Here is a 144,179-nt window from a genome sequence, read left to right as displayed (position 1 = left end):
ATGTATAAGGCCTTTCACTGACTTGTCCCTGCTAATCTACCTGAGCACAATTTCTTATACAGACTACAACCAATATATCATAGTCAGATGGAATTACTTATATTCCTTCTTTTGATTCTGAGCCACTGCTCATGCTCTTTCCATTTACAAGCCTAACAGAAAAATATTTTGCTCACTCAGTTTATGAACAATTTTATTTTCTGTGTTTGCTTCTATTACTGTTAAATAAAATGCTAGAAACAGCAGGGTCTCCCCAATCAGTACGGCTTCTTTACTTGGGGTTTGTGTATAGTGTTGGTCCATCATGCTTGAACATCACAATCATCTTTCTAGTCACAAATTATCATGGGATGTAATGAGTAAAATAAGAAAAATATAAGCTTTAATGTACTGGGAAATACCACCTGCGCTTATTTTCAGGGATTATCACATCAAAGCCAAGCAGAATCCAGAGAAACATGAGCACTGAGGAAGAAAAGACAGTTTTCCAGGTCTTCTTGCAAAGTAAGTGTTGTGTAACTGCATTGGCTGGATCAGATCTTTCACCCTAACAAAGGGCAAGCAATAAAGAATATGTCCCCTTCTCTCCAGTGAGCTACTAAGTTCTCTTCATCTTCTGGTGGCAAAGTTGAGTGTCCTAAGCAGTATTTTATGGTTTATAATAAACATTTCTCTTTCCTTTCTGGAAATACCATTATTTGTATCAGGTGCTTCAGTTCCATGGTTTTTTTTTTAGTTATGATTTTTATTGCATGTTATCATTGACATGAAAGTGACCAACCACTCTTTTCAAAAAGGCCTCTACAATAATATACGTTGGAGTAGAACTAACAGTAAATCAGGCGAGGTGATGTGATATTGTATTAAAAGCTCCATATTTCAAGTCAGGCAGATTTTATTTTTTGTAATTTTTAACTTTTTTATGTCAATAGATTTTGGGGGAACAGGTTGTGTTTGGTTACATGAATAAGTTCTTCAGCAGGAATTTCTGAGATTTTGGTGCATCCATCACTAGAGCAGTCTATGCTGTGTCTGAAGTGTAGTCTTTTATCCCTTGCCAGCTCCCCCTCTTTCCCCCGAGTCCCCAGGTCCAATGTGTCATTCTTTTTTTTTTTTTTTTTTGAGATGGAGTCTCACTCTGTCCCTCAGGCTGGAGTTCAGTGGCACGATCTCAGCTCACTGCAAGCTCAGCCTCCTGGGCTCACGCCATTCTCCTGCCTCAACCTCCCGAGTAGCTGGGACTATAGGCGCCCGCCACCACGCCCGGCTAATTTTTTGTATTTTTAGTAGAGACAGGGTTTCACCGTGTTAGCCAGGATGGTCTCGATCTCCTGACCTCGTGATCCACCCTCCTCGGCCTCCCAAAATGCAGGGATTACAGGCATTAGCCACCGCGCCCAGCCCAATGTGTCATTCTTATGCCTTTACATCCTCATAGCTTAGCTTCCACATATGACTGAGAACATACGATGTTTGGTTTTTCAATCCAGAGTTACTTCACTTAGAACATAGTCTCCAATTCCATTCAGTTTGCTGCGAATGCCATTATTTTGTTCCTTTATTTCGCTGGGTAGTGTTCCATTGCGCGCACGCATGCGCTCGTGTCTGTGTGTGTGTGTGTGTGTGTGTATCCACTCATTGATTGATGGACATTTGAACTGGTTCCATATTTTTGCAATTGCAAATTATACTGCTATAAATATGTGTGTTCAAGTATCTTTTTTGTATAATGACTTATTTTCCTCTGAGTAGATACCTCTGAGTAGTGGAATTGCCAGATCAAATGGTAGATTTACTTTTAATTCTTCAAGGAATTTCCACACTGTTTTTCCCCAGTGGTTGTGCTAGTTTACATTTCCACCAAAAGTGTAAGTGTTCCCTTTCCACCATATCCACACCAACATCTATTATTCTTTGAATTTTTCATGATGGCCATTCTTGCAGGAGTGAGGTGCTATCACATGGTGGTTTTGATTTGCACTTCCCTGATAGTTAGTGATGTTGATAATTTTCCCATATGCTTGTTGACCATTTGTATATCTTCTTTTGAGAACTGTCTATTCATCTCCTTAACCCACTTTTTGATGGGAATTTCTTTTTTCTGGCTGATTTGTTTGAGTTCTTTGTAGGTTCTGGATATTAGTGCTTTATCGAATGTACAGATTGTGAAGACTTTCTCCCACTTTGTGGGTTGTAAAATCAGACATATTTCAGTTACCACTTTGGGTAGGCACACTAATTCTCTTCTTCCAGTAATGTGCTTCCCCATCCAAAGTACTACTGCCTAGAAATGATGAATACGTTGGGTTACTAACAAGGAGAAATGAAAGTTACAGATAGAATTAAAATTGCTAATCATCTTATCTTGTGATAGGGAGATTATCCTCGATTATCTGAGTAGGTTCAATATAATCACAGGGGTTCTTATAAGTAAAAGAAGAAAGAAGGAGAATCACTTAGAGTGATGTTGCATTGAAAAGATTTCACTTGCCATTGTTGGCTTTCTAGATAGATGAACAAGAAGGTAAGAAAATTGATTTTACCTTAGAGCTTCTCAGAAATAAACACAGCCCTGCTGACATCTTGATTTTAGCTCTATGAGACCCATTTCAAACTTCTCACCTATAGAATTGTTAAGATAACAAATGTGTGTTATTCTATCTCACAGTGTTTATGGTAATTTATTACAGGGGTACCTTAGTCCATTTGTGTTGCTATAAAGACATATCTGAGGTTGAGTAATTTTTAGAGAAAAGGGGTTCATTTGGCCTCACACCTCAGAGTTCTTTCTGCAAGCTGTACAAGAAGCATTGCACCAGTATCTGCATCTGGTGAAGACCTCAGACTCCTTCCACTCATAGTGAAAGACAAAAGGGAGCCTGCATGTTCAGATCACATGGCAAGAAAAAGGAAGAGGAGGGATGTGACAGGCTCTTTTCAACAGTCAGTTCTTAGGGAACTAATAAAGAACTTACTCATTTCCTGGCAGACAGGAGGATAGAACCAAGATGTTCATAAAGGATCTGCTCCCATGACCAGAATTCCTTCCACCAGGCTTAACCTCTAACATTAAGGATCAGATTTCAACATGAGTTTTGGAGGGGACAAATATCAAAATTATATCAAGTAGTAATAAGAGATGACTATCCTACTGATAGATGGGTAACCTTGAGCAAGCCATTTAACTTTGTAAGACTCTGCAATCACACTTGAGGAGAGAAAAATACTCTAAAATATCTATTGAGAAGATAATGTAAAATTATGCTCATGAACTTAATTTGTCTTACATAACTTGCTATAAATATGTTGTTTGTTATTGTAGAAATTAGTAGGCCTGGGTTCTAGTTTCAGATCTATTATACGCCATCTATGGTGAAATTTATAGTCATTTAGCCTCTTTGCATTTTTTTTTCTCATATGAAACTAAGAAAAATAGTTACTCTATTGTGGTTGAAGATGAGTGATATTTGGAGTCAGCACAGGGTGTAAGTTCTATTAAAACAGAAAATTGGGCCAGGTGCGGTGGCTCACACCTGTGATCCCAACACTTTGGGAGGCCAAGGTGGGCTGATCACCCTGAGGTCAGGAGATCAAGGCCAGCATGGCCAACATGGAGTAACTCCATCTCCACTAAAAATACGAAAATTAGTCTGGCGTGGTGGCATGCACCTGTAATCCCAGCTACTCGGGAGGCTGAGGCAGGAGAATCACTTGAACTCAGAAGGCAGAGGTTGTAGTGAACCGAGATCATATCACTGCACTCCAGCCTGGGTGACAGAGCGAGACTCCATCTCAAAAACAAAACAAAATCCCAAGATCAGAAAATTGATACATCACTGTATACAAAAATTAATATAAAATACCTTACATCTGAAATGCCTATTTTATCTTTGAATGAATATTTCTTTTCTGAAACATTCATAACATCAATTGTATTTTTTAAATAACTGTGACTTTTATTTTGGATTCAAGGGGTAGATGTGCAGGTTTGTTACATGGGTATATTGCATGATGCTGAAGCTTGGGATACAAATGATCCCATCACCCAGGTAGTGAGCATAGTACTCAACAGTTTTTCTTTCTTTTTTCTTTTTTTTTTTTGTGAGGGCAGAGATGCGGGACACAGAGTCTTGCTCTGTTGCCCAGGCTGGAGGTCAATGGTGTGGTCTCAGCTCACTGCAACCTCCTCCTCCAGGGTTCAAGTGATTCCCCTGCCTCAGCTTCCTGAGTAGCTGGGATTATAGGCATCTACCACCATGCCTGGCTAATTTTTGTACTTTTCGTAGAGATGGGGGTTTCACCATGTTGGCCAGGCTGGTCTGAAACTCCTTACTTCAGGTGATCCACCCTCCTTGGTCTCCCAAAGTACTGAGATTACAGGTGTGAGCACAGTGCCTGGCCTCCCAATAGTTTTTCAACATTTACTTCACTCCCTCCCTCGCCTGTCCAGTAGTCCCCAGTATCTATTGTTGTAATATTTATGACCATGTGTATTCAATATTCAGCTTCCACTTATAAATGAGAACACGCAGTGTTTGTCTTTCTGTTCCTGCATTAATTTGCTTAGGATAATGGCCTCTTGCCACATCTGTGTTGCTGGAAATGACATAATTTTATTGCTTTTTGTGGCTTTGTAGTAGTCCATGATGCATGTGTATATTTTCTTTATCCAAGCTACTATCAATGTGAATCTAAGTTGATTCCGTGTCTTTGCTATTGTGAATAATGCTGTGATGAATATGTGAGTTTAGGTGTCTTTTTGGTAGAACAATTTATTTTATTTTGAGTATATACCCAGTGATAGGATTTCTAGGCCAAATGGTAGTTCTGTTTTCAGTTCTTTGAGAAATATCCAAACTACTTTCCACAATGGCTGAACTAATTTTCAAACAACGGTGTATAAGCATTCCCTTTTCTCTAGAGCCTTGCTAGCATCTATAGTTTTCTGACTTTTTAATAATAGCTTTCTGACTGATGTGAAAACTGCATTGTAGTTTTGATTTGCATTTCTTTGATGATTAGTGATGTTGAGAGCGTATTTTCATATGTTGGTTGGCTGTTTGCATATCTTCTTTTGAGAAGTATCTCTTCATGTCTTTTGCCCACTTTTTAATGGGGTTATTTGCTTTTTTGTGTTGAATTGTTTAAGTTTCTTATAGATTCTAGAAATTAGCACTTTATTGAGTGTATAGTTTGTGAATAGTTTCTCCCATTCTGTAGGCTGTCTCTTAACCCTGTTGATAGTTTGTTTTCTGTGCAGAAGCTCATCAGTTTAATTAGGTCTCACTTGTCAATTTTTGTTTTTGCTGGAATTGCTTTTGGGGACTTTGCCACAAATTCTTTTCCAAGGCCAATTATCCAGAATGGTATTTCCTAGGTTTTCTTTTCCCATTCTGCTAGTTTGAGGTCTTACATTCAAACCATTAATCAATCTCAAGTTAACTTTTATGTATCGTGAAATGTAGTGTCTGCACATGACTAGCCAGTTTTCCCAGCACCGTTAGTTGAATAGGGAGTCTTTTCTCCATACTTAGTTTTGTCCACACTGTCAAATATCAGATGACTGTAGGTGTGTGGCTTTATTTCTGTGTTCTCTATTCTGTTACATTGGTCTATGTATTTATTTTTGCACCAGTACCATGCTTTTTGGTTACCATAGTCTTACAGTAGAGTTTTACTTTGGGTAATGTGATACCTTCAGCTTTATCTTTTTTTGCTTAGAATTGCTTTGGCTATACAGGCTCTTTTTGGTTCCATGTGAATTTTAGAATAGTTTTTTTTCTAATTCCGTGAAAAATCATGTTGGTCATTTGATAGGAATAGCATTAACTCTGTCGATTCCTTTAGGCAGTATGGCCATTTTAATAATATTGATTCTTTCAATCCATGAGCATGGAATAGTTTGACATTCCTTCTTGTTATCTATAATTTATTTCAGAAGTGTTCTGTAGTTCTCCTGATAATTATTTTTTATTTCCTGATCAGATGTATTCCTGGGTATTTTTTTGGTGGCTATTACAAATAGGGTTACATCTTGATTTGACTCTCAGCTTCAATGTTATTGGTGCATAGAAATGCTATTGTTGAACAATGAGAACACGTGGACACAGGGAGGGGAACATCACACACTGGCGCCTGTTGAGGGGTGGGCGGTAAGCGGGGGAGAGGATTAGGACAAATTCCTAATGCATGCGGGGTTTAAAACCTAGATGATGGGTTGAGAGTTGCAGCAAACCACCCTGGTAGATGTATAACTATGTAACAGACCTTTACATTCAGCACATGTATCCCAGAACTTAAAGTAAAATAAAAAAATAAATAAAATAAAATAAGAAATGCTGTTGATTTTCACATATTGATTTTGTATGCTGAAACTTCACTGAAGTCATTTATCAGTTGCAGGAGTCTTTTGGCAGTCTTCAGGGTTTTCTAGGTATAGAATTATATCATCATTGAAGAGAGATAGTTTGGCTTCCACTTTGCTATTTGGATTTTTTTTTTTTTTTCATTTCTTTCTCCTGCCTAAATGCTCTAATTAGGGCTTCTGGTACTATGTTGAATAGGAGTGGAAAGAATCAACATCTTTGTCTTGTTCCAGTTTTCAAGGGAAATGATTTTAGCTTTTGGCTATTCAGTGTGATGTTGTTTGTGGGTTTGTTACAGATGCCTCTTACTACTTTGAGACATATTCCTTCGATGGCTAATGTGTTGACAGCCTTTATCACGAAGGGTTGTTGGATTTAATCAAAGGCTTTTTCAACATCTATTGGGGTGATTATACAGTTTGGTTTTTAATTCTGTTTATGTGGTGAATCACATTAACTTATTTATGTATGTTGAAACAACTTTGACTCATAGGAATGAAGCCTACTTGATAGTGGTGAATGAATATTTTGATATGCTACTAGAATTGCTTGTTTTAGTATTTTGTTGAGAATTTTTATATCTATGTTCATCAGTGATACAGTTTTCTTATGTCATTGTATCTTTGCCAGGTTTTGATGTCAGGGTGATCCTGACTTTGTAACATGAGTTAGAGAGGAATCCCTCCTCCTTGATATTTTGAAATAGTTTCACTAGAATTGGTACCAACTCTTCTTTGTATGACTGGTAGAATTCAGCTGTGAATCCATGTGGTCTAGGGCTTTTTTTGGTTAACAGATTTTTTTATTACTCATACAATATCAAACTCAATATTGGCCTGTTTAGGGTTTCTATTTTTTCCTATTTCAATTTTGGGAAGTTGTGTGTTTCCAGGAGTTTAGCAATTTTCTCTAGATTTTCTTTATGTTTTATTTTTTCTGTTTTTTTTTTTTTTTTTCCATTAGAGTTTCTAGACTGTATGCATAAAGATGCTCATAATAGTCTCTAAGGTCTCTCTAAGGTCTTTCATATTTCTGTGTTATCAGTTGTAGTGTCACCTTCATCATTTTTGATTGTGCTTATTTGAACTTTTTTGTTTGTTAATCTAACTAACATTCTATAAATCCTGTTTATTTTTTCAAAGAACATTTTTTTTATTTCATTGATTCTTTGCATGAGTTTTCGAGTCTCAATTATGTTTAGTTCTCTTCTGATTTCAGTTTTTTTTCCTTTTTTTCTGTTATGTTTTAGTTTAGTTTATTATTGGTTTTGTAGATCCTCTAGAATAGATGTTAGGCCATTAGTTTGAGATCTTTCTAATTTTTTTAGGTAGGCATTTAGTACTATAAACTTTCCTCTTAACACTGCTTTAGCTGTGTCCTAGAGATTATGGTATGCTGTATCTTTGTTTCCATTGGATTCAAATTTTTTTATTTCTTTCCTTAATTTCATTGTTTACCCAAAAGTCATTTAGGAGCAAATTGTTTAATTTTCATGCAATTGTGTGGTTTGGGGAGATCTTCTTGGTATCAATTTCCACTTTTATTCTACTATGGTCCGAGATTCTGGTTGGTAAAATTTTTATTTTCTTGTATTTATTGAGGCTTGCTTTATGGCTGAGCATGTGGTCAATTTTGAAATATGTTCCATGTGTAGATGGGAAGAATATATATTAAGTGGTTAACGGATGGAGTTTACTGTTGATGTTAAATAGGTTCAATTGGCTAAATGTCGAATTTAAGTCCAGGATTTCTTTGTTAGTTTTCTGCCTTGCTGATCTGTCTAATGCTGTCATTGGGGTATTGAAGTCTGCCACTATTGTTGTGTGGCTTTAAAGTCTTTTTGTATTTCCAGAAGTAGTTGTTTTATGAATCTGGTGCTCCAGTGTTGTGTGCATATATATATTTGGGAGAGTTAACTCTTCCTGTTAAATCAAAGCCTTTATCATTATGTAATTCCCTTTTCTCAAAGGTATTACACAGTCCTTTATTACTGGGTTTTCTTTAAAGTTCATTGTATCTGACATAAGAATAGTGACCTCTGCTTTCTTTTTTTTCCATTTGCATGATAGATCTTTCTGCATTTTTCTACTTTGAGCCTATGTGTGTCTTGATGTGTGAGATGGGCCTCTTGAAGACAGCAGAGGAACAGGTTTTGTCTTTTTATCCAACTCTGAGTTGTTTTTATTGCAACTCTGTCATTATTAGAATTTGGGGGAGTTTTGACCACTTGCATTCAAAATTAATAATGATATGTGACATTTTGATACTATCATCAAGTTGTCAGCTGTTTGCTTTGTAGTTTCTATTGTATATTTGCTTTATTGAGTCTGTGGGCTATGTACTTAATTGTGTTTTTGTGGTAGCAGACATCATTCTTTCGTTTCCATGTTTAGAACTCCTTTAAAGGTCTCTTGTAAGGCTGGTCTAGTGGTAATAAATTCCTTTAGGACTCACTTCTCTGAAAAAAACAATGTAATTCCTCTTTGCTTGTGAAGCTTAGTTTGGCAGGATACAAAATTCTGGTTTGAATTTCTTTTCTTTTAGAATGCTGAAAATTGGACCCCATCTCTCCTATTTGTAAGGTGACTGCTGAGTAGTCTAATTTTGTCCTGATGGGGTTCTCTTTGTACATGATCTTCTTCTCCAACTACCTTTAAGATTTATTCTTTAGCACTGACCTCAGGCAGTCCACTGTCTATATGCCTTGGTGATGTTTGTTTTGTATAGTATCTTACAGGTGTTTTATGGATTTATTATATTTGGATGTCTACCTCTACCAAAGTTAGGGAAATTTTCTTGAATCATTCCCTCAGATATGTTTTCCAGGTTGTTTACTTTTTCTTCTTCTCTCTCAGGAATGCCAAAAATACCTAGATTTGCTCACTGTATATAATCCCATATTTCTCATAGGCTTTGTTCGTTTTTTTCATTCTTCTTTGTTTTTGTCCAAATGAGTTTGTTCTTTAAGCTCTGAAATTCTTTCTTCTATTTAGTCTAGCCTGTTGATAAAGCTTCCAACTGTATTTTGAAATTTCTTGAGTGAATTGTTTAATTTCAGAAGTTCTGATTGATTTATTTTTATGATGATTATCTCTTCCTTCATTTCCTGGAATGATTTTGAAGTAATGTTGATTTTAAACCATTTTTTGGATATTACTGATCTTCCTTGCTATTCATACTTTGAATTATCTGTCAGTTCTGAGTTTCCTTCTTCACTGGGGACTGTTGCTGGAGAGCTAATGTGATCCTTTGGTGGTGTCACTACATTCAAATTTTTCATGATGCCAGAATTTTTGCACTGGTTCCTTCTTATCTAGATATGCTGGCACTTCTAATTTTCATAAATATTTTCATTTGGGTGGGAATTTTTTCTTTCTTTCTCTATAATATTATAGTTTATTTTTCCCTTTCCCTTTTTCTTCCCTCATCTCTATGGCTTGTGACTGTAGAGAATTTGGTAGGGTCGTTTGGCTTTTCTTTTATAGCTCTATGCACTTCTTTCAGCTGGTTTTATCTTGGGCTGTACAGTTTAACTCACAAGTCAGTAGATAGTACTCATGAGTAAGAGCTGGATGCAGCCAATGTGGCAAAGTATATACTTGATTCTTTTTTTTACTGGAAGAAGCTCTTTTTTTGCCTCAAACAATGGGCTGAACTATGGAATACACAGTCATTGGAGTTTCATGCTCAACCCCCAGTTATGTGGGTAAAAGAGGCAAGATGGATAGAGCCAGACCAGGCAGGCCCACCTACAGTTCCCCTGAGGGCAGGCACACACATTAACGACAAGGGAGATTCCAGTGGCAGCTACCAAGTGCCTAAGCTTATGTCTAGGTGTGGAGCTGAAAAACTTCCTCGATACTTCTTCCAATAAAATCCCTAAGAAGAATGTGTGCATAGAGGCAAAGGAACAACAATGAAACTGTCTTTATTAATCTATGGAAGTCATCGCAAAATAAAATGCCTATAGGAACCAAGAAGATCATGTAATTAATATTACATATCATCAGGAGCTCTGGTTTAGAGTTACACAGAGACACACAGTGACAGGCTTTATTTTTTGTAGCTCTATTACATGCACAAAAACTTTGGCAATGCAATAAGGACATAGAGGGATAAAACAATAGCACCAATGTGTTTACTTTGAATATTGGTTGAACACACACTACAAATCTTAAACTAACCAAATCTATCTTTTGGAAGATGAGTTTGCAGTATCACCTGGCCTTGTTTTCTTGATAGTAGGCAGGAAGAATTGGAGATGATGGATTAGGAGCTCCATGAGGTGTCAAAATTGGAGTCACAGATGTGTGAGTTTTGAAATAATAACTGAGGCAGTTCAAGCCATGGATGTAAGTGAGTCTGCCAAAAGAAATAATGTAAATAAGAACAACTGAAGTCAATCTTTTGGGTTAACAAAGCTTTGAAAGCAATATAGGGAAAAGTGAAAGTAACAAGACAATAAGGCAGATGGTTAAGAAAAAGGGTAAGAATCAGAAGTAGTGGATTTGGAAAGATGAGAGGTTTGAAATTTTTAGTAGTCAAAAATGGCAGATTATGCAGAAAGATACAGAAAGGTGAGGACGTTGGATTTGGCATTTTGCAGGTAATCTTGGCAAGAATAGTTTCAGTCTTTTTTCTAGAAGAAAGTACCCTTAGACATTAAGAGTTCAATAGGAGGTGGGGACTGTGAAAGCTGAGGCAATGAGTGTAAACTATTTTCTTAAGACTTCAAAAATGAATTAACGTAAAAGTAAGGGAGGCAAAAGAGAAGAAAATTTTCCTCGTATACCTTTAAGGGAAACTATACACTTTTGTGAAAAGGAATGAAACAACTGAAATTGGAAAAATAAAAGTAAAGGGAAAAAACTTCTATCATGGGAGAGGACAAACCTTCTTTAAGAGATTCAAGATAATGTTCTCCTAACATGGTTTGAAATAAATTAATGTGGATTTGGTAGTTTTGGGGATTTTGTTTGTATATCTTTTAAATGTGCTTAATTTTTTAAAGAGCATGTTTATATGCCAAATTTACATTTCTTCTGTATCTTTTTATGGTTGCCTTATTATACATTTATAGGGATTAGATGATCATTTTAAAACAAGTAATAATTTGCATTTTTCATTGGGTATTTGCATTACTTTTCTTCTAAGCAATCATTATAGTGCTATGGGTTTCTCTCTGGATTCATTTATCATAAGCATATCTTGAAAAATATTCAATTTGCACATTTTTCTCTTCAATTTTTTTCTTTATAAACCAGTGAGTTATATATTCCATCATGTTTTATTGCCTGAAATAGCAGCTGAACAAGAAAATATACAATTACACTCCTTTCTTTGCAGATGAAATTGATCATTGTAGCACAATTTTGTCTAAGGTAAAACCCAGATTTTTTTTTTCTTTACAGAGATATTCATTTTATATTCTGAAAGCAGACCCATTTTATGTAGTAGTAATTATAACACCAGATTAGGAGTCAGTTCAGTTCTCTCTTCAGCTAATGTTGAATATTGGCCCTAGTTCTCTTCTGCCAATAACTGGTAACTATCCCTCATTAGTTCTAAATGGCGTTTTCTCTCATCATTAACATGAAAATGACACTGTGTATGTTATTCCACATAAAGGTTTACAGGATGGAAGTAAACCTTCTAAAAGTAACATAACGTGTTTTTTAGAAAAACCTTTTTTTTCTAAAATGTATTTGAAAATATATTTTTTAGAAAATATATTTGATATTGACAAATATCAAACTCTTTTAGAAATTTGCTTTTTTAGAAAATATATTTGATATTGACATTCTATCAACATTAGCTAGCATTTACTTTCTCTTGAAACACACACACAAAAAATTAATTCTCCAGGTACATTACCAAGAACTATGATTTCATATAGTCTACATAGTGTGTACATTTTCCTAAGAATTCTCGGACTGTGATTTCTTCTACCTGTACATCAACTATAACAAGCACGCTACATGGTGAAATTTTTGTAAAAGACACAATGGTAATATAAATATGAGAAAGCTGTAGTGGTTAAATGTAGTATCTAGCACCAAACTGCCTAGGTTTGAATTGACTTTGCCACTCATGAGCTATATAATTAGGGATAAATTACTTGATTGATTTCTTAGTGAATCAGTTTCTTCATTTGCAAAGTAAGTATAACAATAAAACCTGTATCATTGGATGGTCATGAGGGTTAAAGAGATTAAAGTACTTAGAGGCACACCTAGCATATATTAGTGATATATGTGATGAGCTATAATTATTAGTTAACATTTATTGTGTGCTTAATATATTTCAAAGAGCTTCATGTAGATTATGTAATTAAATTATCAGAATAGAGCTATGAATTGATTTTGTTTTTATTCTTCTTTTACAGATGAAGAAACTGAAGACAGAGTGACCAAATCATTTGTCTGAGGCCACACAGACAGTGAGTGCTAAAATCACAGTTTTTATCCAGACCTCTGGGCTGCCTAACTGCCACAATACTTCCCACCTAGTACATATGGTCAAACAACTAAAAATCAGAAAAATTGAATTGGTTCTGTATGAAGTCATAAACAAATTCCAGGATTTCATAAAATATTTCTTGGAATTTTATTTTCAGATGCTGTATTGAAAATTAAACTTGCATGCTGAGAAATTACAGCATTCTGGAGGCTGATTATGAGAACTCAGTAAAAAAAGTAGAGGTCCCAGAGATGTCAAACATTTAAAACATTTAAACTGTGGCATGTTTTCAGTGTTGTTTTTAGAGTCAAGTACCTAAATGTTTTGTATTCAAGAACCCTTGAAGAATCTGAGGAAAAATACAAAATTCATCCCAGAAAGACATACTTATGTACAATTTAGAATATAATTTTGAGTTTTTGTGACCGCCCCCTCCCCCCCCAAGAACCCATTTCTACTCTCCAGGTTAAGAAGCCCTGACTAATGTACTATGCAAAGTTCTATCTAGCACCTTTGCTGTATCTTATTTAAAACTCAGTGTATCAACACATACAGACATAAAAAAATACATCTACTTGCAAATTTATGTTAGCCCCCATTTTTCAGATATGAAACTTGAATAGATGCTTTAAATATCTACCATTTGATTTTGCAAAAAGAAAGTCAAACAAGTCCTCCCTTTAGTTTTAACTGCAGCCTCATCATGCAACTTTCAGTGTTCTGAAGTCAAATTACGCCCACTTGGGGACAGAATTCCTATTCTCATAAATGATTTTTTAAAACAATAATTAGGGAAAGCCATTTATTTCCTGTAATTTTTGAAAAAGTGGCAGGGATGACTGCTCTGATTCTGGTTTATTTTGGGAACTTGGTGCATAACTCCCTGAAGAAGTAAGCTACATTATCCTCTGTATTACTCTCCTCAGAGCCTGCTGCCTTCTCAAGTAGATCCTTATTTCATTTTAACGACAAGTAAGGCTCTGTAAATTCCAAAGGCTCTTAAAATCACCAGCATTTCAGAAATGCAGCTTGGCCCATCTCTTCTCTATAATGGGCACGGTTTTTCGCATATCCTAAGCAAAGAATATCACCCTAGACATTTTAAGAATAAAATGAGTTTCTCTTAGAAAAAAAATGCGTAAGTGATTGTTATAGTTTGCCAAAACAGCCCTATCCGAAACTGTGGGATATTTTAGTAAAAATAAATATTTAAGGACTTTGAGATTTTTTTGTGTGAGTAGAAACTAATTTAGGTCTAAGTTGCTTATGGTTTGTGATTAGCTAATTCCATTTTACACATTTAAAAAAAGAAAAATATTTAGTTTTTCTGAACAACAGTATGAAAAAAATACATATATATGTGTGCATTTATATACATTTGTGATTATCTGCCATAATAAAAATTATATATTTGGTGTCTGCCTCTGGTATCTGGCACATGGTCCATAAAGTCCCTGGAATCCCCAGTGATAAGTGAGTCATCTCATTAGCATATGAAAGACACTTTATTTAGGGGCTGGGGGTCCCTAAATAGCTTCTAGATAGGGAATGGTCACTAGAAAGACCAAGGCATGCGTAGCGGTTGGGGCTCCAAGCCCTACCACCCTAACCACCTTGGATAATTTAGGGGCTAAAAGTTCTGTTCATCAATGAGCAAGTATTCAATCAAGCATGCCTACATAATAAAACCTCTATAAAACCCAAATGGACAGGAGTCACAGCATTCCAGATTACTAAACACATGGGGGTACCCAGAGAGTGGCATGCTCAGAAAACATGGAAACTCTGTGCCCTACCCTCATACCTCACCCTGTGCATTTCTTCCATCTGGCTGTTAATCCGTGTCCTATGTAATATCCTTTATAATATACTGGTAAATGTAAGCAAGTGTTTCTATAAGTTCTAGAAAATTAATTGAACCCAAGGAGGGAATAGCGGAAACCCCAATTTATAGCTGATAAATCAGAAGTATAGGTGACAACCTACTTCTTGCCATGGAACCTGTGGGATTCCTATATAATTGAATTGATTCTATAGGAAATTCAGTGTTCACTGGAGAATAGCCGGATGTGTAAGGAAAAAAAAAACAAAACGTGAATCTGATCATAGAAGTGTTCTGTGCTGTATTGATTGTGTGAGATTAGAAACAACACTGTTTTTGTGTATCTCTATTAATATTACATATATAGTTATGTATTAAATTTAATGCAGCATTTTTCTGCATTAGTTGTGAAAATAAGTTTTGGAGATTTCAATTTCTCTTGCTTTCATTTTTTCCCCACAATTATTTATTATGAAAATGTGAAACATACAGTAAAGGTGAGTCATTGATTTTTAATTAAAATGTGTATTGAATTACCATTAAATACAAAGAAAATAATTTTTTTTGAATCTGCTTAAGAAAACATGGCATATTCACAGGAAATTATAACTGTCAATAGAATCAGAAAATCTATTTTAGCTAACTCTGAGGTACATAAAAAGGAAGAGGTGGCCAGGCACGGTGGCTCATGCCTGTAATCCCAGCACTTTGGGAGGCCAAGGTGGGCAGATCATCTGAGGTCAGGAGTTTGAGACCAGCCTGGCTAATATGGTGAAACCCCGTCTCTACTAAAAATACAAAAATTAGCCTCGTGTGGTGGTGCAGCCCTGTAGTCCCAGCTATTCGGGAGGCTGAGGCAGGAGAACCACTGAACTTGGGAAGCAGAGGTTGCAGTGAACCGAGATCATGCCACTGCTCTCCAGCCTGGGTGACAGCTAACCCCAAAAATATGATTCATGTGAATTTTAACTTTGGAATACATTCACATGAATTGTTACAGACTGTTTTTGAGATTCTGTTTCATGGCACTGGCACATGCAGATGAATCTGTTAGCATGCATGCACACTCATCCACCAACACACACACTGGATTTTACAGTGTGCTCTGCAAAGGGATAAGAAAACAACAAAGCTTTTCCTCCACTCTATGGTTGTAACATACCCTAAATACATATTGTTGTCTTTTCACAGAACCACATATTTGTTTAAAATGCCATTACTTTAGAAAGTAGACTTGGAATTCTACAATATGATGGCTAAAATATTGTGTTTATATGGAAAAGAATAAGACTAATAGTTATTTGGAATTGTGCAGTCTTCTCCTAAAATGTTTATTGGAGTTGTTGTATATACATTGGCATGGTTAAGGAGATGTTGTTCAACTAAAGGGAATATGTTTAATTGAGAACTCTTCAATTATTATCTCTGTGAAAAAGCTGGGTGAATCTGTAGTATTCTTAAGACACAGGGTTCTTAAGTTTTAGCACTGATTCAATTTAGACTACAGATTTTTAAAAATCATTTACGTTAGAAAAATAGGGGAGAATAATAAATTTGAGTGAATGTAGTCTTTTTCCATCTAGTGAAACTATTATTAAATAAAAATAATCAAATTAGATTTTTGTATATTATTACCAGATACAACATTTTTTCATTTAAAAATATGAACAAGTATATAAACAAGACCACTAGATGTAATCTTCTATAAGAGCCATTCTTTTTGGGTTTTGTTTTGCTTTGTTTTGTTTTTTAATCAGAGCAATGACAAACTGATAGCTTTGAATACTTATTTGGGACAAAAGTAACTATCACTTATACGTCATGTAACACAAACACATTCACACACACAAAAACACAAACACACACACACAAAAAATACACATACATAATTTTTCTTGAAGTGCTACAAATTAGTTGATCCATCTTATGTGTGTATATGCGTACCATTTATTGGAAAACTATAATATTATAGACATGAAAATAGGCTGGGCAGGGTGGCTCATGCCTGTAATCCTAGCGCTTTGGGAGGCCAAGGCAGGTGGATCACGAGGTAAGGAGTTCAATACCAGCCTAAATGAGCAGAAACCCTGTCTCTACTAAAATACAAAAAATTAGCCATGCACAGTGGCAGAGCCCAATTCCAGAAGCCACCAGGAGGCTGAGGCAGGAGAATTACTTGAACTGGCGTGAGCGCAAGCCGAGATCAAGCATCACACTCTCGAGCCTGGGCAACAGAGCAAGACACTGTTGAAAGGAAGGAAGGAAGGATGAAGAAATGAAGGAAAGGAGGGAAGGAGGGAGGGAAGGGGAAGGAAGGAAGGAAGGAAGGAAGGAAGGAAGGAAGGAAGGAAGGAAGGAAGGAGAGAGAGAAAGAAAGAAAGAAATTAAAGAAAGATTAAAGAAAGAAAGAAAAAATTTTTCAAACACTTAAAACCCTTGTTTTCCCTCCTTAGTGTTTTATTATATTATATATTTGTAATTGATAATAGTTAATATGATTTGGAAGATAATTTAGTGAAGGGTTATAAAAATGATATTACATTTTATAATATCATTATTATAAAAATGATACTACATTTTTATCATATCATTATTATAAAAATGATATTACCTATAGCCAAAATAGTAAATTGTAAAATATCTAAAGTTTTGTTTATTTTAATAAGATAATCTAAAATGACCAAAGCAAACATAGATTCTTCAGCAACTAGGACTCAGTACCCTGAAGCAAATGCAACCTTTTAGAGAAAAAGCTGTTCTGAAGATGCATTCCTACCTTATAGGTCTTGATGATACTCAGATTCCATTTGCTGAGTATTTGAAAGGTTGAATGAATCTGCTTTTTGATAAGGCTGCATTGAAATAGAGAAAATGGGCTTTTTCCTCTTATTTCTTCATTTCTTATATTATATAAATAATGATAATCTTAAAACCAAAGAAATATAATGGGGTTGTTTATGATAAGTATGGTCTTAAGGCATCCCAAGTAAAGTTAATTCTAAACCAAGCAGTCTGCAGAAGTGGGTCAGTCTCAGAGATTCTACATTTGAGCTTCATAATTCCACTTGTATGAACAAAAGTATATGACTCCGGTTGCTATGCACTGTTCCTGTTCTGACTCGTGGACATGTAATATATACATACATACATACATACATACATACATACATATATGCATCAAGTATATTTGAAACGTAGATATAAAAATATTTAATATAGAAGACTCATAAACATTTCAGTTGCTTGTGTTTGTTCACCAAACACTTAAGTTATATTTACTAAATGCCAGGCACTATTCTAAGAATTGTTTGAATAGTGAGTACCTGCACATGATAGATGGTATTGTTATCTCTCTCACACCGGTGAGGAAACTGAGGCATTAGAGCTGTTAACTTACCCAAAGTCACAGCTAGACAATAGCTGATGGCACCTAGACGATGATGGTTGATTACCAGGAATTGAATAAGATGACTTTGGCCATACATGCTGCTGTCCCCAGTGTGGTTCAGATATTGGAAAGGCTGACTTCTTGTCTAGCTACGTTGAAAAATATAGGTACATGATATACTTTATTGGAGTTAGCAAATACTTTATTTAGCATATTCTTAGATGCAAAGTTCTAGGACATGTTTGCCTTCACTTGGGAGGCCAACAATGGTCACACTGTTGGGCCAACAATTCAAGAAACATAATTGTCTGCTATATCTCAAAGCAAAAAAAAAAAAAAAAAAAAATCAACCTTATGGGATCTTTTATATCATTCTACTTTGTCTTTCTCTAAATCACTCGAGACTTCTTTAAGATTCTGAAAATGTTCAGGGATCATTACTTCTTTGAAAGATAAATTGCTGATTTGGGCTTAAGAGATACTTTTGGCCCAAAACAGTATCCCATGCTTTCCCAGAAATAATTACATAGCCCTACTGTCTGCTGTGGTTTGGTGGTAAGAGACCTGATCATTTTGAGTGCTGTTTCTGGCATTGACTGGAAACATTGTGTGGATGGTATTTCATGAACTTCTACAGATTTGAGTCTTTTGCAGAAGGCTACCAAAAAAGGTTCTAGGGCACTGGCGATCTGGAGGTGGACTGTCAATCTGCAGAAAGTCCAGGGGTAAGGGATCACCATAAAATTCCTGGGCATAGTCTGGTTGGTAAGTATCAGGTTTTTCCAACAGCCATGATTGGCAAGATACAGGCATACCACGACCCCAAATTGTTAAAGAATTACAAACATCTGCAAGTCTGCTAGGATGCTGGAAGCCCTTCATTCCCCACTTGGCCTAATGTCTCATGCCATTATACTTCTTGATGAAGAAGGGGGCACATTGAGACTTGGGCCCTAAAGAATAAGTGTTTACTGGACAAAAGACAGTGATGCAAACATTAGCCCTATAAATGGTCATGCCTAGGAGACTTTTTGAACTAGATGTTTCTGTGACCAAAGAAGGAAAGATTGTTCCTTTCCTTCTCCAATGGGAGGGTAGCCAATGAATACCCATTGGCTTGTGTTTACAGTTGTTCAGTGGGGATGAACAATGATACACCCTGCTTAAAAATGGTTCCCTGGAGTTTACCAGGCTCTTTTGCAAACAGAGGCCCTAACTGGAGACTTGCCAATGGAAGTAAAAACAGCTTACCTATTAAGGGATAGGTGGATGGTGGATGGCCTATGTGCCAGACCTACATTAGCCATAGCACAAAGCAGTACTTTGCTTAGGTGTCATGTGTATCTCCAGCAGAGAGGGCACATTCCATCTAGCCTTCTGTCTATAGAACCACAGGCCCTGCCGCGAATGTAAAATAAACTGTAGATTTAAAACCAGTCCCAACGCTGCCCCTAGAGAAACCCCATCAAGTAAAGGAAGGAGATGGGAACCACTTATTACACAGATGACTTCAGTGTGGGTCAACCACCCAAGTGGACTGATATGGCTAGGCAACCAACCACCAATAACTTATGTCTGGAATTGGGAACACGGTATAGCAGCCAATAGACAGAGCTACAACCTAAGAGTTGAATGACTGTGAAAGAGCCACATCCAGTAACTCTGTGTCCTGATTTCCTGGGAAGTCCTGCAAATTTGCCAGACCCACATCAGCTGTAGCACAAAACAGGTGAACCTTGTGAATACATCAATGGGAAAAGTATCAATAATCCATAAATGGAAGGCTGTTGTGAAGGGTAGAGTTACAGGCAGACATTTGGGCCTGATTACAACCACCAAGGGCTGAAGTTACAGTGCCTTATGTAGCAGTTCACCAACAACCATTCCCTGATGGAAATATACAAGCAGATTTGGCCCAAGCCTGATCAATAGTCAACTCTGAAGAAGCAGATATAGCACATTGGATACATCATGAGGTTGGTCCTAGAAGTCTGCATTCTACTTGGAAACTGGCCCCAAAATCAGACTTATCAGTGTTCAAACAAAACTAGAATTCAAAATTGCCCTGTCCGTTGCCACACCTGTCCTCAGCAAGTGCTGTTGAAACTGGAAAAGTTCCCTTGTCCCCCTCGCAGGGCATGCAATGAAAGTGTGGCTCACTTCTTCGGTGCTCCACTGCTGAAACCTCTAGGGGGAGCATGCAGGCTGGCAGGTTGTGGGGCCTCAACCCCATGGCCATGTCTGGGGGTAAATGTTTACAGTTCCTGAAGCACCAGTGGGCATGTGTTACAGGGTGCTCTTTTAGTTTAGCCATCAGTAGGCAGCTTGTGTTAGTCAGCTCAATTGGACCCCATGCCTTATCACAAGAACAGAGGGTTTTCTGTATTTGGGGTTTCTTGCCTTGGTGTACCAGAAGGATCGGATCACACGTGGGCCTGGAGAATGAGGGCAAGGTTTAATTGAGTGGAAGTAGCTCTCAGCAGATGGGAGAGCCGGCAGAGAGATGGAGTAGGAAGGTGGTTTTCCCCTAGAGTCCAGCTGCTTAGCAGCCCAGCTCTCCTCCAATGTCCCCAGCCAAACTCCTTGTCGTTCAGCCAGTTGATGGCCTGCTGGCATCCAGCGGTGTGCTCCAATGCCGGTACATTCCTCTTGACGTCCAGCTGAGGCAGGCAAATAGGAACTAGAGGCAGGGAACATAAGGCCAATTCACACTTCAGCTATGACAGGAAATACTCTCTCCATAGGGCGTATGCAGAGTAATTGACTTTACTTCATCCTCTTCATTTATATAGGGCATACCCAAAGTAAATGGAATCCTCTAGAGGGTATTTAAACTCCCCCAAATTCTGTAAAGGGGCCTTTGAGCCCCTGTGCTTGGGTTCACTCCCACACTCTGGAGTGTTCTTTTATTTTCAATAAATCCCTTCATTCTGTCCATGCTTTGTTTGTGCATTTTGTCTAGTTCTTTGTTCAAGATGCCAAGAACCTGGTGTCCCTCCACCATTGACACAGCCACCTGTATCTGTGCCTGCTATGGTTTCAGAGCTTTTTATAGGCATGGGATGGGGGCGTAGCTGGCCAGGGTGGTCTTGGGAAATGCAACATTTGGGTGCAAAGGCAGGAGTGTGTGTCCTCACCTAGGTCCATGGGCATAGGCCCAGTGGTGGGGCCTTCGCCAGGGAACCGCCCTTCTCCTCCCAGCACTTTCCTATCCCCCTTCCCTATCACCCTGGGGCACCAGAAACATAAAAAGAGAAGGGAGAGGCATTGACACATGGAAAATAGATTATATTGACCAACTCCCTAAGAAAAAGGGCTACCGATAGTTACTCACATGCACTGACAATGTGAGTGACCTCTTGCAAGCTTTCCCATGTCAAAAAACAAATCAGACCTTTACTATACAGAGTCTGCAATGCTTGCAACTATGTATGGGACACCAAGAACAATAACCAACAATCAAGAAACACATTTCACAGGCTCTGTAATCCAAGATTAGGTACAAAACAGGGTATTGCATGGCAGTGTCATCTGCTCTACAACTCAAAGAAAGAAGGACTTACAGACAGGTGAAAATGGCCTCTTAAAGAACACATTAAGCTCTTGACGGAACTGAGCCTGATGCAAGTCATGCAGATAAGGAAAAAAAAAAAAAATCAGTGACTCAGAACTCGGTGCCACATGGCATGTTCTGATTGTGTGCTCCTCTTATTCCATAACATTCAGGCAAAGAACCCTGGGATGGGACCTGGGATAGAAAGTGCCACCAAGTTGGACTGGTATCCTTCTTCCCCTGAGGCAGGAGGCTACCACCACCCTGGACTTGACCCTCAGTTTTCTTTTTGATGACAGTCCCGGTAAGAGGCAGTGGTAGTGGCAGGCAGTGCTCCCATACACTGGAATGGCACTGGTTGGTGGATTTTAGCCAGCCCTATCACTGTGGAGTCTACAATTCCTCCCCACACTGGGACAGAAGGTCTGATATGACCCTCCTGGGAAGATTTTCAAATCAGCCAAGATCATTCCAGAGGTGGGACCTAATACCAGTTTTATTATACAAGAGGGGCAGGAGCTCCCCCATGTGTTTCTAATACATTTTCATCTTTTTGTTGTTAGCTTGAGCTACCTTTTCTATTTCTGCTAAATCATCCCCATTAGTGTTTACTTAGATAACCTTGTAGAATTATTTTCCTGGCCTGAGCCCATCATATAGCCCATGTGCAAGGCTGATGTAACTTCTGGGTGTCTTATGCTCCTAAGTAGCCAGTGAGCAACTCCACGGTGGACTGAGCAACTACTGGATGAAGACTGGAACTCTGTGCAAACCTGGATAACTAAACAAAGGTAGAAATGAGTACCCTGGGTACCCCTGACATCACACGCACAAACATGAGCAGTTGGATGTGACACCAAGCAACCCTGGATACAATGTAAGTTTTTTCCTGAACATGTCCTGCAGAGTGGCAAGCAACAAAGCCAGAATCGCTCTGAAGAGCACCATATCCCAGCAACAGGGGTCATACAGGCAAATGCAGGATGGCTTTGTGTGGCTCACCACAAGAGCAGGGATGCTCTCCTGGGTTGTAGAGATCTGTTGGGAACAAGGCAACCACTCTATATACATCCAGGTAAACAACACTAAATTTCTCCCCATGTGCCCAATGCCGATGCACCATTATACCTAGAGACCCAGGCACTTGGTTAGCCACAGATTGGTCTACTTGCCAGGAACATATTGGATTGTCCTTAATGGCAGCCAGTGGCTTTGGTACTAACCTATGGCTTTGGCTTTCCCCAGGTGGTTTGGACCGTGAACCCATAGGTGCACTTCAGAATCTCTGACACCATCCCTGTCCCCCTCAACAAACCCATCTGGAGGGGTAGGTGGAGTAGGTCTGCTTTTTAGATGAGATTTCATGTTGACTATATTTGTACCTTCATGAGGCTTTATTGATATGATGCAGAAAGTGGAAGTCCTTCCAAGATTTCCCACAGCTTTGAGCGACACCAAGCATGGTTTGGAGGCCTTGAACACTGAAACAACTACAATGAAGAAAGTGCTCTTACAGAACGGAATGACTCTGGACATGCTGACAGCTGTGCTGTCATGTGTCCTTTTATTTATTTTATTATTATTTTTTTTTATTTTTATTTTTGAGACGGAGTTTTGCTCTTGTTGCCTAGGCTGGAATGCAATGGTGCCATCTTGGCTCACTGCAACCTCTGCCTCCTGGGTTCAAGCAATTCTCCTGACTCAACCTCCCGAGTAGCTGGGATTATAGGCACCTGCCACCACACCCAGCTAATTTTTTGTATTTTTAGTAGAGATGGGGTTTCACCAGGTTGGCCAGACTGGTCTTGAACTCCTGACCTCAGGTGATTCACCCGCGTCGGCCTCCCAAAGTGCTGGGATTACAGGCATGAGCCACCACTCCCGGCCACATGTGCCCTTTTAAAAACTGAATGTTATATATCTATTCCAGAGGAATCAGCTGAAGTTAATCAATTCCTCCTTCCTTTACTAAAGCAATTAGAGCTAGTTGACCACATGAGGGGATGACCCTGGTGGTCTACAATAAAGTCATGCTTTTCAGGAAAGGGTCCTTGGTGGAAAGCTCTGCTAGTAAGCCTTTTAGGAATTGTGTTCTTAGATCTTATATTCACCTGGATTTATGTTGGTATAAATTTTGTTTGCAACATTTCATAAAGTTAGGGAAAAGGACCTTGCAGGCGATCTCACCGTTTCATGCTAGCTCATAAAACATCACAGAAGAGGTGCGTATAAGATTATAAGTAAGAGCTGGTCAGGGGCATGGATTGTAGCGTTCCCCAGATCCCCCCTTCCACTTTCTTTCTGTTTCCTTCACCATTCTGAGACCCAGCCAGCTGCACGATTTGCCCAACAGGCATAACGCAAACCGGAACCCTGAACATTCCCAGGCAATGATAAAGGTATCTAGGCTGTTGCCTAGAACATTGAAAGAAACTGGCCCTGACTCTGAGCCTTAAAATTCCTTAAACCCTCATATAAAGTCTACAACCTGACCCCCTTGCCATGGACATAACTAGGTATAACACTCCTTTCTCTTGATGTTCTTGCAAGGATTTCTGCAGCCCACTCTGTAAGTTTCTTTAGTAAATACTTTGGACTGATCATTGCAACATGTAGTGCTTCCTTCTTTGGAACCCCAACCAGCCCCATCTCAGGGACTATTTGGGATACTCTCTTATGGGAATGTCCCTGCCACCACTTTTAGGGTGATTTCACTCACAGGTTCTGCTGAGAATACAGTATGCCTGGTCATCTCCTTTCCCTGGACACTGTCTGGAACAAGGTAGATGAGGTTATCTTGACCCCTTAAATTAAGATAAAATTAGATATTTTAAGATCGTGAATTGAAGCATGTATAAAGCATCGGCTCAGCAGGTCTGATTTGAGTGGAAAGGCCATGATGAGGTAGAAAACAAATGTATTTGTAGAAGTTCAATAGGACTAAAGTATGAAAACAGACTTGATATTATACTACCATGAATTAAGGATAAGTACAAAGGAGGAATGACATATGAGGACAGGTATTTAAAGAACTTTATTGTAGTTTTTTTTTTTTTTTTTTTTTAACAGTGTGGAGTAGTGTGAAAAGTTTATGGCAGAGTGTAGAGGAGTGAGTAGGGAAAAGCAAGAAATATTGCCAAGGTAGTTTTCATTATTTCTGAGATTATCTAAACAGTAAAGCATCACAAATCCAAATACCTTTACGGGTCATACTGATACACAACCATATTTACTAAAACACAGAGAAAGCTAAGGATTTAATGAGAAGCTATCCTACCTAAAAGCATTTAAATTCCATTAAAAAGGCAATTTCAGGCCCAGAAAAATCAATATTTATCCTCCTATATATTCTAAGATGGCAAGGTGGCTGCCATAAAATGAGGAGGAAATGGATACAAAAGATTTCTTAGACAAAAAAAAAAAAAAAAAATACAACCCAGTGACTAGCTTTGTAAGGAGAATTAGGATGAAGCATGTGTCACTGACAACAGCAACATTCCTAAGTTGAATTTCAAGAAAATGATGAATTTGGAGGAAGAGTCATTAAAAGTAGATCCACTTTAGAAACTTTTGTTTGGTTTCTTGTTTCTTTCCAGTTTACTAGTTTTGACAAGGTTTTTAAATAAGATAGTACTTTATCGTAGTCTAGCATCCTTAAATACGAATTATTTCTTTTTACTAACTAGGAGGTTCTCTAAAGTAGACATATTGTGAGAAGATTTTTTTTTTTTTTTAAATTTTCAAAATCTATGCAACTAATCTCAGTGCCAGCATCCTCTTTTGTCTAGGAATTGTTTATCACTGAGTCAACAACATATTTTTTCTCTTATAAGGCAGTTTTACTGAGGCTTAACATTTGATGTCACTAAATGAAAGTGATACACGACTCATATCGAAATGGAAAAAGCCAATCTCTGAACTCCATTTTAAATAAATAGAGCTTACAACCCCTTAGCGAGATGAATAAGCTTTTTTGCTTTATTGGCTTTTGACAAAGTTGTAGACACAAACATGGATTGGCTGATGCAGCAGAAATTTTGCAGTTTAGTAGTTCTAAGATATTATATTGCACTTGCTAAAATACACACAAACATCTAATATTCTTTTATGAAATTAAATATGCCCTGTAATTTTCAATGAAATGCTAAAATATGTATTTCTGTATGCAGATGGTCTTTGAGAATAATTTTCCCAAGCTAAATGTTCATGAAGTAGTTTTGTTCTTTCATGATTCCTTATTATGAACATACTACTTGTATAAAATATAAACAGACACTACATTTTTCCTACCTATCCATTCAATAGCTGTGTAATTTGATATTTGCATCTAGAGTGACAGATTTTGCTAGGAGAGTTAGATCATGCAAAATAGGTGTTCAAATGATGTTTAAAAGAAAGACATTTCATGTTTATAGTATAATGTTAAGTGGAAAAGCAGAATACAAAATTGCATGCACAGTGTGGTGATTTTCAAACATGGCTTCAAATTCTTTAATGTTTATTCCACTAATAGGAAAGGTCCAAGTACCCACCCTCTTGAATCTGGATGAGTTTATGGACTGCTTCAACCAACAGAATGTGGGACAAGCGTTACCATTTGACATCTGAGACTAAACCAGAAAAAGTCATGTTCCTGAGCCACCATGTAAGAAATCAGACTACCCTGAGACTGCCACCATGGAGAAGCCACAAAAAGGTGCTCTGACAGTCCCAGCTGAGCCCAGCCCACATAGATAGGTGAGTGAAAAGGCCAGATGGAACTGGACCCTGCAGCCAAGCTGTTCTAGTCTGTCACCATTTCGTGTCCCCAGCTGAAGACCCAGATGTGGGAGAACAGAGGAAGAATGGCCTCCATGTGTCCCTTTTGAATTTCTAAACAATCAGATTCTTGTATATAATAAAATATGTCTTTACATACTAGTGGTGTGTTGTAGCCACTTTACATCAGCTTTCAAAGGATAATGGTTGTATTTTTCAGGTCTTGTGCAAGCAAAGCAAATTGTGGCAAAACAATGTTTATTTTTTCATAAAAAGAAACATTAAAAATTATTAAAAACAAAGTGTATACATATTCAAAACTCATTACTTCATAATTGTTTTACTACTTGAAAGTAGACATGATGTCTTGAACTTGAGCCAAATGTATTATGTTGCATTTTAAGTACTAATTTAGTCTTAATATGGTTATAACATATTTATATATTGTATAGATAGATAGATAGATAGATAGATAGATGTAACCATGAAATATTCACATGGTCATAATCTATGAATCTTTCATATTTAAAAATTATTAATCATGTCTTAATAATAATGAAATGTTTAAAAATTTGAGAATCCACCATCAAAACATTTTTAGGTATATATGCAGTGTTAGAATATGGAGGTATGAATTAATAGGTCCTAGAAAAAACATTATATATTTTTTCATTTTAAGAGCTTCGATAAACATATACTCTGTTGAATCACTCATATATGTCAATATCTAGTGATTATTAAAAGTAATACATGCAAATGATTTTATGATTAAAATTATTTATATTGTACATCAGTTACATCCAATAAAAATTCCAATACTTCTTATAAATGGCCCCAAAGCCCTGATGAAAAATACTTTGCCAGACTAAACCCATGTGAAATCTAATTTCGCTTGAGCTTCTTATGAAATTAATTTTAATGCCTAATCATACAGGCTTCATGCTGACAAAATCCATACTGAAGTTAATGAGACAGGTGTCTCAGAGGAATATGTGATTTTTTTATTCTCCTCAAACAGCAGTAGTTCAAAGACATGGGCTTCGATAATGTCTTCTCCACCAGCCTTTACAAGAAAATAATAAAAAGCCCTCATATATATTAGTACTAAATCTTTGTGAAAAATTAGGCAGAGTTAAGTTAGGTTTACAACATCAAAATACCCAATGACAAAACTCAATTATTTTCTTTTATTTTTACAATTAATTGTCTTTGTATTCAAATATTTTTGTTGCATGTTTTTATCTCTTCCTCTCATCTCAAAAATGTTCAAGTCACACATCCTAATGACGAAGAGACCTTCTGCTTTAAAAAATAACAGAATAGACCAGGTGTGGTGGCTCACGCCTATAATCCCAACACTTTGAGAGGCCACCTGAGGTCAGGAGTTTGAGACCAGCCTGGCCAACATGGTGAACCCCATCTCTACTAAAAAATACAAAAATAAGCTGAGCATGGTGGCATGAGCCTGTAATCCCAGCTACTCAGGAAGCTTAGGCAGGAGAATCGCTTTAACTGGAGAGGCGGAGGTTGCAGTGAGCCGGGGTTGCTCCACTGCACTCCAGCCTGGGCGAGAGAGTGAGACTCCGTCTCAAAAACAAACAAACAAACAAACAAATAAATGAATAAATAAAATAACAGAATAGATTTAAGATACATACTAAAACTTTTTGACAAGCCATTGTGTAATTGCCTGTAAATGCCAAGGCCGTGATTTTATTATCTATAATCTGTGGAAATAGATGCTCTTAGTAAGATGTTCCAAAGATTACCCAATACAAATGATTCAAATTAGTACATAAATATTTTATAAGTATTTAATATATAAATATTTTATACGTTTTAATGTAAAAATACACAATTGTGCAAATATCAGATGCCTTCAATATTTTATTTTATTTTCAGACTATAAATAATGGGATTATATTTTAAAATGGTATAAATATTTTTACCCTTTGTTAGTTCTAAGATGCTTTTTAAAAATGAATATTGCCTGGGTGCTGTGGCTCATGCCTGTAATTCCAACACTTTGGGAGGCCCAGGTGGGCGGATCATGAGGTCAGGCGATCGAGACCGTCCTGGCCAACATGGTAAAACCCTGACTCTACTAAAAATACAAAAATCAGCGGGGCGTGGTTGCGCATACCCGTAGTCCCAGCTGCTGGGGAGGCTAAGTAAGGAAAATCACTTGAACCAGAGAGGCAGAGGTTGCAGCCAGCCAAGAATCACGCCACTGCGCTCCAGCCTGGCGACAGAGCGAGACTCCATCTTAAAAAAAAAAAGAATATTATATTTATCGGCCATGGTAAAAACACTTACAAGATTTAGAAACATCTGTTCAGTACTTGTCATTGTTTAGCAATTGTCCTGCTATCACACAGTGAATGCTTTTAAAATAACTTGAGAGTTCAAAGAGTTTCAGAGTATGACTTTACATTTATGAGAAGGTTGTAATTGTATGGCCTTTTATTTCTAAAGAGCTTTTAAATAATGCTAAAGAAGAAATGTCTAGTCATAAAATAATAATCACCATCTGAACATATCAAACCTAATCAAATCAGAAACAGCATTAAAGCAATATGCCAAAAATGTTCACCAAACATGCAAAATATTGTGATAGGACTTAACAAGCTCTTGGGTTTTGCAAAATAGTTTTATACCCCTACAAATTAAAGATTATCTTGAAACAAAACACAGTAAATTAGAAAACAAAACTTACTATATATTCAACAAAAATTTGTGAGTTCTATTTTTTAACAAGGCAAAAAAGACATTTTAATAGACTATTTTTTAGAAGAATTTCATGTTCACAGCAAAATTGAGCAGAAGGTAAAACGATTTTCCATATGCCCCATGATCCCCACACGTGCATAACCTCCCACATTATTAACATCCTTTTCAGAATGTCACAATTAATGAACACAACAAATTTGTCACAATTACTGAACCTATATTAATACTTAATAATCACACAAAGTACATATTTTACATTAGGGTTTACTCTCGGTGTTGTACATTCTATGGGTTTGGATAACTGTATAATGACATGTATCCACCATTATAGTACCATTCAGAGTATTTTCATTGCCCTAAACATTCTCTGTCCTCTGCCTATTAACCTCTCCCTCTGCTAAACCCCTGGCAATCATTAATCTTTTTATTGTCTCTGTCATTTTGCCTTCTACAGAAAGTCACATAGTCGAAAACATACAGTCTGTAGTCTTTTTACTCATATATATATGTATATATAGAATAAAAGGAAAAAAATGCATATGAGAGAGTAGCTCACAAGACATTGGATGAGGCAGCAAAGGCGAGTGATTCCCACCAAACAGAATGTAAAGTCCAATAATTGAAAGAGCAATGGGTAGAGCAGTTAGAACAAGTTTTGTCTCAATAATGGGCCAAAAAAAAAAAAAAAAGCTAAAATAAATGCTGCTGCTATTGTCTTAGAAGATTAAAAGCAAGACTCTTTCCAATTAACTTCATAATGTTCCATAGTAAATGATTAAGAATGGTAGACCGGGCACAGTGACTCACGCCTGTAATGTCAGCACTGTGGGAGGCCGAGGCGGGCGGATCACCTGAGGTCGAGAGTTTGAGACCAGCCTGACCAACACGGAGAAACACTATCTCTACTAAAAATACAAAGTTAGCTGGGTGTGGTGGCGCATGCCTGTAATCCCAGCTACTCTGGAGGCTGAAGCAGGAGAATTGCTTGGTAACTAAACAAAACTTAACAGTCATGTAAAGAGGAAATCCATAATGAGAGAAAAAAATTATTCATTAAATTTACCCAGAAATTACACAGATAGTAGAATTAGTGGACACATGTATTATAATGGTACCCATGTAACAAATATCCTAAAGGTAAGATTAAACATGTTAAATTGAAGTGTAGAAGATATATACTAAAAAAAAAAAAAAACAAGCTAAATTTCTAGAAATGAAAATTAGAATGTCTAAAGTAAAAAATGTAGTTAATGGCATTAGGATGATTAAACACAGCAACAAAAAAATGTTTGGTGAGCATGAAAACAAGGAAAAATAAACTACTCACAATAAATCACATAATGAAGAAAAGACAAATTAACAAATTACCAGTAAGCTGTGAAACAACTTCAAATAGCCTACCTAATACTGTGAAATAGGAGGTTCCAATAGAGGATTAACAGGAAAAAATAAAATGAATGTTTTTATTAAAAATTATTAAAATAAAATTTATTAAAAATAAAAATGATGATTTATTAAAAGCATTATTTAAGTTGGTATTTCAAAAATAATTACCAATTTGATGAAAATTATATAGCCACAGATCTAAGAAACTCAACAAACCCCAAGCTTAAGAAACATGATGAAATTAGGCTGGGCGCTTTGGTTCATGCCTGTAATCCCAGCACTTTGGGAGGATGAGGATGAGGAGGGCAGATCACCTGATGTCAGGAGTTCAACATGGTACAACCTGAACTTTTTTTCTTTTTTTTTTTTTTTGCAGTGGCGCAATCTCGGCTCACTGCAACCTTCACTTCCCTGGTTCAAGCGATTCTTCTGCCTCAGCCTCCAGAGTAGCTGTGATTACAGGTACCTGCCACCATGCCTGGCTAATTGTTTTGTATTTTTAGGAAAGACAGGGTTTTGCTATCTGGTATGTGTTATAAAAAGTATTTAAAAAATCAGTAAGTATGTAGAAGTTTAGCAACACTATGAACCAACTTGCTAGTGGTTGATCCACTTACTAGTGGTTAATATATATTTATAGAAATTTTTATCCAATAATGGCAAAAATGTTCATTGTTTTCAAGTGTATATGGACCATTTACCATCCTATTGAAAACCATAAAATAAGTCTTGACAAGTTTAAAAAGTTCTAAATTATACACACTATGTACTATGAACACAATAACATTAAACCAGAAAGCAATTCCAAAAGGGTATCTGGAAAAACAAATCCATATGTGCAAACTGAATAACTGTTATGCAAATAATCAATGCATCAAAGAAAATCTCAAAAGCAAAATTAAAATTTATTTTAAATTAAATACAAATAAAAATGCAATATATCTGTGAAAATGCAAAATTACCTGCAAATTTTGCATAATAAAGCTAATGCAGTATCAGAAGGAAATTCAATGCAGTAAACATTTACATTAGAAAAGATTAAATTCTCAAATGAATGTCCTCAGTTTCCACCTTAAGAAACCAGTAGGAGAGGAGCGAAGAAAACCCAAAATATGAGTAAAGAAATTAATAGAAGAGTCAACATCAATGAAATAGAAAACAGAAAAATAATAAAATGAAAAACTATTACTCTAAAAAGATCAATAAAATTGATAACTATCTGACCAACTTGATTAGAAATAAAAGTGAGTATAAAAATTCCAATATCAGTGATTGAAGAGCTGACATTGCCATACAATCTACAAATGTTAAATGGATGATAAGAAAATATTCTGAACAACTTTATACCAAGACATTTGACAATTTAAATGAAATGAAATTGTGTAAATGATACAAACTACCAAAACTCACTAAGAAGTAATAGATAATCTTAAGGGCCCTATATTGATAAAAATAAATGTATAATTGAAATCCTTCTTTTACAGAGACTTCAGATGAATTCACTAGTCAATGCTAACCATTATTTAAGAAATAATACTATCCACAAATTTTGCAAAGATTTGAAAGAAAGATGATAGTGCCCACTTCATATCATCACGCCCACATTTCTTTAATTCAAAAGACAGACATTACAGGAAACTACATTTGAGCATTTCACATAAACATAGGCGCAAAAATCAAGACCAATTATAGTAAATAGAATCCAAAAATACGTAATAAAGATAATACACTATGACCAAGTGGAATTTATCCCAGGAATGCAAAGTTTGTTTAAAATTTAAAAATTAATCATTGTCAATCACCATATTAACAGAATAAAATTAAATATATGAACATACAAAAAGATGCAAAATAAAATATTTGCACAAAATCCAAGTTCAATTCCTGCTAAAAACTCCCAGCAAACCAGGCATAAGAGATAACATTCTTAGCTTAATAAAGAAAATCTATGAAAAACATACAGCTAGCACCTTACTTAATGATGAAAGACATAATGCTTTTTCTCTAATGTCAAAACCAATTCAAAGAGCTCTGCTTGCACCACTTACTAAACTAGATGCTGAGGCCAACTCCTAAAATGTAACAGGTAATTAATGTTCTTGTGTGAAATAATGCATAAATATTATTGTTAGTTCTACAAATATTATATAAAAGCAGATTGCTAAAATTATAATATAGAAGGTTGTAAGAAATAAAGGTTAAATTTACTCAAAATAATTATAGTTCAATTGGATACATCTAGGGATATTTCTTTTATTTTTTCCATGTGTTTGCTTCACATAATATATGTGTAATGATGAATATGAGAAAGATTAATTAGCTTTTAAAAATATGTGATACATAAACAAAAGTAGATGAATGTGTGCTTAAATTATTTATTAACATTATTTATTAAGTAAGCAGTGATGCCTGATAGCAATAGCAAGTAAAATCTCAGAAAGAGAAGCTCACATAAAAGCTGTTGTCAAAATGCAGTCATTTCATTTTTGTTGCACTTAGAGGCATGAACTATTAAAACAATTCCAACACAACAGCCTTTTTCTCTTTTTTCTTTTTTTTTTTTTTTGAGATGGAGTCTTACTCTGTCGCCCAGGCTAGAGTGCAGTGGCGCCATCTCTGCTCACTGCAACTTCCGCCTCCCAGGTTCAAGCAATTCTCATGCCTCAGCCTCCCGAGTTGCTGGGAATACAGGCACATGCCACCACGCCTAGCTAATTTTTTTGTGTTTTTAGTAGAGACGGGGTTTCACCATGTTAGCCAGGATGGTCTCGATCTCCTGACCTCACGATCCACCCGCCTTGGCCTCCCAAAGTGCTGGGATTACAGCCATAAGCCACCCTGCCCATCCTCCAACAACTTTTAAAAGAGTATTACTTAATACCACACTTATTTTGGTATGTATATTTGTTTGCAATCAAGATAGTAATGCATTCCAGAATTTCTATTTGTGTATTTATGTGTGTATGTATTTATTTTCACAAAATTACTGAGAAAAGCCAAGCTTCTATAATTAACATTTCAGATAAAATACCTTAATATTTTTTCTTTAAATTCTTTTTCATTGATACATAATATTTTGCATGTTTATATATTATCTGTGATATTTTGTTACATGCATAAAATGTGTAATAATCAAGTCAAGGTATCTGGGATACCCAACACCTTAAGTATGTACCATTTTTATGTGTTGAGAACATTTCAAGTCTTATCTTCTAGCTACTTTGAAATATCAACATATTATAATTAACTATAATCACCCTACTTTGCTATCAAACACTAGAACTTATACCCTCTAGCTAATTGTATGTTTGTACCCATTAACCAACTTTTCTTTATCCTCCCGCCACATCCTAACCCTTCCCAACCTTGAGATCAACTTTTTTTAGTTCACACATATGAGTGAGTACACGTGATAATTGTCTTTTGGTGCCTCTCTTATTTCACTTAACATGACTTCCGATTCCTTCTATATAGCTGCAAATGACATGATTTTATTCTTTTTGTGGCTGAATAGTATTTCATTGTGTGTATATATACCATATTTTCTTTATCCATTCATTTGAACATTTACGTTGATTCCATATATTTGCTACTGTGAATAGCGGTACAATGAACATGCCAGTGCAGATATCCCTTTGTTATACTGACTTATTTTTCTTTGGATACAGTTATGTGATTGCTGAATTATGTGGTTGTCAGGTCTCTGAGCCCAAGCCTGCGTGTATACATCCAGATGGCCTAAAGCAACTGAAGAATCACAAAAGAAGTGAAAATGACCGATTCCTGCCTTCACTGATGACATTATCTTGTGAAATTACTTCTCTTGGACAATGAGTCTCAGAAGCTCCCCCACCACGCATATTGTGACCCCCGCCCCTGCCTGCCAGAGAACAACCCCTTTGACTGTGATTTTCCACTACCTACACAAATACTATAAAACTGCCTCACCCCTATCTCCCTTTGCTGACTCCTTTTTGGACTCAGCCCACCTGCACCCAGGTGAAATAAACAGCTTTATTGCTCACATAAAACCTGTTTGGGGGTCTCCTCACACATTATGCGTGACAGTCGTAATTCTATGTTTAAATTTTTAAAGAAATCTCCATGCTGTTTTCTATAGTGGCTGTACTAATTTTCATTACTACCAGCAGTGTGTAAAAAAATCTCCCCTTTTGTCTGCATCCTCACCAGCATTTGTTATGTTTGTGTTTTTAATGACAGCCATTCTGACTGGGGTAAGATACTATCTCATTGTGGTTTTGATTTTCACTTCCCTGATGATTAATAATGTTGAGCATTTTTTCATATATTGTTGTACCCAAGGGAGTTAGAGAAACGCCACACTTTGAGACAAATTTTAAGAGTCCTTTATTAGCCGGCAACCGAGAGACGGCTAAGGCTGGAAATTCTCTCGGCCCCAAGGAAGGGGCTAGATTTTCTTTTATACTTTGGTTGAGAAAGAGGAGGGGGAGCTTAGTTGCAGCAATTCAAAAAAATTAAAAAGACAAATGGTTACAGGGAAACAAACAGTTACAGATGCAGGGACTCTAAATCTATCATAAGGCATTATGTATGGGGGCTCTGCCGGACACAAACTCAAGACTTTTTGGTGTTATCTCTTGGGCGAAATTCTGGGAACTTGTACATTGCTTGCTTCAGTATCTTATCAGTTAATTGGACTCTTTGATATGTTGAGAGTCAGCTTACACAAGTTAACTCCTTAAGGAAGGGGGTGGGTAAGGAGTCCTTGATGTCTTGTAAATGAAGGAGCCAAATGGAGTTCCTCTGGCTTTCTCAGCTAAGGGAGAGCCTATTCATGTGGAAACAAGGCTAGGTGATTAAGGGAGAGTCTAAAAACAGGGTTATGTAGTTCAATACCTGTTGTCTATTTGTATGTCTAATTGTGAGAAATGTCTATTCATGTCTTTTGCCCACTTTTTAATGTAATTATTTTTCTTACTGTTGAGTTGCTTGAATTCCTTGTATTCTAGATATCAGCCCTTTGTTTGATGAATAGTTTGCAAATATTTTCTCCCATCGGATCAATTGACTCTTCACTCTGCTGATTGTTTCTTTTGCTACGAACTCTAGTTTTCTTTCTGACAAATCTGAATATCTATCGTTGAAATTGTCACAGTAGCATGTATGGCTTAATGATATATTTGATTGACTACATGGGCGCAATACAAAATTGCAGAGCTTTGAGTTATCACTTTTATGTAGCAGCTATAAATCTTAGCCCATGACTCCAGGTGAGCAAGAAAATATTTTTTTCTGTTACTGATATTCATTTTTATATACGTTATTTTATCAGTCCATTTTCACACTGCTAATAAAGGCATACCTGAGACTGGGTAATTATATAAAAAAAGAGTTTTAATGGATTCACAATTTTAAATGGCTGGGGAGGCCTCACAATCATGGTGGAAGGCAAAGGAGGAGCAAAGGCACATCTTACATGGCGACAGGCAAGGCAGCTTGTGTAGCGGAACTCCCATTTATAAACCCATCAGATCTCATGAGACTTCACTACCACTAGAAGAGTATGGGGAAAATTACCCCTGTGATTCAATTATTTCCACCTGGCCCTGTCCATGACACATGGAAATTATTATAATTCAAGGTGAAATTTGGGTGGGGACATGGCCAAACCATATCAGTTATTAATGTTTATAATAAGCTCCCATGGACTTTAGGGTTGCTGACAACTCCCAAAAAGGTTGTGTCTTATTTGGGGGGAGATTTTTTTGTATGAAAGCATGGGGCTGGAGAGTGGGAGAGATACATTCTATTTTCAGATACCTCTTTCCAGTTCCAAAATGTTGACATAGGCATTCAGGTCACATCTTGGCTCACTGCAACCTCCGCCTCTCAGGTTCAAGCGATTCTCCTGCCTCAGCCTCCCGAGTACCTGCACCTGCAGGCATTTGCCCCCATGCCTGGCTAATTTTTATATTTTTAGTAGAGATGGGGTTTCACCATGTTGGCCAGGATGGTCTCGATCTCTTGACCTCATGGTCCACCCGCCTCGGGCTCCCAAAGTGCTGGGATTACAGATGTGAGCCACTGCACCAGGCCAAACAACTCAAACTTTTATCTTGCATGTTGATTTTAAACCAAGAGTTTCAATCTTATGACAATCAGGTAATGACACTTGCGTGATAGAAATCCTAACAATTATTTTCATTTTTAAACACTCATTTTGAGTGGTTTGAAACCAACTCAAAGTTTCAGAGGCGTGAGTACTGAGTGTTTAAAAATGAAAATCTTAAAAATTCTAATTATATTTTAAAAATTAAGATGATTTTTCACTAAAATCTCAAAATTTAAAACTCCCGAGAAAGCTGCTCATTGACTGTCTTCTATTAAAAAATGAATTAAGAAATCTGAACGAAGGTCAGGAAATTTATGTTTCAAAGTTGAACTCTCTTTCAAAAATTCTCATCAGCCAATTAAAAAATATCTTGTTTTTTAATGACAAACTGCATTAAAAATAAAGAGGGAAAAGTTCTTAATACAGCTATGTTCCTACAAGATTACTTTTTAAATATTAAAACATTTTTAGGAAAAGTGAGATAGAAATTAAAGGAGATTCTATAGATCTTCTTGGAGATTAAGGACTACAAAAATTTACAACAGAACATATATACCAGTCTTTTAATAGAGTACAAAACTGTATTTGTAAATGATAAAGTAAAAACATGTTGCCACTTGGACTACTCAGGTATCAAATAAGAGCAGAAATAAAATAGCTAACACACAAACTTTAACTGTACTGTGTTTGGTACTAATTGATGTGCTACATATATTAATTCATGCAATCCTCATGAAAAGGTACTATTTTAAACTATGTTTTATAGATGAGTACATACAGTATAGGATAGTTAAAATTCCCTAAGCCACACACAGGTGACAGACAGTCCAGGTCCAGGCAAAATCTATGCTGCTGAATATTAATAAATATTGTATCTTAGACCAACTGAAATGCTCTCTTATTGAGAGAAAAATGAAGAATTTTCAGAATGTATCTCATAGCAAAAAATAAAAACATAAGCACCATCAATAGTTCATTTAAGGTAAACAACATGTGGTTTATGGTTTTCCACAGCCTTTTAAAGATTTTTTTTTTTTTTTTTTTTTTTTTTGCAGATTTTGTTAATGCTCAGTAAACCATGTATAAGTTCAAACACTGGTGATTTTCTTTCATAATATGGTTGAATCATTTTCATTGATATATTTTTATACTTAAATTTATAAAATACGAATATATATTTCTGGGAAGTTGTTTAAAAGTGAGCAAAATGAATTCTAAAACATTGTTTGGCTGCCACAAGTATCTTTCTTTTCAAACTTTCACATCACAAATATTTATTCTAGAAAATAGTAGGTCAAAAATCACAATTAGGGATAATTATAGTTTTACATATTCCAGGTGGAAATTATAACTTTCCAAATCACTAAATTTACCCATCTCTGGTAGATCTCCACATATTAGTGTAAGCATATTTGTTTTCCATTACTTCTGTAACAATTTAACACAAACTTATTAAAACAGCACAACTTTCCTCTTCTACAGCTCTGGAAGTCAAAAATTTAAATTCAAGGTGTTGGCAGAACTGCTTTTCCTCTAGAGAATTCGGGAAAAAATACTCTTGCTTGCTTTTTTCAGTTTGTAGAAGCTACCTGAATTCCTTGGTTTGTGGCCCCTTCCTACATCTTCAAAGTCAGCAGCATAGCATCTTCCAGTTGGCCTCTCTGTTTCCATCATCACATTGCCTTTTGCTCGTTGATAACTCCCTTAGATAAACAACTCCCTTAGATAAACAACTCCCTTAGATAAACAGCCTTATGATTACCTTGGGTTTACCCAGATAATCCAAAATAATATCCTCATCTCAAAATCCATAATTTAATGACATCTACAAAGACCCTATTTCCATTTAAGGTAAAATATTCACAAGTTCCACCAATTAGGTTGGTGGAGACTATTATTCAGTGACTAACAAAAAATATTTTCTAGTATTAGATAGGGGTATCTTTGCATTAAAACTTGGATAATTTTAGTTGCTGACTTTCCTGAACAGATATTTTTAACTATGTCTTAGATTGTAGAATTTTCAACACTGTAAGAAATTTTAACACTGTAACATAGAATACTTCAACATTAAAATTGAAGTATCCCATTTTAAAGACAAAACACTAAAGTCTCTAGAGATTGTGTCTTATTAAATATTAAATCACTCTCTTACATCATAGATTTATTTCTTGGTCTCATTACTCTTGGATGTTTCCCTGGTCTTGCTTATTACTCAAAATAAATAAGTTCATTTCAGATATTTCGACCACCGTATTTCCTCTCTTCAAAAAGAAAAACAGAAAAATCTTTACAAATGGATGAGTAATAGGCATACTTGGGAGAAATTTAGAATTACTGTTAAAATGAATTCATTTGCAGGTGTCTGGATAAGAAACTGACCACACCACTGATTTTTGGCAAAGTAACTAATGTACGAGCAGCCTAACTTATTCACTTTCATCTTTCTATCATTCTAGCAGTATCAGCTCCTGGGAAATTTTTCAATCCTTCTTTAGGTCTTTGAAGTTTGTAATTGCTATGGAAACTGTAAAAAGATTTTCTTACTGAAAACAAAAACTATAATGTGTGATTCATAAATAAGAATTTAATAACTATACCCATGACCAAATACAAAATGATTTTGCAGAAATTTCCAAAGGAATTTCTAAGGAAATGTCCAAAGAAAGGCCTAAATGAATATGTAATAACTATCAATGATTTTGCAAATAATTAGTGCATAATTTGAATAAGTAACCATTGCATAACACAAGTAACATATTTTAATCTTAGATTCTTTGTTGAAAGATGTGAACTCTATTTTCTTTCTTTATTGAAAGCAGGAAGAGCTTTTATATTTCTACACATTCAGATTGTTATCTAAACTCACACAATTTATGTTTACTATGTAACTTCACTTTCCGGGTAATATATTTATTGTAGAAAATATAATTACACAACATCATTAGAACAAAAAAACTAATTTGACTCCAATCATTTGCATATTTTATTGAAAACAGCTTTTAATTTGAAAATGTATTATGATGAGGACTGACACACAAAATCAGTAACTTATATATCCTCTAGGGCACAGTTTTAATGAAATTTTTACATGTTCTGAATAGAATAGTAATAACAGAGATTGCTATTAATTTATTACAATGTTGAGTATGCCAATTGTACTAATAATACTAATATTTAAAATGTGTATATTCTTTGACATTTTTTAGATCTAATGCTTTTCATTCTAATATTATCAGCTAGGTAATGAGGTATTATCCTTTTTAACCTACAACATGTAAACTGAGGTTCAATAAAAAGTATTTTTTTTTCTGACCACAAGTCACAGGTTTTCAGGAGGTAGGTGACAGTCTGTCACAGTGATTGGGAAAAGACCATGATTAGTAATCAGAGATGGGACTCAGACCCTTTCAGTCTTAAGTGAATCTTTTGACCTCATTTTTCTCATCTACAAACTAGAATTGAGAATACTTTTTATGCTCAGCTGTACTTCTTTAATTAGAAAAAGAATGATCATAGATAGAAAAGTCACCTTGAAATGTCAATGAAACTATCACTTTTTCCTAAAATCAACACCCATAGCTTTATGATAATATTGAGAATGTATATTTTGGCTTATAAAATGTATATTAATTATAAGTACATTTCTTTTAAGTTTAGGAATTATTACATTAATAAATCATCACTGAGGTAATTATGAACGTATTGCTACAATATTAGATTTCACATCTCATACGTATCTTACTTTTTTCTTGCTGATCAACAAGATGTCTTAAAACATGGATTTCTGATTAATGATCTTGTTAATAAACTAATCTAAATGCATGCTTCTGGGCATCTCCTAAAGAAAAGATTTTTGAGAAAGCTAGCAGAAGAGAAGAACAGTTTATGAATAATGTATGTATTTGTTCCCTTCTATCTCCCTGCCTTTTGCTTGTAATGATATGTTTTGATAGTTGTAAATAGCAGGGATTTGTGGATGAAAGATACTGCATACCTGAAGGTATTTCACCATTCCAGAGATTTGACATACCATTAAATCACCCTAATAGCAAAATCAGTAAATGCTGCTTAACGTTAAGCTATGAAATGATAATAATTACATAGTGGTTTTACTACAGATGATAAACATTTGGCAAAATTGTGATCACATTAATAATTTTTAGTGGTAATGTGTCCAATGAGACACATGGGATTTATGGCAAGTAGATGTTATACAAATATTACCTCTTAATGAGGGGCATAGCATTTGCCAAAGTATACATGCTGGATGTTGTGAGGCTTACAAGGATTCAAACAATTTTACATTGTGGTTTGCCTAATAGTCTTCAAATCTGACATACTTTTTCCTTTTGGAACTGATAATAATAGCTATTATCACGAGATCCAGGCAATGTGCTAAGCATTTTGTATGTATTATCTCTGAGTGCATTAAAACCATTCCGTTTCCAGAAATGCATTGAATGATAATTATGATGATGATGACCAATATGTATGCTTGATACCTTATATTAGTATAGGTTTCATAAATCCTGTTCAAAATAAGTAAATCTCATGGACCAGTTTTAATTTTAAAATATTTCATTGCCATTAATTAGTCATAGTGTCTAGTATAGTAGTAAGGAATCAAGGTTTTAAGAATTTAAGTCATTTTTCCAAGACCAAAAGACATGTTAATGATGTGGCTGTGACCAGATTCACCTTTTTTTGTATTTGTTAACCACTTAATTCTTACCCTCTATATTGGTTATCTAATGCTGAATAAAAATTTATCACAAAATTAGTGGTTTGAAACAACACAAGATTTTTGTCTCCCTATTTCTGTGGGTCAGAATTCTAGGCAAAGTTTAGCTGAGTCTTCCCAAATGCCTCCAATCAAAGTGTCAGCCAGGGTTGTGGTCTCGCCTGAAGTCTTAACTAAGGAAGAATCTGCTTTCAAGCTCATATAGTTCTTGACAGAAACCAGTCCCTTGTGGCTTATAGAAACGAAGGCATTGTTTTGTTTGTTTGTCTATTTGTTTTCTGTTTGTCAGTCAGAGACCACCGTCAGTTTTCACTGCATGAACTTCTCCATACAGCAGCTCAAAACATAGCAGTTTGCTTCAATAATACCAGCAAGTGAGATGTTATAAGCAAGAATATGTTAAAGATCACATAACTGAATAATGGACTTGACATCGTATTGTTATGTTGTACGTTCTTGGTCAGAAGCAAGTTACACGTCCTGCCAATATTGAAAAGAAGGGGAATACGCAAGGTTGTATCAGGAGGTGAACATTACTGGAGGTGACCGTTAGAGTCTGTGTAGTACAGCCTCTTTACTGACATCTTTGGAAATGATATGATTCTTCACTTTAGCTACAGCCATCATCCTGGGTTTTTACTGCCTACATAAATCAACCATCCAAGAACATGAAGAGCGTGGTTTTTCAGTTTCTTATCTTGCTTTTTCAATGACCTACCACTCTACTCATTATACCTATTTCTGAAATCATAACCTAGACCTTTCCATTACTCATAATTTAACAACCTTCCACTCCTCCTAAGGGGGAGTGATGATAATTATGAGTAATGGAAAGGTTGCTCATAATTTAACATAATCTTCTCATCAATCAAGTTTCAGCTCTTAAGTAATATTTTCATTAAAAATATTTATGCCCATCTCACAGCGGTATAGGATTCATGTTGAATTCTTCCACACAAAGATTGTGAACCTTGTCAGCATTTCACTTATCACAGTTGAAATTCTAATTTATTTGAGTTTTTCTCTTTTAATAATACATTTTGCACATTTGATTATAATTGTCATGATGATATTGTTTTTGCCACTGTTAGCATAGAGCTTGTTGTGCATTAGGATTCAATCAATATTATTGACTAAATTGCTAAAAGAATGATTCATAAAGTTAGATCTAAAATTCACTATTGATCTCCTACTTTATCTTCTTCATTGTTATTCATCTCTAAGACCTTGAAATAAATCTTACAAACTCTGTATGTGGACTTTTTTATTGCCGCTGATGCTGACTTTGTTCTGTTTCCATATCCTCTGTTTCTCACTAGGTAAGATCTTTATTTAAGGCCCAAATGAAAAGATGCTACTCGGAGAAAATTTCCTAAAATTTTGAAGATTTGTCATTATATAAACTATTTTTTATATGTTTAAATATATTATGTTTCTTATGTTGTTATGATTAAATGATTTTATAAGAAATGACTAGCCAGGAATGGTGGTTCACGCCTGTAATCCCAGCACTTTGAGAGGCTGAGCTGGGAGGATCACTTGAGGTCTGGAGTTCAAGGCAAGCCTGGCCAAAATGGTAAACCCCGTCTCTACTAAAAATACAAAAATTAGCCAGGCATGATTGTATGCACCTGTGGTCCCAGTTACTCAGGAGGCTGAAGCGGGAGAATTGCTTGAACCCAGGAGGCAGAGGCTGCATTGAGCCAAAATCAGGCCACTGCACTCCAGCTTGGGTGACAGAGTGAGACTCCATCTTAAAGACAGAAAGACGGAAGGAAGGAAGGAAGGAAGGAAGGAAGGAAGGAAGGAAGGAAGGAAGGAAAGAAGGAAAGAAGGAAAGAAGGAAAGAAGGAAAGAAGGAAGGAAGGAAGGAAGGAAAGAAGGAAAGAAGGAAAGAAGGAAAAGAAGAGAAGAAGGGAAGAAGGGAAGAAGGGAAGAAGGAGGGAAGGAAGGAAGGAAAGTATTTTTCCTTAAAACAAACAATATAAAACAACTTGTTTCGTTATCTTTAGACCAACCAGTTTATTATGTGCTAACTCTGCATTCATTAGGAAGCAGAGATTTGTGCCAAATGATTGTCATAGAAACAAGAAAAAATAGGATATTGATTTAAAACTAACCTGGTTACCAGGTAAACATACCTTGATTAAAAGTAAAAGGTTAAAGGACTGACAGAAGAAGAAACTGGAATCTATCAGATAATGGGAATTTCAATTATTTTGAAAATAAATTAGAAGCAGTTTAATATTTAATAATCCTAGTAAAGTAATTCTTTCTAAACATGAACAAAAATTAAAATAAAGAAAAGTCAAGGTATTAAGGGACAAAAAAATTAAGCTTCTCGTTGACAAACACTGGAGGCAAATATTGTAAAAGAGATTACAAGTTTCCGTGACTGTTGATGTTCTTAATGTCCAGTTTAGGAACCAAAAGAAACTTCAGGAGCTTAGGACAACTCCTTCCCAAAATGCTAGGCCAAATATGGAGGGTATCTACATAGGATTATTTTATTCAAGTTGAGTACATTTTTCAAACAAAGTTATTATATGCACAAATGAATCTTTGACCAAAGTAACACTTGACATAAAAAAGATAAAACCCCTATACTAAAGGTTAAAATTCCATCTTATCATTTTGCCTATTTATCAGACAGTTGATGTAGTCAGACTTAGCCAATATTCAAAGATAGACGCATGACAATCTGAATCACAGATATCATAGGCCTTGCCCTTAAAGTCCTACATACACTTGTCCAGTGCTTGCAATAATTGCTCCTCTACTCTAAGGAGAAGTAAAGGATTAAAATAGCAACATTAGAACTTCATCTAAAATTCATATACTTCAAACATTATTGCCTTTAGGCCCAGAGAAGAATCCTGTCCTTGGCACTGCACCTCAAAAGTCTCTGCTCTTTGGAATGCCTTTCTCAAAAAGTTTTTATTAATAAATCCCCTTTCAGTGCCTGAGATGAGATAGGGCAGGCCTGCCATTTAAGATGAATGGCCAATCCCACTTCAAACTATGTGAGCCTCAGCCACCATTCCACTCCTTGAAGACCCTCTCCAACCCTTCTAACTCCCCAGTGTCACATGTGCACTTGACTAGATGCTCTATAAAGCTCCAGGACTTACACCTGGGAGGTTGCCTTTAAATCTTCTGGCCATTCGCTAGTTCTAAGAGGGTGGCCTCACAAGTGAATCATTTTCTCTGACTTACATTATATTTCCTTTGTGAAACTGCATGTAATTGGACTGGTAGAATGGTAGAGTCATGCTGATTTTAGGTGACTCTTCCATGTCAGACACAAGATGAATTCATGGCTCTTGGCTAGCAAACATCCACTGAGTCTTGGGCTTGAGCTATAAACGTAGACTCATGCATCAGTTCTTGCTGGTTGGTTAACTCTCACTTGTCAGTGTTGCCACTGTAGTACTGCCTCTGAATGATAGCCCTCAAGGATGGCAGAAGTGGTGGTAGGAGGCCTTTACTCTCTGTGCCCTTTGACACTGCATAGAAGACAGTCATCATATTCCTTAAAGATCCAGGACATATGTCAGGCAGTCCTCTAGTGGTAGCTATGTTTATCTCTTCTGAGGATTTTAGAGGGAGCTAAGTGATGTCTTCTCTTACTTCCAACGGGGACATTATGGTCTACTTTGTCAATCTGAGGCCAAGCCAGATGAGGGAGGGATATCATTGGTATAAATGAAACTGCTGTTCTTAGTCTACATGCAGTTTCTCACTGGTCCTTCCTCCTGATTGTAGTGTTTAGAAGAATGAGATATGGTTAATTTAGGGAAAGTTCCACATCCTAAAATGATATGCATTTTTTTGAGATGTGGAAAGAACATGGATTGTTTTATATTTATGTTATCAAATTCCAATTGCTAAATTTAACATGACCAGAAAACAAAATATTGCTCACATTTGCCTGCATACTCCGAGTAAGACTTGTACTTTAGGTCATCACTAAAAAAATAAAGAAACAACCTATGATAGAAACATTGGAAGACAATATTCATGGGAGGCAAAAGAGGTGATACAGCGTCATGAGTAATGATACAACCAGCAGTATAGAAATGGCGTTCTTGAACAGCAGAGGCAAGAATATCACTACTTTTGCAATAGAAACAAGTTCCTAAGGGACATGGCTCGTGATAAATAACAGCATCACTACCTTTTTATGACATGCTGAGACATGCAAAATGATCAAGGAATAGCACCTTTGGCAATGAAGAACCTGAAGAAATAGAACCTGGACCCAAAGAGGGAAAGATATAACCTGAACACTATAAAAATGTTGTGCACGCTGATTGAGCAATGCATAAATACATAAATAACACTTTTTAAACATTCTAAATTTTCATGAATTACTATGCCTTACATAGATCTATGATTTTAGAATTTTTGGAAAAGCAGCTTTACTAAGATATAATTCATATAGCATAAAATTCACCCTTTGAAAGTATACAATTCAGTGTATTTTAATATATACACAGAGTTGTCCAATCAGCACCACTAGATAACTAAAGAACATTTTCATCACTACCCCCAAAAAACTCACTGTGCAAAAACAGTCATTCCCATTCCTACACTTGGCCAGATCCTTGCAACCATCAATGTACTTTCTCTTGATGGATCTGCTTATTCTGAACATTTTAGATAAATGCCATTATTCAATGTGGCCTTTGTAGCCAGCTTCTTTTACTTATAATGCTTTCAAGGATTAACCAGTTTTAGCATGTATCAGTACTTCACATATTTTATTACCAGATACAATTTTATCTATGGATATACCACTTTTTGTTCATAAATGGCTACACAAACAGACACACAAGCTATGAGTGTTCTCATTTCTCAACATTCTCACCAAGACTTGATATTATCTGTCTTTTTCATATTAGCCATTCTAGCATGTTCGAAGTGGTAGCTCACTGTGATTTCAGTGTGCATTTTTGTAATTACTAATGTGTGCTTATTAGCCACTTTTATATCTTTTTTGGAAACACGTTTAGTCAAATTCATTGTCTATTTTAAAATATAATTTATCTTATTTCTGAAGTGTAATTTTTAAACATATTTTGGGTACCACGCTTTTATTAGATGTGTAACTTGCGAATATTTTCTCTCATTCTGTATGTAAGTTGTTCGTTTACTTCCTTGATGCTGTTCTTTAAAGCACAAAAGTTTTTAATTTGGTGATGCCTAACTTAGCTATTTCTTCTTTAGTCACTTGTGTTTTCGGTGTCATACATAAGAAACCTTTGTCTAATCCAAGGTCATATAGATTTAAAACTTTGTCTAAGAGTTTTATAGATTTAACTCTTTTACTCAAATCCATGATTCATTTTGAGTTACATTTTGGATACGGTGTAAAGTAAGGGTATAATTTATTTATTTACTTATTGCTTGTACATATCAGTTGTATTTTGTTTAGGAATCTAAGATCTATATTTCTAAGTAATATTGATTTGTAATTTTCTTCTGATGTTTTTGTCAAGTATTGTACTGTGGTAGAAAAGTTTGCATACATTCAATCCTTTTGAATTTAATGAGGCTTTTTTTTTCATAGCATGATGTATGATGTATCCTGGAAGCTGTTAGATGTGTACCTAAGAATAATGTTTATTCTACTATAATTGGTTGAAGTTGCCTATAGATGTCTGTTAGATCTAACTGGTTTATCATGTTGTTCAACTTGTCCATTTTCTTGTTGATCTTCTGCCTAGTTTTTCTATCCATTAATGGAAGGGGATGTTAAAATCTCTATTATTGTTATCTAGTGTTATTTTTTCATCAATTCTGTCAGTTTTTGCTACATGTAGTTTGGGGCTCTGTGGTTAAGTGTTTTCAAGTTTTTAATTGTTATTATTTCCTGATATATTTTACTTTTATCAGTATGAAATGCCTTTCTTTGTCTCTAAGAACAATTTTTCTATTAAAATATATTTTGCTTAATGTTAACAGAGCCACTCCAGCTCTTCTTTAGTGTGTTTGTAGGACATATCACTTTATATTCTTTTATGTTACAACTGCTCATATCACTGAATCACAAGTATGTCTCTTGTAGACATTATGTAATTAAATCATTTTTTTCAAAATCCATCCTGCCAATTGCCAGCATTTCAATAGAATGTTTAATACATTCATATGTAATGTATTTACTGATGAGGTAGAATTTGTATGTCATTTTACTTATATATGCATGTATTTGTTTATATATATCTATTTAATTATACACACACACACACATACTGATATAGTGGGTTTTATTGTTCCTCTCTCCATTGCTGCCATATTTTACATAAATTGATATTATCTAGTGTATTATTTTAACTCCCTTGTCATTTCTTTATAATATGTTAGTCGTTTTCTTAGTGGATGCCCTAGGGATTACAATTAACAACTAAATTGGTAACAATCTAGTTCAGATTGTGGCTAACTTAATTACAGAAAAATTTGTTTTCTTAGAGTTTCCTCCTGCTCCTTGGTGCTATAATTGCCCTATAAATTATATCTTTATATTTTATAAGCCTATAATCACATTTTAAAAGTTTATTTATTTATGTATTAATTTATTTATTTCAGACTGAGTCTTGCTCTGTCACCCAGAATGGACAGCAATGGTGCAATCTCAATTCACTGCAATCTCCACCACCCAAGATCCAGAAATTCTCCCACCTCAGTCTTCTGAGTAGCTGGGACCACAGGCACATGTCAGTACACTCAGCTAATTTTAATTTTTTTAATTTTCTTAGAGACGAGGTCTCATTATATTGCCCAGGCTGGTCTTGAACTCCTGGGCTCAAGCATTCTTCCTGCCTTGGCCTCCCAAAGTGTTGCAATTACAAGTGTGAGCCAACCATTGTGCCCAGCACAAACACATTTTTACAATCATTGCTTTAGCAGTTGTCCTTAAGATCAAATTGGAGGAAAAAAAGTTACAAATGAAACCCCCTCACATATATGTATATTTTAATATGCACTAATAAAGTTACATTTACCATTTTTCTTTATTTCTTCATGTGCTTTCCAATTACAATTTGGTGTCCTTTATCACAAAATAAACTACTCCCATTGGTAATTTTTTGTAGGGCAGATCTGATAGCAGTAAATTATCTCAGATTTTGTTTATCTGAAAATATCTTAGTTTCTCTTCATATTTAAGTAACAGTTTTGCTAGATATATAAAATTTTTGGTAACGTCTTTTTCTTTTTTTTCTTTTTTAGACGGAGTCTCATTTGTCACTGGCTGAGTATTAGTGGCTGATCTCAGCCTACTGTGTAAGCTCTGTCTCCCCAGGTTTATGCCATTCTCCTGCCTCAGCCTCCCTCGAGGCTAGACTACAGGCTTCAAGCAATTTCATTCACCTGCTAGCTTGTATTTTGTAGGTTTCACTGCCTCAAAGACAGGGATGGTCTCTGATCTCCTGACCTCAAGTGGATCCGCCTGTCCTGGCCTCCCCAAAGTGCTGGGATTTTGAGGCTGACACGCCCTCGGCCCGTCTTTTTCTTTTAGCACTTAGAATGTCATTCCACTGCTTTCAGGCCTCCATAGTTTTTCATGAGAATTTGTCAGTCTTATTAAGGATACTTTGTTCATGATTATCTCTTCCATTTTGCTGCTTTCTTAAGATTTTCTTTGGCTCTTGCTCTTTGCAATTTGGTTATGATGTGTCTAGGTGGTGCAGTACTCTGGGTTTATACTAGTTGAAGTTTGTTTTTGTTTTTGTTTGTTTGTTTGTTTTTAGTTTCTTGGAATTTAAAATTCATATCTGTTTCATCAAATTTGGAATGTTTGCAACCATTCTTTCTTTAAATATTATGCATTCACTTTTTTATATCTCCTTTGTTTCTGGGATTTCCATATGCACATGGTACATTTGATGGTGTACTTGCACAAGTCTCTGATGCTCTGTTCATGTTTCTTTATGCTATTTTTCTTTTTGTTTCTTAGACTGGATCATCTCAACTGACCTATATTCAAGTTAATTGATTCTCTGACATCTGAAATGGTACATACAGTCCCTCTAGTAAACGTTTTGTTTCAGTTATTGTAGTTTTCATTTTTCCACCACGCAGGATTTGTTGTTATTGCTGTTTGTTTCGGTGATGGTGGTTTGTTATGTCAGTATCATTCTACATTTGTTTTCTAGAGTCTGTATTCTTTGTCATTTGTAGTCACTAAAATTGTTCCTCAGTTAGCTTGACAGCCACCTAAAGATTAGATACAGAGCATTTGTGCATAACTATCTTTATCATATGCATAAGAATGAGATAAAATTATTTGACATTTATAAACTTCAATTAATATCTATTGTTGATTATTTATTGGACATGTGTTTCTTTGAACTGATTTTCATTTTTATCCTAACATTTCAGTGCTTAATTGGAGTGACTCTTTATAATGCATACTATTGTCTGTGCTGAGCATCAAGGAAATAGGCTAAATAAAACAGATTGAAGTTAACTCATGGACTACCTAAGAACACAGATGACAAATAAGACATTATTATATCAATGCAATTAATATTATTAAGAGGAAGTACAAGATCCTAAACTGTCATTATTGCTTTCTATTCAACATTCAATGAATAATTATCATTGAGACTCGGATTTTTTTAATATTAAATATAATGTGTACCTTATAAAGTAGTGATTGCATTTATTTCAGTTAACTAGTACAACTTTATCTGTAACTTTATCTATAAGTTTCTTTTTCCTTGCTGTTTGTAACAGTTTCTAATCAGTCATGCTTAATTAATGTTGCACACTGTCTTTTAAGCAACTGTATGTAATCCAACATTTACTTAAAGTATTCAATGTGAAATTGTCCATCGAATTGTCTCATTTCTCCTGATAAATGTTGCTCTATTTGACTTTTTTTCTGAAAAATCAATCTCTGCTTTTGAATTTGTCTAAAAACTTTTCTTTTTCTCTAGGATTTAAAGTAAAAACCTGATTATTTTAACCTTTTTCAGTGTAAACTCAGAGTAAAGCCATCTTCTTCATCTGAGAACTAATAATTATTTTCTCACATTCCCCAATTATTGCTATGTACCATTTAACTTCAATATAATTTAAAAATTGCTTATTTTATGAAAAAAATTGCCATAAATGTACAACTTACTTATTTTCATTAATTAAATAAGTCTATTTACCCATCATCAATATTGAGAAAGCTCAATACCAGCACCAGAAGAGCCTTTCTTTACACTACTTACCACTGATCATATCCTAACAACTCATATCCAAGGAAACCACTTTCCTGACTTCTGAAAGCATGTATTAGTTATTCTTGGTTCTGAAATTTATCTGGGTGAAATTATGTATGTGCTTCTTTGAGTCTTATTTCTTTCACACAAAATGTTAGCAAGAGTCATCCATGTAGTATATTTATTTTTATTGCTGTATGGAATTTTATTTGTGAATATACTGAAGTTTATCTATTCTTACTTTTAAGGGACATTTTGTTACTTATACTTTGGAATAGATTTATTATATGCAAAATAATAATTGCTTATTTTGTTCATCAAAAGCTATTTTCTATGATTTTCTTTGAGTATAGCTTTTGGTGAACATAGTTAAGCAATTATTTTTTTTAATGCACAAAACAAGGATTCAAAGGAATGTTACGTGTTAAAGAAGTATATAACTGCTACTCATAGTTAAAAGGGTAAGAACTAGTGATGCTGAATTAATTATTCATTTGGCTAAACTCATCAGGAAAACGTTTGTTATCTCAGCTTTCACTGGTTTACATCACCTGAAACATATCTATATTCTCTTCTTGCTAATAAAGAATTAAATTTAAGATATTTCTCTTTTTTTTTTTTTTTTTTTTTGAGACGGAGTCTCGCTCTGTCGCCCAGGCTGGATTGCAGTGGCCGGATCTCAGCTCACTGCAAGCTCCGCCTCCTGGGTTCACGCCATTCTCCTGCCTCAGCCTCCCGAGTAGCTGGGACTACAGGTGCCGCCACCGTGCCCGGCTAATTTTTTGTATTTTTTAGTAGAGACGGGGTTTCACCATGTTAGCCAGGATGGTCTCGATCTCCTCACCTCGTGATCCGCCCGTCTCAGCCTCCCAAAGTGCTGGGATTACAGGCTTGAGCCACTGCGCCCGGCCTTCCCATTGTTTTTTGAAAGTTATTTTACCTCATATATTAGGCAAAAGTCCACATCCTTGCATCAGAAATAACCAGATTAAGGAGAATTACAAAGTAACAAGGCAAAATACTTGATTATCTAAAAAGCTGTTGCCAATTAGATGGATGAAAAAGTTTATACATTGCAAGAGAGAAAGTTAAAAGTATAACATAACTAATATAACTTGTAAATATGTCTACTGATTATGTTTTATTGTAAGAATATTTCACTAGCTTTGATTACCTGGCAATAATCCAAAGCCCAAACTCTTTCTCTTTTAAATATTGTTACTGCCAATATGAATTGATACCTAGTCATTATCTTGCTTAATTATCATCAGCTATCTAAGGGAGAGTCTATCTCATGATTAAAGTTTGAATACTCTTCCATACCTTTGTTTAAACTACCCTATTTGAGAACAGAAGAAATCTTTTAGAATTAAATCTAAGTAGATTGAAAAATTATGAGTCAATTTATCATTTAGGAGATTTTGATCATGAGAAATTACAATTTTTAGTGATAACTATAATCATATATTTTAAGTAAGCAAATACTTTAAAAAATTCCAATTTTTAAAAAAGTTACATTATGTACTACTGTCCAAAATTTTCCAAAACTCCTTTACCATGCAGACATCACTGGTTTTGCCAACAAAGGGACTCTGCAATATTCTCTTATCAGACAGTTAACTTTCATTTTTTTAATTCTTATTAGTGACTCTTGTCTTTTTCTAGAATAATTATGCTTCTTTTCCTCAGTTAGTAAAATTCTATCTCTTTTTCAAGTCCAATCTAAAATAACCCCTTTGCTCAGTTACCGTATTAATCAGAAAAGGCTATGATAGCAGATAAATCCCTAAATCACAGGTATCATTTTCAAGTGCACAAAGTCCAATTAGATCAGTTGTCTTTAACCATCTTTGGCTGCAATATGTAGAGCACATGGCTTCCAAGATGACCACAATAAGGAAACGTGGACCTGTGCAAGCACAACACAGCTTAATAATCTCAGCCTGGAGGTGATACATATCATTTCTACTCGGTCTTCTGGCAGAGTTGTTCATATGGTCTTAGCCCATCTTTAACAGAGTATAATATCATAGCCATTTTTGAAGACTCTCCCTACACCACCAAAAATAAATTATATATATATATTATATATATATATTTATGTGTATATATATAATATATATATTTATGTGTGTGTGTGTATATATATATGTATCTATAGAGAGAGAGGAGAGAGTAGTCTTAGATTCTTATTCTAGCCCAAATAATACCTCTTGTTAGTGAATTTCTGAAATCTTTCTGATTCACTATTTTATTTATTTAATGGTCTTATATGTGTTTGATAATGGGAATATAACCTTCAATAAGATAGAAACTTATCCTCCAAAGGGCTCAGAAAAGGTAACATACATATAATTGGCTCTGTTTTAAAACTTTGTTTTAATTGTAAGACATTTCAATTATTTAGCTTCTGGAAACCTTTTAGATATGTTTAAGAAAGCTGCATTTTACCAATAAATGCAATAGCAGAAAGAGAGAGAGAGAGAAGGAAAAGAGCAAGTTCATTAAAACAACAGGGAGATGCTACAAAGGACCAAAGGCAAAACCAGGCCATTACTCAGACCACTCAGTTCCCATTTTAGGACTATTGTTTATATAGTACTTGATTGAGCAGAACTTCACATCTGCAGCACTAGAAACGACAATTTTCTCTGATGAGAATTTCCTTACTGTCTCACACTCTCTTCTCAGAGGCTCTTGTGTCCATACCCTTAAAAGACATCCCACCCTTGCTGATGGATTACATGTGGTCCCTGATGAAGCCTTAGCCAGATTTTTTTTCTTTTCCCACAAATCTGAAAGTAAAACTCATTAATCTTTATTGGCCTCTTAAAACATCAAGTAAAGCTGGAACCGAAGCTCTTATGATTGAACCATGAATGTGTAGGACAGAAGAGTCTACTCAGTGAAGATAACACAAGTAAGCAAAGCATAGAGAAAACTCACAGAAAAGACCGTGTGTCCTCTGAGCACCGCGTGGATGAAAACTGCAACTATATTAACTCCTGAATGGTTCTAGTGCTTTCTTTTAGGCCTAGGTAAGGCCCAAATATGCCGCAGGCCTAAAGTTCTGTGAAAAAGCCCTGTACACTTTCTAACAGTTCTTTTACTGTAGACTAATCCAAGTAATTTTACCTTAACAACTATATAATCCCTAAACAGGTGGCCAGTGGTAACTTAAAGCTCCTGATGAGAGAACCTTAAGAGCTTTCTGAATCAATCCAGTACAATTTCACTACATTCTGGTTCTTTGGAAGCTACTAACAGCCCTGTCCACTTTGGCTTCTACTGGACACAGTCATCAAGGAGTTTCACCTGCAAATGCTGCCTTGTCCGATCCCCATCAGGGCAAGGACCTACAGCCATCCACTGAGCAAACCACAGTTAGTGTTTTGCAGAGGCATCTGGCATGCCCGAAGGATGAGTAAACTCACCTGCAGAGTGAAGGCCCTTTGTTTTTCTACATAGCGTTAGCCTAGATTGACTGGACATTTTTCTTGGCTTCCACTGGCCACATTATCTGGCTGTTGAAATCAGGTTCCTTATTTCCTGTACCCTGTCTCTGACTTCCTTCTACGAATGTGAATAATAATAGAAAACACATGGCAGGGACTGATGTAAATTTATCTCATATATTAACTCACTTAATCCTTATAAGAAGCTCATAAAACACAGAAATTTAGTAATTTTCCTGTGGCAATAGAGACATTCAGGGTAGACTTCAAATCCCAGTGGTCTAGCCTCACAGTCCATTATGTTAACCACTCTGGTTGCATATGTTAACTAGTTCATATTAATAATCTAGGATGGGGCAATGACTGTCCTCCTAATTACTGTGCCTAGGCTCTGGCTGCAGCTCTGTACTTGAAGCAATAAGCTTTTTGGGTATCAGTATCTGTGCTGAAACTTAGCTCTCCAAATCCTTCTTGAAAAATGAGCAAGTAAGGGCTCAGGATCTTGCATGAGTACTAAAAGCTTAAATACATAGCTAGAGGCTGAGTACTAAAAACTTAAGTACCTAGCTAGAGACCCTGAGTACTAAAAGCTTAAGTACCTAGCTAGAGAGGCTGAGTACTAAAAGCTTAAGTACCTAGCTAGAGAGGCTGAGTACTAAAAGCTTAAGTACCTAGCTAGGGACTGAGGAGCATTAGCTTACACGGCTCACTTTTTCTGTTATTTTACTTATGGGCAGCGTGATGATAAAATCCTGAGTCTTTTATTTGCCACTGGTATGACCTTGGGCAAGGTCCTTTGTCTTTTATGCCTCATATTTTATCAATGAAAAGAGGCAAACAATACCTTCTATCAGAGTGCCAGGGAAAATTAATTGACATGATATATATAAAACACATAATTCTTAAAAATATGTATGTTGCTTTTTGTGTATACTCCACTCTTTAATCAGACATATAAATAAAAATATTCAAACATTTGTTTAAAAGTATATTTTATACATGATCAGATGTTAAGTAAAAGTTGTGTTGTTCATTGTTTATATTAATATTTTCAGGACACTTTTCAAATGAATTAGCCTGGTGCAATCAAAATTCCATTTTCATTCTCATTTTTTTTTTTCTGAATGTTTTTCTTTCTCACTTGGAGGTGAAAATAGATCATTGAATTCTATCACAGCCTGATTTTTCTTCACCTTTGAAGTTCGCTTCCGAGGTTTCTTTTGGAAATAGAGATTCTGCAAAGGGCAGTTTTATTACTCATCTTGGGTAAGCAAGGATTAGGGAGATAATCAAAGGTCACAGTTAAAGCAGTGCTGAATTACTTTTTCAGACCCTGAGAACACAAGCAAACAAGTTCTTACCAACGTGTCTGTGGAATCAGACTTCCTGCAAGAAAGATTGTCCTGTCTGCTTTTTGGCTTCATATCTCAGCTCCTTTTACAACTGAAAGAGAGGAAGTCTGCTCCTGCTAGTATGAAAATTGTTTGCAGTTTTACAAAAGGCACTTTGTCTTACTTTGTCTCATTCATCAGACAAGTCATATTTTTCCCCAAATTCTATAAAGTAGATTGGGGTGTTGATTTAGTAATCCTGAGTACCACTGGGCCAACAGTTGAAAGTCCTTAAAGTCGAGCCCTGATTTTCACCCTTTTTCCTGTTTTGTGTCTTATGACTACCCATTAGAACCAAGTGACAACTTGGAAGGAACTCATGAAGTAACTGCCTGCTTGTTGCTTGTTTTCGAAAGCCTCTAAACTTATTTATTCTATACAGACCCCAAATGAATATCATAAATTAGTTAAATACCACTCTGATATCCCTATATATTTTGTTATTGTTATACAAAATTCAAGGAAAATAACAACAGCCTAGTATATCCTTTTATTCACACCCATAGTTTTCCCTTCCAATTGGGAAGTCTGTGTTTATAGCCCTGTGTACAACAGAATTATTGCAGTGAGAGAGAAGGAACCAGCTTGGAACGATCCTCTTCAGCAGGTAGCACTGGACGACTCGAAAAAGACTGCCTCAGAGAGAGGTAGCTACAGCTGCAGATTGTCATATAAAAGACTTTCAATAGGTTAAGCAGCTCTGAAGAAGCAAAATTCTGTTGTCCAGTTTCATTTGGCCCTGAATCTGATCACAGAGCCTGCGATTCATTACACAGCTGCCTAGCAGGTGCTTAGAAAGCCGCAGTTCTTTATATGAATCTAGACAACAGGTCATTATAAACTGTAACTTTAGTTTTGGAAAACACAATGTACTTGGTTGGATGAAAAGTGTACTTTCACGTTTTCCTTTCTTCTTTTTTCAAACTTGAGATCCTTTTTGTTTTCTCTGAGATTTTGGAGTGATGAAAGCAAGGAGATAGGCTGTAGTTTTTGTGTGTGACATAAAGATTTTCACATTTTGAAACAAAAGGGAGAATTTTTTATCCTAGGAAAGGCAAAATATGCATCATTAGAATTGGCATTCCATTGGGCTTTAGAACGAATAATATTGTTATTCTTTATCTAAATTTCTATTTGTTATTCAATCATAGGAGTATTAATATTTTTAGAGAATATTTTGCACATTACTTTGTTCGATTATTTCAATGCTGCCAGATATTTTATTCTCTCTTAATAAACGTGAATAGTAAGGCTCAGAGAACTGTAAGAAATTGTCAAAGTTCACACATCTAATTAGTACTTAAACCCAGGTTTGACATCAGGTCTGCTAGAATGATAGATTTGTTCCAGACTCTAGAAAGCTAGATTTGCTATGCCATGGGTTTGGGCATGCACACAAGAGGGCAACACATTGGCATATAAGATTACCATGCACAGCATCTTGAGGACAATGGTCTTTTCACTGATGATGCATCCATAAGGCCTAGCTATGTGTCTGGCCCACAGTAGGTGCTGTGGAGTGAATGAATGAATGCTGAGAAATTAGTGAATGAATGAATACATACAAAGATTTTAAAGCAGGAAACAGCACAGCATAATTGCAAATCATCCCTGATGCAGCCATTTACTTTCTACTCAATTATTTTCTTAAAGTTTTCATTAGGCAGGTGGAATGTTGCAGTGATCTTTGCACAGTGTGGTGACTAGAGTTAATAATGTATTGTATTTCAAAAGTGTAGAAGTGTAGATTTTAAATGTTCTCACCACAAAAAATGACAAGTAGGTGTGATAATGGATATGTTAGTTAAATGGATTTAATCATTTCATAATGTATACACATATCAAAACATCACATTATATACCACAAATATATACTATCTTATGTCAATTACAAATAAAATTTAGAAAAGAAATAACAATTTTTAAAAATCAGTCTTTCCTTATTGTACAACTTTTGGTTGTAACAGTATTTTGACATTTCATAAACTTCTAAGGAATGTGATAATAGATACCAATAACCCAGATAAAAATTGGTTTGTAATAGAATAGATGAATTGCTACATATAATCATATTTGTGGTTCAATATAGAGCTTGCCCCCAGAGTTGGATTATTTCATTCCATAGAGAGCCGGAACTGGGAGGTAATAAAGGAGAATAAGCGGTTAGAAGAAGGTTGAGAAAGTCCTTAGGATGTGGGGTATATTTGTGTTATTTCCATTGTTTATGAGTAGAAGACATTTGCCATGTAATTAAGTTACTTAGTAGTGTATGTGTTGAGTCTTTTTCTTACCTTATATGGCAACTCTTTGGTTATGTCAGATGAGAGAACTAAAGGGATTAAAGCCAAACTGAAGACCCCAAATCGGGGAGAGGTGGATACTGACATGCCGATCTGAGGTATCTTAATTGATGAGACCTGATCCTGAAAACTAAACTGAAGTGTGAGAAGGAGTGTGCAGTATCCCCAAAGGTCTAGAACACTGGTAAATGGAGATCCTGCACACCCTCATAAGAGCAGTCAGGACATTAACCATTAACATATATTTTCATGCATAGCACATTTCTTATCAAACTCTGAAGAAACTCTTCATTCTACCTGGTGAAATTCAGGAACTTCTGTGCCATAAAAGTGCAACATCATAGCAAAGTATGAAATGAACAAAAAGGGAAATAGCCTTTTGCAAAGATTTATACATGTTGTAATAATGAAATATATCATATCTATTAAATCACTATTTATGTCATATAATACTAGCAGTGTGGGGTGGGGAGTATGGATTAGCTCAGGTAACTATCCCATGGTCGTGTTTCATCTCATTGAGTAACGAAGTTTAAAACAAATGACATGAACATTAGAGGAGGCTCAGGCTGTTGCTATGGATACAGGTCACAATGCAAAGCGGACAAATATCCTTGGTAGAAAGTGTTGAATGTTCACTCTTACACAGAACATTTTTAAATAAATTAATATATTCTCTTAATATTTTTTTAGAGATTACAAAAGGCTGATGATGTCTTTCTTTGAAAATAACTAGAAACTACTCTCAATGTTTTACCCACGAAATAGCTCAGGGAATCTGATACCACTATAGCATTAATACCTTATAAGAATTAAGTTAATAGAAGTAAAGTTTGGACATTAATATATCAAAATATATTTAGAATTTTCTATAAATAAATAATTTTAGATGATTTTCTATAATATAAATAATTTAATACATATAGTGGAAGATAAGAAAATACTGTATACTGATAGTAAATACTGATACTGACAAATATGTGCATAATACCAGTACATATCATTCCATTTTCTATTCTTCCCTTAATGGGAATTATTCAGAACTGCTTTTTATTTTTCACTGATTGGTTTGTGGTTTGATTTGCATGGAACATTTGGAAGGAGAATGTGATAAGGAAAATGTTATCCTCATCAAGACAGATGACCTGACTTTGTGATCCAGGTCACAAGTAAGGTGGTATCATCCAACTGTCTTAGAACATAGTCATCAAGAAGACAAGCAGAGCTCAGCCTCACAGTTGCAATACTTATTTCATGATTTTCACCTATGTATAATCACATATAGAGAGTCTGTATTATTTACTGTTATATAACATGACAGAAATGACAACCACACCTATCTTTCGCATTTATCTAAAATCATGGAATCAACTTCGAGAGGTATTGAGTAGAGCCAAATGAAATGAACCTCAATAATGGGCTTGCAGGGTTAGTTCAAGGCAAAACAGAAGGTATTCTAGGTAAGTTTCACTGCACAGTGAAGTGAATTCTAACATATTATACAATATGTATTTTTTTTTTAGTTCTTTGAGGACAAAAGGGCAGAAGCTCCGATGAAGAAGTTATAGTAAAGATAATTTTTTTCAAATTGGTTCTTTCTTGCTTAAGCAGGGAAAAATATCATCCATGTTTGCTGTTCTTCCAAACTCCACCTTAATGAGGCGAGAGGTAAATAGAAGTCTCTCGAAATTTTGTATTTGCAGTTTACAAAATCGAGTATAGCAAATCAAATTTATTTTCCACCTTTCTGTATATTAATTTATCTTTATATATAGTGTAAAAATATATCACATCACTTAGAGTTACTGTCAATACACAATAGACACAAAACATTCTTGTCCAAAGATTTTCATTATAAATACCATCCTTAACCAGCCATCACTCAGGAAACATGCTTTTCTCTTATTAAAAAAAGTTAATTTCAGTGCATAGATTTAAATATGGTATACTTGATCATCTATTTGCACTTATTGTCCAGTTTAACAAACTTACCATATAGTGTATTTAAAAATTAAAATATTTTCTAGACATCACCTAAAATATATGATAGTTTCATGTAAGAGAAATTTCGTCTAATACTATTATAGTCCTATATGCAGAGATGGATAAATTTAATCAAATATATAAGCATTACAAAACGTAATTTTGGAGTTTGTAGCACAGAGAAAGGAATGAGACAAGAGTTTGGATTTTTCTGTGCCATTTTCTACTAGAATGACTCCAAATAACTTTACTTTGATCTGTATTATTTCCCCTTTGAAACCATATTAGATTAAATGAGAAAACATAATCAAAGCAACTAGTAATATCTATTATCTAATTGGGACTCACTGTTAGCATCGGCTTTTGTTTGTTGATATACTCATTCTTATATAGAATATCCATCACACACATGAAATTTGACAATACAAGGAATGCTAAATTCTTCATTAAATTTCTACCTTAAGGTAAAAAGCACCAACTGGTAATTTCTACCTGAATCAATATTTCAAAATAACGATTTTCAAAATGTATCATTTCTTCAATTCAAGCTGGTGTTTTTCAATAGAGTTTTGAGTCATCAACTAGGATGGATTGGCGACTTGAAAATTTCATTCCCACCATAAAATTAAGACAGATGTTTAACTCTTTTCCATTAAATACCAATTTTGAAAATAAGTGTTTGGTATATTAACCATTATAAGTAAGATATATTTTTCTAGCTTTCTCTTTTTTGTTATTATTGTTATGGATTCGTGGGGTTTGATTTATTTATATCTTTATCACCTAGAATCATGTTTTCTTATGACACTCAAAGAGTCACGCGTTTGTCATTTTCAGTTTCCTCAAGGTAAGTCATGTCCTTTCGACCTGATCCCTTATTTATTGCAAGCTTTCTTGCTTTCTGCAATAGAAAAATATCTGGACTCAACAATGCTACTTACTTATTAGCAGTGAGTATACAATGATTATATCTTTTCTTAGCAGTGAGCTTTATATACGTAACATAATAATGTAAACATGGAGATTTAACTTACCTCAGAATCATGAAATAACTTACTTGTAAGATGACAGAAAGAAAAACAGAGATGTAATATAAATAAAAATACTAATTTATCAAAATTTAAGTCAATGGAAATTATATATATTATACATATATAAATATATATATATTTGTTTAATAAGGTAACTCTGAACTAAGCATATTATTATTATTAATTCAAATATGAAGGTTTATTCAATAGAAACAACTAAACAAATGAGTTTAGAATTCCTTTTTTTTCTCTTGATTATACATCAGTAGCATCTCCTATATTTCAGGAAATTTTAATTGGTAACTATTGCCACACACTAATTTGATTAAAATTAAAATCATAATATGCAATCAAAAATACTACCAAAATAAAGACTTTGAATTTCTTCAAACAATGAAAATCAACCAACACAAAATGCCAAACTAATGGAATTTATTACGAATGATTTATTGTGGAAAATAATTCGAATTGGGGTGAAAGATTTTCGACTTTCATTGACTCTTCCTCAGTATCTATTATTCCATAGCAGGAAGCTGATTCCCACAATTAAGCTTTTTGATAATTATGTGGAATACACATATATTTTTAAGGAGATAAAATTCATAAGCAGAACATCAGGTTTTTCTTCTGCTACAGAAACCTATAACCAAACAGTCTGTTAAAGAATGAGAACTATTAGAGCACTTGATTTCCTGGGAAAAATAAACTACATCACATCCCTTCTCTACATTCAAATGCTAACTATACTTTATTACTCCACGGGGTCTACTTCACTGGGAAAGGCTAATGCTTCTGAAGAAGCTGCTCCCTCTGTAGTTAGAATTTATGTATGAAGAGACGATGCGTGGTACTTGAGGTAAATTCCTGTCAATTATACTCATTGCTATATTCCCCTCACCTGTGTAAACTTATGAACTTAGAACTAAGTCAAACGTACTCATATTTACCATTTCATGGCACTGAATTAATACCCATCCCCTGGTGCAGGAGGGATTGTGTCGCCCCTTAGCTGCATTTCCAGCAGCCATTTAGAGCACATAATGGAATAGTCAATGTGGGAAATCCCCCAAACAAATAAGATGTGCCCCTGTGCTCTCCGAGCTGGGGTTTCACTGGAAATGAAGGCACGAATAACCACAACCCAAGTTAGATGCGACAGGCGCTTTGATGAAAACGTAAATGAGTGCTGTGTTAATACTACAAAAAAGGAAAAGACACTTACTCTGGGGAATGGAAAGTTAAGAAATTTTACTGAAGGCTTCCAAGTGAGGCTTCCCAGAAAGGGTATCTGAATTGAGTCTCAAATAATAAATAAAATTGTCTTGTTAGCTGAACATTGAATACATTTACAAGTTTTAAAATGATGTGTGTCTTTGTCATGTAGAAATGGATTAGGTGTTCTGAGAAGTTGTTCATAGTGTAGCATATACCAAGGGCTTACTTAAGTAGTTGCTGTACCAGGTAAAAGCCTTAATTTTGTTCTGCTATTGATTCTCTGGTTCTGCACATCAACCGTCCTTTTATTATGCTTTCCTATTTCTTGTATATGGTTCTCATTTTATATAATTCTCACTACCAATAGGTTCTGATAATGATATGATTTTCACTGAAAATATCATTAAAAGAATGACTGCCTAATTTGTACACAAATAATACCTGTTTCTATAGGTAACCTGATAAGTCCCTCTAGATGTTAGTAAATGCTTCCAAAACCCTAGTTGAATGTTCTGATGTTAAACACTTTTTTACGTAGTTTATATAAGCCTCTTTTCATTTGTCTTTTAGAAATATCAGTAAGTGGCTAGTGATGTGTCTTAGTGATTAACATAATGTGCTTCTAGTAGTAGCAACTTTTTTTAAAATAAAAAGATAGCATTGCAGAAACGTTTTTCTCACCCTGTTACCACCATTAGGAGGGATGAACTGCTACTACAGTAAGCACAAGCCTTCTAAGCAATAATGACAAAAACCATAGTAAAATCAATATTCCATAAATGTAGTTGGTTTGATAATTGGTCAGGAGCAGCCTACCTTTTAATTATTTAATATAAAAATCTAATCGTGATTGGTTTCTTACCCAAATATGTTCAGCTTTTTCCCTTTGGGTACAAAAATTCTCCTCTCCTGGATTTTTATTTGTTGGCTTTTAGTAGCTGGAAGATGCCGTGTGTCTATTTGGACTAAGTGTCAGGCTATTTAACTGAGGACAAAATTGTTCTGAGCTTGCTTATTCTCTGTGATTGTAACCAGCAATATTTGAGATGGTTGCTTCTCCATAACACTCTATAAAATGCTGAGCCCAGTAACCATGGACAAATAGCTTAATAAGAAATAAGCCTTTGTTATGACAAATTTGTGATTTTTTTTTGTCATAGATTAGACTCTTCTGACAGATGCAGACACTGACATGAAGAGGAAGATATTTGAGTTTTCAAATCCTGAAGGCTGTGCCATCAGGGTTTCACAATGCAAGAGAAAGCAGATGGGCTTCATTCAGTCCATTCAACCTCAGGTGTCCTGATGAGTGCCCCTAATTTCACTTCCTGACTTCACTCTTGCTTTGACATGATCCAGACTGAATGCAGCCTACAGTCAGGTTTATATTGGTTCACGTGCTATTGGTCATAACAGCATGGTTGTGGTTATATTTGTTTGTTTTCTTAAGTTATTGACAAATAAAGAAAATCTAGATTTAAGGTGTGTGTTTATGATGTGTGTATGTGTGTGCGCACACGTGTCATACATATATATGCAAGTATATTCCGTTGCTTAAGAATCAGGAAGTGTGTTACATTTGGCCAGCATCTACCCTTGGCAAAAATCTGCAGAGTCAAGTTTTCCCATGCCACTCAATATTGTTCCCCTGACAGTGATGCTGAGCACTGGTTGCCATTCACCACCTTACTTGATCTGCTGATTTTCTTGCAGAGTAAAGAGGACAGTGAAATCTTTCTTGCAGTAATTTCTCTACACAAAGTAGGAAAATAAAGAAGGGATCAGGAAGGTCCATCGTTTTAAGAAAAATACTTTGTGGAAGTAAGGACAATTTTCTGTGTCTGGACTATTTGACTCATTTTTTGTTGTAAGTCCGGTACATATTAAAGGTATCAAACTTATTTTATTTGGTTTCTAATATTGATTTGCAGATAATCTAGAGTAATTCCAACTCACCAATTTGGTATATATTACATTCAAAGTAGAACTGATTTCACTTCAAACCAAAATAAAATACCAGCATAAACCATACAATATCTGTAACTGAGAAATATCAGAGAAACCAAATTATATTATTGTGTTACATCTCACGATACATAGGCAGCAGACAGTAGTGGCTAAGAGTAAGGATAATTACACTAAACAACCTGAGTTTGAATTTTGGCTCTGCTACCTGTTAGCTTTGTGACTTAGGGAAGTTTCTTAGCCACTCTGTTCCTGGAACCCCAGCTACAAGAGAGGATAAAATAGTGCCTATTTCAGAGGCTGTGCTGTGTAGATTAAATTGGTTAATAGTAGTAAAGAACTTAAAACAATGCTTGCAGAATAATAAGTACTTCATACATATTTATCAAATAAAAAATCCCATTTTTATGGTTTGGGATGAATCATTCTTTTGTCTGAAATTTCTATAGCAACTTTTCATTTGCCAAATACTCTTAGCTCTAGTATTCAGCCCATCATCTTTAACTGCAGTTGTTTATGAATCTGCAGCCCCGGGAAAAAAATGACCCTGTGGGTTTCTTCAGTTTTTTTTTCTTTATACCTTGGGCAACGTCAGTAACAAAACAGAGAATTAAGAAGTGTTTGTTGAACAGAACTGCCAAGAAGGTACGCCAATTGGACCATTACACGCCAATGAGAGTTAGCTAATAGATGCCACCCAGTTAGGACACTTTTCCCCAAAGAACTGAAGAGCAAGCAAAAATGATAATGCCTCAAAATGTTGAGGATATGCAAAAACTGTCACTGAGTTTTCCAACAATAAATTTTGTAGACCTTAGAGATTATTGACCAAATTGCTTTCATTTTGATTATCAGAAAATTCATAAAGATTTGAGGATCCAAAAAGTCTTAATTATAATATTAGTTCCATCAACAATTTGCCATGCCTCTAAAACACACACACACACAAACACACAAACGTACACACACACACACACACAAGGATTTAATTTTGCTTGTTAGTTTTACCAGCACACAAAATGAAGGACATAATAGCAACAATTATAACAGGTACGTAGTTAATTGCTGCCTGTAAAGTATTCGTAAACACAAAGTACCATATAAATTCTTAATAATAGTAATTAGTAAAGATGAGTGATTTTTAAAGAAAAATCTATTCAGCTTGGCTTATTTCTGGCATTTTAAACTCATAAAATTTCTTTACAGTTTCTATTGGCTCAACAAGTGACAATGCACAAAACAAATCACAAGCAGTCAAGCAATTTAAGAAGGCATCACTCATTTGCCCATGGGAAGATAATTTTGAAACAATTATCTAGGATCAAGCAAACATGTGCAGAATTCTTAACCTGTAAAGTATTTATTGAGAATATTATAAGATTCACTTAAATTGGGTTCACTAGCTACCTGGTTAGCAGGTTAGGCAAAAAAAAAAAAAAAAAAATAGAGTGTTTTATTTAGCAAAAAAGTATCATTCTACAAATACAGTGAACCACCACAGAAGTCACACACATCCAAAACTATAATAGAAGTTTACACATCAAAACTGGTCATTGGAGACCTTCTGCACAGGAATCCTGTGAACCATGTGGGTGCAGTTATAATGTCAAAGGGGAAAATGGGAGGTGATATGGATGGCTCAAGTTAAAATGCTTTCTATAATAGAAGAAGTAATGCAGAAGTCTTAAATTAGACTTAGAAATTTTAAAGACTCTAATAAATCTGATATTTGGCATTTTAACTGCCACTCCTAACTTGTTGGAATCTGCCAACATCAAAGGTGCTGAGTCAGAAGAAAATATTTTTAGACTCAAACCCTGTTACTGTCATTTGCTTGTAGCACGGCCTTTAGCAAAATACATGTCTTATTTTTGCCTCATCAATTCTATCATCTGTAAAATGAAAAGAATAATAAACCTGTATTAGTGTGATATGTTGGTACCAAATTAAATAAAATTTGATTAAAGTATTCTGCAAAATAGTTAAGATCTCAAGGTGTATACAAATATGTGTGTGCATGCATGTTGATCAATTTATTGGTAAATACATGTTGAATAGAAGAGGACTGAAGGCAAGTTTCTGTCTTTCCAGTAAACTTCTAGAGACAAACTTTCAGTTTGGCATTGATGATGCAGCAAGAGTAACTTAACAGTATCATTTAAGCTGGTTTGAATAGTTTTATTGGTATTTGGCTTTATACATTTCCCCCACACTCCCCACCACCCCTGCAAATTAGGTTACTACATAAAAACTAATGAATTAGCTCTCTAGTTTAGGAAAAATATGAATAAATTAAAAGTTGTTTAAGCGTAATATTCACTTTCCACCTGTTCCGTTAGTTTCCAGATTGAAACTACCACAAATGCTCATTTCTTCAATCACATTTGTCAGAGGCTCAAACAATATGTTTTGTATTTTTAATATAGAAGAGGGGTAAGAGTATAGAATTTGGAGTGAGAAGGCATTTTCTGAATCCAATTTCCTCCACTTTCTGGTGTATGACTTTGAGCAAATTTCTTCAGTTCTTGGAGCTTCAGTTTACTCACATAAATACAAGTGATAATAATTACCTTATTGAAATATGTTGATAAATGCATCAAAATTATGAGAACTAAATTATATCAGTGTAGGTAAAACACTGTCTTGCTCGTATGAAACATAAAAAATTGAAACTGTTATTGTGTCTGTATCCATGTTAAATATTCAATCCCTGAACACATTTTGATATTTCATAAAGCAATAGTTTTCCCAATTGAGCAAACACTAAAGACTATCAGGTTTATTGACAATGATTTTCTAGAGCAGTGCTACTCAAAGTGTGAAATCAAAACTATCAACAGCATCAGCATCAACTGGACCCTTGTTAGAAATGTAAATCCCTGAGCCTTACCTTAGCTCTATTGAATCAAGAATATCTGGAGGCGGGGCCCAAGCATCTATGTTTTAACCAACTCTCTAGATGATATTTATGCATGCCAAATTTTGAGAAGCATTGATCTAGAGTATCAGAATCACATGTATTAGGACTGCCTCAAATGTTTGCCGCCTAGACCAGGAGTTGGCATACTTTTCTATAAAGGGTCAAATAGTGAATTTTAGTTCAGATAGTGAAATTGTGAGCCATAAGGTCTCTGTCACAAGTATTCATCTCTGCCATGGAAGTGTAAAAGCAATCACACATAATACATTAACAAATGAGTGCGGCTGTTTTACAGTAAAATGTTATTTACAAAAATGAGCTGCAGGCTAGTTTGCTGATTCCTGAACCCTGTTGGGCTTGTGCATTGCATAGCCTACAAAACTCTTATGGACTGAATGTTGGTGCCTATCTCCCCAAAATTCATATGTTGAAGCCTTAACCTCTGATATGATAGCATTTAGAGATGGAACCTTTGGGAGGTAATATGGTTTGGCTGTGTCCCCACCCAAGTCTCATCTTAAATTCCCACATATTATGGGAGGGACTCAGTGGGAGGTAATTGAATCATAGGGGCAGCTCTTTCTCATGCTCTTCTCCTGATAGTGAATAAGTCTCATGAGATCTGATGGCTTTACAAATGGGAGTTTCCCTGTAAAAGCTCTCTTTTGCCTGCTGCCATCCATGTAAGATGTGACTTGCTCCTCCTTGCCTTCTGCCATGATCATGAGGCATCCCCAGCCACATGGAACTGTAAGTCCTTTAAACTTCTCTTTCTTCTGTAAATTGCCCAGTCTTGGGTATGTCTTTAATGTGGCATGAAAATGAACCAATACAGTAAATTGGTACCAGTAGAGTGGCGCGTTGCTGAAAAGATACCTGAAAATGTGAAAGTGACTTTGGAACTGGGGAACAGGCAGAATGTGAAACAGTTTAGAGGGCTCGGAAGAAGGCAGGAAAATGTGGGAAAGTTTGGAATTTCCAAGAGACTTGTTGAATGGCTTTGCCTAAAATACTGATAGTGATATGGACAATAATGTTCAGGCTGAGTGGTCTCAGATAGAAATGAGGAACTTGTCGGGAACTATAGCAAAGGTGACTCTTGTTATGTTTTAGCAAAGAGACTGGTGGTATTTTGTCCCCGTCTTAGAGATTTGTGGAACTTTGAACTTGAGGGAGATGATTAGGGTATCTGCCTTAAGAATTTTCTAAGCAGCAAAGCATTTAAAATGTGACTTAGTTGCTGTTAAAGGCATTTAGCTTTATAAGGGAAGGAGAGCATAAACGCTCAAAAAATTTGCAGCCTGACAATGAGATAGAAAAGAAAATCTTATTTTCTGAGAAGAAATTCAAGCTGGCTGCAGAAATTTGCATAAGTAACAAGGAGCCAAATGTAAATTCCAAAGACAATGGGGAAAATGTCTCCAGGGCATGTCAGAGGTCTTCACAGCAGCCCCTTCTATCACAGGTCCAGAGGTCTAGGAGGAAAAAGTGGTTTTGTGGGCCAGGCCCAGGGTCCCAATGCTGTGTGCAGTCCAGGGACTTGGTGCCCTAAGACCCGGCTGCTCCAGGCATGGCTAAAATGGGCCAAAATACAGCTCAGGCAGTGGTTTTAGAGGGTGGAAGCCCCAAGCCTTGGCAGCTTCCATGTGGTGTTGAGCTTGTAAGTGCACAGAAGTCAAGAATTGGGGCTTGGGAACTTCCACCGAGATTTCAGAAGATGTATGGAAATCCCTGGATGTCCAAGCAGAAGTTTGCTGCAGGGGCAGGGCCTTTATGGAGAATCTCTGCTAGTGCAGAAGGGAAATGTGAGGTCGGAGCCCCCACATAGAGTCCCTACTGGTGTGCTGCCTAGTGGAGTTGTGAGAAGAAAGCCACTAGATCCCAGAATGGCAGATCCACCAACAGCTTGCACCATTTACCGGGAAAAGTTTCAGACACTCAACACCATCCTGTGAAAGCAGCCAGGAGAGAGGCCATTCCCTGTAAAACCACAGAAGAGGAGCTGCCCAAGAGCATGGGAACCTGCCTGTTTTATCTGTGTGACCTGGATGTGAGGACATAAAATTTGATAGGGACTAGGGATACAATGTATGGTTTGGCTGTGTCCCCACCCAAACCTCATCTTGCATTCCCATGTGTTGTGGAAGGGACCCAGTGGGTGGTAACTGAATCATGGGGGCAGGTCTTTCTCCTGCTGCTCTTGTGATAGTCAATAAGTCTCATGAGATCAGATGGTTTTAAAAATGGGAGTTTCCCTGTACAAGCTCTCTTTTTGCTTGCTGTCATCCATGTAAGATGTGACTTGCTTCTACTTGCATTCTGCCATGATTGTTAGGCCTCCCCAGCCTCTTGGAACTTTAAATACTTTAAACCTCCCCATCTTCTGTAAATTGGCCTATCTCAGGTATGTCTTTATTAATGAACTAATACAAGAGATAATTATGTTTATTTGAAATAAGGCCATGAGAGATTCTCATGATGGGATCAGCACACTTAGGGGAGGAGCAGGGAGCGAGATCTCTCTTTCTCTTTCCAGAACATGTACCAAAGAAAGGCCGTAAGATCACACAGTGAGACAGTGGATGTCTGCAAGCCAGGAAAAAAGCCCTTACTAAGAACCAAATCTTCTGGCAACTTGAGCTTGGATTTCTTAGCCTCCAGATTTATGAGAAATAAATATCTGTTGCTTAAGCAACTCAGTCTAGGGTAATTTTACAATAACAGCCCAAGCTGATTAAGTCAGTTGACTGTATGCACTGGTCCAGTTTCTGTGGTCAAAGTAGAACCTCTGCAGCATGCAGCTTCTAATAGATACATTCAGGAAAGCTTATTTTTTATTTTAATTTTCCCTATACATTGTTTGTTTAGCCTGTGTCATGATCCTTTGGTTTGTAGCATGATCTATTAGCAAATCATTAAATGGCTACTCATTCTACGTTATGATTATAGCTGTGCAGAATTAACTGAGAATTTTCAAATTCTAGGACAATCGAGCGACTATAATGTGGATTTTGCAGCAATAGTGCCGTTAGAAACTTTGGTTTTCTCAGTGATTTTTATTTAGCAAATGTAATCAATTTGTTTTCCGCTCCCTAGAAAAAGACTATCTTCCTAAATTATTTCTCCCTTTTTTCAAAGAGTAGAAAGAAGCATAAATTGTTCCAATTATAACAAAAATCAAGATTCTCCTACCAGCTTTTCACTTTGAAAAGGTAGCTGCCAAGAAGAGGATAGAGGCGTTTTGCACTGAAACAGTAACTCAGCTCCAAGTGATATTACTGACATTTTAGAGGAGAACAATGCCAGTATTAATTTATCAAGCTAAAATTCTCTGGCACATTTAAAAATATATTCCAGTTTCCCAGGATATAACTTACTTCTTAGAAATGAGTTACTCCCTGAAAAATGACCCTCCTCCATTCGCCATCTGTATGGACGTTAGCCTGGAAGGCAGAGTGTAGGAACCATCCAGGCCACAGACCTAGTTGTGGCCTTGCAGAAAGCAGATACTCTAAAATGTTTATTCAGTGAAATTAACTTTCTAACTTAAAATGCCATAAGCCAATTTATAATTTCATAAGGGTTAATACAGAGAATCATTTGAAAAAATTTTTATTAACAATTTTTGCTATTGATTAAGTATGTTATTATTCAAAGAGACTCAAGATATACAAAATTAATTCTGGCCTTAAATTTAGAAGCCAATTAACTCAGGGCTTCAAGACTTTATTTATTCATTTATTCTTTCTCTTAGCAACCACTTATTTGAAAATAAAGATTAATGAAAAGAAGTCCTACTTTTAAAAACTACATAATATACTTGGAAAGTCAACATAAAAACAAATATTATTATATATAGTATAGTATAATAAGTATGTTCTAACGATAAAGGAAGGTCTCAATATATCTTATCAGAAATTAAAGTTTCCAAGTAGAGATGTATTGAATAACGTATAGAAGACAATCGGATCAGAAATACATTCCAGGGTTGAAATAAATTACATTAAGTTAGGGTGCCATGGAGTCATGTTAATGAGGCTAGAAAGTGTGAATGGTCAACCATTAATTAGTATAGTGAATAATAAAATTATACTGGCTTTCTCAGTCTGTTCCTGTGGCTATTCTATGTTAGATTAGAAAATGTATACATAATAGAATTTATTTTTTCACAGTTCTGAAGGCTGGTAAGTCGAAGATCAAAGTCTCAGCAGATTTTGTGTCTGGTAAGGGCTTGAGCTCTGCTTCCAAGATGGCATTTTGTTGCTTTGCCCTCTAGAGGGGACAAATATTCTGTCCTCACATGGCAAAAGAAAGATAAGTCCTAGTCAGCTCTCTGATATCTCTTTTATAAGATCATTAATCTCATTCACAATAATGGAACCCTCATGACTTAATCACTTCTGAAAGGGGCTTCCACCTCTTAACATTGCAATTAGGATTAACTTTCAACATGAGTTTTGGAGGGACACAAACATTCTAGCCATTGCCCTAATGTTACCTTGTATGAAATTGTTCATGGTGCAGCTTATAGGATTTTCATAAAACATACTTTGAATTATATCTGAATAAACCTCAAATAGGATGCTGTAAGCAACTAGAGTTGATATAATTAAAAAAGAATAATAGTCCGCATTGTAAATCTATCCGTTGGTATAGTGCTGGGATGAGTGTTTAAATTGCTAATTGAAAAATAAGATAGCAAAAGTACAATAACGGCTAAGAGTTCTGGTGAAATTAGAGGACAAAGCGGTTCTTCACTACATGATTTACGACATCTGCAATTGGTTATTGCAGTCTCTGTGGACCTACAATATCTAGTATTTTCATAGTTGTGTATAGCATAAAATAAGGGTTGATACAAGTTTCTCTAAAAGGTCAGATAGTAAATATTGGAGGCTTTGCTGGCCATATATTCTTTATTGTTGGCAACTACTCAACTTTGCCATTGTCCTGTAATTGCAGCCACAAACAATGTATAAACAATCGAGCAGGGTGTATTCCAATAAAACTTTGTATTGATACAAAAATTTGAATTTTGTATAGCTTTTATAAATCACAAAACATTTCTTTTTTTTTTTTTTCAACCATTTTAAAATGTAAAGGAAAAAAAATCTTAATAGGCTGTACAAAAACAGATGGCTGGCTAGATTTTCCCTGTGGTTTAGAGTTTGCTGACCCCAGACCAATAACTTTTTACTCAGTCAGTGTTAGAAAAGTTGGGGCAAACATGACTGGGGCAATAAATAACAGAAAGTTGAGTAAAAACATACTTGTTAAGATGCTAGATTGACATTAAAGCTCTAAAGATCGTGGTTTAACTTAAATGTAATTACTTGTCTCTGTCACATTAATGAACCCTCTTCTTGGGCAAGGCTTCATATTTATTTACTAAATTTGTTAATTCTATGTATTCAATTGATGATGCTTTCATAAAGTTGGCCTTATCTTTCCTGTCCTTTTGTACTTTAAAACATATCATATAGATTGAAACCACCATGCTCCAGTCTAAACTCAGATCTCAAATGACTTTATTTGTAACAACAAACCTTTACTAAACATTACACAATTAGGATTCATCACTGAGGTCATAAACCCTTTTGTCAATATAAACCACATGATAGGATGTGCTGCTACCTCTAGAATAACTTGTTCCATGGATCAAAATTAAGGGTCAATTAATGACTGAGTACTTTGATGGGTTAAGTGTATTTTTGATCATTCAGAGGTTTTCCTATGCTTTGAGGTCACCCTAAACAAAATTACTAGTTTAGGTAATGAATACTTTGGTCCACTAGGGTAATTCATTTTCATATTGAACTAATAGATTAAACTTCACATCTTATATATTTGTTACTTTTTTTTTCAGAGGAAGGTCAATTTCACTGATTAGAAGTAACAAGCAGTAGAAATCTGGTGTGGCCGTTGATTCAACTTCTTATTTAGACAAGTGATTATGTTATCTATGCCACAAAGATAAAGGAAGCAGTTTGTGATTCTAAATTAAACTTTGGAGGTGACATTTGGACAGAATTTTAGAGGAAGAGAATTAGCCATGTGACACCTAGTCAGTGCATTTTGAGAAACAGAAGCAGATCTGGCTTATACAAGAGCAGCAAAGAAGCTAGTGTGGTTGGAGTGGAATGAGCTATGGAGTGAGAGGAGGTTGCAGGAGACCAGATCAGGAGGACTTTATAGGTAATATATGACCTACACTTAAAAGTAAGAGTTTATCAGATGGAAAGTATGGAGAACTTATGATACTAATAATAAGATTGTCTCTTTACACTCAATTCTGAGGTAGAAGCTTTACATACAGAATTGTCTTTGGTCTTTATGGCAGACTGGCCAGGTAGATACTTTTGTGCCTGTATTACATTGGAGGAGACTGAAGCTCAGGAAACAAGTTACTTGTACTTACGCGGTCATGCAACTACTCAGAGACAGAACTGAGATTAGAAATCAGAGTTGTGTGTTTATCCTTTAGACATCATAATGTGTCTTTAAAATGTCCACTTTCAAAAAATTCTTGTTATAAAGTTTAAAAATTTGAGATATTTTAGTCAAACTGACCTTATGATCACTGCTGGATCAAAAAACAAGTTAACAAATCCTACATATTAAAAAATTAAAAATAAACTTAAATCAGAAGTGAGAAAGGTATTATCAGAAACAAACACAGAAAATATGAAACAGTGAGACTTTTCAAATCCCAAAGGATAAGAACTTTGTGTTACAGATATACATTGAGTGTGTTTTACAAATTTGGTCAAACAAAAGTAGTGTACATAGACTTTTTATTAACTAAAACAATTATAAAATTTTGATATTATTAAGAATAACACATACATCAACTTAAAATTTCCATTTGAACACATACTTTTTTGTAACATCTTTAACCTTTTCACATATGTAACTGGATGGTAAAATGTTTTTGTCTTCTGTTCTCTCATTATGTAATTTAAATTCTATATTTATGATTAATAGACATAGTATTTACTGATTATAATTTATTATTAACTTTCTTAGAGATATAGAACTGAATTTTAGAAAAGGGATTTATTGAAGTTTCTTGATATAATAATTTATTCTGACACCAATATATTGCCAAATTCCCCATGCCAATAAAACATTGAAAAATATTACCATATGGAATTAGTTTATTGAAAAGTAACTTTAGAAAATCTCTTTCATGCACATAATTGCTTTCGACTTCAGTGTTTAATATTTCAATATATCTGAAAAATGTCTTTTTATTCATGTGCCATCGAATTGGAATAATTTCACCATCATTGTCATTTTCATATGCTTCATGGACCTATTAAACAAACAATATCTGAAGAACTGGAATAAAATATGTTAACCTAAATTTACATAGCCATTTTCATATTATGGAATTTCAAGTAGTTTTACAGTTACCACATAGCTACAAATAAATAATTGGTGCCTTTCCAAAATCTTAAGATGTTATTTTAATCTGTTTGTGCTACAGTAACAAAAACTTGTGACCAGATAGTTTATGCAGAACAAACATTTATTTCTCACAGTTTGAAGGCTGTGAAGTCTAACATCAAGGTGCCCACATCTGGTGAGGAACTTCTTACTGTGTCTTCACATGCAGGTGGGCAGAAAAGCAAGCAAATCCAATGCTGCATGTAGCCTCTTTTATAAGGTTCTGAATCTCAGTCATGAGGGCGACTCCCCCATGGCCTAATCACCTCCAAGGCCCCATCTCTTAAGACAATCACATTGGTAATAGCTGAATTAAGGAGAGGGCACATTTAAACCATAGCAGATATTTACCAAAAAGCTAATTTCATACATAATCCACTTTTATATCCTTATATTGAACTATTTTTCTTCATAATAACTTTATAACAATTTTACTAATAATTAAAATAAGTGACATGTATCAATGTGTATCATTTGGTAAGTTTTAACACTTGTATGCCACCTTTGAGAAAAGTTCTACAATCAAAGTAATGCAACTGTCGATGACTCCCCAAAGTTTTTCATGTGCTGTTTATAATCCTTCCTTATGGCCCCTTCTTGTATCACCCACTCTCCTCGTACAAGGAAACAGCCACATTCTTTGTCACAATCAGTTAGCGTTTTCTAGAACTTTGCAGATGTGGAGTCGTACTCAATATACTTTTCCTTCCCCTAGGCTTCATTCAGTCAGTATAAATACTGTGAGAGGTAACTATTTTCTTGCAAATAACAATAGGAATTTCCATTTCTACTGCTGAGTAGTATTCCATGGAAAGTATACCACAATGGATTTATTCATTCCCCTGTTCGTGGGCACTTTGATTTTTTTCTTTTATTTTCTTTTTAGCTATTACAAGTTGTTATTTATATTTGTGTACAATTCTTTGTATGGATATATATTTTCATGAATTTGTCAATTAGCACACAACTAAATAGTCAAATAGAAGCTCTCTGAAAATGTCTGGGGCTCTCTTTCCCTGGGTGCAGTTGCATCACTGACACTGTCCTCAGTTATTTTCTTAACACAAGGATCTTTTCAGGTTCCACCTAAGTTTTCTCCTCTCTATAACACAGCTTAGAAATTATCAACAAAGAAAGTTGGGACACTCATAGAAATCAGTTCTTTTGTTTCCTCTCTCAGAAATCTCTGCTCTTTCATAACTTAATGTCCAGTTTTATTTTTAAAAAGTTGTTTCATATATCCCTGGGACAAAACATTGTGTAATAGTAGCTTAAATATTGTGAAGAACATCAAGAGAATCAATAAATTTTATATAAAAGTTTACTAGAACAAGGTCAGGTTATTCATTCATTTGTTTATATGTGGTACATTCGTTTTCTCATTTAGAAATGTTAAGCAAGAATGTTTCACAGGCAGCTATTGGAAATTCAAAGTATTGTTATATGCTTTTCGAAATGACTATTTTTCTCTGAGATTATTTTTTTAATCCCCAATACCTTTAATGGCATTATTTTTTTCTGTGTGGATATATGGGTTCTAAGATGATGTCACCATCCATGATCTCATCAAAAATACAATTTTGTGCATATTTACGAGAGGATTCAGGTTTGATTTAAGTTTTGTTGATTCAATAAATTGATATTTATTTAGGTAATTATTTTTAAGTGACATTTTGTCTACCGTGGGTATATTTAAATAACCACTTTTTTTGTTGTTAGAAATATTAGAATTCAAAATTCAGTTTTACAAGATAGTTTCAGATTTTAAGAAAATAACCTCTCTGCAACTCAATTACCTTATCTGTGAATTTCTGCTAATAGTAATACCTACTTCTCAAGGTTTTTAAGATTTGGTGAGAGACCCTGACACACAGCAGGTACTCATTGAGTGGTGGTGGTTTTCTATATTGACTATCCTGAACAAAGAGTTTAAGATGTTAACTCATGTAATGGTTCACTTTTATTATCTGTGAATTTTAATGCTATTGATTAGGTTTTGCTTTTAACTTATGGATTTCTTTTTGTTTGGGTTGACTTATTTGCAAGTTATCAGTAAAAGCAAACATAAAAGAGAAAGGATAATTCTTATCTGTATTTAACTTTTATTTAAATCTTACATATAAATTATATAAAGTAGAAATAATTGCTTTTTTCTTTCCTGATAAGAAGAATTGTTCTAAATCATTTTTCAGTTTAAAAAATACATAATAACATCACATTATAATAGACTGTGAAGTTCTAATTCTGTTGCCATTATACTGATGCTTACCCTTAGAAAAATGATGAATATTAATCAATGCTTCTTTTGTGATTCCATAGAAACTACACTTGAAAAGAAACAGAATTGAATTGTAAGCATCTTTGGGTAGCAATCACTATTATTATTGCATGTATGTATATAACATTATGTCTAAATTTTCAATGAATGTCACAAAATGGCCTGCTAAAAGAGTCAACCTAGGAAAATCACATTGTAAACTTTTTAACATTATGTTTTAATGAAAAAGTTTTAAGTTTATTGAACTTTTTCATTTTTTAACACTTTAAATAGGTTTGTATTATTATAACATAAATAGCAAAACTGGCTTTTAACTAAAGACAGAATTATTTTAAAGAAAACACTACTGTTTGGTTCAGTTTGAATTATTTGGATAATTACCGCAATTAAAATTTATGGCATAAAGGTTTGAATATTTTCTATAGTTTCATGGCTATGAACAATTAGTCAATCCATAAATGCTCAGTGGGTCCCCTGTTGGAAAGAATCAATTAATCTTTGGCTAAAGTAATCAAAATATTTGTCATTGTATATCATAGTTATTACAAAAGGCACATGTCCCAAATTTTAACCTTTATTCCAACAAAAATACAGTCATTAATTCAATCAAATCCAGTTTGTATAAAGTAAGAACAGAATAAGTAAATAAGATATATTAACCATAGAATTCAGTAGTTTAAACAGAAAAAAAAATTAGAGAAAAACTTACGAGTATTAAAACTGAGCATGATGGTAATCCCATAGCAAAAACTTGTAAGAATTTTGTTAGATATAAGGAAGATAGAACCATATTCCCATCAACAAACTCTACAATAATATACAACTAGGTTGAGGGCTCAAGTTGAGAGTGTACTGTCTTACAAAGATTTTTCCTATATTTAAAACATTTATATATGATTTTTAAAATTTTGTCTGTTCATAGTATTTGCCAATGTTTTTACTGACTTTTCTGCATTTTTCTTCATAAATTGTTAAGGGTTCACTATATTTGTCATATATATGTTACAAACATTTTATAGTTGACCATTTATCTTTTCAATTGTAAATGCATGAGGTATACAGGCATTTAAAATATTTTAGTTAAGTATTTCTCCCATTAATGTTCAGTATTTATTACATTACAAATTGCCATTCTATTACTTTACTTCATCTGAAATACTTCAATATTTTATATCAGCTGTAACTACTTTCTATTTTTAAAAATATTAGGTTTTCTTTGGGTTATAATTTATCTTAGAAGCACATTTAAAGTTTTAAATCAGATCTTACAGGCCAGGAGCAGTGGCTCATGCCTGTAATCCAAGTATTTTGGGAGGCCGAGGTGGGTGGATCACCTGGGGGCAGGAGTTCTAGACCAGCCTGGCCGACATGGTGAAACCCCATCTCTACCAAAAATACAAAAATTAGCCAGATGTGGTGGCAGGTGCCTGTAATCTCAGCCACTCAGGAGGTTGAGGCAGGAGAATTGCTGGAACCGGGGAGGCGGAAGTTTCAGTGAGCTGAGACTGAGCCATTGCACTCCAGCCCAGGCTGACAATAGCGAGACTCCAAAAAAAAAAAAAAAAAAAAAAAAACCCACAGATTTTACAGACATATATGTTTATAATTGATTCCTATTGTAATTGCAATTTGGCCTATAATTTGCCTATGTTTGCCTATAATCTGATTAGTATCAATTTCTTGATATTTGAAGAGACTTTATGGCCCAATATTTGGTTAATTTTTGTATATATTGGTCGTGAACCTAATTTTGTTATCTGTTCAGTAAAAATTATTTTGATTCCCTCTTTTATTATTTTAATAATTTGAAGGTGAACTCCAACACACAAATATCTTAGAACTCCTCACTTGGATTATTACAACAACAAAAACGCTGACAAACTGGAAATCAATAACTTTTATTAAGTGCATTGGAAAACTGAGGCTGCAGGGCAAACTGCTACCCCAAAATCTGAACAGAAAGAATCACGCTGGGATCTGCCAATCTGGAACAGAACTTGTGGGAGCCATAAACTGATAAAATAAGTAATTTTGGAAAATGGCCGAGACTGAGTGCAAACTAGTCTCATTGCATCATTAATGTAAAACCTAAAATCTTTGCTTGACATATTTTGTAGACCCTGCCATCAGTGGCTCAGATGGCACCAGCAAAGATTGATAAAATGGCTCATTTGGTCTTATTGGCCCCACCCAGGAACTGACTCAGCACAAAAAGACAGCTTTGACTCCCTGTGATTTTATCTCCAGTCCGATCAATCAGAACTCCAAGCTCACTAGAGCCCTTCCTACCAAATTATCCTTAAAAAACTCCGATCCCAAAATTTAGAGGGAGACTGATTTGAGTAATAATGAAATTGCAGTCTCCCTTACAGCCAGCTCCGCATAAACTACTATTTCTCTATTGCAACTCCCCTGTCTTGATACATGTGTTCTGTCTAGGCATTGGGCAAGGTGACCCTGTTGGGCAGTTACATTAACATTTGAGGGAAGCTAATAAACACTTGTGAAGGTCTCAATCTAGCGACACAGGCCACTAAGAGACTGAGATATAATCACGGTATTGTAGATGCTCCTTTTTTCCCTTGCTTTACAATCAGATTAACTGGGCTCCAGTGCACTAACAGTGGATTACCACTGAAAGAGCTGCAAGACAAAGACTCTTTCAGAGGAGTACTTAGCAAAGTCTATAGTCAAGAAAGGATACAAAAACAAAAACACAAGGAATTCTAAGCTTATGGCAACTAGAGATACAGCAAACATTAAATGCACCCTGGCTTTTGTCTAGATTAATATACATCCTCACAATATAAAACTATTTAACTCATTTCTAATAACCAATAAACTAGGTATGGCTTTCAATAAAACATTGCAAGGCATTTTAACAAGGAAAAAAAAAAATGTCCAAAGAGACAAAGGAAGCACGAGAAGTAAACTCAGGCATGACACGGGAAAATTTCACAGAGAAGCACGAAGACATGGGGGAGACAAAAACAAAGACACTAAAGGAATTTAAATCCTCTGGTGTCTACAGCTATTGCTAACTGCTTAACATAAATCATCACACTAAAGTCCTTTATTCTTTTCAGTTGCTGTCACTTGATACATCATGCCTGGCTTTGAACAAAAAATTATGAGTCTTGCTAAAAAGCAGAAAAAGAAACATTTTGAAGAGAAAATCAAGTTTAGAATCAGATTCGAATATAACACATAAGTTTTAGAATAAGATTTTAATGTAACAGATTTCGATCAGACATGACATTTAAAATTACTATGATAAAAATGTTAAGGTTCTGGTTGAAAAAATAGACAAAATGCAAAAGAAGATTTAGCAAAGAGATGGAAATTGTGTGACAAAATCAAAAAGATATGTTAAATATCAAAAACACTATGACAGAATTAAAGAATTGTTCCGAGGGGCTGATTGGCACACCAGAAATTGTCCGATAAAGAGTCAATGAGTTTTAAGATGGATCCAAAAAAAAAGAAAAAAATCAGAAGCTAAAATGCAAAGAGAAAAATGAATGAACAAACAAGCAAACAGACCAAAAAAAAAAAGAGAGAATAGAACCAAGAATATGGAAATATTTCAAAAACTGGAATACATGTTTGATTAGAATAGTAAGAGAGAAGAATATTTGAACTAACAATGGCCAATAATTTTCCAAAATTAATAATAACACTAAAACACAGATCCAGGAATATCAGAGAACATCAAGCAGGATAAATACCCCAAAATCATACCTAAGCGTACACAAATTGCAGAAAACCAAAGACGAATAGAAAATCTTGAAACAAGTGTGCATTTTCAAGAGAAAGGACACCTTCCCTATTGAGGAACAAGAAGAATTACAGGGCACTTCTCATCAAAAACCGTGCAAGCAAATTAAAGTGAAGCAAAATCTTTAAAGTGCTGGGAAAATTTAACTTAGAAACATGTATGCAGCAAAAAATGTGCTTCAAATGTAAAGAAGAATGTTAGCCAAACTGGCAATGTAAAGAATGCCAAAAATGTTCTCTCTGATTAAAAAATAAACAGGAGAACACTTGTAGAAAAAAAAAAATGCTGAATTTTAGTGAGAGGACTTTGCAGCATTTTCATTTAACCTTTTATCATTATCTCCCCTCCTCAGCTCTGCAGCACCTTAAAGACAGCAGTCTGGATATCTGGTGCAGGCTATTCCTGAAGAATTAACCTAGGATTTGGTTTTGTTTCACTTGCATCAGAACTTCCCCCAAACTGAGGCAGATTACCAGGTGTCATTTATCAAATGAAAAATTTTAGATGCTGCCATCTGAAATAAGGGTTAACAATTAATGCAAACAATAGAATGAAAGTTTGGGAGGGGAAATGCTGGGAAAGGAGATACATGGGGAAATAAGGTTGTTGAATAGCTCTTATATACTCCAGAGTATCAAGAGGGCCATATGCTTGCTCAGTGTGAGAACCATGCTCAGGAAGACCTGAAATTATTCTAACTTCTCAACTTTTGCTGACCTTCAGTGTTCACACAAGCAAGAAGTAAATGCTGAGATGCAGTTGCAAACTATCTGGCTAACCATTGAAAGTGTGCCCCAAGACAGAGCAAATTTCCAACGACTAAGAGCGTTGTATTTGTTTTTGCTGTGATTTGGTTTGGTTTGGTTTGAGCCTAAGTGTTTAAGAAAATGTTTGCCAAATCACTGGCTGACCAATAAGCTAGCAGAATAAAGGCATCAGTGGCTCAACATGACAAGCAGTGCATACTTTACATAATTATTTCAGAAAAGTCACTAAACCAACCAACAGAAACACTAACAATAAGGGAAGGTGATATGGTTTAACTCTGTATTCCCACCCAAATATCATGTCGAATTGTAATTCTTAATGTTGGGGAAGGGTCCTTGGGGGAGAGGTGATTGGATCATGGAGGCGAGCTTCCCCCTTGCTATTCTCATGATAGTGAGGGAGTTACCACAATATATGATTGTTTGAAAGTGTGGAGCACTTCCCCATTCTCTCTGTCTATCTCCTGTTCCACCATGGTAAGATGTGATTGCTCCCCTTTGCCTTTCTGCCATGATTGCAAGTTTCCTGAGGTCTCCTAGCTATGCTTCCTATAGCCTGTGAAACTGTGAGTCAATTAAACCTTTTCTTCTTTATAAATTGTTCAGTCTCAGGTAGTTCTTTATAGCAATGTGAGAATGAACTAATATAGAAAATTGGTATCAGAGAAGTAGGGCATTGCTATAAAGACAAAAATGTGAAAGTAACTTTGGAACTGAGTAATGGGCAGAGTTTGGAACAGTGTGGAGAAATTAGATGAAGCCAGGAGGATGTGAGAAAGTTTTGAACTTCTAGAGAATTGTTGGATGGCTGTAACCAAAATGTTGATAGTGATATGTACAATGAAATTGAAGTTGAGATGGTCTCAGATGGAGATGAGGAACTTATTGGGAACTGGAGTAAAAGTCACTTTTGCAATGCTTTAGCAAAGAGACTGGTGACATTGTTCCTCTGCTCTAGAGATCTGTGGAACTTTGAACTTAAGAGAGATGATTTAGGGTATCTGGGGGAAGAAATTTTTAAGCAGAAAAGCATTCAAGGTGTGGCCTGGCTGCTTCTGAAAGCTGAAACTCATTTGCATAAACAAATAAATGGTCTGAAATTGGAACTTATATTGAAAAATGAAGCAGAACATAAAAGTTTGAAAAATTTTCACTCTGAACATGTGGAAAAAAATAAAAACCCATTTTCTAGGGAGAAATTCAAGCCAGCTGCAGAAATTTGCATAAGTAAATAGAAGCCAAATGTTAATAGCCAAGACAATGGGGAAAATGCCTCCAAGGTATTTCAGAGACCTTCATGGAAGCACCTTCCATCACAGGACCAGAAGCCTAGGAGGGGAAAATCATTTTGTGGGCCAGGCTGAGGGCCCCACTCCTCTGTGCAGCCTCAATATACTGCACCCTGTGTCCCAGCTTCTCCATCTCCAGCCACGGCTAACAGGGGCTAAGGTCCAGCTCAGGCTGTTGCTTCAGAGGGTGAAAGCCCCATGCATTGGTGGCTTCCATGTGGTGTTGGACCTGTGGGTGTATAGGACGCAAGAGCTGAGGTTTGGGAACCTTCACCTAGATTTCAAAGGATGTGTGGAAATGCCTGGATATCCAGGCAGAAGTCTGCTGTAGGGGTGGAGCCCTCATAGTGCACTTTTACTAGGGCAGTGTGCAGAGGAAATGTGGGGTTGGAACTCTCACACAGAGTCCTCACTGGAGCACTGCCTAGTGGAGCTGTGAGAAGAGGGCCACCATCTTCCAGGTCCCAGAATGACACATCCATCAACAACTCACAGTGTGCACTTGGAAAAGCCACAGACACTCAATACCAGATTGTGGAATCAGCTGCAGGGGCTCTACTCTGCAGAGCCACAGGGGCAGAGATGCCAAAGGCCTTAGGAGCTTACCCCTTTCATCAGTGCAACCTGGATATGAGACATGGAGTTAAAAGAGATTATTTTGAAGCTTTAAGATTTAATGGCTTCCCTGGTGGGTTTCAGACTTGTATAGAGCCTGTAGTCCCTTTGTCTTGGCCAGTTCCTCTCATTTAAAATGGGAGTATATCTACCCAATGCCTGTACTTGCATTGTATCTTGGAAGTAACTAACTTTTTTTTTTATTTTACAGGCTCATAAGTGGAAGGGATTTTCCTTGTCCTAGACGAGAAGTTGGACTTGAAATTTTCAGTTAATGCTGCAATGAGTTTAGACTTTGGGGCACTGTTGGGAAGCATGATTGGTTTTGAAATGTGCAAAGAACATGAGTTTGGGGAGGGGCCAAAGAGGAATGATATGGCTTGGCTCTGTGTCTTCACTCAAATCTCATGTCTAATTTTAATTCCCAGTGTTAGGGGAGGGACCTGGTAGGAGATAATTGGATCATGGGGGTGGATTTCCCCATTGCTATTCTTGTGATGGTAAGTTCTCATAAGATCTGGTTGTTTGAGTGTGTAGCACTTTTCATTCAGTTTCTTTCTCCTGTTTCACCATAATGCAATGTGCTTGTTTCCCTTTCACCCTTCCACTATGATTGTAAGTTTCCTGAGGCCTCCTAGCCATATATCCTATACAGCCTGTGGAACTGTGAGTCAGTTAAACATCTTTTCTTTATAAATTGCCCATTCTCAGGTAGTTCTTTATAGCAATGTGAGAATGGACTAATACAGAAGAAAACCTAGAAAATTCACAAATGTGTTAGAAATGACAAAACACATTCTTAAACAACTAATGGGTCAAAGATGAAATCCAAAGGGAAAGTATAAAATACTCTCAGAAATGAAAACAAAAATACAGCATAACAAAACCTAAGGGATGCAGTGAAAGTACTGTGTAGAAGAAAATTTAATAATATAAATGCCTACATTAAAAATATCTTATATTGATAGCCTAATTTTCTACCTCTGGAAACTAGAAAAAGAAAAATCAGACTCCAAAAACTAAAAAAAAAAAAACCAAATAAGATACAGCAGAGCTTAAGAAAAGTAATGACTAAAAAACAATAGGGTCACCACAAAATCAAAATTTGGTTCTTGAAAAAGCAACACATAGCTCAAACTTTAGTTAGACTTACCAAAAAAAGAGAGAGAGAGAGAGAGAGAAGACTCAAATTACTTAAAATCAGAAATAAATATGGTGACATTACTACTGACCTTACAGAAATAAAATGTATTATAAGAGAATACTATAATAAATTGTGCACCAACAAATTGATGACCTAGGTAAAATAGACATATCCTAAGAAACACAAAAACTGCCAAAACTGACTCAAGAAGCAAGAGCTAATCTGAATAAATTTAAAGGAATGGAAGAGACTGAATCAGTAAGCAAGAACATTCCAACAAAGACAACTCCATAACTAGGTAATTCTCTGGTGAGTTCTATCAAATGTTTAAAAAAGAATTGGCATGAATTATTTTCAAACTCTCCCAAAAAATTGATGGAGAAGAAATACTTCCTAATTCATTCTCATAGGCTATTATTATTGTGACAACGAAGCTAGATAAAGATGTTACAAGAAAAGAAAATTAGAGATCAATGCCTCTTTTAAATATAGATTAAAATAGTTTCAATGCTAGCAAAAAATGCCATCAAACTGAATCCAGAAACATATTAAAATGTTTGTGCCCCATAATAGGTAAGATTTATCCCAGAAATGCAGTTCTACATTAAAAAACACACTACTGTAATAGAATGAAAGAAAACAAATTATCTCAGTCAATGCAGATAAATTATTTGACAAAACAAATACCTTTTTATAGTAAAAAAAAACTCTGATAAAAAACATAATGAAAAACAAGATGGTATGCTACTAGCATAAGAATAGACATGCAAGATAAATCAAATGTATCTGAAAGTGTAGGAACAAACCACTAACCTATAATCAATTTATTTTTGACAACAGTGCCAAGATCATTTAGTATGGGACAAAAATAGCCTCTTCAACAAATGATGTTGATATTCACGTGAAAAAGAACAAAGTTGGACTCCTAAATGTTATACCATAATCGAAAATAAATACAAAATGGATCAAAGACCTAAATTTAAGAGCTAAAACTGTAAGTATCTTAGGAGTAAAAATAAGAGTAAATCTTTGTGACATAGGATTTGGCAAAAACAGATTCTTACATAGTACACAAAAACACCAGCAAGAAAAGAAGAACATGATAAATTAGACTTCTTGCAATTTGAAATATTTTACATATGATACAATACTATTAAGAAAGAGAAAAGACAATCTGCACGTAGAATGGAGACGATATTTGCAAATATTGTATCTGGTAAGTCAAGAAAAGCTAGTACATCTGGAGATCTCAACAGCTCTGTTTAAATACTTTATACATCGCGCAGGCAGAAAATGAATAAGATATGGTTGATTTGGATAGTAAATCAAACAATTTGATCTAATTGGTAATTATAGAATGGTCCACCCAGCAATAGCAGAATATACATTCTTTTAAAACTCACATGAAACATTCAGCAAGATAGTTGATATATTGGAGCATAAAACATACTTTAATAAATTTAAAAGATAGAAATCATAGAAAGTATGTACTCAGTTCATTAAAGAAAGATAGCTGGAGAATACACACATATTTGGAGATTATACAAAAAAAAATCACTTTTAAATAATAAAAGTCCAAGAAAAATCTAATCTGAAGTTAAAAATATTTCAAACTCTCTAAAAATAAGCATACAACTTTTCCAAATTTGTTGCATACAGAAAATAGTGTTGAGAGGTAATGTTATTAAGTGTATATATTTGAAAATAAGAAAGATCTAAAATCAATAATCCACCCTAGAAAAACTAGAGAAACAAGATTAATTTAATCAGAAAGCAAACAGAAGAAAATAAACAATAAAATTTAGAGCAAAATAAATAAAATTGAAGACACAAAAGCAATAGAGAAAATTGTGATACCAAAAACTGGTTATATGAAGAAATATATAAAATTGACAAATCTTTATCTACCAAGGAATCAAGAATTCTTTATCGACCAGGTTAGCCAAGAATACAAGAGCGAGCTCACAAACTAGCAAAATCTGAAATGAAGCAGAGGTCCTCAGAACTGGTAACAAGGATGTCAAAAAGTAAAGAAAAACTACAAACAACTCAATGTCTACCAATTTAGATGAAATTGACCAATTTCATCAAAGTTGCATTCTACCCAAGTGCATAAGAGAATTAGATAATTGAAACATGCTTATGTCTATTAACTAAATTAAATAAATATTCAATACCTTTCCAACAGAGGAAGCACTGGATCTTGATAGTTTAATGCTGAATTATACAAAGCATATAAGGGAGAAATGATGTTAATTTTCCATAAAAACTTTGAGCAAGCAGGAGAAGGAGCACTTCCTAACTCATTCCATTAGGGCAGTGTAACTTTAATTCCAAACCCAGATCAAGGCACTAAACATATAAAAGTACACATCAATGTTGCTTGTAAACATAGATTAAAAAGTACTTAACAAACATTTTGCATATTAAATGCATAAAAATATGCTATGACTAAGTGATATTTATTCCAATTATGATCAGCTGGATCAAAATTTGAGAGTAAATCAATATAATCCAACACATCAATAAGCTAAATAAAGACAATCAATCATATCCTAATATCATTGATGCAAAAAATCATTGAAAAAATTCAACACTTGTTTATTATTAAAAATAAAACTCCTGGGAAACTGAGAATACTAATAGAGGAGAATTTCCTCAACATGATAAATAACATATTCAAAACACCTATAGTTACCATACCTAATCGTGAGACATTAGAAAATTTCCCCCAAAGATCAAGAACAATGCAAAGATGCCCCATCTTACCACAAGCATTCAATATCACATTAGAAAGAATAGATAGCATATTAAGATGACAAGGTAATAAATATGAGAAGATGAGAAATAATAAAAAGTATACACCATGAGAATGAAGAAATAAACTCTTCTTGTTCACTAATGGCACAATTGTCTATAGAGTAGAGAAAAACACAAAGAAGAAACAAAAAGTCTTCTGAAGTTAATAAGAAATTGTAGTAGTATTTCAGGGCACACTATTCTTTGTAAAAAAGTTCATTGATTTCATATATATCAGCAATGAAGCATTCTAATTTGATATAAAAATCTATAGGTTATTTACAATAGGACTAAAAATAATAATTTGGTGTAAATTTAACAGTGTACAAGAACTGTAAGCATAAAACCATAAAACTCTGAAAAAAAAATGAAAGACAATCTAAATGGAGGCTATTCTGAGTTTATGCACTGGAAGACTGAATGTTGTTAAGGTACCAGTTGTTCTCATCTTGATATGTAGATTCCATGCAACCTCAAAAACTTCAGCCAGCCATTTTGCCAATGTATGTCTAAAGTTTCATGGAAAGGCAAAGACTCAAAGAAGGCAACACAATAATGAAGTACAAATTTGGAGGAATGAAGCCACCTGACTTCAAGATTCCTTATATAGCCACAGGAATCAATTTATCATGATTTTAGTGAAAGAATAAATACATAGACCAATAGAGCAGAACATATAGCCCAGAAATAAGCCACACAAATATAGTCAAATGCTCTTTCACAAAGAAGCAAAGGCAATTCAATAGAAAAAAAATGCAATCTTTTCAAAAAATGATGCTGGAAAATTGCATGTTCATGTGCAAAAAAAAAAAAAAAAAAAAAGAATGAGACAGACTTTACACCTTTCACAACAATTAAATCAAAATGTGAAGCACAAAATTATAAAACTTCTGAAAAAAGACATAGGAGGAAATGTAAGACAAACTGGGTTTGGTGATGACCCTCTAGAGATGACACAAAAACATAATTCATGAAAGAAAAATTCATATGTTGTACATTATTAAAATTTGAAACTTCTGCTCTACATAAGGGATTTTTTAGATGAAAAAACAAGCCATGAGATGGAAGAAATAATTTTTAAAACATGTATCTGATAAAATACTTTTATTCAAAATATGGGAAAAAAATCTTTAAACTCAGAATCTAAAAAGCAGAATACTATTTAAGAAATGGACAAATACTTCTCTGTCTTACCAAGAAAGAATGTAGATGACAATTACGTATACAAAAAGATGCTTGACATCATTTATCATTAAAGAACTACAAATTCATAGAACAATTGGAATGCCACTACACATTAATTAGAATGGCCAACAAGTTGGTGATGTTATAGAGCAACATGAACTCTTTTATTACTGATGGTAAATTAAAATGGTACAGTCACTTTGAAATATTGACAGTTACTTACAAAGATACATATACTCTTACTGTACTATGCAGCAATTATACTTCTAGGTATTTATCCAACTGATTCAAAAACATGTTCACACACACATACACACACACACACACACACACACCCCTCAATTAAATGTTTATTACAGATACACTCATAATCTCCCAAACTGGGAAAAAAAATATATATATATATATCCTATAATAGGTGAATGGATAAATGACTGCTGGTACAGCCTTAGTAAGGACTATTTTCCAGTGGAAAAAAAGAGGTATCAAGGCATAAGAAGACACGAATGAATGTTAAATGCATGTTGTTAAATGAAAAAGCCAGTCTAAAAAAGCTACATACTAGATGACTCTAACTATCTGACATTCTAAACAGGGCACAGCTATAGAGATTAAAGTATCAGTAGCTGACAAAGCTTTAGTGAAAGAAAGGTGAGAATTGAATAGATGAGGCACAGAAGAAAGGTGCTGGCCTAAGTAATTTTAAAAAAATTATTATTTTGAATTTGCATTGGTCCACAGAAGGTGTATATATTTATGGGTTACATGAGATAGTTGATACAAGCATGTGATGCACATTAATCATATCAGTGTAAATGGGCTATCCATCACCTCAAGCATTCACCCTTTGTATTACAAAAAATTCAGTTATGCTTTTTTAGTTATTTAAAAATATATAACTAAATTATTATTGACTCTAGTCACTTTGTTATGCTAGCAAATACTAGTAGGTTTTATTCATTCTTTCTAAGTATTTTTTGTACCCATTAACAATGCCGATTTCCGTGCTGATTAGTCCATTCTCACATTATTGTAAAGAACAATCCAAGCCTGGGTAATTTTTAGAGAAAAGAGGTTTAATTTGCTCATGGTTCTACAGGCTATACAGGAAGTATGACTGATGAGGCTCAGAAAACTTATAATCATGGTAGAAGGCAAAGGAGATGCAGGCATGTTTTACATGGCAGGAGTAAGAGGAGTAGAGAAAAGGGGGAGGTGCTACACACTTTTAAACCACCAGATCTCATAAGAACTCACTGACTATTATGTGAAGAACAAGAGGGAATCCACCTTCTTGATCCAATCACCTTTCCCCCAGCCCCTACTCCAACATTGGGGATTATGATTTGACATGAGATCTGGGGACACCATAAATTTGAACCATATCAACTGGCAACCCCCAACTACCCTTCTTAGCCTCTGATAACCATCCTTCTACTCTCTGTCTTCATGAATTCAGTTGTTTTAATCTCTAGATCCACAAATGTGTGAGAAAATGTGAAGTTAGTATTTCTGTATCTCATTTAATACAATCACCTACATTTCCATCCATGTTGTGGCAAATGAAAGGATTTCATTCCTTTCTATAGCTGATAGCAAATATACACTCCAATGTAAATATATACCACATTTTCTTTATCCATTCATCTGTTAATGGACACTTAGCTTGCTTCCAAATATTGGCTATTGTAAATAGTGCTTCAATAAACATGGGAACACAGATATCTCGTCAACATACTGATTTCCTTCCTTTTGGTTACATATCTAGCAATGGGATTGCTGGATTGTACAATAGCTCTATTTTTAATTATTTGAAGAACCCACATAGTGATTGTACTAACTTAAATTCACAACAGTGTATGAGAGTTCTCTTTTCTCCATATACTCTCCAGCATTTGTTATTCCCTGTCTTTTGAATAAAAGTCATTTTAACTGGGGTGAGATAAAATCTCATTGTAGTTTTGATTTGCATTGATTTATGTTAAATAATGTCAAGCACATTTTTATATATGTGCTCACATTTGCCATATGTATGTCTTTTCATACATTTCATATTTGAAATATATATGAAATCATATTTGATTTCATATATATTTGATGAAATATATGAAATCATATCTCGAATATATTTGAAATATATATGAAATATATAAAATCATATTTCATATATAAAATCATATTTCATATATAATATATGAATATATAAAATATTTCATATATTCATATATATGATTTAATATATATTTGATATGTATTTCAAATATTTCATATTTGCCATATGTATGTCTTCTTTTGATAAAAGTCTATTCAGATCTTTTGCCCATTTTAAATTGGATTATTAGATTTTTTTTCCTTGTATATTCTGGTTATCAATCCTTTCTCAGATGAGTGGTATGCAAATATTTTCTCCCATTCTGTGGGTTTTCTCTTCACTTTGTTGATTGTTTCCTTTGCTGTGCAGAAGCTTTTTAATTTGATGTGATCCCATTGGTCCACCTTTGTTTTTGTTGCCTGTCTTGTGAGGTATTACTAAAGAAATCTTTACCCACTCCAATGTCCTGGAAAGTTTCAACAATGTTTTCCTTTAGTAGGTTTATACTTTAAGGTCTTCGATTTAAATCCTTAATGCATCTTGTTTTGATTATTTTATATGGCAAAAGTTAGGGGTTTAGTTTCATTCTTTTACATATGGATATCTATTTTTTCCAGAAGTATTTATTGAAAAGACTGTCCATTCTTCAATATATGTTCTTGGCACTTTTGTCAAAATCTAGTTCATTGTAGCTGTGTGGATTTGTTTCTGGGTTCTCTATTTGGTTCCACTGATCTGTGTGTCTGCTTTTATACCAGTATCATGCAGTTTTGGTTACTATAGCTCTGTAGTATAATTTGAAGTCAGGTAAAGTGATTCCTCCAGTTTTGTTCTTTTTGCTTAGGATAGCTTTGGGTATTCTGATTCTTTTATGGGTCCACATAAATTTTAGGATAGCTTTTCTATTTTTGTTAAAAATGTCATTGGTATATTGATAAGGATGGCACTGAATCTTCAGATTGTTTTAGGTAGTATGGAAAATTTGATGATATTGATTTTTATAATTTATGAACATAAAATATTTTCCCAATCATTTGTGTCCTCTTCAATTTTTTGCATAAATGTTTTATAGTTTTCATTGTAGAGATCTTTTACTCCTTTGCTTAAGTAAATTCCTATGTATTTATTTTCAATTTGTAGCTGTTGTAAATGAGATTACTTTTTTGATTGCTTTTTTGGATTATTCACTGTTGGTATTAAGAAATGCTGTTGAATTTGAATCCTGCAACTTTACAAAATTAGTTTACTGGTTTTAAGAGTTTTTCTTTTGGTGGAGTCTTTAGGTATTTTTCAAATATAAGATCATATCATCTGCAAACAACGATGATTAGAAACCTTTTCCGATTTGGATGCCCTTTATTTCTCTTGCTTATTTTCTCTAGCTAGGACTTCCAGTAACAATTTAATAACAGTGGTGAAACTGAGTAGCATTGTCTTGATCCAGATCTTAGATGAAAGGCTTGCAGTTTTATACCATTCTGTGTAATACTAGCTGTGGGTCTGTCATATATCACATTTATTATGTTGAGGTATGCTCCTTCTATACCCATGGTTTTGAGGGTTTTTATTATGAAAGGATGTTGAATTTTACCAAATGATTTTTCAGCATTAATTGAATGGTCACATTCAATTAATTTTGTCCTTCATTCTATTGATGTGATTCATCATATTGATTGATTTGCATATGTTGAATCATCCTTGCGTGCCTGAGATAAATCCAACTTTGTCATGATGTATGATCTTTTTAATGTGCTGTTGAATTCAGATTGGTAGTATTTTGTTGAGGATTTTCGCATAAATATTTGTCAGGGATACTGGCCTGTAGTTTTCTTTTTTTGTTAGGCCCTGTCTGATTTTGTTATCAGGGTAATGCTTGTCATATAGAAGGGGTTTGGAAGTATTTTATTCTTGTCTATTTTTCAGAAAAGTTTGAGTAGGATTGGTATCAGTCCTTCTTTTAATGTCTGGTAGAATTCATCAGTGAAGACACTGGGTCCTGGGCTTTTCTTTGCTGGGAGACTTTTTAATATGGCTTCAAATTTGTTACTTGTTATTGGACTGCTCTGGCTTTAAATTTCTTAATGGTTCGATCTTGGTAAGTTATACGCACTTAGGAATTTATCCATTTCTTCTAGATTTTCTAATTTATTGGCATATATTGCTCAGAAAAAGCATCAATGATCCTTGAATTTCTGTGGTATCAGTTGTGATGTTTCCTTTTTCATCTCCGATTTTATTTATTTTGGTCTTCTCTCTTTTTTTTCTTAGTCCAGCTAAAGATTTGTCAATTTAGTTTGTCTTTTAAATAAAAACAACTTTTTGTTTCACTGACCTTTTGTATTGTTTTCTTCATTTCAATTTTATTTATTTTGGCTCTTATATCAACTATTTTTTCTATTAATTTTGGGTTTATTTGCTCTTGATTTTGTAGTTCTTTAAGATGCATTGTCAGTCTGTTTATTTGATTTCTTTTCCTCTTTTTTGAGCTATAAACTTCCCTCTTAGTACTGATTTCACTGTATCCCATTGGTTTTGGTGTGTTGTTTCCATTATCATTTATTTCACAAATTTTTTTCATTTAAATTTCCTTCTTAATTTCTTCATTGACCCATTGGACATTAAGGAACATATGATTTAATTTTCACGTTTGTATAGTTTCCAAAATTCCTCTTGTACTGATGCTTAGTTTTATTTGATTGTGCTCAGAGAAGATGCTTGGTAGTATTTTAATTTTTGAATATCTTAAGACTTTTTGTAATCTAACATATGGTCTATCCTTGAGAATGATACAGGTGCTAAAGAGAAGAATATATATTTTACAGCTGTGGAATGAAATGTTCTGTAAATGTCTATTAACTCTAATTCTTCTGTAGTACAGACTGAATCTGATGTTTTTCTGTTGATTTTCTGTTTAAGAGGTGTGTCCAATGCTTAGAGTGATGTGTTGAAGTCTTTGACTATTATTGTATTGGAGTCTATATTTCTCTTTAGCTCTAATAATGTTTGCTTTATATATCTGGGTACTAGTGTGGAGTGCATATATGTTTACAATTGTTATATCCTGCTGAATATTGCTTTATCACTAAATAGTGACTTTCTTTGTTTCTCCTTAATAATTTTTGTCTTGAAATCTATTTTGTCTGGTACAAGTATAGCTACTCCTGCTTCTTTTTGGTTTCCATTGCCAGGGAATATCTTTTCCCATTCCTTTATTTTCACTCTGTGTGTCTTTGTAGGTGAAGTGCATTTCTTGTAGGCAACAAATTAATGAGTTTTGTTTTTTCATCCATTTAGCCACTCTATGTCATTTGATTGGAGAATTTAGTGGATTTACATTCAATGTTATTATTTATAAGTAACAACGTACTCCTGCCATTTCATAATTTGTTTTCTAATTATTTTGTGGTCTTCTCTTCTTTTCTTCTTTCCTTCCTTCCTATTTTTCCTTTAGTGAAGGTGATTTTCTCTGGTGGTATAATTTAATTTCTTGCTTTTTATTTTTTGTGTCTCTGTTGTGTGTTTTTGATTTGAGATTACTTTGAGGTTTGTCAATACTAACTTATAACACATTACATTAAACAGATGACAACATTGATTGCTTAAATAAACAAACAAGCAAAAATAAAACTAATAAAAAGTAAACACTTAAATTTTGTCCCCCTACTTTTTAACTTTCTGTTGTTTCTTTTTATATCTTTGTATTTTATTATACTATACTGTCTGTGTCTTGAATTATTGTTGTAGCTGTTATTTTTGATTTGTTCACAGTTTAGTCTTTCTGCTTAAGACAACAGTAATTTACACACTACAATTACAGTGTTATAATAGTTTGTTTTTACATGTACTTACTACTACTAGTAGTTTTGTACTTTCAGGTGATTTCTTTTTGCTCATTAATTTTCTTTTCTTTCTGATTGAAGAAGTCTCTTTGGTATTTCTTGTAGGACAGGTCTGGTGTTGATAAAATCGCTGAGCTTTTGTTTGTCTGGAGAAGTCCTTATTTCTCCATTATATTTGAATACTATTTTCACCAGATACACTATTATAGGGTAAACTTTCTTTTTCTTCTTCACTTTAAATATGTTATGCCAGTCTCTCCAGGCTTGTAAGGTGTCCACTAAAAGTCTGCTGCCAGATGTATTGGAGTACCACTGTATATTATTTGTTTCTTTTCTCTTGCTGGTTTTAGGAATCTTTCTTTATCCTTGACCTTTGAGAATTTGGTTACTAAATGCCTTGAGGTAGTGGTCTTTAGGTTAAATCTGACTAATATTTTATAATCTTCTTACATTTGAGTATTAAGATATTTCCCTAGGTTTTGGAAATTCTCTGTTATTATCTATTTGAATGAACTTTCTATCCCTATCTTTTTTCTACCTCTACTTTAAGGCCAATTACTCTTAGATTTGTCCTATTGGGGCTATTTTCTAGATTTTGTAAGCACGCTTGCTTCTTTTTTATTATATTTTCTTTTGTCTCCTCTGAGTGTGTATTTTCAAATATCTTGTCTTTAATCTCACTAATTATTTCTTCTGCTTTTGATAACACTGTGCATGAGTGTTAGAATAGATTAATTACATCAATATATAGTGGGCACTAGGAGCCAGGTTTCTCACAGTTTGAGTGAAAATTTAAAGACTTTCACATTAGACAAGAAAGGTTAAAATTATTCAAGTGGTAATGTATTTGAGTTGTAGACTTCAGTATAAATTGATTATTAGCTTAATATAGATAACAGATAGTTACATATAAATGTATTCTTAGATATGTGTATGAGATAGCATACATACATAGTTTTATTTGCTCTCTTAGGTGAGAGGACCCAGATATAATGGCATCCCAATAGCAATGAGCACATTTTCCACCAAAGTTTGGTTTCTAATACCACTCTCCAATCAAAAGAACCAGGGGTCCTTGGAGAAATGTCTGATTTTCATTACCAGATAATAAATATGTTAACGAAAGCCTCAAGCATTTTAGAGCTCAAGAAAATAAGAAATTCCCTGCCCGCCCCCAAGAAAAATATTTACATCCCAAAAAAGGAAGCATCTGAAAGAGCTCACCTTGGACAAAGCTAGAATAAGTTGAGTATCAATATAAATAAGATAGTATGGTATTAAAGCCTGTGTGTGTGTGTGTGTGTGTGTGTGTATTTTCATGTCTCTCTAGTGATATTATTAAATAATTAAATAAATCAAAGACAGATAAAAAAGAGACAAATCTCTTTTGTAGAATAATAAAAATAGATTTTCCCTTAAAGCAGTGGAACACAACTCATTATTTAAGCATGGGCTATTCTTAGTGACTTCCATCATAAAAGCCCAGTATAGAAAGGTGGGAAAAAGAGCAACTACAGTGGAGAAACTTAAAAAAAAAGGTACCTCAGTGATACGGTTTGGCTGTGTCCCCACCCAAATCTCACCTTGAATTGTAATAATCCCCACGTCTAGGGAGGGAACAGGTGGAGACAATTGATTTATAGGGGTGGTTTCTACCATACTGTTATCATGGTAGTGAATAAGTATCATAAGATGTAATGGTTTCATAAATGGGAATTCCCCCGCACAAGCCATCTTAACTGCTGCCGTGTAAGACGTGACTTTGCTCCTCATTCACCTTTTGCCATGATTGTGAGAAGCTTCCCCAGCCATCCGGATCTGTGAGTCAATTAATCCTCTTTCCTTTATAAATTAACCAGTCTTGGGTATGTCTTTATTAGCAGCATGAGAAAAGACTAATACACTCAGCCAGGTCATCAAAGTTAACTGCAAGAGTTATATCATGTTAATAGTACCTACCCTTAAATTGAAGTGATGAAAAATGGCATTTTACCACCGTCCTTGTTCTGTCAAAAGCCCATAAATCCAACCTAATCATGAGAAAAATAGCAGATAAATCCAAATTATGGACATTCTACAACATACATCACCAGGACTGCTCAAAATATCAAGAATATAAAAAACAAGAAAAGTGTAAGAAACTATCACAGCCAAGGGGAGCCTTAGGAGACATGACTATTAAATATAATGTGTTACTTTGGATGAGATCCTGGAATAGGAAAATGACAGTTAAAAATTAAGAAAGTCTTAGTTTTCAAGCCTAAGAACATTAGTTAACAAAAATGTATCAACATATGTTTGTTCATTGTAACAAATACACCATACTAATTTAAGATATTGATAATAGGGAAATAGGGTAGACATGGAATATATTGAAACTCTACTATCTTTATAAATTCTCTGTAAACATAAACCTGTCCAAAATAAGATTTATTTTAAAAATATATGTATATGTTAATAATTCCATTTTTTAACTCTTTGGAGCTGTAGCTCTGCTGTTTGCTGTTTTCACTTCGGGTGTAACTTTGTACTGGGACCTCATGTTTAACTGAATTTTTTTTCTTTTTAATAAAGAAAACTCTATGAAAAGTGGGTTGTTTATACATGTATAGAAATAATTTCCTCTTGCTTTTACCATAAGGATATCAGCCTGGAACTTCTTTATTTCCTCAACTTGCAGTTTCTCAGACTGCTATATAGATAACATTTGCACATACTGTGTAAATGTAAGTGGGTGACTACAGTGACCACAAGAGGCTTCTAATCCTGAACTCATCTTGACATATACACACTTTTATGTTGTCTATGTTTGCTACCCCAGAATATCCTTTGACTAAGATTTTTTTAGGTCCCCAGGGTTCTAACTTTATGAGGTATCTCATTTCAAGATCTTTTCCCTTCATTTCCCAAAGTTTTGTTAGTTAACATCCTTTAAAACATAAGCCTTATGTCACAGAGATAAGCAAAGCCTCAGTTTCTACTGAACATTCTCTTTGTTTCAATACCTTCCTTGGTTTTGGCTGCTAAAATGTGTATTCCTCTCTCCCAATCTCAACTATGCTTTAGAAAAAACATTTCTTTGTTTAAAAACGTTTTTATTGTGGTAAAGTATATACAGTTCAGTGGTAACAAATACATTTATATTCTTATTTCTCTTCTTCAATCCTCCCTCTCTCTTTTCCTTCCCCATCTCTGGTAACCACTATTCTACTCTCTATCTTCATGTGATCCATTCTTTTTATACTCCCATATGAGGGAGAATAAATAAATATTTGTCTTTCCCATAGTCATTTAACATAATGGCCTACAGTTTCATTCACTAAGCTACAAATGACGAAAATACGTTCTATGGAAGAAAAACATTCCATTGTGTATATGCACCACATTTTCTTTATCCATTAATCCCTTGATGGGAGATTTTATATTTTGACCATTGTGAATAGTGCTGCGATAAACATGGGAGTGCAGACATCTTTTTGACATATTTATTTCCTTTCTTGTGTATATATATCCAGTAGTGGCATTGCTGGATCATATGGAAGTTCTATTTTCAGTTTTTTGAGGAATCCCCATCCATACTTTTCTTCTTAGTGGCTGTACTAATCTACATTCCCATCAACAGTGTATTAGGGCTCCCATTTCCCCATATCCTGGCCAGCTCCTGTTATTGTCTGTCTTTTGATACAAGTCATTTTAACCAGGGTGAGATATATCAAATTGTGGTTCTATTTTGCATTGGAAAAGATATTTCTAATTTTCATGCAATAGTTATATGAATTTTAAATGGAAAGATGTTCCTCCTATAGAAACTCTTATCTTTTGTGGTTAAATTTATAGTTTTTAATTGTTTCTGATTGTAATGTCAGGTTTAGAAAGTATATACCAAGTTTAAAGAGATTGTCACAAATTGGATTTAAATTTAAATTTTAAATTCTATATACATTTTAATTAGTCTGAATTCATTTAGTGTATATTTTGAGTTACATATTAAGCATTTTCTATGTGTATGAAGATCTTTACATGTATATATTTTATATATACTCTTTTCATATATTAGCCTGATTCCAATAACATCTACTAAATATGAATGTATTCTATTACCATTTTAATGCCACATTGATCATATACTAAATCCCACGTACATCTTTTGTTCAGTTTTTAATCTACATTCTGTTGAATTAATTAGACAATGTATTTCTTTTCTCAAACTTTCAATAATCAAATATAATACCCTCCTTTTTTTAATCCACTAAGAAGAGCCCTTATTTTTTATTACATATTACACTGAATAGTTCAGAAGTTTTATTTCGGAACAAATGCCTGTTTTCATCTTCCTGTCTGTTAATGCTTGTGAAGGAATTTACAGAAAACAAATTCTCCAGTGAGAGTTTGGTGGGAGTGCATTGCACTTACAGATTAATGTTAGTATTGCTAAATTTTATCATTAATTAACCAATGACTCAGCATTTCTATGACTCAATCACCTTGTCTTTAAAACGTGTTTAATGGTGTACCTGCTTCATAGTGATAGTACATACCACATAAGAGCACTTTGAGTATAAAATAAGCAGAGGATTATTAGCATGCAGCACAAGTTAGAAAGAACTGGTAAAAAGGAGGAGTCAAAAATCCAATAGAGAGAGTGGATAACTGATGGAGTAATATTTCAGAGGATGCAACAAGTGACAGGGCTCCAAAGTCCTGTCAGAGGGCCAATGTCTTACTTGTAATGTCAGGTGAGACAGTAAAAAAGATTTAGATTAGAAGTTGGGGATTTAGATAAATTTTAGGATTAGAGGTAGGAGATTGAACTAACCTTTTTTTCAGGGAAATCAAAGAAAGGTCAACTGCAGACACACAGAAAATAGTGTGTGTTAGGGGGTGTTAGAAGAGTACAGATGCTTGAAATAGTAGCTGTGGAGAATGAGAAAGAAAGAGATAGGAAAACATAACAATTTCTGACAGTGTTGACATTCCAGTTAAAATTAGGCATTGTGATAGATTACACTATATTTTCCAATTCTTCACTCTGCTTTAACAAGGTTATACTCTCACACCCTTTGGCAGGTAGCATAGCAGTACTCTCCAACAATGGGTGGTGGATACTATCTGGCCCCTCAACATTGGGCCTGGCTGGTGATGTGTTTGTTGGTTTGGCTAATGAAATATTAGGAAATGCGAAGCAAGCAGAGGCCTGGCCACACATTGGCTTGGCTACTGAGCTTCACTGTAAGAAGAACAAAACTAAGGTAACCATGGGTCCAAAGAGGGTGAGCCTTGCAAAGCAGTCCTGAACCAACTCAGAGCCTGAAGCCAGACTTAGCTATCCTGATGTCAGACCAGAGGCAGCCATCCTACTGCCAGCCAAGTCCTCACCTAGAACAGACAAATTGTGGTCAGCTTGCAAACTCATGAGTATTACAAAATGAATAATTACCAAGCAATTGTGTTTTAAGGTGGTTTGTTAGGCCAGATTATTACAGCAATAGCTGACTAATATACAGACCATAAATATGTGCCAGCACTAAAATATGTAGTAATTTTATTCAACCCTGTTTATGAGGCATAGTGTAGGAATGGGAAAAGAATGGAAAAGAAGAATGGATTCAATCAAGTTCGCGATTTTCTTGAATAAGAGGCATGGGAACAATCGACAAGGTAATGGTTAAAGTTATAAACAAGCCTTTTTCTCTGTTATTAAAGAAAAACATTACTAGCTTACTGCTGTCATACTTTTTTTCTGACTCTGTTACCTAAGATATATGATAGATAGATATAGATAGATAGATAGATAGATAGATAGATAGATAGATAATAGATAGATGATAGGTAGGTAGGTAGACAGATAGATAGATAGACAGAAAATAGAAAACTTTGGACTTTAAAAAAGTTGTTTGAAATCAATTTACCTTTTATATTTCTATCAGTTACTTTTTTCAAACATAAATGAAATCATGAATTAATCTCTTGTTTTTAGGAATTAATGCCAAAATCTTTCTCATACTTGGCCTCTGCTACCCAGATGGCATGCTACCCCTTTGACCTCCTGTCTAGATATTATTTTGCCCACTCTGTGTGACAGAACCCTACTGAAGGCTGTCATGCTTTTATTTTGCTATTCATTCTGCATGTCAGACCATTTCCCACCTAAACATATAGCTGTAAGCATAGACACACACACACACACACAAACCCCTAGAGAAACCCAATTCAAATGTCACCAACTTCTTCAACACACACAACCCAGATACACTGGCTTGGTTTTACTGTTTATTAAGGTACTGAATTACTTCGATGCTGCCTACTAAAGAGTCACTACCTTTAACTCCCTGAGTGCCCTGTCACTCTCATTTTTCTGGCCCCCAATGAGACTCTCTGCCCCTTTCCAGGAATCTAGCAACTACGGGATCAATGCCTGTCACATTTGGGGGTACCCAGGTCCTTTTCCAGCTCTAGGACTAGCATCTTTACTCTTGTTGGTCTGTGTATATGGTAGACTCTGTATTAATATATTTTAATATCACCCTAAATATAACCTGGTGAACACTACTGATGCAGCACTTTCTTACTTGAACATAGGTGTACGTATAAGTCTATCATAGGAAAACATTTACTCTTAAAGTGAGGAGCGATATCTTTATAGTTATTTTATCCCAAGTGCTTGGTAGAAGTTTATTTTTTTAATATTAAAAATGTATAGAAAAAGAATCAGAGAATCCAAAAGTTATTCTCAACTAACAACATAATAAATAGTGTCCGAAATAAAATTTAGAAATATCTATACATACAAATTAGAAATATTTAAGCCTGATTTTAATTCACTTCTCTAATTTGCATTCCTTTTGCAGGGCTGGTCGGTGATCCATTATTTGGAAACAAATTGGTTTTATCATGTCCTAGTTTTCTTCCAAAGCTGCAAGAGCGTTTCAGAGAGCAACACTTCGAAGATGGCAGAGAGATCATCGATATTTGCTCCATTCTCTTCTGTCTCATGAAGGTTGGAGTTTAGGGCAGGACGGTTTGAATGAGTCAAGTACCTCATATCATCTTCATATAACATTTTTGAAAGTTGCCTAATTAACAGAAATACATGGAAATCCTTCCATGTCTGAGACTTTTAGAAAAACCATTTGAACAGCCTATTACACAGCGAATTACTAACAATTCCAATTCACCAGTCTCAGGACAAGGCCTATGCTTCAAATTCAAATAAACTTCAGTGTCCTTCAGCTGTCTGAAAATAGCCACTCCAAACGATTGCCTTGTGTATAATTCTGGTTTTATTATCTAGACATATTAAAGAGTTTACAGATTTACATATTGAAGCTTCAGCCTCAGACTTTAGTGACTTATTGCTATGTCATGGCTCATATCTTTTCTTTAATACTGTGTTTCCTAGAGATACAACCGATCAAGTCACAAGCTGTATGTCATGACTGTCATTGTTCAAGGGACTCAGAATCCAGGGGTCAGATTCATTCTTCAAGGACTTCTGCTACAAGTAGATCTTTGCACCATCATCAGTCACTTTTTTCAAATAGACTTTTTTGCTATTATAATTTTCCAACATAAATAACATAATTTTCTGAATCCAGGGTCATTATTCTCTTTAATCTTACTCAGAAAAAAACTAAGATCTGAAGGGAGGGGTATCCCAGAAACCAGATATTGAACAAACTGTACAAAAAGATTAAAAAATAAATAAATTAGGTCACACACCACAAACACACACACACACACACCCCTTTGTCAATGGCACATAATTTTTTAAACTGTACTTGAATTTTCCACCCATTTATTAATAATTATTTTGTTCTGTGAAGCAAGGTGGTAATACCCTTGTGTGTGTGTGTGTGTGTGTGTGTGTGTGTGTGTGTGTATTAGGGATGTGGTATGTAAACAAGGAAGAAGGAAAGGGTTTCTAAAACTTGAGATTCCAAGACAGAATGAATCCTGGGGATGAATGTTTAGAGAAAACTACAGTTTTAGAAATACAAGCTTAAAATAAGCAATCAAAAAAGGGGAGGCATCTCAACTACAGAAAGCCCATTTTGAAGTAATGGCACATGGAAGAAATGACCATTTTTACAAACAGATATTAAAGATAAAAAAAAAAGCTACTATGCACAGAGAAGCGGATTTGTCAGTGGAGGGGTCTGCTCATGCCCCCCTTTTTTTTTTCAGATAGAGTTTGTCTCTTGTTGACCAGGTTGGAGTGCAATGGTGTCCAGGCTGGAGTGCAGTGGCATGATCCCAGCTCGCTGCAATCTTCGCCTCTGGGGTTCATGTGATTCTCCTGCCTCAGCTTCCCGATTAGCTGGAATTATAGGTGCCCACCACCTCGTCCGGCTAATTTTTGTATTTTTTAGTAGAGACAGGGTTTCTCCACGTTGGCCAGGCTGGTCTCGAACTCCTGACCTCAGGTGATCTGCCCTCTTCGGCCTCCCAAAGTGCTGGGATTACAGGCGTGAGCCACCACACCCAACCGACCATTCTTTTAGAAACCTTCTGTTTCCTAAAAATCTGGTGATCCGTCTCTTCCAAGCCCTCCACTCCTGAGAGTGGCAGCTGGTTGAACTTCAAATGGTGGGAATTGTTTGAGTATTGATCTTAGTAGCTGTAATTGGTGGAACTATTTCATACCTTACTATATGCTTAAGAAGAGAAAGTGGGTCAACAAAAAAGAGCAAGAAAGAGCAGACAGAGAGAGAGAAAAGAAAAAAATCAAATGTGCCCATGAAAGATAAAGGACGTCTCTTGTTCCAGCTAATTTCTGCATTTTCTGCAATTTTTTGAGGAAAACCCTTTTATTTTTGTAATAAAAGATTGTCCAGTAAGGCGCAGAAGCATATTATGTTAATATTTTTAGCTAAGAAACAAATATGTGTTCCTCTGCATTTTTTTTTTCCTAAAATAATCACACAAAAAAATGTTAAAATATGTTTACTGTTGAAGAAGAAATACTAAGTGGGAGACAGGCTTTCACTTCTGTTTTCTTATTTTTCTATGTTTCATATATTTACTTTGTAGGGACAGAAAGGTGTGATACATTTTCTCCCCCATCGTAAGGGTCATGGTCACCTCTCCTAGCAAAAGACATGTTAACAGGAGAAAAGCATAACACCCAGTTATTTAATCAAGGTTTACATAAGCCTTCACAAATGAAGACCCGGGGAATCTATTTTTATGCATATTTGGTGAAAAATTGACGGGCGTTTAGAAATGTGATTGGACAGAGGGAATGTTCTAATGGTAATAGAGAGGGGAACTTCAGCAATACCGGTCTTCTTAGATTCTTCTTGGTCTCCCTATGCAGAGGTCTTTCCAGTTCTTTCTCTTCTAGGTATAGAACAGGACCTTTATGGAATTCAGAATCTTCTAGAAAGAAGGGAGAAGAAAGAAAAGGATCTTTCTAGGTTGTATGGCTTGTTTGAGAGAAAGGGGATCTAGTGCCTAGGATTCACCTTGGTGAAAAATAATTCTGATTTTTGTGACTTTCTTCAGGGGAAAAAGAGGGGCAGGAGAGCAGGAGAAGGTCAGAAAGAAACTTCACTTTTAAGGTTCCTTCTTTTAAAAAAATTTTATTGATGCATAATAGATGTTTATAGTTCTAGGGTACATATGATAATTTAATGCATTCGTGTAATGAGTGTGCTGGGGATAACAATCACCTTAAATATTGTCTTTTCTTTATGTTGAAAACCATTCAATTTATTCTGATGCCTTCCAATATCCTTTAGATGAAAGTTCTCAGCATGCCAAATCACCATACTCCGGTGTATCATTTTCTGAGCCCCAGCAGCAACAAGGAATATATGTAGCATGAAATTACAGGTTATCTATGTATCTTAAACAACTACTAATACAGGTTTCTATTGCAAATGTGAAATTGATCTCTCTCATAACAATTAATCAATCTCTCACTAGGAAAAGCAGGTGAGTACATATATATTGAATTTTTTTATTTTATCTATTGAATCTACCTAACACTAATGAAACACTAGCATTCTGATGTGAGAAAACAAGTAATTTCCAAAACAAGTGTGAACAAGCTCAGTTTCCAAACTTTGAGAATCTTTCCCATCCAAGTGCAACTCGGGACTCCCATTTTAAAAATACATATTGATCACCCACATTGTTTCCCTCCCCTCTCATCCCTTCATTCCTTCCCTCTCTAGACACTCCCCCCAAGCAATGTATGGTAATGTAATTATGCTCTTGCTTAAGAAATTCCATCAGCTAACTTGAAACAAACCAGGCAGAGAGCCCCAGTTGCAGAATTCTCCCACTTAAGGGATGTTGAGAACAATTCGTCCACCACCATCAGGCTGAGGTCAAAATAACACCAACCAGACCTCCAAACAAACATTACCCAGAACAAAGACACACAGACCCTGTCCCCTGTACCATGCCCACGTGTCTCCCATACCAACTCCTTATGGTAAAATTTTAAATTTAAGATGGTCTTTGCAACTGTAGTCCAGCATCTTCTTGGCTTGCTGGCTCTCTGAATAAACCTGCTTTTCCTCCCATCAACTCTCATCTCTCGCATCTGACTTTTGAGCATTGAGAGCTGAACCTAGGTTTGCTTATATAAGCAATCTTGATATTGTAAAACAAAAAGTATCTGAGACAACTCTCAGTCAATTTGGAAGTTTATTTTGGCAAGATTAAGGACATGTCAGTGACACAGCTTCAGGAGGTTGTGAGAACATGTGCCCAAAGTGGTTGGATTACAGCTTTGTTTTATACATTTTTGGGAGACAGAAGTTCCAAAGATATCAAGCGATATATGTAAGGTGGACACTGGTTTGGTCCAGAAAGGAAGGACAACTCAACGTGGTCATAGGCGGGGCTTCCATGTCCTAGGTGGGTTTAGAGATTTTCTGATTGGCAATTGCTTGAAAGTGTTAAGTTATTATCCAAAGGCCTGGAATCAATAGAAAGGAATTTCTGGGTTAAGACAAGGTGTTGTGGAGACCAATGTTCTTGTTATGCAGAAATGAATCCTCCAAGTAGTAGGCTTCAAAGAGATTAGATGATAAATATTTCTTATCAGGCTTACAAAGGTGCCAGAATCTTAGTTAATCTCTCCTGGATCAGGAAAATACTTGGAAAGAGAAGGGAATTCTCTAGCATATAGATGCAGGGCTATTTTAAAATACATCAAAGAAATACATTTTAGGATAAAATACTTTGATTTCTTCCAGGGCCTGCTGTCTGTCATTTTGTGGTGTACCGTATTGCCACAAAGAGTCTGTGTGGTCAGTCCTGAGACCTCTGTTTTAATTTGAATGCTGGTTAGTTGTGCCTGAACTCCAATGGGGGGAAGATATAATGAGGCATGTCTAATCCCTCATTTCTATCATGGCCTGAACTCGTTTTTCAGGTTTGCTTTGGAATGTCCTTGGCTGAGAGGCGGCATCCATTCAATTGGTTGGGAGTCTTAGAATTTTATTTTTGGTTTACAGTATTGAGAGGCTGCACACAAGTACAAATTTATCACCATGTTCTCAGCATTTTAAAAAGGTAATTAGTCAAGCTGTGTTAAAAAAGCGATGAAGAAATATTGGTTGAATAATTTTAAAATATATTTCTGAAACTGAAAATCACAGACTTAGCTTATACCACACACAGCAATCATCTGAAATAATTTCCTCAAAACTAAAAGGGCAAGACCCAATACTGGTGACTTGGCAATTATCAGAAAGAAGTGCTACATAACATTAACACTAAACAGATCCAGGTTTCAGTTTCCCTCATTCCAATAAGATGATGGCTGTTTGCTTATCTCAGTCATAGATACAGGGTGGGTGGCGTGTGTTCCCTCAGGTTCCATTTTTCCCCCACAGCTGATATCATTATGAATCATGACCCTCAGTTTCAGTGAGTATAGGTCTTATCTCAGATTCCTTCTCAACATTCCATGAGAAAAAACTAATTTGTCATAACTACTTAGGCTGCAGTTTTTATGAAGCTATAATTTAGAAAGTTATGCAGGAAGTAATAAGGGTTTGACATTAACTCATGATGAATAATAAAGAGTGTTTTTGATCCTTTTTCTCCCGGGCATATATTTCATGAAAATATATAACTTCCATTAATGAATCCAAAAAAAGAGACTAACAACAATGTTGAGATAAAATAGCTACCACTTAATAATTACCCAGTATGTCCCAAACACTGTGATAACTGCTTTACTATTCTTACCTTGTTTAATCTCAATAACAATTCTGTGGGATAAGAAATGATACAGCTGCAATTACTGAGAAGGAAACCAAGGCTTAGAGAAGTGAAGTAACATGCTCAAGACTCCTGAAAAATTAGCTGACAGCCAATATTTGCTAGCCAGTTGTTCTGACTCCAAAGCCCATTATCTTAACAATTACACTAAACTGCCTCTCCACCTCAGCTACAAAGTCCAGTGTTCAGAGACAGACTGCTCTTTGCTGAGAAAGTTGCATTGCAATGACCTCATTGTGTAGCGTTTGAAAGGAGAACCTTCTCATTAATTAAGGAAAATTCTCTTTTGGCAAGAGCAGTCCTCATTGTAATGAAAGCACAGCATTGGTCTTCAATTTAATAGGGATGCTTTCAGCTCTGAGGGCAAGGAAGGAGGCAGCTCTGAGTCATTACTTATTGCCACACTCAGTCAGTGGAACAATCATCAAACACAGAGGGCCACATTCTTTACTCCAGGTTGCCAGAGCAAAAATAGTGCTTCCTGTCACTTTCAACCTCAGCTTATTTGATTATGAATCAGCTATTACTAACTTTAGAGCAGTGGTTACCGGTTGGGGTCTAGTAAGGATGTGATGATGTCTACATGCTGTCATTGTTACTTCCAAAACCTAATGGAAATTGTTCAAATAGCTGTGCTAAGGCTTTACAGATTAATGAAGGCACAAAATACCCCTGATTTTGATAAGGATGTTACCAAATGAATGTGGTTATTGTAAGATGAAACCCCAAAGCTGCATGTATTTCCCTCCAAAAGTCTGGTTGCAGGCACTTTCCCACGGCATTCACATCTCTGCTTTAAAATGTCTCCGTCCCCTTTGATACTATCACTTGTGCTATAGATGTCAGCAGGAAATGAACCAGAAAGGCTTATAATAATGACTTTCATGTGAAGGTCAACATACTGATATATTGTAGTGATTACATTTGGTAGAGCTACACAATGAAACCGAAGATATGGGGCTACTGAATTCTGAGTCTAAAAGCCAACATTTATGTTTATGAAATACTATTTGTTTCTCCCCCCATTTTCACTTGTGGAATAGAAAGTGGCTAGCAGAAGATGCCAACATTTAGCATATACTATTAATATGTGGTAGAAACTAGGTAATGTTTATAGTCACACATTTATTCCCTACAACAACACAATAAAGCAGGACCAATTATTGTCCCTGGGCAAAAGAATGAGTTTCTGAGACACAGGGCCACATAGTTAACAAGCTGCTCAATTGAAGTTCACAGCAGCCTGATATGTCACCCTAAATGTCACAGATAGAGTGGGGCCTTTCTCACAGGTTCCAGATCTGCTGCTTCTTTTCGCTTACTTGACTCCTTGGGCAAACACTGGTCATGCCATTAATCCTGAGCATCTTCACGTTGTTGGTGTACAGTTTCTGTCTCTTGAATTTGGGCTGTGGCTTCCTATAGAAGAACAATCCTCATTTGTTTCACATTAGGAACACTGGATCCCATTCAAATGAAACCACATACTTTATTGATATCTATCCTATCTACCTTATGAGAAAAGATCACTTGGGTCTAAAAAATGATCTTGCAGAAGCCCAGAGCACTGCCTGATATGGACACCTTTCAACAGAGTTTCAATTATTAAAAATAAGCACAAGTATAAGGCTCTAGATCAGAAGAAAAAAACTGGAAGAGTAAGTTTCCACTATTAGCCACTACAATAGTCTGAGTTATGTGGTTTTACATCTTCCCAGGGTGACTCTGTAATATAGTACATGAGATTTTAGCTGAATGCTCTTATCTGGTCCTGTCATTCTCTTGATAGTGTGGCACATGAGATAAAAGTTTGAGATCAGAAAAACATGGGTTTGAATCCTAGCTCTATTACTTAAAAACTATGTGAAATCAAAGAAATTACAACTCCCTGGACTGAATGGCAGCCACCTTCCTCAATAAAAAAAAAAAAACCCTCTGAAATACTACAAACATATAATCTCCATAAAGGTGAATCAATACCCTTCTATTCCTGCAACAATGCTCAACAGGTATATGCACCCAACCATCATTATATGTCATAACTTGATATCCTCTTCTCCCATTCTCCATATAAACTCTTATGAACGATTAGACCTACTTAAAGTCATCTGCTTCTAATTCACGCCTATGAAATTATTTTGCATCTGTCTTTAGACCGTGGCCTCTGATTTTGCCTCTCAAAAATCCTTAGTCGATAAAAAAGTCAGTTAATTATATTAAAATGAAATATTGTTCAAGGGTTGTGAAATCACTAAAGCAAATAGCAAGAAATGACAAGCAGAATAGCAAGAAGATTCTTACAAACATTGCAATTGGACAATTTACTTTCAAATTTCAATTTGAGCAAATCCTATAAGCCACATATCCTTTAGAAGCATACCTACAGCAATAAATATGTAAACATAACATTTGCTGACGGCACCAACAAAAACCTGATCTCAGTTTCATGAAATGCTAGGACAGCCGTATTGAAGATACAGACATAAAATATTAATCATTTTGTCCTGTGTGGAAACTATTCTCGGTGTACCATGAAAGACCTTAAGAAATTAACATTCATGTAACTGGAGCTGGGAGTCAGGATGGTAACATCTCAATTAGACAGGAAATTCTTATGATGTTGACGAATAAAATGACATGTCAAATTTTATAAAGCTGGCTTTACTGACTTATGTTTCAGGATTTCTTCTGTTTCAGGGAGTTAATTTAGGACATCTCCTATGAAATGGTGACAGAAAAGTTTGTTTCTCTGGTATCAATATGGAAGAGAAACTTATTCCCATGAATACTCACACTTCCACCCTCACTCTACCAACCCCCCCAATTCCAAACACTAGAAATCTTAAATGTTTTTTCAAGGAAATTCTCATTTTTCCTATGTTTTTCTATGTTTTTTGCCTTCTGTTCTCCTTGTGAAATTCATGGGTATTTTTATTAAAAAATTATCATGACGTAATTCTGATAATACGAATGAAACAACCAGTGAAAAACTTCTGATGCAATAGTCAACACATAATGTTTGAAATGGGCAAGAGTGTCCACTTCATGTAGTTGTAGTGAGGATTATATGGTTTATTCAGATTAAAATGTTTACACCTTGCACCTACCAGTCATGCAAAAATTTTTAATATTAGCAATTTTGTTTCTACACAAGTAAAATAACTCTACTTGTGAAGACTAAAACATTACAGCTTTATTTTTTTACACTCAATTAAAATAATTTTGTAGGCATAACAAAATGTCATGGGTTCTTTAAAAGATAATGGAAAGAGATCAACTGATCAAATTAGAGGACATTTCTCTCCTGCTCAGAAGTTAGTTATCATGAAGTAAGGGGCAGTTGCCTCTTGTATATTTAGTTCATAATCTAGAGTTGGGATCAAATTGTGGTGTACATTTAAACATTATTTGATCTTGTTTATTATTATTTGATCTTGTCAAGAATGACTCTGCTTTTGTCATCAGAGGGAATATGAATCAATATTATTTTTAATCAAATCATACATTATCAGAAATACATTACGAACTTTCCCTCAGAATGTGAATATGGTCTTATATTCAGCTCAATATTTTTATCAAGTCAAATTGTAATGAGGATCTTAATTGATAAGACCTATATTTTTCTGTCATGATAACATAGCAGTAGCATATTAAAAAGATGAGGGCGGCCGGGCGCAGCGGCTCACACCTGTAATCCCAGCACTTTGGGAAGCTGAGGCGGGAGGATCACGAGGTCAGGAGATCGAGACCATCCTGGCTCACACTGTGAAATCCCGTCTCTACTAAAAATACCAAAAAAAATTAGCCGGGCGTGGTGGCGGGCGCCTGTAGTCCCAGCTATCTCGGGAGGCTGAGGCAGGAGAATGGTGTGAACCCGGGAGGCGGAGCTTGCAGTGAGCCGAGATTGCGCCACTGCACTCCAGTCTGGATGACAGAGCGAGACTCTGTCTCAAAAATAAAATAAAATTAAATTAAAAACAACAACAACAACAAAAAGATGAGGGATTTGCCTTGTCAGATTTTAAATACATTTTCTATTATCTTGATTCTATTAACTTTCTATTGCTGCCACAACAAATTATCAAAAATATAGCAGCTTAAAAGAACACAGATTTTCTTCTTTTAACGTTCTGTAGATCAAAATAATACCAGCCTCACTGGGGTAATATCAAGAGGGTAGCACGGCACTATTCACAATAGCAAAGACTTGGAACCAATCCAAATGTCCATCAATGACAGACTGGATTAAGAAAATGTGGCACATATACACCATGGAATACCATGCAGCCTTAAAAAAGAATGAGTTCATGTCCTTTGTAGGGACATGGATGCAGCTGAAAACCATCATTCTCAGCAAACTATTGCAAGAACAGAAAACCAAATATCGCATGTTCTCACTCATAGGTGGGAATTGAACAATGAGAACACTTGGACACAGGAAGGGGAACATCACACACGGGGGCCTGTTGTGGGGTGGGGGGCAGGGGGAGATATACGTAATGTAAACGACGAGTTAATGGGTGCAGCACACCAACATGGTACATGTATACATATGTAACAAACCTGCCTGTTGTGCACATGTACCCTAGAACTTAAAGTATAATGAAAAAAAAAAAAAAAGAAAAAAGAAAGAAAGAAAGAAAAAAAGAGGGTAGCAAAGCTGAGTTTCTTTCTGGAGGCTCTAGAAGAGAATCTGATTCCTTACTCATTCTCGTTGTTGTCACAGTTCAACTTCTTGTGGCAGCAGAATTTAGATCCCTGTTTTGTTATTGGCTCTCAACTGAGAGCCACATCCAGCCTTAAGAGGCCTTATGCATGCCTTGATTGGTGTCCCCTTTCCTTGTCTGCAAAGCCAGCAATAGCTAATCTAACTCCTTTCATGGTTCAAATCTTGCTGACTCTACCTTCATTTTATCTCACTGACTGACTCATCTGCTTCTGTCTTCCACTTTTAAGGATACACATTACTGCAATGAGCTCATCCAAATAACCTAGGGCAATCTCCCTATTTTAAACTCTAATTGTTTCTGTATGCATGTGTGTGTGTGTGTGTATATATATATATATTTGCCTTATGACATATATATATATATATTTGCCTTATGACATATATATATATATATATTTGCCTTATGACATAATCACAAATTCCATTAGATTACAGCATGAATATCTCTGGGGGCCCATTGTTCTGCCGACCACACTGATTAAATATCTCTCAGATTCTCTAAACAGAAAGAATCTGTTGTCTAAATACTACACAGACAGTTTCAATTATAAAACCTAAGCAAAGCAATGTATCATGAGAATCTGTGAAAAGCAATTTGTGGATTTCGTCAAGTTTTTAAATCTATATTTAGAGCTCTGTCTGAGTTTGTCAACATTCTAAAATCAGTTAAGCAATGCTCAGAACGCTTCATTGCAAAATGTTTCTTGTGCAATGCAATTAGAGACAGGACTGTCTAATCCATTTAATACCTATTTCAGGGGATGGTTTATATCAAAGAAATAATATTTCTTAAGTGTTCACATTGTACAGATATGGTTCTAAATGCCTTTTTCAATCCATGCTCCCATCCTAGAGGTTAGTTCTACTATTTTTAATAACATTTTTTTTAAAAAATTGGGTAACTGGGCTGGGCGCGGTGGCTCATGCCTATAATCCCAGCACTTTGGGAGGCCAAGGTGGGTGGATCACTTGAGGTCAGGAGTTCGAGACAAGCCTGGCCAACATGGTGAAACACCAAGTCTACTAAAAATACAACATCAGCCAGGCCTGGTGGTGCACACCTGTAAACTCAGCTGCTTTGGAGGCTGAGGGAAGAGAATCGCTTGAACCCAGGAGGTGGAGGTTGCGGTGAGCCGAGATCACGCCACTGCACCCCTGTTTGGGCAAAAAAACCAAAATTCCATCTCAAAAAAAATAAAAGGGGAAACTAAATATCAGAAAGTTGATACAGTCAATAATGAGTAGAGCTGGGATTTTAAAACAGGGAGACTCCCTCTGGGTAAGTTCTGGTCAGTAGAAATTTCTGTGATGATAGAAAATTTATATCAGAACTGTTCAATAAAGTAACCATTACCCACGTGTGACAATGTAGCTCAAAATGTAGCTAGTGTGAATGAAGAGATAAAACTTTTAATTGTATTGAATTTTAATGAATTTTAATGTAAAGAGTATTTTGTGGCCAGTGACTACCATGTTGGCTAGCGTAACTCTATGGTCCATCTTCTTAATCACCTCACTTCCCAGTCTCAAGAAAGCACTTTGCTACTTCTTGACTTTTCCTTCATAAGCATATGCGCTGCAGCTCAAGTTATGCTTTGCACTTATGAGTTTGGAAATAAAACAACTTTAGCATTGTAAATAGCTTAATTTAACAGTTTATCTCTTGTTATGATTTGTGGAAACAAAATAGAAAAGAAATCTGCATGGCAGATCATTTTATCCTCTCTTCCACTTCTGTTTAGGTGAGATAAATCACTTACGGTTAAAATACACAGTGTTCTGTAATGCAACGCCATGATGTAAATTAGCCTTGGTTTTTCTATGGGTATGTAAATTGCCTTTTGTAGGGCTTTATTTATAGAAAATTTCAAACATATAAAAATGTAAAGGGAATGGTACATTGAAATGCGACGTTCCCATTATCTAACTTTTGAAATGATCAGTTCATGGCTACTTTTATATATTCTTTACTCTCACACATAAAATAGAATATCCAACGTATTTCAATTGATTTCAATTATTGTCCTAATTGATTCAAAAACCATTCCAATTTTGGATAGCAGGAAACTGTTCGTTGGCTGATAATTCTTTTTATTTGTGTTTTACCAACTGCATATTCACTTTCATTTGTTTCAACTAACTTCCAATGTTAATGTAAGTTAATTTTATAGTAATACAAAATTTCACAGGGTCTCAAGTAAAACATAAAAAAGTAGACATATTACAAAATAATCTGTATCCTTATCTGCTCTCTACATTTCTTGTTGTTTCCCCTTTAGGCCACAATTTTTATTACTTTATTCATTTTTATTGTCTTTTTACCTTATTTATTTTATTACTCTATTACTTTATTTTATTACTTTATTTACTTTATTATCTTTCTACTATGGTATATAAATAAATACATATATCTATTAACTTTCTTCATTCTTGGATTAAAATATTGGCTAACATACAAAGCTTTCTCTTTCATGCTTTATTTAATAACATTTCCTGCCAATCATTTTGTATCAGTATATAGAAGTAAATTTTGTTCCTTTTGTTGCAGCTACATGGTTCTTTATTGCATCTATGAGCTATTTTTTTTTTTTTTTATTTAACACAGTCCCTATGAATGGATATTTGGGTTTATTTTCAGTCATTTAATATTACAAGTCATTCTTCAATTAATAGTATTCTTCATAAATCTTTTCATGTTTTTGCCAGCGTAAGACTTTCTTACATACAAAAACAAATGGAAAAACTGTAACGTCTAATTCTTTTAAAAAATAATCTTTTCAGAGTATGGTCATTCTGTGAGAGTCTAATTTTTGCTAGTACATAGAAATATGATAACTAATTTTATTGAGATACACACACCCTGTGCATGCACACAAACCTAAAAGTATAGAGTTAGTGGGTGACTTTTAACCCTCTTGATTTCTTTCCACAGTTGCAAAGCTAGAAATTCATACCAAAAGGCAATATAACTTTTACTTGAAAAGTTCCAGAGTTGTATTACTAATGTGTTACTTTATATACTGTCCACTTGAAGACAAGGAAGCAATCTCTATCACTGTCTCCACCTCCCTCTGTATCATCACCTAAGGACAGAACGTGAGCTTCTGTTATTCAGAGCTCACGTTTGCTGGAAGGTAGGGTCACTCTACTTTTTAAAGGTCTTAAACATGAAAGAAACTATGCCTTTCTCTGTGCTCTCTTCTCTTCACATGTGCTAGGAAAGTAAGCACACCCTTACAGGTTTTCTTTCTTTCTTCCTTTCTTTCTTTCTCTTTCTTTCTTTCTTTCTTTCTCTTTCTTTCTTTCTTTCTTTCTTTCTTTCTTTCTTTCTTTCTTTCTTTCTTTCTTTCTTTCTTTCTTTCTTTCTCTTTCTTTTTTTCTTTCCTTTCTTTCTTTCCTTTCTTTTCTTTCTTTCTTTCCTTTCTTTCTTTCTTTCCTTCCTTCCTTTCTCTCTCTTTCTTCCTCTTTCTTCTTTCTTCTTTTTCTTCCTTTCTTTCTCTCTCTTTCTCTTCTTTCTCTTTTCCTTCCTTCCTTCCATCCTTCCTTCCTTTCTCTTTCTTTTTCTTTCTTTCTTTCTTTCTTTTCTTTCTTTCTTCTTTCCTCTTTTTCTTCCTTCCTTTCTTTCTCTCTTTCTCTTCTTTCTTTCTCTTTTCCTTCCTTCCTTCCTTCATTCCTTCCATCACCTTCCTTCCTTTCTCTTTCTTTCTTTCTTTTCTTCCTTCCTTTTCTTTCTTTCTTTCCTTCCTTTCTTTCCTTCTTTCTTTCTTTCTTTCTTTCTTTCTTTCTTTTTCTTTCTTTCTTTCTCTCTCTCTCTCTCTTTCTTTCTCTCTCTCTCTTTCTTTCTTTCTTTCTTTCTTTCTTTCTTTCTTTCTTTCTTTCTTTCTTATATTTATATGTCTCTCTATAGAATTTATCTATCATTCATTCTACATACTGAAAAGTCAAGTTTATTTCTACGTGGACAGAACTTCTCTCTTCTGCCACCTGAGAACTTGCATGTACCCTTGGGAGCAAATGTGACTTCTTTTACATTGTATCTCTCTGATTACATACCCTCTTGGGTTAGCAAATGTTAGGAATTGCTCTTTTATTTGAAGCCACTTAGGGCTAAATAACTGAAGGTAAATGGTTGCTTCACATGGTTCTGTATAACTTACCAAATGTGTCTGTATCGTCTGGTTCAGGGGCCGAGTCTATCTAGCAATGTATTTATTATTTTACATCTTTAAGCCACTAGTCCTCGTGTATTTATCTTTCTCACAAATCTAAATATGTTTATTATTCATGCTTCTGTCATAGAAGCACTTTCAAGAATACTAGAGATTATAGTGAAATTTGGTGTTTCACTATTTGAAAAGGACAATTACTGCTTTTATCACCTTTTGCAAAATGCCATGCAAGGAATTTGGCTGTTAGACATAAGAAAGGCTCTCTTCCCATCAGTAAGGAACAAATGATTGATGTCTATTAGGCGATTCAACTCTATCGTAAAATAAAGCTGTCAGTAATAAATATAAGGAGACATAACTTCATTTTGCAAGGAAAGTCTGAAGTGTCTACTTGGCATTTGAGTTATAATTTAGCCCTCTTTTACCTCCAGCTATATAACATATTCTTAAAATTTTATAAATCAGAACTGCAATATATCCTAGAGGATCAACCAATACTTTATAATGATTAATTGATGACTAATAAAAATATTTTCCAGGCTGTGAAAATTAGTGACTTTATAATTCCTACTGCATTCAGAAGTCTGAATATTAAAGTAAAAAACAGTATATTTTATGATGGCATCCAGGAAAAACTGTATCAGTGTCAGTCATCAGTTACCTGTTATAGGTAATGAACTAAAGAAGGATCATGCCTAGAATGCCTGACCTAGGCATTGAGATTTTGCTTAGTTTATGTTTTCAACAAGAAGAATATACAAGCAGAGTAGATTAGCCATACTGTAAGATATGGACTTAAAAATCATAGAAATTCTGTAAAATAAAATTCTCTCAGGTATTAAATAAGGGATGAAACAAAAATTTCAAAACTTTGAAATGTTAAATCAGATTAGCTGATACGTATGGAAATTCTTTATGAGCATTATTATCATGGAAGGGTGGTCCAGCAAATGTAGGGTTTCCTATTAGTGAATTGATGACTTCTTTTAACTCCTCTACAGTCTTGACCATATACCTACTAGTAGAAGGATAATAGTGAGAATTTAGGTCTGAGAGTAAGGAAAATCTGGGTTAAACATAGTGATTTTGGTTATATCACTGGTTATTCACTTTGAACAATGCATCAACTCTAGTAAAAAGCAGCAAGGAAACCTCTGTACCATCACCTTGTTTATTTATATACTTTCCAGTAAAAGCTACAGGTTCACCTCTTATAACAAGCACAGACAATCATAAATAGAAATCATTAATTGAGCATCTACTATGTTCAATCCATGTACCAAAATTAACCCTGAATATAGTATTGCCTACCATGCTTATTGTCCTTATAAGGAACTTTCTGTCCAATATCCCTTTAGGTAGCTAAATTTTATACAATATCGTAAATCTATTCTGCCCATCCCCTTAGTAGAAAAGCGAAGTATAGTTACTTTACCCAAATACAGTGAATCAATAGGTTATACACCTAATCTACAACCCTTCTAGGAAACAAAACATGTGGTGGCCACCTGATTACCATTCTCATGGTATATATATTATATTATATAGAAATACAACAGTAGAAACTGAGGTAATTAGTAGGAGAGTTAAAGCTGGAAAGTCATGATGAGAAATGATACTACAGAGGTCATGATAGAGCATATTTAAGTGTAAGTTTTGAGTGAGCAGAAATAAGCACACAAACATTGTGAGTAAAAATAGAATACATGACGGCAATGTTAACGAAGAAACAGATGGAATTTTAAGTTCATAGGCATTAAGACACATCAGTCAACAAAATAATAGATTATTAGAAATGACTCTTTTATTTTCAAATGACACAAACCCTGTATAAATTGGCTGATACAACGTAGTCTATAGGGAAAGTCTAGCTTAGAACTCAATCTAGGTACTAAAATACTTATATCAGGAAACTTTATTGCACTTTTGCTTTTCTATGTGTTGGCTTCATTTTCAGGCTGGTTCTCAATGAAAAAAACTAAACTTACATTACACAGGATGTCATTTCCCAAGGAAAAAAATGTGGTGGTATTACCAAAGAAAGACTGAATGAGTGCTTGGCAGGCAAAAAAGCAAAGGTCTATTACCTTGAACCTGTTAATAGATTTTGGAGTGGCTATTTTCTGCTTTGTTTTATTTTCTAAACCACTGTATTGTGCTATTACTGATACACAAGAAGTTTTACATATTTCATGTATATAACTTGATGAGTTTTGGAGATAAATATACATCCATGAAACCATCACCACATTCTATGTATACACAACCTATCTATTGGTTCCAAAAGTTTCCTTCCCCATCTGTTTATCATGATGATTATTATTTATCTGTGATAACACGTAACATGAGATACAACCTCCTAGCATATTCCAAGTATACAATTCAACATAGATAACCATAAGCACTACGTTGTACAGTAGGTATTTTAGGACCTACTCTTCTTGTAAAACTGAAACTTTATACTATTTGACTAATACTTCTCCATTTTCCCTTCCCCTATCTCATGGCAACCACCATTCCACTCCCTGCTCCTCTGAGTTTGCTTCAGAGTCATCACATAAGTAATATCATGTAGTATTTGCCCTTTTCCATTCCTGCCTTATTTCACTTAGCAAAATGCCCTTCAAGTTCTTCCATGTTATTGCAGATGGTAAGATTTCTTTTGTTTTGAAATCAGTATTTTGAAGAGATATTTGCAGTCTCTTGTTTTTTTGCAACAATATTTACAACATCCAAGCCCTGAAAGTAACCTAAATGTCTATCAATGGATGAATGAATAAAGCAAATGTGGTACATACATACAATGAAATATTACTAACAGTTAACAAAGAAAAAAGGTGGCTAATTTTTTAAAGGTTATGAAAACCATGTCAGTGAATCAATGTTTTTCACAAATTACTAACAAGACTTATATGCAAGTGGATATATTTATATATCATTATTATTCAATTAATCTACAAATATTGAATAACTATTATGTGCCTAATCCTGGTCTAGACTTTGGAAATAAGTAGTAAACACTCAGACAGAAATACAGATAATGAGTAAGTAAATAAAGAAGCAAGAAAGCTATACAGACAATTAAAATATGGTGGAGGTATGAAAGGACTAGATGATGATTTTTTTTAAGGAAAAATCTCTTCTGAAGATTTGATATTGCAGCTGAAAGCTGTCAAAAAGGAACCATCCAGTGCATTCCAGGCAGAATAAAGAAGATAGCATCTGTTTATTTGTTATATTTGACTGTTATATGGTATTTAATTACTAGACATGGTAAACGAAAAGGTGCTTGCACAACAGTCTGTATTCATCAGATCATAACACTAACCAAATTTTCATGCAATGACTTATTTAACATCTTTATTCTTCACCAGAAAAATAAGCTCCGTATTGACAGGAACTTTAGTTTTTGTTTGTTCGACTGTGTATCTCCACGGCTAACTCTTGGTATGTACTCAGTGGATGTTTTCAGAATAGCAGGCTGGATGCAAAAGAACTGATGATATTGAAAACCTCTCCTTGCAAACTTTCTAAAAACAAACAATTCAATTATCTTATTTTAAAAAGAAACTACAATCAATGTTTTAAAGGATTGACAATGATTTTGAAAGTCTTTTAGAGTCATTCAAAAGCTTTATGTTTGGGAACTCTTCCAACAGCTTGGTAAAAATCAATATTTCTTCATTATATATTTCTTCAATATTTCTTCTTCAGTATATATCGTGTGTGTACATATATATGTGTGTACATCTATACATACATATATGTACGTGTGTATATATGTATATAAGTGTGTGTATATGTATATATAATTTCCAGAATGTATAATCCTGTATGCATATACAGTCCACAATGTATATATACACATATACACATACACATACATACACACATACATATACGCATATGTATAGATGTGTGTACATCTATACATACATATATGTATATGTATACACACATAGATGCATATGCATATATGTATTTTATGCACACACATATACATATGATACATATCCATATATACATGTATATATACACATACATATATACACATGCACGTTCACACACATATATACATGTATATACACATGAACACATATATACATATGCATACACACAGACAGATATGTATGTATATATGTACATACACATATATACAATGACAGTAATAAAATCTTTCTGGAATCAGAATTGTGCAATTTTTAAAAATGTGCCTTTCTGGTCTGTTTTCATCAGGAAAATTTATAGATCAAATGCATCAATGGGTTGTAGAAGTCTTAGAATGGTGATATTTCTGGCATTCAATTTTGGTTCCTGATTTTAATTTTGCTGATTTCCATCCTTCCACGCTATTGCTATGTTGATATGATTAGAAACAACCATTGTACAAGAATGACAATGGGTCTGCAATTCCATGAGATTTTTTTCCCATTAAAATAAATATTACACATTCTGGAAACTACATGGAAATGGGCTAAAAATACATAGAAGAAAGAATTTAAGAGTTCAAATACATGAAGGTAGAGACAGAAAGAAAATAGATCAGTGAGGGAATGCTTGAGCCTACATCAAGGGCTTAAACAGAAACCATAAGAAATAGCTTTCAGAATGATGCTAGAAGGAATCTAAGTGATTGCAGTTAAAGATCACTTCTGGTTGAGCTCTAAATGGGTTATGGGGAAGAACAATATGGAGCATGATTGGAAGAATAAATAAAGTGTGTGTGTGTGTGTGTGTGTGTGTGACAGAGAGATAAAGAGTCAGAGAGAGAGACAGGTTGGATGATCTAGCAGAGTAAAAGGAAATTTGAAAAAGGAGGCAGAACAGACCATCTCACATTCCTCACTGCTGGTCAGATGTGAGCTGGTGAGGCTGGAAAAAGCTTTAAATTCACAAGGAGAATAGAAACTTCATTTTAATAATTGAAAATAAAACGGTAATAACCTGAAAACTGTGGGACTTGTGTCACTACAAAGCTAACAACTATATCTAATGTATTTTCCAGGAAATGGCAAAGAATATCTGACAAGATACATTTGAAGTAAGAGGTGGAAAATACTAAGATTGTTTTCTGATTATACCTGATCATGTTGAGCTTTTTAACAAGACATTTCTGATCTCTAATATTAATATTCTTTACCACAGTATTATTTAAACAAACAAACAAACCAAAAAAAAAAAAAACCCAGAAAAATAAATGGGACTCTATTTTTACTCTCAAAAAGTATATAGTTTAAAAGTAGAAAATATTTTAAGAATAAATTTACTGGGGGAAATGACAGTTTTCAAACTGCTCATAGGATACGGGCATTAAAGATGGAGATTCTAAAATCGTCTTTATTTTGCATGGTCATTAAGTTACCTTCTAGCTCCTCCCAGCTGAAGACAATAATCTTTGTAAGAAAGAGGACAGATGCTCACGCCTGTAATCCCAGCACTTTGGGAGGCCGAGGAGGGCAGATCACTAGGTCAGGCGATCGAGACCATCCTGGCTAACCCAGTGAAACCCCATCTCTACTAAAAATACAAAAAATTAGCCGGGCTTGGTGGTGGGCGTCTGTAGTCCCAGCTACTCCGGAGGCTAAGGCAGGAGAATGGCGAGCGAGCGAGCAAGAGAGAGAGAGAGAGAGAGAGAGAGAGAGAAGACTGATGAAAGCTGCGGTTAATTTCTTGCTTGTTATAATTCATTTTACTAAGTTGTAAATCTCCTGAGTCTCCAACAAATACATGTCGGGTTGAGTAGCAAGCACCATGGCTGAAATTTGAAATCCAGGCTTAAATGTGCCTCATTCATACTGGCATAACTACTATTAAAGTTAAGAATAATAGAAATGGAGAAATCAACTTAAACAAAGGTAGGACAAGAAGAGTGAGTAGTTGCTGGTAAATGGGGGAAAAGGAGAAAAACTACTGGAAAAGTGGACTAGAATATTTTATTAATTTTAAAAGTGTCAATTCATTTCAGCAGTAAACGAGAGGTTGCTGACCAGGCAAAGAATAACAGATCATTGTATGCATTTGATTTAGGCAGTAGACTCAATTTCCAATGAAATATCTAGATATGACTGCTTTTTATCAAGGTTGAAATATTGATGCTATACACATGTGCAATGTCCATTCCATGTCTAATTTGATCAGATAAAGCAGGGACTTAGCCACCATCTTTGCGGGGAAGCAGAGAGAATATCATATATTAAGAATAAATTAAAGTAGGTTAATTTGTTTAAAAAAATAGAAAATTAAGAAATACATTAACAGGGCTATGAAATCAAACTTGCCTGCCAGATCAGTACATATTCAAGTTCAGAATACCCTTCCAAAGAAAGACAAGCAAAGAAATACGGTAATGTGTAAAGAACACTAAGATTTAGCAATATCATCTCTGTTTTTAACTAGCTATGTGACCCCCTCTGTGTTCTTCAGTTTCTTTCTGTGAAAAATGAAAGTGGAGGACGAATTAATCTTGTGGGTCTTCCTGTTCTATCACTCTATGTAGAAAGAAGGCTTTTACATGATGGAATGATCAATGGTATTTATTGTAACATCCAAACTCATTAGAGATGATTCAGCAGCACCAAATATATGTGGGCTCATGAATAATCATAACATTGAAAACCATGCAATCTTTTTTTTTCATCTTTTTAAAAAGTGTTTAGTTCTCTTCTTGGGTACTCATAGGAGAATAATTTATATTAAGCTGTTGGCATCACAGTTAATAAACCTAATGAAGTATAGCCGAGCTCCAGATTTCAGTTTTGATGTGGATAATTCATTTCCTGAAATCTTTAAGTGTATGAATGACAAATGTTTAGAAGTCACTCCTTGATCCCATTTTGTATGTTTGCAGTGACTTCAGTTTGAAAACTCGCAATTGTGATTTTGCCTATTTGTTTTTAACACAGATGTCTAATAACTTTCCCATCTTTTAGCCTAAATACAGCATCACTGATTTTCCCAAGGCAACATGCAAACATGATCGATAGCATTTCAAAATTCCAGAAGAAGCACATAGGGTGCTTCACAGTTTCTGTCATAATTAATTGAGAGTCCAGCAAGAACATATGTTTGTGTGCGGTTACAATGGGAAAGTGTTAAAGGAAATGGAGTTATTTCCACCTGTAGCCAGTGGTGGATGAATGAAAGCAGAATCTGCCCTACAACATTGAGCAAAAGAAAATTAAAAAGTGAATCTATTTCAAATTCAGTCTGTTTGGCAACCTGTAATTCATAATTAACTGGTTTTTCAGGGCAGATTAATTACATAATACTAACCATGCACTTATAAGTAAATTTGTTTATTTCTTATTCGTCAGCATTTTAAAGAAGGGGAGCTCACCATACATGGTCATTACTTTTAGAACCATTCAATGTAATTTCCATATAAAAGGTGGAGACCTGTAATTATCAAGTATTCAGTATTTAACAAGTATATGTTTCTCAGACTAAAGAAACGAGGTACAGTGCAAAGAGCAGGGTTTTAAAGTCAAACTCGTATTTGCATATTTGAATCTTATTTTCCCCACATTATTATGGACTCTTTCTCTCACCAGTAAGAATAGAGTTGCTGTACTGATTAAATATGCAATAACTTAATTTAGCTATACAACACAGGTATAGACACTCAAATCGGTTTTCAAACTGCTCAGATACCTCACAAGGCTTCATGCTTTGACTATTCTGTTCCTTCTGCTTGATAAAATATTTATACATTTCTAAAGTTGTTTAGTTCCATCTTGTTTTTCAAGATCTAGATAAAGATTCAGCCAAGTATGGCCAGTGGGTCAAATTTACCATCACCCCCACCACAAAGTTTCCTAAATAAAGTTTGATTGGAACACAGCCATGCCTATTCACTTAAGTATTGTTCATGGCTATTTTCATACTACAACAGCAGAGTTGAATAGTTGTGACCAAAAACTGCATGGCCCACAAAGCTTAAAATATTTTTACTTTAGGTATTTCTCCTAACACCTAATGTAAATGATGAGTTAAAGGGTGCAGCAAACCAACATGGCACATGTATACATACGTAACGAAACTGCACGTCGTGCACATGTACCCTAGAACTTAAAGTATAATAAATATATATATATACACACACACACAAACACATATATATATATTTATTCTCTAGCGGATAGTAAAAGTTTGCCAACCCTTGATTCAGAAAATGTTCCATATGCTCTATGCTTCATTTCCTGGCCAACACCATGTTTGTTTTGATATCATTTGTTTTGTACATTAACTGTATTTTCACACGAGCCCTGAGAAGTGGAGACTGCATTTCAGTGTTCCTTTGTCTCTAGTCTGCTTAACATAGTATCTGACACTCAAACATTTTTGGTTTGAACCTAAAAATAAATTATTAGATTTACATTGTCAGCCCTCTGAATTCATGGGTTCCATATTTGTAGATTCAACCAACCTTAGATTGAAAGTGTAGTTAGGTCTAGGATAGGATGCTGCATCTGTACTAAACATATACGGACTTGTTTTCAGTCATTCTGCCCTAAACACTGCAGTACAGTAACTACTTACATGGCGTTTACATTGCATTCAGCATTAAAAGTAATCTAGAAATCATTTAAAGTATATGGGAGAATATGCATAGGTTTTATGAAAATACAATTTTACAGAAGGGACTTGAGCACCCACAGATTTGGGTATCTGTAGGGATTGGGAGTTCCTAAAACCAATCCCCTAAACATGAATACTGAGGCATGACTGTATATAGATTGGATGCCAGTCTAGATAGAATGCAAATTAGTATTTTTAAAGTGTTTACATGGAAAAATGTACATGTACATAGACACAATACACTGAAGAAGAAGTTCCGAAAGCTAAATGTACATGCTCTCAGAACAAGAATGCAGACCTCTGATTATAGGACAAAGGACTCAACAAGCTTTAATATTGATTTCTCCATGGGTTTCGTCTCTCATGTGACCTGTTCTAGATTTGTTACACAGTTGTGTCTCTATGTGTGTATGCATGTCTAGGGCTTGAACAGCACAGAAGATTATTAATTTCATTGATATAAAATCTGACACAGAGCGAATGTCTTCCAGACTACAATCCTTCCCATTCTGTACTTTTTAGTCTCTTAGCTTTAATCTCCCCTGCACACAAAAGTGCCATAATTCCAAATATGACTGAATATTATCTGTGTATCATTCTTAATTTATACCATATGTATTTAAATTATTCCTAATCTAGAGGATATTTTTGTATGGAAATTGTCTAAACTAAATTTGAGAGTTATAAAGTTCAGATTATTTAATTTTCTGTCATGTAAAACAGGATCTATTTCCCCCATTATAGAAAAGAGTATTCTGTCTGTTGTTAATTACAAATGCTAAATTATTGTGTTGCATGGAAGATAGATAAAAATATTACCTGTCTGAATTACTGCCTGTATTAGTCCGTTTTCACATTGCTGATAAAGGCATACCTGAGACTGGGAAGAAAAACAGGTTTAATTGAACTTACAGTTCCACGTGACTGGGGAGGCCTCAGAATCATGGAACGAGGAGAAAGGCACTTCTTACATGGCTGTAGCAAGAGAAGATTAAGAAGAAGCCAAAGTGGAAACCCCTGATAAATCCATCAGATCTTGTGAGACTTATTCACTATCGCAAGAGTAGTACCGGAAAGACCGGTCCATGTGATTCAGTTATCTCCCCCTGGGTCCTTCCCACAACACATGGGAATTCTGGGAGATGCAATTCAAGTTGAGATTTTGGTGGGGACACAAGTCAAACCCAACACTGCGTGTATTGTTATTAGTGTGTTTCTTTTTGGTAATCAGCATGATCTGCATAAGAGGTATTTACAAACTGATTTCAAAGGCAGCTTTTGGTTTTGTCAGTTTTACTTGCTTTGATTGGACAATGACAAGGTCATTCCTTTGTGATTACATTGTGATTACATTGTGTCATTCCATTGTGATTGATTACATTGGGCCCGCCTCTAAAAGAAGAAACCTTTAGTAAACACTGAGAGTCTCTAGATTACTTACAAAGCCCAATACAAGGAAATGGTATGTAAGTAGTCGCTATACCATAGTGTTAGCTTTAATTTTACTTTCATCTGTAAGGGTATTGTGACTTCACTCTTCAAGCCTTAAAAATAGTGGCCAACACTTTGTTTAATCTTTTAAGGATTTACAAACTTTGTTCAAGTTTCTACCCTTTTGCATATGTGAGTAAATTAGGTCCCTGTAATTGTCATTATTTTTTATTTCTTTTTACTCCTTAATATCTTCTGTAAGTGAAATACATCCATTAGAGGTTAACATCATGGTTACCCAGGCTTTGGTTTACCTGCTCTGCTGTATGTTTTCCCAGTATAAAATGTTGCCCTCCCAACATTCCTGGAGCATCACACTAATGCCAGGATGTATTAATGCCTTAATAAACATATTCCTCTAAAGTGAATCATGGCTGTCCAAAATTAATGTCATAAAAATGGAGATTATAATCAAGATTATGTATTACATATGCACTGAGGCACAACAATTAAAAGGGAGAATGTGCGTAGTTATGGAGGTCATGAACAGCCACTACCCTTATGTTCATGGCTTAATTATTAGCAACTATTTATAATGCATGCCATTTCTTAGGTGCTACCTGGCCCTATTCCGAAGAACTATGAACTGATATCTATAAAATATAAGTGTAGAATTGTGTAACTGATCATTCTTAAGAAAGAGGGAAGGTTTCCATAGCACTGACAATAGTATTTTGTATGCATGCACGTGTGTTTATTTATTTACTGACTTACTTGTGTTGACTGCTGAGCATTCATTCTCATTTTCTCCTAGTAAGAACACCTTCCAGTTCTGTTTGAGGAATTACTTCTCCATCACTGTGCTTTGTGTTTCCTGGGTCCATCAATCAAAGTATCCAGCTTTCTGCTAGCTGAAGAGAAAGCACATGGCTCAAACTAGTTAAATTATGCTCTCTGTATTACTCTTGAGTTTGGAAACTTGAATGTCAAATTTAATGAGAAATGCCACTGCTTTTGTTTTAAATACCCCAGAGCCGACTTATCTCCTGAAGAGATAAACATTTAGCTTAGGCACCTGGATTGATATGGTCTATCCAAAGATAACACTTTATTATTTTATTTAAACTCTGTGAGCCACATCATATCCTACCAATTACTTTTCTTTCTTTTATTTATTTATTTTTCTTTTTTGACACAGAGTCTCACTCTGTCACTCAGGCTGCAGTGCAATGGCATGATCTCAGCCCACTGTAACCTCTGCCTGCTGGGTTCAAGCAATTCTCCTGTCTTGGCCTCCTGAGTAGCTGGGACTACAGGTGTATGCCACCACACCTGGCTAATTTTTGTATATTTAGTAGAGATGGGGTTTCACTATATTGGTCAGGTTACCTGCCTCAGCCTCCCAAAGTGCTGGGATTACATGCATGAGTCACCGTGCCCGGCCAAATTTTCTCTGACCTACTAATACAAAGTTTCTTTCTCTTGAAAACAATGCACTTAATTGCATTGCAATTGCAAGCTAGCTCTGCAAGCTGGAGAACCAGGAAAGCCAATGTCTGAAAATCCGAGAAGGGGAATTGAAAGGTGGGGCATGAGAGCAAGGGATGGGCCGTGGTGTAAGTCTCAGTTTGGTGGAGCACTGAGATCCAAAGTCAGGAGAAGATGGATGTCTTGGCTTAAACATGGAGGAAAAAAAAATGCCTTTCCTCCAACTTTCCATTCTATTTGGGCTTTCCATTTTCAGTCTTTGCCATTTCATGATGCTGTGACAAAATACCATAAACTGGGTGGCTTCTAAACAACAGAAATTTGTGTCACAGTTATAGAGGCTGGGAAGTCCAAGCAAATTTGGTATCTGGTGATAGTCCACTTATCGGTAGGCCATCTTTTCACTGTACCCTCACAGGGTGGAAAGGGCGAGGGGTCTTTTTCTTGGTCTGTTTTATAAGGGGCACAATTCTCACTCACGTAGTCTCTGACCTCATGAAGTATGCACCTACCAAAGGCTCCACCTAATACCATAACTTTGGAAGGTAGTTTTTCAACATATGAATTTTCAGGGGACATAGACATTCAGATCATCAAAGTCTGATTATAAGAACTTTCTATTATAAACCTATTTGGTGCATTTAAGCATATCTTAAACATTTAAACCTTTAATAGGATATAATGTCTTCCAGGAAACTGAAAATAATAATAAAACAAGAAGGTGAATAGAAAAGCAATCCTTATTAATCCCTGAGCTATAACCCTGTAGTAGAAGCTAGCTTTTAAATGTTCTGTAATGCTTGGTGTGTACAGAAAAATGCAACAGATTCCAATTGTGTCATCATTTGCAAGTAGCCTAGGCTTTAATTTTAAAAGAGGTTGAATACTACTTACTACTTGTCCTAGTTTCCTGTTGTTACAATAATAAACTATCACAATACAGTGATGTAAAACAACACAAATATATCCTCTTATGGTTGTGGAGGTCAGAGGTCTTAAGTTATTTTCATTGGGCCAAAGTCATGGAGTTGGCAGGGCTGGTTCCTTCTCAGGCTTTGCAGAGAAAACTCATTTTTCTTGCTTTTTTCTTTTCTTTTTTTTTTTTTTTTTTGAGATGGAGTCTTGCTCTGTCACACAGGCTGGAGTGCAGTTGCGCTCACTGCAACCTCCGCCTCCTGGGTTCAAGCGATTCTCCTGCCTCAACCTCCTGAGTAGCTGGGACTACAGACACACACGACCACGCCTGGCTAATTTTTGTTATTTTAGTAGAGACGGGGTTTCACCGTGTTGATCAGGATGGTCTTGATCTCCTGACCTCATGATCCACTCGCCTCTGCCTCCCAAAGTGCTGGGATTACAGGTGTGAACCACCACACTCGACCTTCTTGCCTATGTCTAATGGTCATCTGTATCCTTTGGTTCCTAACGTCTTCCTCCATCTTCAAATTGCATCATTCCAGTTATGGCTTCCATCATAACATTGCCTTCTCCTCTGGCTTCTCCTACATTCTTCTGTGAGGATCACTGTGATTACACTGGGCCGATCTCTAAAATCTGGGAGCATCTCCTTATCTCAATATCCTTAATTTAATCAAATCTGCTAAGTCCCTTGTACCACACAGGGTAGCATTCCCAAATTCCAGAGATGATTATGTGGATATATTTGGGGGTTCATTATTCAGCTTACCATACCATTTTAAATTATCTGTACTTGATCCTAAATGTTATGTTGGACTCATAGCACTTATCAAACCTAATATGTGTTTACAAAATTAAAAAAAAAAAAAACAATGTTCTAATTGCTGTGGTCCTGCTTTCCCAAAAGTTCATAATTTACTGGACAAGTCAGGTACACAGCCAAATGTATTAGGCTGTTGCAAAAGTAATTGTGTTTCCTGCCATTAAAAAAATGGCAAAAATAATGCAATTACTTTTGCACCAGCCTAATAAATCTTAGCAGATTTTTCTTTTTTTTAAATTTGCTATAGAAGCAGAAGTATATGTTTTGATACGCTGAATATTTTCACATAATGTTTTCACAATATTTCAATTGACCCAACAAACCAGTATTCAAAGTCATAATTTTATAGTAGCGCTGCATTCAACTTTTAGTGTGTATGGCATTCAAGAGGTTATGGCTAAGGTACTTTCAGTGTTTTCTGAATTTACAAAACAATCTTCAGTGATTTTATTACCTGAAGGAATAAAAATGTTATACCTCCGAAAGGCAGCTTCTAAATCAGTAGTTTCTAAACATTGATTTTTCATCTCATGCTGCATAATGAAGACTTCACTCGTCGGAGAAGAATGGGGAAAAATATGAAAATGTAAGGAGTTTTTCATAAAGCTAAATGTATTCAGTTTTAAGACTCTCCTTCATGTCCTTTTCACAATTTTTCCTTTATAAAAAATTTTAGAGATCAAAACTAAATCTTTTTAACCTGAAAAATAATAATTTAATGAATGTATGTCAATAGCAAATTAATATACACACATATAAACACACATGCATACATTCTGGCTTATAAAATTTGAAAATATAGAAATCATATCTGTAGCATGTTAATTAGGTTACATTAATAAGTTAGTATTAACACCTATAATTGTATACGGATTCAAAATTTACAAAATACCTTCATATCTATTAGTTCAAGACTCTTCCCCCAAAATAGCCATGAGGAAAAAAGTAAGTGATTATTATCTCCATTTTGTAGAATGAGAAACAAAAGCACAAAATTTTAGGTGACTTATCAGAATGATTTCAGTTGATATGCTGTATCTGTCATCTTAAACTTGCCCTATATCTTCAACCAGTTTTCAGAACGTTTCATTTATTACCTTGCACTAACTAAAATGTTGGTTTTCCCTAATTCCTCTGCAGTCAACTCAAGTTCCATATCCACCACTTGAGCTGTACACATTTCCTTTGGACCAACTGTCCCAGTGTGGGGAGGATAAAGAGAGATACGCTAATGCATCTTCCTTGTTCGTTTTAACCCAGTTTTGTCTTCTTTTTCTTCTTCCTAAACTATAATTTTCATCTCTGAATCTCATGCTTTTAATGGAAAAAAAAGGTCATCTATTTTGAGTGCTTCAGAAAGGTCAAAAAATAAGGAAATTGATATGATTAGTGGTTTGGCCACATACAGGTAAGTGAAAAGTATGCATTGTGGAGTGCTGGGTATGAAACATATTTAGAACGGGATAATTGATAATAAAGACAAAGGGCACATAACTCTTTCAAGATTGTTGCTAGAAATAGGTATAGACAAATAAAAAGAATGTTAGAGGATGATAAGGTATGAGGTCAACATAATTGATTTTTTAATTATGTGAAACAGAAATTATGCCACTGAAATACGTGACTCCTTTATATAATAAGCCAATATGCTATTCTTTGAAAAATCTGGACAATAATTAGGGGTTAGTAGTGCTTAATCAGTTTAACATAAATCAATTACAGAAAATGCTACAACTCTAGTATTCTTTGGTGATATATTGTGGAAACAGCGTTTAGAGAAGGCTCTCTAAATGTTATAGAGGCAGGTGAAAGCACTTCTACTCCATTATTGGAGGGGTTGTAAATTGGCGCAGCCATTATGGAAAACAGCAGTAAGGCTTCGCAAAAATAATAACAAATGGAGATGGAATAGTTGGATTTGAAAATTAGGGAAAAATAGGCCGGGCGCGGTGGCTCAAGCCTGTAATCCCAGCACTTTGGGAGGCCGAGACGGGCGGATCATGAGGTCAGGAGATAGAGACCATCCTGGCTAACACGGTGAAACCCCGTCTCTACTAAAAATACAAGAAAATTAGCCGGGCGAGGTGGCGGGCGCCTGTAGTCCCAGCTACTCTGGAGGCTGAGGCAGGAGAATGGCGTGAACCCAGGGGGGCGGAGCTTGCAGTGAGCCGAGATCGCGCCACTGCACTCCAGCCTGGGCGACAGAGCGAGACTCCGTCTCAAAAAAAAAAAAAGAAAATTAGGGAAAAATAAACCTTCAGCCTTACCTCATTTTATACATAAAAATTAGTTTCTGATGAATGATAGATCTCCATGTAAAACAAAAGCATAAAGCATCTAAAAGAAAATATAGAAGAATATAATTAATTCTTCATTGGGACAAAACTTGCTTAGATAAGTCAGAAAAAAATAGTAATCATGAAAGCAAAAAATGACAAACCGAGTTTCAACAAAATTGAAAAATTTTGTCAGGAAGCATATTTGACAAAATGAATAAGAAAACCACAGACTGGAAAAAATACATATTTAGACATTTAAAAGCCCCTTAGAAGTCAACAATAAAAAGGATAAAACATTTTTTAAAAGGGAAAGAGGGCAATGGTTTTGACTGGTTGGGCTGTCTACAACAGAAAACATATTTTTTCATTAAAGAAGTAATAATTTAGTCCTCAATTTGGTAATATTTCACACCCATACAGATAGCTAAAATTTAAAAAACACTGGCAGATTTAAATATTGACAGGATGTATAGCAACTGATACTTTCACATACTGCCAATTGATGTTTACATTGTTATAATCATTTTGGTGAACTGTGACCCAAATTACACTCCTTGGTATTTATCTAAGAGGATTGAAAATAGATATCCACAGGCATATACAAAAATATTCATCATAACTTTGTTCATAATAACTATGCCTTGAAAAAGCCCAAATACCCACCAACTAATAATCAATAAACAAATTTTATGTGTTTATAGTACTTAATAAAAACAATCAAAATAGCAAAAACTGTATATGAATGTATAAATATACAAATTATATGAAATTTGAGAAACATTTATATTATATCGAGTGAAAGAAACTTGTGATAAAGGAGTAAATACTGTACTGTTTCATTTATATGAAGTACCAAAACAAGAAAAACTCATCTATGGTCATTAATATCAAAGATCAGTTGCGTTTTGGGTAGAGGAGAAGGGAGCAAAAAGGGGGACAAGAGAGAACTTTCTGGAGTGATGAGATTCTTGTGGATGTTTGTTTTGTGAGGATTACAGCTGTATAAGCAATTGCTGCAACTCATTAAACTTATCACTTAATATCTCTACATCTTGTTGCATATCAATTATAAATTAATTAAGAAAAGCAAAAGAATCAGTAAAAATGTATTAGTCCAATACTATACAATGTCTCAATCAAAAAAATTCTTGAAATTCTCTGTGAATTAGTATGCTCAACAGCACAACAAAATTATATGGTTTTTGTCTTAAGAATAATTTAAAATAGGAAGATTTTTGCAACAGATTTTAAAACTCCTCAACTTCCTTCAAGGGTGATCATCTTTGATGTTTTCTTTTGAGATGCCTGAAAATATTCTTGTGAAAGAGAAGAGGATCTCTTATGCTATGTAAGATTGTATATAATCTTTATGCTTTGGTGTATTTCAACTTTGTTTTGCTGATCCGACATTTATTTTAACCTAAGAAAAATGACAATACTAATCATGTTAGACTAAACTTGAAACAAAACAAATATAAATAATATACACTTTGTCTAACACCAGAGTATGCTAACATCTGTGATGTTATTTCCATGAAGATATATTTCCCTTCATGTTTTCCCCATGCATGACTTTAGAAAGGATTAATATTTTGAAATGTCTTCACAATAAATGAATGTTTTGAAATATACTGAAAAAATGTGAGGTGTATTGAAAACGTGCTTCTTTATATAACAGCCAAGGCGTCAGACATACTCATATCTGATTATGAGTATTCATCTTGGGTATTGAATGAGTTTAGGTTGCATAACACTTTTAATAAGACAATAATGAAAACATAAAAACAATAGAAAATAAAAACAATTTTCTAGAAAACATATCTACAAAATGAGAACATGTTCTCAAATAATTTCAATGTGTAGCTTGTAATTATCATTCAGTGATCTCCATGCTAGCTTAGCATATTAAACCTTTACAATTAAAAGCCACACCCTAAAACTTAATGTCTTCTACCAAAATGTGTACCAAAATCATAAAAGCAGATTTCTGCAGTTTCCTGTGAAAAACATGTAAAATGTATTTGAAAAAGAAGTCAGACAAGAAGACTACATACCGTATGGCTTCATTTATAATGAACGTCTAAAAAATTGTAAATCCATAGGGACAGAAAGTAGGCTAAGCAGTTGTCTGGGGCTGGCAGGGAGAGCGCATAGGGAATAACTGTCAGTAAATATGAGTGATCTTACTGGGATTATGGAAATATTCTAAAACTAGATTATGCTGATGATTGCACAGCTTAGTAAATTTACTAAAAATCATTGAATTGTACACATAAAATTGTGTTTGAAACAGGGCGCAGTGGCTCACACCTGTAATCCCAGCACTTTGGGAGGCCGAGGTGGGTGGATCACGTGGTCAGGAGATCAAGACCATCCTGGCTGACATGGTGAAACCCCATCTCTATTAAAATACAAAAACATTAGCCGGGTGTAGTGGTGGGCGCCTGTAGTCCCAGCTACTCGGGAGACTAAGGCAGGGGAATCACTTGAACCTGGGAGACGGAGGTTGCAGTTAGCCAAGATTGCCCCACTGCACTCCAGCCTGGGCGACAGAGCAACACTCCGTCTCAATAAATAAATAAATAAATAAATAAATAAATAAATAAATAAAGTGAGTAGTTAAACTAACAAAGGTTTTTTTTTTTTTTTTTCTAAATTAGTGTCTAGTTTCTTATACATCCAGATGTTACAATGCAGACAAAAAGCACAGTATTAAGAAGGACCTATTTTATTTCTAGTGGTTGAGTGATTGACACAGCTTGATAGTTAGATTAAAATGGATACTTATAACAAGTTAAATACGAAATGCCAATTTTTTTTTGCTAAAAGCAAGAGAGTGGAAACTTTTTTATACTTCAATGATTATACTGAATGATTATACGTTCTCTACAATATATATGGAGAGGTGTTTGTCAATAATGTTTTCATATACTTTTTCTTCTTTCACAAGTTAGAGATACTGTGTTTCTCCACTTGGGAGAAGTAAGTCAGTGTGAAGTGTCTGCTTTTTTCTCTCTAGCAATACATACTTAGGATTTCAATTAAATTAATAAGATAAAATTAAAATATTTACTTTGGGTAATCAGGGTTTCTCAACCTTAGCAGTATTTAGGGGTATTTTGACACTAATAATTCCTTGTTTTGGAGGCGGTCCTGTGGTGTATGGGATGTTCAGCAAAATCCTTAGCCTCTACCATTAGATAATAATAATTAGAAGGCTATATCCAGAAAGATAATGTTAATGAAAAAAATTTAAGAGCTAGTGTATATATTGTTTGTAAGTATGAGGAATTCATAACAATTTTAGGATAGGATTTATATTCAGGAGATAGGGAAGGGAATTAGATACATAAGGAGTTAAAGGAGGCTTCAGCTTTATCTGTAAGATTATGGCAGCTAATATGAAAAGAGATCCAAAATATAGAATATAAAAGAAAACAAATATCTGCAACCTAAGTGATGGAGACATTTGTTTTGGTGAAATTATTCTGAATAATTTTATACACATAGAATAAACTACATATATAGTAGAGAGAGAGAAAAAGAGAAATATAGAGATTAACAAACTAAGCTTCACGGTCACAGGGCCCTGGGAGATTGGGAGAATGTCTATTTTCCCTCTTTGTTTACAGAATCAGAACGAAGAACAGTCACAAAATGAAAGTGCATTCCTAGAAACTGTAGGCGTCCTACATATTACAATGCTGCTATTTTGCTCCCTTTAGCAACATGATTTAGATCCTAAATAATAGTAATCATTTACAACAAAATTACAATAGAGAAAAGTTACAAATGCATGCTTAAACACAAGCATTTTAAAAATTATACACTCTAATTATTCCTAGTGTTGACACAGAATTATATGATAGCTAAGGTTTAAGAAAATGATTATAAAGTTATTACTTATTAATTATTAATAATTATTATATGATATTAAATGTAGTAATTATTATTTATGACTATTGCCTAATAAATATTTTTCAACTTCCTAAAAAATACAGAAAACTTCTTTTAGCAGATGTGATGATAATCCATTCTGGTCATTATTACTTAGCTTGGTGTTATAAAAATTGAGAAAAATGAGTGTAAAATCATGTCCTCTCAAACAAAAACAACTCCATATGGTAAAATACTGATAAAAGTAGTTCTATAGAGAGTTATTCCTGCTCTCAGAAATTAGCACAATAAAGAGTTTATATGAGAATTGAGATAATAGAATCCCAGATTTTTCTCCTTTTAATTTTACAGTTGAAAGACCCCTTAAAAGTTGTTTAGCTCTTATTTTATAGATGTGGAAAATGAGATTCAGAAAGTTCAGATGATTTCCTTCCCCAAGGTCACCTGGTGAGTTAGTAGCAGAACTGGATCTGGAACGCATCTTCTTCATCTTTCTATGCTTTTTCCACACTCCCAAAGTGAATTCCTGTCATAGTATCATTTTATTTTCTAACAGAGAGTATTTTATAACATAGCACAATGGTAGCTACATACCTAATGTGCATTTCAGAACATATTAAGAATATTAATGTTATTATTAGGAGAAAAGTCTTTTACCACAGCTTAAACTTTCATTTTCCCCCCATTATCTGTTGCACAACTCCAGCTCTTAAGGGGGAAAAAAAAATCAGACTCGGTCAGCAACTTGTAACCTGTGCAAACTCTGTGACTGTCTCTATGACAGCCTGAAGGTCAAAAGACCAGATCATCTCTACATTAGTCAACTCTCCGAAACTCGAGGATGTCAATCATTGGAAAGGATCAGCTGACCTATCTCCCCACAAGCGCTCTGACAGATTTAATGTTCACAGCATCTATTGTCAACAAAGAAAATAAAGGGAGAAGAAACTCAATTTGTATACTTCCTTCCTAAGGCATTCAAGGTACAGACTAGGATAAATATGTTGTTTATTTTCTGAACTGATGGCATTTCCCTGTTTGCTTTTATCTGCTGTTTCGTTTAGCTCAAAAGATCTAACTTTCTTCTTTATCTCTTCCTTTGAGCTAGCTGGATGAGATTTGCTAAGGACGGGAAAGCTAGCACTGCCATGATAGAATGGCATAAATTGTTCCAGCATACAGTGACTTGAGTAAACAATTTGCTTAAATTCTCCCCTCAAGAGCCATGCATATATTTCCATTGTTACCAAAAGAGATTGTTACTTGTTTTTATTTGCATCTTGCCTGAACAGATCAGGGAGGAAATGCATGGAATTTGGAGCAACACTCTCTTGGGTTTATATATCCTAAATCGAGATCGTTTACCTCTCTGCGCCTAAGTCTGTCATTTACATAAGAAGTATAATACCAATTATATCGTTTAGGATTATATTTAGCTGCTGGTGACAGAAACCCCAAATGTAACAGAGGCTTAAGCAAGATTGACATTTATACTTTTTCTAAAACAAAACTGAACAAGTGGATGAGGATTGATATGGCGGTTAATGCATCAAGGGATCAGAAAGATTCTTTCTTTTATCTTCTTATTCCATCATTTGTGGCCTTTACTTCATAGTTAAGGAAAGCAGAATTTTGATGTAGAGGCAAGAAAGAAGAAAGGAAGGAAAAAAGAGGGAGTGATAAAGGGTACACAGATGATATGTGATATGTCACAAAGAACATGTCTCATTGGCCAGCATTAGTTACATGGCTGTACCTAGCTGCACAGGAGGCTGGAAAATATGGTGTCCATTCTGGATGGACCTAGACCCACTCAAAAAGTCAGGATCTGCCTTTTTTTCAGCTGTCTTCCCCTCTCTGTGGGACTTTCAGGCACCTGCTTTGGTCTCTTCCAAGGAAATTTTCCTTTCCTTCCTGTTCTAAAGTCCTTTTAAATAAACTTCCCCTCCTGCTCTGAAAAAAAAAAAAAAAATCAGCATCCTATTACCACAGAAAAATATAAGAATATTTTGGGAGACAACTAGCATCTCTACCACACCTAATTTAGGAGACACTGCTAGTTTTTCACATGTATCTGGGCTGCATTCCCAGGTTCCCTTGCTTTTAGGTCCTATCATTTGACTATGCTCTCCCCATTGGGATATGAGTTAAAGTGATCTGAGCCATTTCCATGCCCAAATCTTTAACATTTTGAGTATTCTCTCTCTATGTTATCTTTGCAGTATGTGTCTTTCCTTTGAGCTAGCTAAAAGCTGAACTTTCAGGCAGCTACTTTTCGATGTAAATGAGTACAATAACTTAGGTAATAGAGTAGGGAACATGGAAGGAATCAAGTCTCTGCATGGCTGTGGGGAATGAAAATACCTGCTGATCTGATTTACTTATCCAGTCCTAGAACATTTGTTGGAAACATATGTCCTAGTACATGTATTTTTGTTGCCCTGATGAAATAGCACAAAATTTTACTTATTTTAGATGAAAAAAAGATGGTGTATGGACCAGAGCTACCTTAGTCTTCCATGCATCAATTTCACCTATTTGAGGCCTCCAATGAAGTATAGTACATAAGATAAGGGCAACACCACAATGAAATAGGATAGTTGTTAGTATGTGGACTTTGCCTTCCTTTACAACTAATAAGCTTTTACCTTCTAACCTCAGAATAATTTCCAGTCTGCTGCAAAAATTTATGCAAACAATATTCATCACATGCCAGAAGAAAAGAAGTGATGTAGGTAAAGAGAGACAGCATATGTCCTGATAACAAGGTATATGTGACTCAAGGCATCATCCACAATCTTACTCTCTGCTCCAATGTTTAGGATTATAATAAGGAACATATGTTGCCTCTTGGTCTAGCATATAACCCTGAACTTCAATTTTCTTTCCCTCAGCTCAGGAAAACTGTCACTGCTTTTCTCTTGTCCTCTATGTTCAGTGCCACAGATCAGCAACTACTCTGAGGAAGAAAGCAGGTAAAGGTAGGTTTCATCTCAAGCATTCCCATTCTTTCAGATATTCCGGCCCCTCGAGTCCTGATTTCCTTGGTCTCTTTTTAATCATACCAAACATACTTTTTGTATTTTATAAATATTTTTGATGAGTGGATTAGCACAATGTATTATTCCGTAACAAAAAGAAATGAAAATGAGCTTTTGATGGTATAGAAACCAGTCTCCAAGATGAATTCTAAGGATCCTCATCTCCTTGTATTCTCACCCCTGGGTAGTTATCTCCCAAAATATATGAGGGTTGGTGTGTTAGAACAATATAATACAATAGAAGTAATGGTAGATTACTTCTCAGGATGTGTTATAATTACATCATAGCTTCTGTCTCACTCTGGAATCTCTTGTTCTAGAGGAAATCAGTGCCAAGCTATGAGTACAGGCAGCCCTGTGAAAAGATCAGCTAGTGAGAAACTAAGTCCTTCCACCAATCGTCAGTGAGAAACTGAGGTATCCTGTCAACAGTCACATGAGTGAGTCATTTTCAAATGAATCTTCCATCCCCATTCAAGCATATGGATGACTAAAGTCTGAGCTTATAGCATGACTGCAAACTCTTGAGACCCAAAGCCATAATCATTCAGTTGAGCTGCTTCTGCATTCTTGACCATCACCCACTGTGAGGGATAATAAATGTGTATGTATGTGTGTGTGTGTTTAATTTGTAATTGTGGTAAAATACACATAAACTTTATCATATTAACCATTTTTAAGTGCATGGTTCAGCAGTGTTAATTATATTCACATTGTTGTGTAACCAGTCTCCAGAACCTTTTCATATTGCAAAATTGAAACTTCATACCCATTAAACAACAGCACTCAGCTCTCCCTTCTCTGGAAACCACCCTTCTGAGTTTTACTAATCTAGATAGGTCATGTAAGTGGAATCAGAAACTACTTGCCTTTTTGTGACTGGCTCATTTTACTTAGCATAATGTCCTCAAGGTTCTCCACGTTGTACTATGTGTCAGAATTTACTTCCATGTGAAGGCTGAATAATATATTATTGACTGTGTATACCACATTTTCTTTACCCATTCCTTTGCCAAGGAACAGTTGAGTTGTTTCCACCTTTGGGTTATTGTGAATAGTATTGCCATGAACAGAGGTATACAGATATATTTTGAGACCCTGACTTCAATCGTTGAGGTATAAACCCAGAAGAGGAATTGCCACATCATATGGTAATTATATTTTTTTAATTTTTTGAGGAACTGCCATACTGTTTTCCATAGAAGCTACACCATTTTAAATTTCCACCAATAGTGAACAAGGATTCAGTTAATCTACTTCCTCATCAACACCTGTTAATTTTTGTTTTCTTGATAGGATCCATCCTGCTGGGTATAAGGTGATATCTCATTATGGTTTGGATTTGCTTTTCTCTGATGATTTGTGATGTTAAGCATCTTTTCAAATGCCTGTTGACTATTTGTATATCCTCTTTAGGGAAATGTCTTTTCAAGATTTTTGTCCATTTGTTATTCAGGTTTTGTTGTTGAAGAAGAAGAAAGAGACAATGAAGAAAAGCAATATTTGAGGAGAAAATAATGGCAATTTTCAAACCAAAGAGATGTCATGCCATATGTTCAATGAGTTTTAAGAAAACCAAGCAAGATAAATACAATAAAATGCCACACATAAATATGTTATGTAAAACCAATGAATAAAAATTATCAGTGAGTCAACTATTTTACAACAAAAATATCTATATAATGCATTGAGGGAAATTATAATCGTCTCAATATATGGTATTCAATCAATTGCATATCAATGTAGGAAAAAGCATTAGTTAGTTTTTTTGAGACAGAGTCTTCCTGTGCTGTCCAGGCTGGAGTGCAGTACTGCAATTCCAGCTCACTGCAGCCTCCACCTCCTGGGTTCAAGTGATTCTTCCACCTTGGCCTCCTGAGTTGCTTGGATTCAAGGTGTGTACCACCATACCCAGCTAATTTTTGTATTTTTAGTAGAGACGAAGTTTCTCTCTGTTGGCCAGGCTAGTCTCAACCTCCTGGCCTCAAGTGATCCTCCCACCTCAGCCTCCCAAAGTGCTAGGATTACAGCATGAGCCACCATGCCCTGCCCACAAATTTTTTTCTCTACTTTGAACTACACAGACTCAATGCCTGATGGATAATAACCAAAATATGAAAGGTAAAATAATACATCTTCAGATAGTAACATAGGATACGTCACAAAATAATACCTAAATGATGAATTCATATATGAAAAGATCCTTAACTTCAGTATTCATCAAGGAAACTCAAAGTTACAATGGTATATATAAATCAGAATGTCTAAAAATCATTATGGTAATGAAAATATAAAAATCTGACAATATAAATGTTGGCAGGAATGTAGAATAACTAAAACTCTCATACTGGTGGAAATGGAAATGGATAATTCCATTTTGGAGAACTCTTTAGCAATGTCTACTAAAGCTGAACCCATATGTGTCTGATAAGCCAGCAGCTGAACCTCAGAGTGCATGCCTGTATTAGAAATTCTTGGTGCCTCACCAATTTCCCTTAAAAATTCACCATTTCCATTTACTGTAAACTGATGATTTTCTTATCTTCATACCTGTGACATTTTTCTACATTCTTTATCAGCCCAAAACATTCCCTGTAAACGTATTATTTACATCAGAATTGCTGATAAATTGAGTGTTCTAGGAACATCATCAACAATGGCTGAATTGACAGGAATTTGTAGATAATTATCATGGCTTTTCCCCTGTAATTGGGATAACTTGGAATCATTTGGGTAGCAACTACTTTGCTACCCAAAGTAGTTACTGGTTGATGATGCAACCTTTATTGACTTTCCTCTCCATTCCTCACTTTTCAACCTCTACCAGGGTGTCCTGGGATTACCTCCTGATTAAACTATTTATACTCACATTCTTTTCTTGAGGTCTGTTTCTGAGAGAACTCAAACTAAGACAAAAGTTATCTGGACACTAAATAAACAAATACACCAACATACGTATAGAAATGTTCATGGTTTTATTATTCATGAGAGCTCAAACTGAAAATAACTCTCATGTCTAGTACTGGTGCAATGGATAAGTAGATTGTGTCACGTTAATGCACTGTAGTACTATGAAGCAATGAACCATTGGCATGTACCATAATATGGATACAGCTCACAAACATGTTGTTTAGTAATATAAGGCAGACACAAAATTACACAAGGCAAGTGATTTGCAAAGTTCAACATTTGGGGTTGTGATAAAATCAGAATATTAATCTGTGGGAGTAATTGTATTTAGAAGGAGCAATGGGAGATTTTCTGGGCTAATGATAATGCTCTATGTCTTAATCAGGATAGTGATTATGTAGATGTGTTCACATTGTAAAATTTAATCTGTGCTCTTTTCCTTCACATAGATTTTACTCAAATACAAAGTTTACCTAACCAAACAAACAAATAAATAAGCAACATGGTAATATCCACCATGCTTAGAAAAGTCCTTTAATGCATGGGTTAATATATAGCCAAACATTACTCTTTGAAAAGTTTCTTAGAATTAATGATATAGAAAAGTAGTGGTTCTCTGACTTTAGTAAGCATTGGGATTACAGGAAAGGATGTTTGGTGCATTTGAGGTGGAGTCTAGGTATCTGCATTTTGAGTAAGCTCCGAATTGACGCTGCTGCTTCTAATCCAGACACAACACTGTGAGAACTCATTAGACTGTGTGTTTCTCCTGTAGTAAGGGATGTAGGTGCCTGCAGCAGCAATTGCAAGGGAGATGGAGCAACAGAGGCTGGGCGCCTTTGATCACACTCCTCTCTCTATGCTGCCATCCTTGGCTCCTATGCTCTACACGGACCCTGATACTTCCTTGCTGTACTCCAGCACTCTCCCTTAGACATTCTAGTGAAATTTTAGTTTTTTGTTTGTTGCTTTGGTCCTTTTTTGTGTGCGTGAGGACAAGTTCCAGGCACCTTTAGTCAGTCATCTTGCTGATGTCACATATTTTTGTACATCGTTTTGTTAAAGTTTTAAATTCAGGTTTGCTTTCTGATATATCTTGTCATTACAATTTATCAGTCAGGAATATTTGCTTATTTTTAATTGCTGCCTATAGATTTGTAACTTCTTTGTTGCCTAAAGGTATCCATTTGTAACGTCTCAGAAAGATGACTGTCCACATATATAATGCACAATAATCTGGTATTTATTAGTCACAACTGATTATTCATTTCAGACTACTGGTGGAAGACCTTTCCTCTGGAACTACTTTGCAAAACATCAGTGTGGTTAAATAAGGAAAAAAAAACATTAAAAGAGCTTTGTTGGACTTCAGTGCTTATAGAACCAACTCTAATGTGAGAGAGAGACATAGGCAATTAAATAGAAAATCACTATTGCTCTTATTTGAGAGTCAATCAATCTATTCCTACTCTATGTTTTAACCTCTGCTTTATGGCAAGCTAACACTTCTCCATTTTTCTAGCTATCTCCTAGCTGCATTCTCTGCCGCAACATGGAGAGTTATCAGAAATAGTGACTAAAATTTATTATATTTTCTTTATCAAGTATACTATTTTAAATATGTTAATATTAATTTAGCTGATTCATACTTTAAAACTTAGAAAGTACATTTGTATCCATGTTAATGAGAGGGGAAAAACATACTTTCTCAGTCCATAGTAATGAAAGCTGTACGATTTATACAGTTGTAGGAGTGTCGCAGTTCTGACACAAAACGGTAGGCAGATATCTGCAATGAGATCCACATGAAGAAAACACAGCAGAACTTTTAAATTAAAAAATCAAGACATTTTTACAAATAAATAACACTTTCTTGCTTATGTGTGTATGTTTAACACACCATAAATGTATAATGAATACACAGGTGACCCTCAAGCTGACATTATTCTTAGATTCTGGATATTCTTTATTTGTCTGGTAGAAACGGGGTAGGATAATGCCTAAAGTTATGCAGCAAGGCATTGTCATTGGAACTGTAGAGGGTTGAAAGTATTTATTTTTCCCCCCTTTGAAACTTCATACATTAATAAAAACCGCAACAACAGGATATACATGGTATTCAATAATTTAAAATATTCAGAGATATTTCACTTTAAAAGTTTCTTATTTGATCATTCCTTGTGAAATAGGGAAGACAAGTAAATGGATGATCATCACTACCTAGTTCATTTAAATACCCTGTCAAAGATTACCTTGCATGAGATGAGGCAGGAGATCTGGAGTTTACATAACAGAGCTACCGCCTCCATAAAACAAAGTAACTAGAAATATATACTATCACCCACGTATAAGATGAGAAAGATTATCAGTCATCCAGGGAAAAGTAAAGAAAAAAATGCACCCATTGGAAAATGAAAGCTGAATACACTAGATCGCATTATGTAGCCCCGCAGAATCACATACTTGCCTTTAAACCAAACCAACCCTAATGATTACTTGCATTCGTCCCAAGTTCAAAAATCTAGGATACCATGAGATCCTTAGGGTCAAGGTGACCAAAGCCTCTGTACTAGTCGCAGTTCCTGGCTACCCAGAGGAGACCTACCTGATCACCTCCTGATCAGGTAATAACTCTCACCTCCTGCCTGCATGCTTCCTGCCTCCTCCTTGGGGCATTTTTGTTAAGCTTGAGAAACAACATGGTATAGAATATTTCTAGGCACATATATACACCCCATGGCTTGCCCTTTTTTTTTTTTTTTTTTTTGATTTGGAGTCTGGCTGTGTTACCCAGGCTGGACTGCAGTGGCGCAATCTCGGCTCACTGAAAACTCTGCCTCCCGGGTTCACGCCATTCTCGCGGGTTCACGCCATTCTCGTTTCAGCCTCTGGAGTAGCTGGGACTGCAGGCGCCCGCTACCACGCCTGGCTAATTTTTGGTTCTTTAGTAGAGACGGGGTTTCACCGTGTTAGCCAGGATGGTCTCCATCTCCTGACCTCGTGATCCGCCCGTCTCGGCCTCCCAAAGTGCTGGGATTACAGGTTTGAGTCACCGCGCCCCGCCTGCGTTTGCACTTTTAATCACTTTTAATCAAAGGGAAAGATAATCCAGTTGATCCTGTAGGCAAATTCTTTCCCTTTTCTTCTTCCCTCCTTGCCCTGTGGTAGATACACTCACAGCAACACTGCTGATATAATTTAAAAGGTTGCTTAAAGGCGTATTTCCAAGGATGAAGCAATTAGTCACACTTAGCAGGGGGCAGACAGATAACATCTTGCCTTGACTCCTTTTTCTGTACTGCTTCACTATCCTTGTTTCACATTTCTACTCTTGTGATTATACTCGGTATTAAATAATAACATATTAGCCCTCTTCTACGAGCTTTCATTTTTCTAGACATCAGGTAAAAACACAAAGCCAAGTGCCACATATGGATGTGAGATAAAAATTCACACTATGAAGTGAGTGAGCATATTGCCAAGAAATTAACAAAAACTAGTATCAAACAGTCAAACAGTTGAAATTTCTATTGATCTGATTGAAATAAGAAGCTGTTCCTATAAAAACACTTCCATATCAGAAGGCTCATAGGATCCCCACAAAGAAAAACACTCCCACCAGCTATGAGCTCAAACTAAAATAATTGTGACCCACATAAATAAAG

The sequence above is a fragment of the Papio anubis genome, chromosome 12 (assembly GCF_008728515.1).
Source record: "Papio anubis isolate 15944 chromosome 12, Panubis1.0, whole genome shotgun sequence".
NCBI lineage: Eukaryota > Metazoa > Chordata > Mammalia > Primates > Cercopithecidae > Papio > Papio anubis.
This window is presented reverse-complemented; position numbering follows the sequence as displayed.